The sequence below is a fragment of the Microtus oregoni genome, unplaced genomic scaffold (genome assembly GCF_018167655.1).
Source record: "Microtus oregoni isolate MIOR12 unplaced genomic scaffold, Mior012 000021F_ref0000039, whole genome shotgun sequence".
Lineage (NCBI taxonomy): Eukaryota > Metazoa > Chordata > Mammalia > Rodentia > Cricetidae > Microtus > Microtus oregoni.
In genome coordinates, this window is record NW_024543080.1 from 33,196,988 (window position 1) to 33,341,166 (window position 144,179).

Sequence of the window (144,179 nt, forward strand, 5' to 3'; positions counted from 1 at the left end):
TTGCTCATGAATGATTGTATGTATGAAGATGTATATATCTGAGCTTTAGATTTAGTGTGAACTTTTGGTATTAAATGCATTTTTCTGTTGTAATTTTTATAGTAAAAGAAAGCTGGTCTTTTAATGTAGATGAAGAAGTAGTTATTTTCATTTTGTTTCAAAGGTTAGACTGTTTCAAAGACCATATATGTGGATTCGCAAGTGTTCTGAAACCTAGGTAGCCCGCAGAGTAATGGAGGTGTTATAAACAAAATACACTCTCTGTTCTCTGCTATCCTTTAGTATTCTCCTTCAGCTCTTTCTTCTAGGAAGAACTCTAACCCCATTTACTTGTCAATTTTCTGAGGTTATTTATATAATTTTAAGTAAAGATGAAAGTCAATTCATTTAATGGTATTCTTGGCATTTAGGATTTTAAAATGTTAAGGTTGCAATGGGACTTAGACTGTGAAATCACTGAATCTATTGAAAGTGAATTGCTCATTCAAGCTAAAGTTAGCATTATCTCAAATCATAGTAATGACAATAGTATTTCAGCCAAAATATAACCATACAATAGACTTTCTTGCCTGCCTGACTCCCTTTATTTTCCTTCCCCCCCCCCCATTCTACACCTTTCATGTATGTTAGAACAACACATTTTATTGTATCCCCTTGAAGTATTAATGAAAATTCTGAAGGTTTATCACTTAACAGATACTATGTTTTACACATGCGAATAGGAAGAGTAATGGAATTATATAGCAAAGGGAAGTGGAATGCTCCACTGGGTCGAAATTGAAAATATCAAACTTTCATAACATTTGAAGTAAATATTCAAACAAATATCTTTTATCTTTATATATATCCTTAGCTTTTTCTTAAAAAATGTTGGAAAGCTGATTGAGTCCACTGACTTACTATTTCATGCACATACTGGAAAATTAGCTTGTTTGCCATCTGCTGCAGGCTCAATGCACTTGCTGTTATTATTTATGATCTTGCTCAATACTCACTGATTGTAGATCTCACATTCTTAAAGCTTTGCCTCATACATTAGGCATTTTGAGACTATCTCCACAACTGTCAGTATTCTCCTATCATATTTATCTTTGTTATCTATTGATAATAGAAAAAAGTATCTATTGATACTTTCTTGATTGCTATCCATTCAATACAAATCCTTTTCTGCATATACATTTTGTTATATGCATTCACTAGATTACATATAATTCACACATATACCAACACATGCATTCTCTCTGTTGGAAATTCTATAAGTATGAAAATAAAACAATAGTGACTAAATCTAGGTGATATGTAATGCATTAGGTTGCGGAGGTTTAAATTCTAAGGTTTATTCAAAGTCTAATAATCTTTAGATTGTGGAGGAGAATCAATATATTTTAGAATGTGTATCTCGATTATTTTAATGCTATTTAAACATTTACAAGTGTTGTTTAAGCTATTGTTTTTCTACATGATTATTTTTCTCTGGGTATATTTTTCTGTAAGTGATTACTCTAACTCTCCCTTCCCATCTCCCTTCACAGGACTTGGCTTAGGCTGGCCATGTCCACTCTGGCCTCTTTCTGATGTCTCTGGCTATGCTCTCCCTCAGATCTACAATAACCCTTCTCCTCCACCATAGCTAAGAGCAGTCATGTCCTTTTTATTTTTTTCATTCACTCTCTACTAATTACTATTCCACTCATATGATTTCTATAACTTTAAAATATATCAATGTCTTAATCAATACTGTGTAGTCGTCACAGTAAAATTATGAATGGTTAGTCTTATAATATTAAACAGTTTTTGGTATTTTAGTAACGATACATATATTTTTATAGAGTTTTTGATGGCATTATGACTTTTAGATATTGCTGTTAAAAATTAAAGTGGACTATTTTATAATATTATTTTTGTACCAGTCATCTTAAAATTTTTATCATTAATCATGAAATACTTCAATTTACTCCCCGAGGTTTTTAGGGTGAATGCTGTTAGGTACAAAACTGGGAACAAATGGCTAACTCTGGTGCCGACTTGCATACCAAACAAACTCTTGCCTCCAGGCTCTCTCAGAATAGCAAGTACCTGTTACAGGGTCCATGCTGCCTTCTAGCTCCTCTCAGTTCTTCTCACCTCAATTGTACCCTAATCTCCAGCTCACAGGCTTCCCTTCCTCCAGCTTCTCATTCCCATAGAACCCTGCCATTTGGTAATGTGCTCTCTTAGTTCCCTTGGTCTCCATCTCTCTCTCTCCCTTGTTTTCTTCCTCTCTTGCTCTCCCCCTTTTTCTCTTTTCCCATTGCTAATTTCAGCCTACTGATCATGTTTAGTCTACGACTACCTCTCCCTACTGTGGACTTTTGCAGGGTCTCTGTACCATCCCTCATATCTACCATAAAACCGTCATCTCAGTCACACCTTGAAACAATCATGTCTTCATTTTATAAAATTGCCACCCCTAAAATCTCTATTTTCTCATGAGGGTATTACTGTTTACTTCTTTTAAAAGTTGACAAAGTTGCATGAACAGGGTCCTTTATGACTCTAAGAAGCAAAAATCGATTACAGATATTTTTCTGTGCTAGTGAAATTTTTAACCAGACTGTACCTGGGCATTTATTTCAAATGTAGTTTCTTCTCATATTTTTAAGCTCAGAATAACTTTTGCATTTTAGTTTGACTGTCTCTTTGTGTTCTATTAGTTCTATCAGCATCCACAATTTTCAGTACTTCGAGTCTTTCTAATACTTATATTTCTCTTTGTGGTTCTGATTTGTAAACAAGAACGCTCAGTATTTCCTCCTTGTTTCAGTGTGAAATCTTAGCTTGCTTTTCCATACTATATTAGTCAACATATTTCTGCTTGATTTTCATTCTTTGATTTTTGTATGAATTCTTCTTTATATAGTTTGGACCTTATCTTTCCTTACATGTTATTTAACACAACTCATGCATTCTTTTATTCTAATTTTAATTAAAAATGCTTTTATTTATTTAAGGATTTGCTTATTTTTATATGCAGTGGTGTTTTGCTGTCTGTGTTAGAGTACTAAAATCCCTAGAACCACAGTAACAGATTATTTTGGGCTGCTATGTGGGTACTTGGAGTTGAACACCGTTCCTCTGGAAGAACAGCCAGTCCACTTAATCACTATACCATCTCTCCAACCCATTAAATGGTTTTTAAAATAAAATGGATCTCAAAATTAGTTCTTGTAATTATTATTTATTTATATTTAAATCAATTTCTTCTTGACATTCAAATGTCTCTTTCTTAATTTAACGATAATTCTGGGGAAGTCCAATTTTTCACCAGTAAACAAAATGCCCTGTGCGTGAATATAATTCTTAGTTATTTCTTAGCTTTTAAGTTTTATGTCTACTTGATCAGCCAAATTCTTGCCAATTTTCTTTTATCTCTCAAGCACTACAATTTCCAAGTGTGTATTATGATGTTATCTATCTTTTCCCTGGCAATTCACAATTGAACTGTAGCCTCTTCTGTGGCATATATTGAAAATACAAGGCAAAGAAAAACAAAGCTCTTCAATTTTATACACACTAGATCAGAAAGATATCATGTCAATTTACTTAAGGAAATTTCAGGAAACCAACCAGGCAAAAAATTATAACTGAAAAAGAAAATCAATTTTAAGGTATGATGGTGTTTAAAAATACTAGCCAAGAATGGTGCCATATGTCTATAAACCTAGCATTTATAAGACAGAAAAATAACTGTCCAAAATTTCAGCTCGATTTGCTCTTGTCTATTGTAAACCATTTGCTTGGCGTGAAAAAGACCACTATATTAATACTTAGTAGTGTGTAAACACAAAACAAATACTAATTGTGTCCTGTGTTTTTGATTTGAAATTGGTTTTCTTCCTCAAGGCACATATCTCGCATATCCCTGACCTTAAAAGCTAAAAAAGCAATGTAGTATTCTTGAGGTATACCTGATGACACATTTGCTCTGCAAAGCCACATTGTACATCCTCTATACAGTAGAGAGTTCATCCTTCAAAGACAGAATCTTTGAGCTTAAATGAATTTGGTTAATCCCCATCCCCATATCCAATTTGAGCCTGCTAACCAAATAAATATCTATTATATAGTACTAGAAATGAGGGCAAAGCAAGGATTTAAAAGAAAAGATTTAGCTCTGAAAATTGGTCTTTTTTAATTTTTTGTGACATACTTTACATTTTCTCTTAATTAGAGCAGGCATGGTTTATTCTCTTTACTGATTAACTATGCATCCATTTACTTATGCTTCACTTTATTTCTTATGCTAAATATATAATGCTCCCACTGATTTGAGTATTTTAAAAATAAAAGCAGTGACAGAGCTGTTGTAGATAATTTGTTAATGAATCACAGAGTCAGGCAATACATTCTGAGATTCTTGTAACCTTCTCCTTGTGTGATGTGTACACATACAAGCCATTTAATCTACTTAGGCTTCCCAGTTCCCCCTGAAAGTGGTGCTTTTGTGTCCCAGACAACTTTGGAGGTACTGGGCAAAGAAATAATTGTAAAAGTCATAAGGTCTTTCCTTGTTCAGATTAAGGGCAGTGTTAGTTCATATATTATCAAATAAAATCATAAGTAATAAGATTTTTGTTAGATCAAACGAAACAAGAAAAATATAATGAAAATTGTACTGGCTATTTTTATGTTAACTGGACACAAGATTCAGTCATTTGAGAAGATGAAAATGCTAGTTTCTTTCCTTGCTCAGGAATCTTTGGGATTGTAAGTTTTGTGCTTGATCATTGCACTGTGAAAAAATGATCTCTCAGTGTACTCAGATAGTGTTAGGTTCCTTCTAAAGTTGAATCCTCAGATATTTACTTTCCATCATGGACTCTCTGTTAGGTCATTTTAAATATTATTTTGAAATTGTATTGGCTTTTATTCATGGAGATTGACAGTTCCTTTACATGTATTTATTAATATGTATCAGTGATGAATACTGAGGAATTATGTCATCTTCATAAGTCTACTAAATTTTCTTGAAAGTATTTAAAATAATAAATTTGTAATTTTATGGAATAATTTTTCATTTTTTATCTATATATATATATAGTTATTTATTATTCATAATTACATTTAATAATTTAAATTTCTAAAATATGATCAATTTTAGAAGCTTTCTATTAAATTTTTATGGTTATTTCTATAGAAATTGATCTTTTATTCTTGCTATACATGAAACATTAAGTTCAATTTTTTCTCTATTTTTTTTAAAATTCTGTTTAATATATTACAATTTATTGAACAAATATTCTTTTATTCTAAATTAGTGACACTTGTTTAGAAATCAAATTGATCATACTTTGGCATGTTATTTCTAGGACATCCTGTCATTAATAGAATTAGAATAAATTTCTGTTAATTTTTTGAATTTAGTATTGGCTACTTCCAGTTTTTCATTTCCATGTGTAATATATGATTGCCTTGTCAATAACTATAACAAATCCTACTGAGATCATGATCTGTTTCTTGGTGAATGAATAGATCAATTAGTAAATTTGGCATTTTGACCTAAGACACTCATTATTCATGAGGTTATAAGATGGCCTTTGTAGTGCTATATTTCTGGCCCAGTGTGTGTTCAGTTCATGAATATAAATCAAACTGACATGGATCAAAGGTTAATTTGTAAGATACAGTCTCTTCTAGGTGCAATTTTTCTTAACTTTCTAGTAGAAAAAATGTGCTCAGTGTGTCTTTTATCTTTGGGTTACTTCAAACCATAATACTAACATTTGCAACTATCTCTCCACAGGAGCTTTTTGTCTAGTGGAGTGAGAGATTAAAATATAAATATTTATCATTCTAAAATACAGTTCAGATTTACTGCCTATCCCGGTGGAATAATTTATCCTTCATGTTTCCCTTTGTTATATGCCACATGTTTTAATTGGTTTAATAAACCATATGATTTGGATATTCTTGCTGTTCCCAAGCTTTCAGTTTCATGACTCTGGAATTCTGTTCCGGTAAAGTATTTGGAGTTTAACTTCACACTAAAGAACATTTCAATGTAAGAATTGGCTTAATAGATCTTTTTACATTGAGTTTTATAAACCAATATTACATTCATGTAATAATGGGCACTTGGGGGATATTATCATTTTTATGAATTAGATCCATTGATATCATTTTAATCATTATGCCTTTTGCTTAGAGTACATGGTCTGTGTCTTTCTTTTTGACTAGAATAATCTTGCCTGGTCTTGGTATGGTGAAATTATGGAATCATAAATTATTTGAGATATACTTATTTCATTATTGTGTATTGCATAGATAAAGTACGTGATAGCAAAGTTTTCACTACAGAGATTATTAATCACTGGGAGTTTTGAATATTGAAAAAAAATTAAAAATCAATAAATCAGGGATGAAGGGAAGGCTGAGTGTTTAAGAATACTGATTGCTCTTTCCAAAAATCTCTATTAAAGCTAACACTTACATAGTGGTTCACAACCATTACTTACTCCACTTCTAAGGAATCCAAAGCCCTCTTCAGTCTCCATTGGTACTGTTCATACATGGCTCACAGATGTACATACAGATAAAACACAAATATACATTAAATAAATAATAAATGTAAAATTGATAATTAGATTGCCTTAGTAAAATGGTTTCTTGCTTTTTCTCCATTATTTATTTTGCCAGTTTCAATAGTTGGCATCATTCTTTTTTCTGTGTATGAGTTGTATTTTGAAATAAGTGTTACACAACTATTTATACTACCTTTATCATTCTTTGCAATATTTTCCGTATTTCATTCTCAGTGATATCATTTTATGTTTCTTGAATAAATTTTCAAAAACAGAATAGCTATTGCCTTCCAATTCATTCTAAAGTGTTTGTGTTTCTGCTGTCTATACCCATATCATTTCTACTTAATAAATTTATTCATGCAATTGGATATAAAATATAAATTTACCAACTTTTTAGTGATTCTATTCTTCCACCTCTAGTTCTGATCTCTCCTTTTTTATTGCCTCTATTTCCCCACCTTCCTTCTCTTTCTTTCATCCCTCCCTTCTACTGCTTCCTTTCTTTGTCTCTAATATGGAGTTGATTAGAAACTTGGTGCAAGGACAATTCCCATAAACCTACAAGGATGCCCACAACTAAGACTTCTAGCATTTGTGGATACTAGCCTGACTGGCCATCTTCTCTGATTATACTGGTGACTACTCCAATTGTCATCAGAGATCCTTTATCTAGAAACTGGTGGAAATGAATGAATAGACCCACAGACAAATGTTACACCAAACATAGGGAATCTTGCTGAAAAGATGGAAGATTGGAGGAACCTGAGCAGTCAAGGGCCTCATAACAAAACCCATAGAAATAACTAAACTGGCTCATAGGAACTTGTAGATTCTAAGCTAACAATCAGGGATCCTGCAAAAGACTGACCTAGGACTCCTGCACATTTGTGATAGCTATATAACTTGGTATACTTATGAAACTCTTAACAATGAGAGCAGGGTCTGTCCCTAATGCTTTTGTTGGCTCGTAAAATCTTTTAATTCCAGGTGATAATTTATGGATTTGTCATTGTTGGTAGGGTATTTTATTCTTTGATTTCTATTTCTGCTCTGGATTTTCAGAAAGTGAAAAGGCTGAATGTTTCCTGTTTTGCTGACCTGCTCAGCTGGTCATGATGACATTGGAGGCCAGCATACTGAGATGAGTGAATTGATGGAGAAGATCTTCATGATGGGGTCACATTAGAAAGGGAGAGTACAAGAGCTTTCTTCCTGTAGAGCTGGAGATGAGAATGCAGGACTTCGGGAGCTGTGGAAGTGGGGGTTCACTTTCAGGACATTTGCTACCCTGGGAGGAATGGCCCTTGGTATATCAGGTGGTGCCTGCTGAGGATATAGTCTGGGAAGACACAATGGATAGGGTGAAGAACATTAGCAGAGGAAGATTAGTGGGACCCACTGGAGATGGGAGTAGGGGAATGGAGAGGTTGCCGTGGGGGTTGGCTACACAGCTGAGAAGAAGATTGACATATTGGATTTAGGGGCGCAGATAGTTTCCCCAGAGTTGTTGACTGGGACAGAGCAACTGAGTGTGTGTGTGGGGGGGGGGGGATGTTAGGAAGGGACAGATTGTGGAATTCACATGAAATGTGGGCACGGTGGTGGGGGGTGTAAAGCTATAGCTACTAGTCTGTTGCGTCCCTGGAAATGAAACTAGGGGAATTAATTTGGAGGTGAGGGTCCTCAATTTGTTCTTCTCTTCCCCTGTTCTGCCTAGACAGTGTGTTCCCATTCTGTGTTGGATAATGGAATGATTGTGGGAGCCCATATATGACTCAGTTTCCATCTCGAGTAAACTCTGACTTAAAGAAGTCATTTGAGTTCAAGCTTGCCTGTTCTGCCTGCATCCTTGATGGCTGTGAAAATTTTCTGATTAAGCCCAAGGAAACGAGCATTTTGCCCATGAGAAAAAGACCCATTATCTTGTAGAAAGAATTCTGCTGATGCCAATCCTTAAGAACAAGGAGAGAAAAATTGAAACTGCTTACTCAAGAACAGGAATAGTCTTGTGGTTAGATACTGGCTGTCTATGCTGTACTTTGTTCTGCTTTTGTATTTAAGCAAGCTGTGAAATATACTAGGGCTGTTTTGCTGTTTTTTTTTTATTCTACATGCTGTTTATTGAAATTCTTTCAAGCTTATAATGAAAGTAAACCTGAAGCTACTGTCTTATGATGATATTATCCATAAGCACAAATTACTCTGAACAATAATATAATTTGTGATAAATATTTTAGTAACAAGTAGTTGAGAGATAGCCAACTAAAGGTGACAGACTAATTCAGGGCCACAAAGTATTTCCAATATTGTTTGTTCAAACTAAAAGTTAAAGATCCAGCAAAAAGCAGTCAGAACGTTAATATCAGGCCTAAACCAGGAAGGATACCCACTTTTTAGTTAAATATTTATAAAAGTGGTAGCCGTAGAAAAATACTAAACTTTTCAAAGGTTTAAGCAAAATCTTGACCCACTAGCTAGAAGCTGTGGAAACAAAGAATGGTTATCATCTTCCTACGTATAAACCCAGCAGCACAGACATTAAGGGCAACATTGAATAAATGGGACCTCCTGAGACTGAGAAGTTTCCGTAAAGCAAAGGGCACTGTCACTAAGACAAAAAGGCAACCTACTGACTGGGAGAAGATCTTCACCAACCTCGCAACTGACAAAGGTCTGATCTCCAAAATATATAAAGAACTCAAGAAACTAGACCGTAAAAGGCTAATCAACACAGTTATAAAATGGGGCACTGAACTGAACAGAGAATTCTCAGCAGAGGAAGTTCAAATGGCCAAAGACACTTAAGGTCATGCTCAACCTCCTTAACGATCAGGGAAATGCAAATCAAAACAACTTTGAGATATCATCTTACACCTGTTAGAATGGCTAAAATAAAAAAAAAAAAACAATGTTTAGCTGTTTTGACATGACAAAACAGACCTCCCAATTCTATTCTGTGTTTTCTGTCTCAACTTCTTTCATCTAACATTTCCTTAGCTTTAGTGTGCCCCCAATCCAGGGACCCTGGCTGACTTTGTGAGAGCAGACTCCTACAGATGATGGAATGAGTTGTAAGAAGGAAGGTTGGGGAGAAAAATCTGTGTTCCACTGGGGATGGAGTCAGATCGGAAAGGAAACCTCTGTGGGTTCTCTCCTATAGAGCTAGGGATGAGACTTTAGATAAGATGATCTCAAGAATAACAGCAATTTTTTGTTTTGTTTTATGTTTATGTTTAGACAATTTTTGTTTATTTAATTTTAATTTCAAGTTGTTTCTTCAGTTCTAGCCAACCTACTGAATCAATTTGAATAATTCTTCATTTCTTTGGTTAGATTTTCAGTAATGTAATTATTATTTTTTTTGAAAACATAATGTGTATAACTGTATTTCTTTTTTTTTTCTTTTTTTATTGAGAAAAGGAGAAAAAAAAAAACAAGATTCCACCTCCTCCCAGCCTCCCATTTCCCTCCCCCTCCTCCCACCCTTTTCCCCCTCCCCCCACTCCTTTCCCCCTCCCTCTCCAGTCCAAAGAGCAGTCAGGGTTTTCTGCCCTGTGGTAAGACCTAGGACCTCCCACCTCCGTCCATATCTAGGAAGGTGAACATCCAAACTGGCTGGGCTCCCACAAAGCCATCACATTAAGTAGGATCAAACCCGCATGCCATTGTCCTTTGCGTCTCATCAGCCCTCATTGTTCGCCATGTTCAGAGAGTCCAGTTTTATCCCATGCTTTTTCAGTCACAGTCCAGCTGGTCTTGGTGAGCTCTCAATAGATCAGTAATGTAATTATTATTTAGTCTTAGATTATAGGTTTTTCCATTTGACTATTTCAGAAATAAGTGAGAAAGAATTATAATAGATATCTTGTTGAATTATAACTAAATATAGTTTGACTTCATAAACCTTCAAACAATATATTTTATGGGAATCTCATTAGTACAATGTTATAGAAGGTCATTTCAAAATTTGTTAAGCCAGGTTTCATTGAATTCTATCCTTGAGCTTGAGTTTATTTGGAGTATTTAAGTTCAAGGGAAGAGAGTCTGGTTAACTTTGTCTGATTAGCATATTTACACCAGGCTACTCCAAGGGACTTTCTACTCACTTATGGAATATTTCATGAAATTATAAAAAAATGACCTTTTCCAGTGAAAAATTGAACTTCTCTACTTTTTAAGGATTTAAAAGTAAAAATTCTCACCTTCAAATTCTTTTCATCCTTGAAGTGTTTTGACCTCCAAATTGTCTACAATCATTCCTATGGTTAAAACATCAAAGAAATTAATTTGTTTCCTTCTGTTCTCCAAGAAGGCTTAGTAACAATGTATTGCAACTTCACATCATCTCAAAACTAGTTACCTTTATTCTACAGTCCTTCTTTGTGAAATTTTTATGCCCTCTCACTAAAATTGATTGACTTTAAGAAAATGGCAATGTATTTATTTAATGAGTAAATGCAGAGATGTATGTCTTCCTTTGACTTAGTAAATGTAGAATCATCTTATGAGATAAAATTCCATATTGTATACATAAAAGCTTATCTAAATTGCTGTGAACCTTTAGCCTCTTTTATTGTTTATAAGAATAAATAAGGGTGTTAATGAACTACAGGCAAAATTTAATCTCTATTTTATAGTAAAGCATGAATTTACTATTGTGGAGTTTTAATTTCGTTGTTATTCTCAGATCATCCTTTCCATTATCCCTACTATATTAAAATAATTGGTCTTGATTTGGAAAAACAGCTCATAATAATAGTCTTAATGCTAGCATTAATATAGATTTCAAATAATATACATGAGCTTGTCCTAATCTCTGAACAAAGTAAATCAATCAGACATCTTTATACTTCAACAAATAACAGAACAGCTGGCAAGATGACCAACTTAGATTTGGTTCCAAAGCAGATTTTTAAAAACCTGTCATCTTTTCCACCTTTACAAAGTTTTCATACTCCATTGGAAGTAAACTTTTATTGAGAAAATAAATGGTAAAGGATGGAGATAACAGCCACTTCTCCTTCCAAGGGCAGTGGGATGAAGAAGAATAAATTAGCATGTCAAAAAGAGATAAAGCAAGTGATGGGTCTCAGTAGACCCCCAAAGCTGGGGCGCAATGGAGGGAGGTCCAGGCAGCTTTTATATATGTTAGCCATCCTATTGGGATCTCAGGCTTTTCTAGTATCCAGAATATATAGTACACTGTGTTTTGATGTGTCATCTTAATAGTTTGGTTTTTCTAAGAATAATTTTGCATTTTCCTTTTTAATACACACGTGAGGTCAAAAGACCAAAACCATGCCACCTGATACTCTGTGCATATACAGTCAGTAGAGTACAATCAGTTCCTAATTTATTTATTTAGAGTTCTTAATGTGTTACTGACATCATCTTCTATAGTCTTTTAAATTCTGTTGCTTAATTTTGTATTGTTCCTTCTTTAATACTAAAGAAATATGGAACGAATTAACTCTATACAGTGGTTAAAAATCAAAACATTTTTGATTTAGCCGTACTTTACTTTTATTGTTCTTTATAGAAAACAAAGAAAATTGATATAAAATTGATAGTAAAAATTACTTTGGATGTATTTTAATAAATTAACTCTCCAGCAGAAAATTATTGTATGTCTCTTTGAATACAAGGTACATCTTGGATTGAGAAGCTGAAAACGCAGTTGTGACTGTACAAACTCCTGTAGTTTTAATTTAGTTTTTTTTCAAATTAGGAAAAGGATAAGAAAAAAGATTAGTATTGATATTTTCTGAAGTTGCCCCCTTTTAATAAATTTAATTCATATTGAATTGTATTCAAACTAAGCATCCCTTGTTTATGTTAGGTGACACATTAATTCTGCATACAGTATATGTTTCTGATTTCTGTGTTTGAACAAATTTAAAGACTTTTTCTCTGATCTGAGTATTGGTTTGAAAAAAAGGGTAGTGTTGGTTTCCATTTTTATTTTTATGACAAAAATAAGGCTATTGTAAGTCTCATTCACAATGAAAATGGGATGCATTCTCTCTTTTCAATTAGTAAAACAGAAAAATTGTATGAATCCTATGAACTGTGTTTCCTTAAGATTTTGTAATCATTTCATGCTTTAATTGTTACAAAATATGTGTATTTATTTGAATCATTTGAAATTGATGCTTAACAACCACAATTCATCGATTTTTTTAATTTTAAATTTCAATATTAAGAACGTAGATGTTAACTCAGTGGTAATGAAGCTACAATACAGTGAAGCATATATGGTAGGTAGAAACTGGAACTATATAGAATGGACAGATCTCATTTGGAAAAGAAAGTAAAATAGGTATGAATGTAAAGGACTAATATGGGAGACTCAAGTGGGAAAGGGGAGCGACAAGGATTATAGGAGGAAATACAGGACAGGACAAGGAAAATTAAGGCACATATGAAAGGTAATATGGAAACCTAATAGAATGGAAACTTTCTAAATTGTATACACACTTAAAGGAAATTTAAATGAAATTACTAAATAATGAGGGAGAGGGAATCTCACTTGGTCATATCCAGTTCCAGAGTGAGTTAGATCCAGTTGTGTGATCATTCACAGAGGCATTTTATAACTAAGAACCAATGAATAGAAGGATATCTTTGCAGGTCATTTAGAAAGTAGAAGTAATCAGAATATATTTTAATAAAGATAATTTGATGAACTTTTCAAGCTCCAGTGAGTATCTATTGACTTTTCTTGTCTGAAACAATTCTAACTGCATAGTAGAACAGCCAAATTATGAGGTCAAATAAGGACTTCAACAGGCATGAAGGGGGAATTGATATATTTATATTTTAATTAAAAATTTTCAAAATACAGTTATGTCCTAAAGTAGTCAAATATTTCAGAATAAGCTATTCAACGCTCAAAGTTGGAAGAATGACCAAAATTAAATCTTACTTTTTATAAGTGAATAAATGTGATCCAAATGTGTCCATCAGTAAATTTTTCAAAAGACACATGCTATAATAAACAAACTAAAACTGTTCACTGATATGAATGGACTCCTTAGATTTCTCTTTTGGCTTAATTATAGACCACTGACAGTAATAGCTTTTTAGTACCAAGTGTAGCATGATGTTAAGCCAGTTTAGCTTTTGCACATGCATGTTGCACATCTGGCTGATAAAAGAGAAAAAATTACAGCATTACACTGTTAAACTAAATTTCATCCATCCCTTTAAATAGCATGAATACCAATGTCATCATACCTGTTCTCAGACTTCACACTTTTAACTTTTGATACACTTACAGACTTCTAATATAGCACACTGATGCCTTCCTCTTCATCTTCTTCCTTAGCTTCGGAAGATCCTTCTTCCTCTGCTTTCTTCAACCATTTAATAATTAGTTCTGCTTTGACACAAATTTCTTTCACATGATCTTTTGAGCCGTGTTTTTAGAGGCCTTTCCCAATGACCCACTTTTCTAAAACATCTGCATCATACATCTCTTTCCAGATATGTGGAATTCTGGAGATCATCTGAGCTTGATGCATTGCTACCATAGACTCCAAACCATGAGTACCATATAGCTAAGCCTTTATGTTATTGTTTAAAAAATTTAGGAAACAGTGTGTGTATTGCTTGATTTGCACTTTTGTCTTCTTATTAAGAAAAACTAAATTCAAAATGAGAAAACCTGTGGCTTTTACATCCATTCTTTTCTGCATCAGCAACAATTTCCTTATGGATAAATCAATAATGCCCTCTTCTTTCTTATGGTATTTGTATGTATTTATTTTTTATTCATTTTACATATCAACCACAGTTTCTTCTCCCTTTTCTCTTTCCACTCCTTCCCCAACTCCCCCAAACCAATTCCCATCCACTCTCCAGAAAGGGTAAAGCCTCTCATGGGGAATCACCAAAATTTGGCACATAAAGTTGAGGCAGGACCAAGCCCCTCCCCACTGCATCAAGGCTGAACATGTTATCCCACCATATGGAATAGGCTTCAAAACGTTAACTTATGCACCAAGGATAGGTATTGGTCCCACTGTCAAGGGTCCTTACAGACAAGGTAAAAACTTTCTCACATACAGAGAGCCTTGTTTGGTCCCATACAGGCTCCCCAGCTCTGTTGATATAGAGACCATGAGCTTCCCATTAGTCCACTATTATATTAACAAGATCTGAAAACAACTTAGATGCCCCTCAATGGAAGAATTGATTAAAAAATGTGGTACATTTACACAATGGAGTATTACTCAGTTGAAAAAAACAATGACATCATGAAATTATCAGGCAAATGGTTGGAATTAGAAATCATCCCAAGTGAGGTAATGTAGACCTAGAAAGACAAACATGGAATGTACTTACCCATTAGTAGATAGTAGATGGAATGCCCTCTTCTTTATTTAACAAAATCAATCAGATTGCTGACAAGCTCTTTTATAGTTCTTTCCAAATCATTTTTTGAGTATTAGAACCTTTGTATGGTCAGTGATTTCATTAATTCTGTATCTCTGTGCTTGCTCAGTTGTATCCTACCTCCAATCATCATGTTCCTGCTCATCCACAACATAAGGAGGATGGTACACCTTTTAACTTAAGATCTGTGAACCTAGAAGACTCTTAGTTGCTGAAAATTGGAGAATGCAAGCAGTTGTAATGACCTTACTCAGCCATTAATAAATTAATTAAATTAAATAAATGGAATATTTTAAAAGCTGTATCTCTGGTTCCTCTCTGTCAAGATTGGTCACTGATAATTCTTGTCATTCAAAGGGAGACTGATGAATAAATGAATATGTGACATCCTGGTGAAAAGCAAAAAGTACCTGAATGTCCTATGGTTTTAAGAGGAAGTTGTAAAATTTGGAATTGTGTTTTTTCTGGGTGTGTACACTTACCCCAAACCATAACATTTTGAGTCATGTGCATGGCATATTGGATGCTCCAGGAAAATTGCTCACCAAAAAAAAAAAAACAAAAAAAACAACAACAAAAAAACATATTTTGTGTTTAGTGGTTGCTTTGTATAGAGAGAAAGACTTAGAGGTTTGTGTAAATCATAAATTCTGATTCTATTTGAGAGGAACAGAAAAATGTGCACTAATCTCTACCTAAAACCGCACAATTTTTCAGTTTTAACACTTAAGTTATAGTTTAAAGATGTTTAGACTTACTCTATTTGGGGTTTGAAGTATTCTCCCATACCCCTAATATTATAGTTTATCAGCTGGTGTTTATCAGCTATAGGAGTTCCCTGATAGATTTTTTGGGGGGGTCACATAAGTATACTATCATATCATAAGTAAATAATGATATTTTAGATGAATGATTAATAAGTATGACCTCATGAAACAGTTTATATAATTATTTTTAAAAAGCTTTAAACTTTTCATAACATTGAATCCATGTATCTATTAGAATTACACAATTACCTTTCGTAATTTTGTAAACAGAATTACCAGTGATATAAAATTAATGTTTTAATAAACAACTGGACTTCTAGTATAAACAAAGCCACAGTCAAATTTTTAAGGTAATATTTTTTGCTCAATATGAGGATGATGAAATAGTAAAGAAAACTCATTTTTGAGAGTAGTAAGTTCTTATTATATATGTGAGAAAACTAAAAAATAAGACCAAAGAAATATATATTTGTAATTTCATAATGAATAATGTAGTCAATCAAATGATAACAGTGTTCCCACCCTTTTAATAGACAGTGTTTCTAAAGGCAAACTATTATTCCTATAATTTGATATCAAAATATAGCTGTAATTAAAGACCTATATGTACCTGAAAAAGCAGATATATAATCACTTCTTAACTTGCAACTTCTAATTCCTAATCATAAATTCTACACCTCGAAAGAGAAGGAAATGTGGAACTTTTTATTTTAATTCTGAAATATTAAGTTGTTACCTGAGGTCAACACTTAACATCAAGACAATACATTATATATTGATACTGAAGGTCATTTGCAATTTATAAATATGGTAATATTATTCTGAAAACTTTGAGCTATGAATGCAATAAATCATTTGTGTGCGGCTCCTTTTAGAATTAAAATGAGAGGAGAAACCTAACAGATATTGGAAATTCCATTTTATGTCATCAGTTTACAGTCCACACTCTGATTAATATTCATTGGCTTTGTCTGAAATTGAAAGAGTGTGATGTTTATCAACATATAATGGTGTTTGTTCATTACATTGATTTTTATTATGAGTTTTCACAATTTGAAATAATAACCACAAAAGCACCCCAAATGGATATCTGATTGTTCTTTGTTTATGGCATCTGTAGGAAATGTGTTGGCATGACATTCACAACCAACATGCTTTATTTAAAATTAAGAGGAAAATGGTCCTAATTATAAACATTGTCTCTAATGGAGCTTTGTAGTTTACATAATTACATTTTGTAAAGGAAAACGGCAAGCCTGATCTGAGTTCATTTTTCCATTAGAAAGCATCTGACTGTCTTCTCCCATGGCACCAGCTGTGCAGCTCTGAGCATGAGATCAGTGTGCTTCCTTTCAATAGCCTGCAGAGACACTTTACTTCCCAAGATCTGCCTCTTGCAAATGTTCCAGGGGAAAGATAATTTTGCTCTCTATAGTAAAATGCAGAGGACTAGTTCTGTCCAGAAATTTTCTTCTCAAGTGAAGTTCATTCCAACATTACCACCAGAAATTTCATGTTAATATAAAAAGGCACTTGAAACCAATTCCAGCTTATTTCCAACTATTCTCTGAATAATGTAAGTGAACAAGTGTGTAAAAAGCTATAAAATAACCAATTTCCATTACCCATTTTATTGTATTTTTGCTTTCAGAAAAATATATGAAAATAGAATATTGAATATTCATTATTGATCTGATCAATACATGCTGTTTTAAAATTCAAAATGACTAAAAGAGTAGAAAATTTCAATTACTCAAACTGTATGTGTTTGATATCCCTGTCTTAATTAATATTCCTATGTGTATCTTCAGTACAATGTTGGCTCTTTGTGGTTGTCAACTCGATTATATTTAAAATGAACTACCATCCAGAAATTGACAGTACAACTTGGAAAGATTTTTTTTTCTTTTACTTGGTTTGAAGGATGTGAATTGACTTCTAGTCCAGCTCTTGAGACAGGGGATACAAATCATTAATTTGGATCATGAGGCAGGAAGACACACCTTTAATATCAGCCATACCTTCTGCTTGAAACCAATTTAAAGATATGGAGGAAGGAAGCTTTTGTTTTTACATGATTGTTTTTGTCTTACTAGAAAGCCCATTCCTTCACTGGCACTAGAGTCCACTTCTTTGGAATTCCAGTGACTACTGAAGACCAGGTGAGGCATCTAGCCTTGTTGATTGAGCAAATTCTGGATCCTTTGACTTTCACTTTATAATACACCATTTTTTGATTAGTTTAACATATCCTGAAAGTGATTCTTATAAATACCCTTTATATATGTGTACATATTTGTATATATACTTAAAGAGATTCATTATATAAGTTCCCTTACTCTAGAGAACCCTGACTAATACAAGAAATGAGAATAGTATTATGTGAGATAGACATTGGCAGTTTTATACTATGTTGTGTTTATCAAACAAATACAGATACTGTCTGCTTGCTGTTATCCTTCCTGCATTACAACGAATATGTGTGTGTGTACCTATCTGTCTGTCTGTCTGTCTGCCTGTCATCTATCTATCTATCTATCTATCTATCTATCTATCTATCTATCTATCATCATCTATCTAGTTATGTTAGCATTCAAAGTAAAGGCTTCTTTATGACATTTTTCATATTCAAAGGCCTCTATAACTTATTCTAATTATGGTTTCTCTCTCCTTCCCCTACTTGATCCCTACACAAACAGCTGTCTTTAGTTTTCACTTTGTACATAATTACATGTATGATTTCTCATATTTTGCTGGATACTATCATTGCTTAATAAATTCCATAAAATTGGTTTTAAATAATGGGTGCTAGACTATAACTTATAGCAATCACATCAAGTAAAATTTCCCTGTTTGTATTGCTTTTCTAATTTGTCACAGTCTTCTTTATATGGTAGATATTCATATATTTATGGGTGTGTAATATGTGTGTGTGTGTGTGTGTGGTTATTATCTGAGTCTACATTATTATGGTCACTCTATTTGTAAATGATAAATATTTGTGTCTTGCATTGTTCTCACTACTGAGGAACAGTCATGAATATCTTCATCAATGCAATGGACAACTGAATCGTGATATATTCAAAATAAAATTAATATAGAATCTACAAGATGATGATGAAAGATATACAGAAAAATCAAGCTGTTGCTATCTTTTTTCTGATCTATCTTTTTCAGTTAAATCAGACACATAAGGTTTTATAGATAAGAAAAATTTCAACAAGCACTTAATAAAAATATCAGGAATGCAGCAACATTGAGAGGATTTCTATTTGGGGCACAGTAAGCAAAAGACATGATGAGTAAGTATTTCCTCTTTGAAGAGGCCAATTTTGTATTTTACAAACATAAAAAGTACTGACATAAAATATCATTCCTTATTTGGTTCTACCAGATTTTCTCCAGCTTCATCTAAAGTCACTCTGCTGAAAGAAAAACCCCTATATTTTAGAGCTAGAAACTTTCTCTGTGCTTCAGGCTCTCTGTTGCACAGGTTCAGTTGCCTTGGGCAAGAAAGTTTAAACCTTCTGAGCTTACTGCTAAACAAAGAGCCTATGGCCCTCTGTGCTGCACCTGCTGCCTGAACCTCCCAGAGCTGGACTTCAGACCATTTGAGATTTAACTTCTCCTTAGAATCATCCAGGAGTAGTTTTTACTTTTTAATCCATCCTGATGACTCTCACATTCAAAGATGAAAACCAAAGACACCTGAGGTGTCAAGGCCATCCTGAGCAATGGGACTCTTTTCTCTGTTAACAGGATTTGACCTTATTCATATTATAAAAGTTGACTGAGAAGGGATGCAATGGGACCATGTGAGAGCCTGGAAATTTTTGCCCACTGGTATTGTTATCTGATCAATGTTTCAGGCCTGGCCTCCTGAAAGGTGAAAGGGTGGTTTAAGATACTTCAAAGAGAACTCATCCTAGGAAGCTGAGGGCATCTCAGTCAAAATCAGTCAAAGGATGTTTTCTTGTGCTGAAGAGCTAACTCCACAGAGGAGTTAATTCTCTGAGGTATTTTGCATTAATAATAAATTCAAATTGAAATAATTCTTTGTGCGTTAGTTTCCTTTTCATGTGAATGGACTTCTGCTTCCTTACTCCTATTGTATTTCTTCCATTCATCATTTCTGCATTGCAAAATACTTTTGACTTTAAATGTTAATGATTTTTAATTTAAAAAAATCAACATCTTCTTCTCAGAAGGCACCTGTCTACAGAAAGCAATCCTGTCACTTTTATGTGCAATATTTTAAAAATGTGAAGTTGACCCTGACTAGGCCATATACAGTACAAAAGCTGTAATGAAAATTAAACTTTATCTGATATATGAGAACAACACTCAAGATAAAAAAAAAGGATCATTTCTTTAATTTAAAATGGTCAAAGGTGTGATGCAGTAATCAGATAACTTGTGAAGATATTCAATGTCCAAAGTTGTAGAATATGAGGGGGTAACTCCACCCTAACCAGTCTGCATGCCTGAAAGCTACTGAGGATATGTTACATAACAATGACTCTTTTTGTAAGTGTACTAGTTAGAGCCAAGTTTACTATTATATTTCATGTGATTATGTAAAAGGCACCAAATAAAAGACCTTCAAGATATTTAAAAAAAATAGAAATGAAATCAGTTTTGGTAGAACAGTAAAATGAAGAAATATTAAATTACTGTTAGAATAGATTAATATTCTACAATGATTATTTGAATTGAAATTGTTATCTGTATTTTATTAGAAAGTCTATATAAATATCTTAATTAGTATGGAAAGACAGGTAGTCAACATCTCTGATTATCACACATTATTTCTTTGATGCTTGACACAGATTTAACCGTGATTCTACAAAGTCAGATTTACAAGTGATCCATTTTAATTCCTCATTGCTTAATGTAATTTGTTAGTGGAGGCTCTAAAAGCAGGCTTTAGGCCTTTCAAATATCAACTGAGAACAATAGTCTGATGTATTATATGTGCCTGTAGAGATAAATAACAAGGCTCTATATACAGGAGTCCTTGACTGTGTTTTTTAAATCACAAAAAAAATACTGTTGCTATACTTATTCATTAATTCCTGATTGCAAGACACCCAGCATACTGCTTTTTACTACTTAAGCTGATTTTGGCAGTAGAATTGGTGTTCCCTAGAATTCTTATTTCAAGTCCTTTGTTAAATAGTATTTTTCCTGTCAGCATGGATTCTAAGATACAGTGAAAAAGACCTTGACTGAGAGATCTTTTATAAAGATGTTTATATTTAATGAGCTACTAAATTTTTTTTCAATAGCCTAATAAGAAGCAAACAAAATACCCTTAGTTCTTATATTAGTAAATTTGTTTTATATTTAACAACATGGCTGCATATCAATTTAACTAATATTAAAATCAAAAAATAGAACACGTATGATAGAATATTAAAGAAGAAAATGATCAGAAGAAGACAACTAATTGTTTTTTTAAGAAAGATTATCTGGTCAAATGTATGTGTGTTTTGCATATGAATTATCTGAGAAAAGATTGATAAGGCTTTTCCAAAATGATATGTAAGATGGTATATAATAAAACATCAATAGTTTGTAATATGCTACTATTTAGTAACTAATAAAACAATGCTCAGAAGTTAGAAATGTATTATTAGAAATGGAGGAATACCAACAAATATTCCCTTCCTGGTCTATAAAACATAGTACAATAATTTTGTGTACTTTTTGAGTAATGCAGAAGTATTTAGCAAACTAATAGAAATAAAAACAGCTCTGTCTTTAGAATAATTTAATTATTGAGTATATGTAGAATTTTACATTCTAATGAGAGAGGAAGGGTAGATTTTTATTCTTCAAAGAATCATAGAAAATGGAAGAAGTGATATCTGCCTGGGCAGTCCCTGTTGTGTGCATGATGAATAATTACTATGCTCAGTGCCCTGCCCTGCTGAAAAGAGAGAGACAGAATACATTGCACACACTTGGTGGTGTGCCAAACAGCCATTTGTCCTTTAGTATTAGCATTTTGGACTAACATACCTCTCTTTACCCTCTCTATGTTATAGGAAAGCTGTCTAGTTTTCCTTGCCATAAAATCCCAGAGTCATCTTCATGTACTATCCTGAGGGTTGAGAACTGTTTGTTAACTCTATTACTCATATGCTATGGGCAGGATTGAATCATCTCTATAATCTATGATCTATAAAATCCCTATGAGTATTAACACTGTCCTAAGAGGCTATCCATATTATGAAGAAACACTCATGATTTTGGAAATTATCATATTCTACTATTCATTTCAACAGGAGCAAAATAAAATTTTGTTCTATGTATTTTATTGGGCAGTAGTTATTAATGCTTAACAAATATATATCTTACTATCAGTACTATTGTGCATATTGGGTGATTTTATTTGGACATTTAAAACTTCATTTCATAATCAGCTTCAAGGATAAACCACTTAAAACAAATTTCATCACTCCTCCTTTCTACTACTCTTATATCTAATGCTCAGTATCTCATAGCTCCCCCAGGCAATTGAAACCCCAGTTTTGCCTTTATGAGGCTCAAACAACCTGAGATAAAATGACCACAGGCAATGTTTACCAAATATTCTCCACTTAAAAAAGTATGTCTCCTTTATTTTCTATATCAATTCCTATTACGAGCATAGGACTAGGAGTCTTGCAGCAGATTCACACTATCTGACTACTATGTTGTTAAATATATTTATTCAGTCAGTCAGTAAATACTAATGTAGCAGCTTGCATGTGGGGCACATAGAAAACTGATGTTCTTCCTTAAATATTGATCTCACTGATTGAATTTGTATGTCACGTGTGTCAATAAATATTTCTCATAACACCTATAGGAAAGTCATCAGCTAAAAAGGACAGTTAATAACTACAGAATTAGAAAGAAACAAAAAAATTTATCTTGACTAAAATTAATGGAGGGTCTTTGAAGTATAAGAGACAAGACATTTGAAATATAATACCTGATTTATTGTTTCAGTTTATATATTCTTATATTTAATAATGTCAGGGCCCTCTTCTTCATGCTGGGTTTCAATAATAAAGACTCTTAAAAGCTCAAGGGTTCTGTGTCCATTGCTTATTTATACACAGTTTTAGCAAGTGAGGATTATTGTGAATATCAGCATGGGAATTCAAACACTATCCAATCATTAGCTAATCTATGATTTTCTTCTTATCTCTCCTTAATATAATCACATAAAAAAGCCTGATAATTCAAGAACTATTCAGTCATTAAATAATCTATGATTTTCTTGTTATCTCTTCTTAAAATAATCACCTAAGATCTAATAATGAATAAAATGCTTTATATTGATTCCTGACTATTAAAGTTTCTGTTAGACAGTATGTAGGGGTTCCTCAATGACTGGATTTTCAGTGTATAATGAGACTCAATTTTTATCCCCATGGTCAAGAAACAAAAGAATAAAAGGTAAGGGGCAGAGACTTAGGATTCCCTTCAATAGTGTAACTACAGTAACCTATAGCTTCCCTCTGTACCTTCTTCTGAAAAATAACACTTCCTTTCAATAGTGCTACCATCCATACCAACCTTCTAACCTAGGGAATGGTGTGAAAACCTAGGATCCAAACTCAAGCACAAGAAAGAAGACAAAATAAGTTATTTAAGATGTGTACCTCCTCATTAAACCTTCTCTTTTTAACTAAATGGGTTATGAAAGACAACAACTTCAAGGGGAAAGTATTTGGAGATTATTAAAATTTCTCATCATAGTTTGTATTTTTAAAAACATCAAATCATTCTATAAGATATTCAAAGAATTCTAGTAACATCAGATTTATATGAATGATTATTTTCTACAATGTTGGCTTATGCCTAAAAATTCAATTTCTGTTATTAATATAATAACATAAAGCAATATTTTGGTCATTCTTTGACTGATAATTTTCAGATTTTTTTCCTTTAGGCATATGTTTATGTTCATATTACTGATTGCTTAAAAAATGATTTCTTAAAAACCCAACAGCAAGGTTATATAGAGAAAATGTATATTTCTCACATATCATATTTGCTATTAAAAAGCATATTAATTTTGACAGGTAAAATGTAATACCCATTCTTTGCTTCAGGGTAATTCTGAGTATAAAAATGGAAAACGGCCAAAGTTTTCTCTAATGATTTCAATTGCCAGTTGGTTAAAACCTTTAAACTACACGTTTTCAAAGCAAAGATTACATGGTTAAGAGGCTTAAATCCTCTAACCACATCCAGGTTCTCGTGAATTAATTCATTAGCTTATAAATAAATTACATCCTCAAATCTTCTGCATAATCTAAAGTGTAGTTATTCATTTCCACCCCTTTGAGTTTCTGAGTGTTAGTTCAGATTTTTTAATTACTAACCAGGAACAGAAGCAAGCAACACAATATTTTATGTTCACCAGGAAAAAGAGGAAAATAAAAGTCTGTGGACAGAGAGGATATTTTCCTGGTCTTTTCTTCCCCTCTTCTTGTCTTCTGTCATTCACATGTATAAGCACTACTATGCAAAACAGAGTGATGCTTTATAAGATTCATACAGACTTATACAGAAAGATTATTTTATACATAAAATTTCCATCTTGACTGAAACAGGCAAATCTCTATGGATTTACACATCTATGTTATTCAAGGTATAAGTAAACTTACCAACGTTTCTTTATTTTCACAAATTGTCATATCATTTTAAATTGTATGGCATTTATTTAGTTAACTGTTTTATTATTCAGTGTATGTGTGTATGCATGTATGTGTGTGAGAGAGAGTGTGTGTATATATGTGTGAGCTAATTATGACAAAGTGTGAAGGTCACAGCACAACTTGAAGGAACCATGTGGGTTATAGAGATCAAATTCAGGTCACCAGGGTATGGAAAATAATTTTAGCAAGTAAAACATCTTTCCTGTCCTTACTTTTGACAATATTAAAATGACCATTTTTAACATTTTATGATTTTAAATTATAAATTCTGTTCTCAGATTTCTTTACAATACATATTATGTTTGTTTTGCAACTCTTAAAATTATTCCTGGAATAATTAATTAATTATGTATTACTGATTATGAATCAAATAGTATATATGTATGTTTGTGTACATGTACATAGGATATATGTATTTGTGCATATATATATATATATATATATATATAATGATTCATTATATGTAGTTTTTTTTTCTCTTTTACACTTTGGGGGAGACACAGTTACCAAATAAATACACACAATGGCTTATTATTAGTTATGAATGCCCAGACTTAGCTTAGCTTATTTCTAGCCAACTTTTTAGAAATTATCCATTCACCTTTTGCCTCTGGGCTTTTACATTTCTCTATTCCTGTATATCTTTTCTTTCCTTCGTGTTCCGTGTATGACTGTGTGAGTGGGTGGGTTTTTTTTTTTCTCCTTGATCTTTTTCTCCCAGTTCTCTACTATTTTTTTCTCTATGACTTCCAGCCCCACCTATCATTTCTCCTGCCCTGATATTGGCCAGTCATAACTTTATTACATCAATCAGGTGTTTTAAAAAACCCAAAGTAGCACAGCTTCACAGAGTTAAACAAAAACAACATAAAAGAATTCAACACATCTTTGCATCATTAACCACAGCTTAAAAAGTAACACATCTTAAAGTAATATTCCACAAAAATTACATATGCTGTTTTACAGTAAAAACATACAACAAAACAAAATCTAAGTTAAAGATTTTCATCTGTTATACAGCATTAACCATCAGTGATGTCTAGAATTATCAAGCAGACAGAATTTACAATCCTGTAGGAGATGGGGTCTGACCATGCCTTTGGGTATTAGCTTTCATTGATATGAAATGATCCACCCTACTGTAGATGGCATCATTTACTGTCTGGTATCCAGGACTTTCTAAGTGAATAAGTGAAGCTGAGTATTAGCCTGACTTCATTGCTCTTATTTCATGACTATGCAACATGAAAAGCCACTTCAAGCTCCTGTGGCTGTAACTTCCTAAAAATAATGAAATATAATTGTGAGCAGTGATCACAAACTTGTGTCCTTAAAATGTCTTGTTTTTGTTCTTGTGAGTTTTGTCTGAATAGTTAGAATAGTAACTTGAAAGAAACTAAGACATCACAACAAAGGGTATAAGAGGTTTTTTTTAACCTATGTACAATAGCTGAAATATTATTTGATGGGAGGTTTCTCTTGATACTTATTTTAAAATAGTATTTAAACACCAGAATTGTGCCCAAATATTCTAGGTTTTAGCAATTTAAATAGCATGCTGGTTTTTGGTTTTTGATTTTGTTTTTTGTTTTTTTATTTGTTTCTTATAAGTCTCAACAAATTGGATAAGTGACGACTAAAATCATTTTATCTAATTTATTTTGGAATCATTGAATTTATTTAGTACTTCAGTGTTGATTAATTTGTCAATAGCCAGATCACAGGGTTAGCACCATATTTTTGTACCACATCAACAATAGAAACTATCTTATATGTGGTAATATTAAAATAACAAAAACATATCAATGTGCTATCAGATAATAACAAGTCTCACTATGAAATATTTGCAAGCTGAGTTTCATACTTTCTTAAATTATTAACCGTCAAGTATTTGGACCTATTATTTACTATGGAGATATGAGTCACTTCTAAATTCTCCTTTTATGTATTTGGAGGTTATTTCTAAATGAAGATCATGAACATTAATTTGTTGTCTGTGAAAGGTTTATTTTTCTTTCTACTAAAAGCATGATCAAATAGAAATGAATCATTCCTAGGATTTTCCAGAGTTTTTTAAACTTAAATTGTATTTAAAATATTTCCAGAAATATTTTGGTTCTGAGTAAGTCGACATAAATATATCATTGCCAAAGAATCCTCTGAATTCTGCCCAGATGCACTTGTCTTAATTAGAACTACTCAAAGAAACTGGTCTGCAAGTGTTCATAATTGGTCTCTAAAGATATTGGAAACCTTCACTGGATTACAAATCAACTCTCACAAAAATAAAACAAATACACTCTGGATAATTTAATCAAATTTGGTTTTAGGGTAGTAGGAAGTGTGTGAATTGCAATTTATTAATATAGAAAATATTGCTTGGTTTACATTCCTGGCACAGATTTTGTACCTCCTTAAGAACACAAAATATTTGACTATACATGAGTGTGAATCACTTACTAAAAGCCCAGATTAAGTAAGTAAATTTCTCACAGGAAATTGTATACTCTATACTGACATATTTTGAAGAATTTTTCTGACTCTGTTAAATATTTTTGTAATGGGCCAAGGAATATAGGGCCACAACAATCTTTCCTCCATATGAAAACAAAACAAGAGTGCTCAGAGAGATTTGTGTTGAGCCTAACTTGTGGTTTTTGCCTATATAATGTCAATCCCAAATGATAAGGAGGTTCTCCTCCCTGCTGTGCTTTAATGAGTGGACGAGACCCCCAGTCTGGCTGAATAGCGCACTGAAAATACCTTGCTTTTGCATTCTGAACTTGACTGGATCCTGTTGGTCTCTCTGGGGTCACGACTTGGGTCCAACAGCATAATCAAACACCATCACTACAGCAGATTACCATGTAGAGTTCCATCTACCCTGCCTTCATCAGGGGATCTGGTGAGTCACCTGGTAATTCTAAAAGGGGAAATTAGGTTTCCATGAGGGGAAGGGTGGGAGGGAGCAAATGAGGGAGGGGGAAGGAAAAGAGGGAGGGAGCAAAGAAGGAGGGAGGAGGAAAGGAGGGAGGGAGGGAGGCAGGGAGAGAGGGAAGAAGGGAGGGAGGGAGGGACGGAGGGAGGGAGAAGTTTTTTCCAGGTTAAGAATGGGGAATGGGTAAAATTATTATGATACAGGCAGTTAGGTCTCTGTGTGGTTCACAGTGGATGCTTTAAAATTGAAAAATTGAACAAAGGGGTAACATACCTCATTGGGATTGACATAATGTAAATCATAATTATTATTGGGCACTTCATATTTTATCCATAAAAGACTGGTTTGGTAACTATGCAAAATATGAAAATTTGACTGATAAGATACAAACCTTGGAGAGACTTATGGTTGATAAAATGCAAGTTTTAAAAGGACTACTTATAAGATACAAGGCTTAGAAAGATTTATAAATGAAAATAAAAAATATTTTATTGATAACATACAAGTCTTAGAAAAACCTAATAATGAAAATAAAAAAGTAGTCATACACAAACAGAGGAATTTAGAGAAGTGCCTACTACTTCATTGCATTATGAAATTGAAGAGAAGTGGTCCAAGGTTATTAGAAAACAAAATTTAACTTATTGTTACCATACAAGAATGACCACCAGATGATAGGCATCCCCAAGACTATGAATAAGTCTAATAGGATCCTGTAGAAATGTTAGATTTGAAGAGATTTATGGTCTTTTCATATTGTATGCATTCACCCTATGTGATTTAGATGTTAAATTAATGGGCAAATCAGAATAGACTTATTCCATAAGATTGGAAAGAATTAGCTGTAGCAAAATTGGAAACTGGCCCTCAGTTACAATGGAAATTATGGTGGAAACAGGAAACTAGCTTCATAGAACAATTAGGTAAGGCTAAAAGTATTGAAATTTTCACTGACTGAGATCTTGGTGAAGATCATGATGCTGATTTGCAAAGAAAGTTTAGATTTGGTGGTTACATTTTGGGTCTATATCATGTGGGACAAGATTGGAGAATCAGGCAAGAGGATTGAGTTATTTGCTAAATTATAAAACACCCAAAACATGCCTTCGATGAATTTTTACAGATTGACTTCAGAGGCAAACAGAAAGTTAGATATAATTATAGACAAACACTAATTGAATCTTTCGATTTTGAAACTGCTAATTCAGAGTGCCAAATGGTATTTAGGTGTTTAAAGGCAAGATCAGCATTCATAGATGAATGAGTTAGAAATACCTTTTTGTTGGATCTCATGCTTATGATGCTCCTTTGAAAAGAAAAATTATACATACATATATATATATATATATATATATATATATATATAAAATCACTTTAATTGTGGGAAAAAAAGGTCATTTGAAAAAAAGAAATGATCTCCTGGTGACCTTGGGAAAGGGCAAAAGGGGAGGGGAGAGGCAGAGAAGAGAGCAGAGAAAAATATAGAGCTCAATAAAAAGCAATTAAAAAGAGAAATAAAAAGGGATTGTAGGGAAGATGTTCTTACAAAAAATATTTTTTCTATAGAGCATCAAAACAGAAGCCCCAGTCTTCTGGAGTATGAAGAAGGAGTGGCAATGGCTGGTATTGGGCTAATTAATGCAGGTCAACAAGAGACAGGCAAGATAACCCTATGCTATTGGGAAACTCCCTGATGTTTCTCCCATAGGCCCCAATATCAAAGTGTTTCAACCATTCCCTGTTTGCATCAGAGAAATTTATCCACAGAGCAATTAAAAACTTAATACCTCTGGTTAAAAACCAAACTGCTTTGGATATGATCAAAGATAGAGCAACTTTGTTAGATATAACAAAATGTTCAAAAGAGACCAGAAAACAAGTATTTTGCTAAATTCCTATAAATGATTAGAAACAAATGCTAAACATACTCATAAATCACATTTAAAAAGAGGTTTTGGTAGACACAGAAATAAATATAACAATAATTTCACCAAAATCGTGGCATCTAGATTGGCATCTTTTGGAGGTGAATGTTTTACTTCTATGGGTTTGAACTATGCCTCAGGTAAAACAAAGTGCAAGGGGGGGTCTTGTACAAAAAGGACAGATAGAACAATTAAAACAATATGTAGTTAACATAGGAATGAATTGATGGGGACCTGTTTTATTGTACGTATAGAGATCTCAGATTAACATTTCCCCAATCTCAGAAACAAGCCATACAATAAAGTTTGATTTTTGAGAGAAATACTAAAAGGTATTATCAAGAACACCCACAGACCATCCAGGTTGTACATATGCAAGGCATAACAGATGTTAGTCTTTCAAGGTATCAAAAGACCTTCCTTTAAATGGATAACTGGTAAACCTGTCCATGTGAAACAATAGCCTTTGACATCAGAAAAATTACAGGAACAAGAACAACTGGTTCAGGAAAAGCTAGATAGATGCTCAACATAATAAAAAATCTACCAGTACTTTAATTCTCCTACATTTGTCATTAAAAAAAATCTGAAAACTTGGGAATGTTAAAAGATTTACAAGCAATAAATAAGATGATTCAGACAATGGGCTCTCTAGAGCACGGAATTCCATTGCCTTCTTTATTAAAAAAAGAATGGTCTGTTATAGTGATTGATTTAAAAATCTGTTTTTTACTATACCTTTAAAGAACAGGATAGAGAAAAATTTGCCTACCTACTTATAGTAATTTCTAGCCTCTTTTTTTTTAAACGCCTGGCCTTAACTTGGCTTCTTTCTTTTTTTTTTATTTAAATTTATTTATTTATTAAGGATTTCTGCCTCTTCCCCGCAACCGCTTCCCACTTCCCTCCCCCTCCCCCGATCAAGTCCCCCTCCCTCATCTGCTCGAAGAGCAATCAGGGTTCCCTGACCTGTGGGAAGCCCAAGGACTGCCCACCTCTATCCAGGTCTCCTAAGGTGAGCATCCAAACTGCCTAGGCTCCCACAAAACCAGTACGTGCAGTAGGATCAAAAACCCACTGCAATTGTTCTTGAATTCTCAGTATTCCTCATTGTCCGCTATGTTCAGCTAGTCCGGATTTATCCCATGCTTTTTCAGTCCTAGGCCAGCTGGCCTTGGTATCAGTGGAAAGTTTTTTCATAAGGCAGCCCTACCTCTGTGAATATTTTGTATAACAGCAATTGGAAATAATTTGTAAATAGTTTGCTCAGTCTATAAATTGCCATGATATGAATAATATTTTACTAGCTGATTCAGATGCAGATACTTTGAAAAATTATTTAAAGAAGAAAATTCTGCCTTTTGGGGAATTGCAAATTACTCCTGATAAAATAGAAAAAGAAGATGGTATTTGCTACCTCATATATAAAATAGATTTACAAAAAATTTAACCACAGAAAATTTAGATCAAGAGAGATAAATTATGACCTCTTAATGATTTTCAATAATTTCTGGAAAAAATTAACTAGCTACCAGCCACAATCACATTAAAAACTCAAGAACTAAGAAATTTATTTCAAACCTTACAAGGTAATAAGACTGAAATAGTCCAAGAAAGTTATCAGTTGAGGCTGATAGAAAATCAAATGTTATAGAAGAGAAACTGCAGGATACACAAATGGATCACATGAATTCTTAGTTTCACTGTATCCTGGTCATACGATCTTCTATGAATTTTCCTACAAAAATTCTTATCAGAGAGAAGATAATATTTGAAAGTAACTATTCTTCTACACAAAAGATTAAAAAGATAAAAACCTATGTAGAAAAGTTTTCTTAATTGATTCTGAAAGGAAAGTTGACAGAACTTGTGGTACCTTTTACTAATGCTGAAATTGTCTCATTATATGGAGAAAAGAATCACTGGAAAACAGATTGCAGTAAATTCTTGGAAGAGTTTACTAACAAATATCCCAAAGCAAGGAGCTTCAAGTTATAAAAGAACTAATTGGATTCCTACTTTCATTTTATGAGGACCACAAATTTCTGGATCCCCTTTGTCTTATACTGAAAAATAAACCACAAAAGGAAGGTTCTAAATCAGGAAACTTATTAAAGTGTTTCAAAGTCCTTATGATTCTGTTCAAAAGTCTGAATTATATGCTATTCACATGGTACTTTTAGCTTTTCCAGAACGTCTTAATATAATTACTGACTTTCAACATGCAGAAAGAGTTGTTTACATATTGAAATCACTGAACTTATTCCATATGATTTATAATTAGCATTACTATTTATGCAATTGTGAATAATAATAAGAAATAGATAGCACCACTTATATATAACACATATCAGGTTTCCTATTGGCCTACCAGGCTGTCTATCAGAAGGTAATGATGAATTTTATCATCTATTGGTAGGAAATATGCTAGATGTCAGAATTTCATAAGAAATATCCCGTTAATAGCAAAGGTTAGAATAATGATTTTTCTGTCACTTGACAAAAAACCGAAAAAAAAAAAAAGGACCTACTAGTTCTTTGCATAACCAAACTCCACTACCTGCAAATAGTAAAACAAAAGTTAACCCAAACAATGAATTTTGGCAAGTGGATGTGTTTCATTTTGTGGAGTTTGGAACACTAAAATATGTACATAACACAGATATTTATTCAGGATGTCAATGAGTAACTGCTTTGAGTTCTGAAAAGGCTAACTCTATATTTATACTTTAATAGAAGTTATGGCCATCATGGTATACTTGTACAAATTAAGACTGATAATGTTCCAGTATACAACTCTAGTAAAATTAAACATTTTTGCAAATTACAATACAAAACATATTGTAGGTATATTACACAATCTTACAGGGCAAACAGTTATATAAAGATTCAATCATACTGTAAAAGATATGCTTAATAATTAGAAAAGGACAATGCAGACACTCAGAAATAAACTGCACAATGATTTATTAACTTTTATTTTTTTTTAAATGCTAGTGATAAAGGAATGGCAGTTGTGGAAATACATTGGATTATGGGTTAAAACTGATGAATTAATTCAGCCTGCATATTTTAAAGATGTGTTGACTGAGAATGTTTATCAGGATATGTGTTCCATTGAAGAACAAGTTTTGCTTTTGTTTCCATAGGGGAAGAAAAGTTATTGATACTATCAAGATTATAAAGATTAGAATGGAACAGGAGAGATTTCTTGATTAGAAGAGGCGATAGTACATCAATCAGCTTGGTCATTCTATCCAAAATAACTTACAAAACTAATGAATGTCATTCATCTGATCAGAAATAATTGTGAAATTTCCAAAAACTTGGGTTGGGGAAAGTTTATGCCTTTGTCTTTCCAGGAGAATAAACATATCCAACTAAAAAATCTGAAGACCACTGGACAAATAGGACATCTGAGGAAGAAGGATCAGCCATCCAGAGCAAATATTGCAAAAATAGTAGTTTGACTTAAGGCTATAGCACAGTTCCAACTGTATTCAATTTTATAAATCTTCCCAAGTGTTTGTATCTGATATCACATAAGGCCAATAATATTTTTGTAGTCCCAACTCAGTTAAAATCTAAAGCTGACTTTGGGGTTGGAGCATGGATCTCTCCTCTAAACCCAAGCATGCTTATTAAAGGAAAATCCATCAGGTATGGAACAGAGGAAAAGCAAAATTAAGGTACTATTCTATTGTCACTAATATTATAAAACTTTGGTTTTATTTTAACTCTTTAAAACTTTTCTTAAGGCATAAATATTACCTCAGAATTTATAATGTATCTTAGAAATTTCATAATTTTAAAGCACATAGAAGTATATATGTATGTATATATAATCTTTCTGTAATTATATAAATGATCATATAGAGTAATAACTAATTCTCAAAATAGAATTCATCTAGATTCCTGTACATGATTTGGGATTTGAATCTGTAGCAGGTGTTTAGGAATTAAGCTTTTGTATCTCAGATGTATTTAGTAAATTGTAGCCCTACAATCACTTCAAGATCTGATGTACAAGGCATTTAAAATGTTTAAGTTTTGTACAGTGAGCCCTGATTATTCCTAATGGTGACCTTTGAAGTTTCATTGTTGTGATTATTTGAAGTTTCACAATATTCTTTATTGTGATTGGGCCTCACAATAATGAATCCACATGGATAGTGATATTGACACTAAGGTTAACAAATGTCACCCAAAGATCATTTTTAAACAACAAACTGCTCAGGACAACTTCAAAGTAGTTAACCAAGATGGTCCAGTCTTATAGACTACTCTTAAGAGGACTTCAAATAAACCATATGCTTTCCTATCACTCCTAGAATTTGATCTTTATTTCAATTTTTTCCAGTGTATCTTAAAAATACTTTTATTCCCAGATATCAGGAAGTAATTTTAAAAACATGACACTCACATTACCAAGAGTTGGATTGGTTGGTTTTGGGTCATTTGGTAGATTTTGCCATTGTTTACAGGCACCTGTTATAAGTTGTTATTGGTCATGGACAGGGAGAAAACTTAGCAAAGGAAATTAGATTCAGAGATGTCATTCTAAAATGAAAAGGGGGGAGTATAGACATAATAGGATAAAAGTGTAGATTATTCAAAAGCAATTATTTGTAATAATTTACATTGGTATGGATTTTTTTTTATTTTTTAAATTTATTTATTTATTAAGGATTTCTGTCTCGTCCCCACAACCGCTTCCCATTTCCCTCCCCCTCCCCCGATCAAGTCCCCCCCCCCTCATCTGCTCGAAGAGCAATCAGGGTTCCCTGACCTGTGGGAAGCCCAAGGACTGCCCACCTCTATCCAGGTCTCCTAAGGTGAGCATTCAAACTGCCTAGGCTCCCACAAAGCCAGTACGTGCAGTAGGATCAAAAACCCACTGCAATTGTTCTTGAATTCTCAGTATTCCTCATTGTCCGCTATGTTCAGCTAGTCCGGATTTATCCCATGCTTTTTCAGACCTAGGCCAGCTGGCCTTGGTGAGATCCCAATAGAACATCCCCATTGTCTTAGTGTGTGGGTGCACCCCTCGTGGTCCTGAGTTCCTTGCTCGTGCTCCGTCTCCTTCTGCTCCTGATTTGGACCTTGAGATTTCTGTCCGGTGCTCCCATGTGGGTCTCTGTCTCTGTCTCCTTTCATCGCCTGATGAAGGTTAATATTCCTGAGGATGCCTATGTGTTTGTCTTTGGATTCACCTTATTTAGCTTCTCTAGGAACATGAATTATAGGCTCCAGCTGGATATGGTATGGATTTTTATATTGACAAAAATTTAATGTCATTTTATATTGTATACAAGTTTATACTCTTGTTAAGATTATTTTGTTTGTTGATACAAATTTAAGATTATTTTGTTATACTGTATGTATGTTTCTACAAAGAAGCCAATGATTAAACTTTGCCAATAAAAGATAGGACAGTCCTTAAAATTTTTCCTGTTCACAAAATATTCTGTTAGATATTCTAGGCCTGCAAGCTGTAGGTGGATACCCTAATGTTGCAGAGAGAAAACTCGAGGTAACTGTCTACATAGCCAGATATTTCTATAGTTTGGAAGTTGTTTACTTTGCCCATCCTATTTACTTAGATTCCTCTTGGTTTAATGATGCAGTTAAAGATTAGATAGTTATAGTTTCAGTTTTTGTTAGTTATGATAGAAAGTAATTTAGGTACAAAGCTTTGGACTCACCAAGAAAGGAAAGATAATGGAGTATTTTCTTTAAATTTGCCTAGTACAAAGGGAATGGACATTGTGAATATAATTCTTACTTGATAATTGTTCTTTCTGCATTAGTTTATTTTTTTAAGGTTAATTCTTTCCTTTTAGTTGGACACTATCTGATAATTGTTCTATTTGCCGATAGTTTCTGTACATTACATTAAAAAGAAGACCTTTTTATTTAGGCAAAGATGTATAGCTGTAAGAGATGGTTTGTCAGTGTTCCTGTTTCAAGACTGCCAAGAGAGTTTGACCTTGGTTTAAAAAGGTGTGGCTCACCTTCACCTGATCAAAGTGGACTGATAGGACTTCTTAGCCTTATTTCCCAGGGAAAGGTGAGTGGACTATCAACCTGTTCCACAACCCCACAATACAAGACAATCAGACAAAATAGGAAGTCAAGTCAATGCAGGAACTCAGTTTATTACTGTGAGCAACAGCTTATATAAGTTAAGTGACATCATAAAGGCTGTTGTGATATGGGGGTACCTCCAGCCAATGAGAGACAGCCAAGTCCCCCCTCTGTCTCGAGGGGCATCTATCTAGATTTGGCTGTCTCATCCCTACTCAGTAGTTTTGAGACTATCCTTCAAACTGAGCCAGGCTTTTCTCTGTTCTACAGGCCTGGAGGTACAGGCCCTGAGATAATTTTGGCCCACCAGTGGACCACAGAGTTTTTGACAGATTCAGATATAGAGAGACACACAGAAGAAATAAGAACAGACTAAGAGAGATGTATAGGCCTTTATGATCAATGAAAGTAGAGAAGAGAGCAGGTGATTTTTTTTTCTCCATTGATTTGTGAATCTCTCAGGTTTATTCCCAATTTAACTCCCATTTTTTTATGAAAACAATAAAAGACATCATAATGCAGGAGATTTGTTGTCATACACGCACCATACCAATGTCATGCAGCTGTGCATACTGTTATTTTTAGTCTTACATGTGTTTATGTATGCATACATTTTGTATTACTATTATAAGAACACATTTACATAACAAATAACCACACCAAAGGGATGAAACACATGATTTAGAGTTTATTTTATTATTTTACTTTATTTAATGTTGAGATCATCAAGTATTCAAAGAGCATAGTTTTTCCTGAAAACGCCATCCATGTGTGGTAGAAAATAAGGTGATAGAAGTGTTCAAGCTTGTTTTTCACATGCTAACATCCTTGATGACAGAAAATCTGACTGCTATGAGGTGGAAGCTCTGAGTAGATTTAATTTGCATTTCTCTGAGCTGAAGAATGTTGAACACTTTTACATATTATCATTTATATTTTATCCTTTCAAGCTTTATATCCAAGGATGAACCAAACACTGGGTGATTTTTGGATGGTTTGTTGGATTTCTAGTTTGTTATAAACACTGGATCCTTATCACCTGTCACATACATACTTGGCTAAGATTTCTTCACATTTTATAGTTTGTCTCTTCACTTTGTAAATTATTTTCTTTGCAGTAGAGAGTATTTTAATTTTATTTAATCCTATTTGTCAGTTCTTGCTTCTGTTTGCTTAGTTATTGGAGAACAGCCAAGAAATTCTGGCCCATGAACATATGTTTTCCTCCAGCTTTTTCCAAGTTCAGGATTTACATCAAGGTCTTTCATCTATTTTAAACTGACATTTTTTTGGTATGATAGAAAGCAATCTACATGAATTCTTATACAAATAGATATCTACTTCCTTGTAACACTGCTGAAAAGATTGTCTTTTCTTCAATGCACTTTTGGATAATATTATGAAAAATCAAGAGGTTGTAATATTCTGCTGTTTATTTCTGGCTTCTCTTTTCTATTCCCTAAGGCTATGTGTATATTTTTGTGGCAATATTATTCCTTAAAATTTGGCTCTGCAATGTAGTTAGAAATCAAGTATTGTGACATCTACAACATTGTTATTTCCTCTTAGAATTCCTTAACTTTCTGAGTTCTTTTGAATTGCTTATGAACTTTAGGTTAGTTTACTTTTGTTAAGGGAGAATATTACTGCAATTTTGTCTGGGATTTCACTGAATCTATATAGTGCTGTTAGTACATAGGCATCATTATATTACTGACTGTAAGATACAGCATGAGAGAGATCCTAGTGAGTCCCATGGCAGGTGAGGTACGCTGGTGGGAAACAGAATACACCATGAAAAGGGAGATTGGGTATAGAGTTTATTTAGAGGGTATTGGTAGGGTTGGGGTAAAGGAAAGAGAAAGAGAGACAGAGAGAGAAAGAGGAAAGAGAAAAGAGAATAGACGGCCCAGATGAATTTAGCTTAAAGGCAGGAAGAGAAAAATTGGGAGTGGACAGAGTTTATCTCTTAAAGAGTCAGGGTACTGCCTGGTTTCATTCTGCCAGATGGCAGGGAAGGCCATCATAAGCCTAATATTACCAATTTTAGCTTATCATAAAGAGGTGGGAAAATTAAAAAGGGGCATGGATAGAGGCTTTGGGTTCTCAAGACCTTTTCTTGCTGATTTGTGGGCTTTGAAATCTTGGGGGACCTATGATGCTGCAATGCTTACAAAGTCTTGAGATATTTGGTTGTTTCACTGGCTTTGTGGAACTGTCCAGTATCTCTTGGACCCGGTGAGGTGCTGGCAGAGAAGAAGAAAAGATTAAATTTAGAAAGAAAAAAAATTTTTTAGGTCATGGTAATTGAGGAGGAGGGTGTTAGGATCAGAAAAGATGGGAAGACTTGGACTGATTCGGGCCTTGTATATGAGGGAAGGGTGCATCTGACCTGTTTGAGGTGAATCCTCCAAGTAACTTCCTGGAACTTACAAGAGTTCTTTGAGTTTATGAAAACATAAATTTTATGTTACGATTATGAATTACAGCATAATGAGAGAGAAATCTGATAACCTGCATTAATACTGTTTAAGTCACTTTTTTGTACCTTGAAACATTCTTATCCTCAGACCTTTATAACTTGCATTTATACACCTTAAGTAACTTTCTTTGACCATGAAACATCGTTATCCTCGGACATTTATAACTTGCAGGTACACACCTTAATAATTTGCATTTGCATACCTTAAACCATCTTCATAAGCCAAAAGCTTTCTTACACCCTCACATTTTGAGTTTTCCACCTTAAAACACCATTTATTTAAACATGATAAGAAGTTATGCTGAAATCTTTTTTTGTGAGGTTCTTTTTTAATCTGATAACCTCCCCAGCTTTCAAACTGCATCAGAGTATTTGAGAGGGATAAATTTTTATCTGATTTATTGATTCAAAAATAAAAGAGTACTTCTTAGATTGGCTACCTAGATGACCACTTTCCAGGATTTTCCTTGGTTGGTGAGGGCAGGGGACTCAGGGCAGTATTTGCCTTCTGCTGTAAGCACAATGCCTGACAGGCTTCAGAAGATCCTGTGGATTAAGAGTCTGTAGTAATACCAGCATACTGTACCTTTGGCAACTAGTTGTTTTTAGTGTCCTATTGTCCACTCTCTGAAGATCTTCAGCAGTTTAGATGAAGGGCAGTTTTGCTCAAGTGGCTCACTTCACTTGTTGAAGTGAGTTATGGTTGGAGGTGCTTCTGTTACCATTTATCTTCTTTGGAGGAAATGAGGTTGCTGCTAGAAGCCAACCTGGCTCTCTGTTATGAAAGTCTTTTAATAATTAAACATTTAAACACCATATTCCCCAGATCTCTGAGCATTTGAGGGCTGTCTATTGGGTATATATAAGTTATGACTATACTGACATTAGTGTAGGATCTGCCTGAAGAGCTGGATCCAAGATGAAAGGTTGTGGAGGAATATTTTACCCAGAGCTTAACAATAAAATCTGACAATAGTGAAGAACAGCTTACAGAAAACCTCCAGGTTGGCTTTTGTTAATCTGAAATATATCTTTGTGACCTTACATTTTTATCATTATATATAATATATTTTAAAGCAGGGTTGAATCACATATGCAGTATGTTGCAATAGATTTAACCATGTATTTATCATTATTTGAAAGTATATACTAATGCAAAATATTTGAGAATTATTGCTTTCTTAGTCTAGAATGAGATGCAATGAACAGAGAAATGCTTAAAACATTTTTAACAGTAAGTACATGTACAAATACATGCAGTTGAAATCAAGTTGCACAGACACACACACACACACACACATACACACACAGAGTTATTGCTAGCTCACATTTACACATAAGTTAAACGAAAAGTCATATACATGCACCCACATATATGTTAAAAAGGAGTTGAAAGTGGATGCGTTGGTGGGTCCTACCAAAAGTATGCCACTGTGCAGAACAAACCACATTTAATAGAGTCGGTAAGAGGTATTTAGAGACAACAACATAAATAATAGGAGAGACAAAGCAAAGAGTACTTTTAGTAAGGATGGTGCCTAGGATACCTCACCTGCTCTTAGTCAAGATGATGGTTGTCACATGGCCGCCCATAGGGAAGAAAGCAGTGAGGCCATCTAACCTGCCCTCCTTGCTCTTACTCAGGATGGTAGCCACCCTCAGTGCAAGGTGCAGACAAACCACATGTTTTTTTTTTTTTTTAGAGTAGCAGCATGGATTTTAAATGGATCCAAATAACAAAAGAGACGTACAGGATGCCTTTAAAACAAAATTACATTCATGTGGCCACACTATTCATGCTTTCTTCGTACACGAAGTAGACAGGAAATTCCCCAGTGCTTTCAGCCCCCAGTTGTGCTGGAAGAATGATCCATGATGGCAGTGGTCTGTGGTAGAAGAAACAGGGATCGGTGAATGGTGGGGTTATATAGAAAAGAGACAGATCCTGCCTCAGACAGGCTCTGCCATGGTGAGTGGCAGTCCATTTTAGCATGGCTGGATTACATGCCGGGAATGAAAGGCAGGCAAATATGCAGAGAAAAGGGACAAAGAGCAAAGGCCATACTTTCAAATAGGATCAATGAAAGAATGTTATAAGGGGGTGGGGATGGCACAGCTTCTAGGAGTGAGGTAGGGATCGTCCTGTAGCCCTGATGATCTAAGAGACTAAGAGGAAAAGATCAGACGTGGGCAAGAAAAACCATAGCCAAGACGAATCCTCAGACATGGAAACATGGCGAAAAGAGGTGGAAGGAAGGGACTTACTGTTTGCCGGTATTAGGTAAAGAATCCCAGCCACCCAGAGTGACTGGACCGAATCATCCAGGTACTCAATTTCCGTGTGCCTCAAGCCATCTTCCCACTGACGGGAGGGAACATAGAGAGAGCTTGGCTGAGTCACACACCAGCGTAAGAGAGACTTTAGAGGGTCCCATGGTGAGTATGGATCTCTGGCAGGAAACAGATTATACCATTAAAAGAGAGATTGGAAATATAATTTATTTAAAGGGTATTAGGAGGGTGGGGGGAAGAGAGAGAGAGACAGAGATAGAGTCAGAGAGCAGGGAAAAGGGAAGAGGAGAGGAGACAAGAGAGTATGGAAAATAGCTTCCCTCTGAGGAAAGAAAGAGATTGGGAGTAGGTAGAGCTTGTCTCTTAAAGGGACTCATCCTGCAAGCTGACAGGAAGGGCCAGCATAATCCTAACACCAATAGAGGTCATTCATTTGCTATTTTGACAGCAAATGCTTCCAGTGTTGTTTTCCCCATTTTGAACAATATTGGCTATAGAGTGTCATCTAGCTTTTACTATGGTAAATTGTATTCCTTCTATCTTTCATTTCATTAAGGATTTTTAATGAAGGATTTTGAACTCTATTCATGGCATTTTCAGATTTCTTGAGGTGGTCAACTGAATTTTATATGTAATGTTCCATTCGTTATTTTCACATAGTGAACCTTCCTTATTTTCTTTTGGATTAAAGGCAAATAAATCATAGTGTGTAATCTTTTAAATGTATTATTGAATCCAACTGGCAAGTACTTACATAGTTTTTCAATGTCATTCATGAACAAAATCTATCAATAATTTGTGAGTGTGTGTTTGTATATATGCATCATTATCCTTTTTATCAGGCTGATAATGTTTTTATAAAGGGAGTTTGGTAGTATGTTTTCCATTTGACTTTTATGTTACTGTTAGAAGAATAGTTTTAAGTTTAAGATCTCTTTATAGATCTTTCTGTAAGGACTCTTTGAAAATCTTTATCATATTCATGTCTTTGGATTAAGAAATGAGGATTAAAATATTTTAGACTTTTATGTTGTTTTGTCTTTTCATGTTTCTTTTGCTTCTGCATTTCAGTTAGCATATCTGTTGGCTTAGGAATCTTTTTTAGTCTTATTTTTTGATCATCAGAGTGACAACTAATTTGGAGGGCTCACTTTTTTGACACTAGTAAAAAAGAAAAAAAAGTGATAACAAGTAAATTAGTTTTTAACATAAAGAAATTAATTGATAAATATCACCACTACTGTCTTTTCTTTTAATGTGTCTTTGCAAAGTTTTAGATGCTACTTGCTGCACACAGTATTATAGTCTGAGGTAAGAAGGATCTCACCTACTCTCAAGATTCCTCAGTTCCAACACTGTGGTGTTCAGCAGTATCTATAGGTTTCTCACAGGACACACAACACTGACTTTTCTAAGACTGAATCAATCAATGTGGTTTCAGATACCAATCAGAAGTTAATATTCTATTGAGTGATGAAACTGTTGAAGTCAAGTGCCCATTGGAGTTTCTGCATTTTCCTTTCTGCCAGCGATGAACTGTGTGTTAGATAGGTGTCTCTAGTTATTTTCATCTACTGATAAACTATAGAGCTTGAGTTTATTAAGATCGACAGTCATCATCTGATTGTGGGAACTTCTTTGAGACAATGAAAGTATTAGCTCTCACCCTTGCCATCCTCACTAATAGAACTGAGCCTTCTGTGGCCTGAACTCAAAGGTGTGTTCACTTATTGCTATAATACAGAACTCTTATGATTACCCCCCACCTTGGGGTTATGGCTTGATGACCTAAGGCTGCCTAACTCAATATTGTCCCTCATTAGTTGGCTCCTACTATCAGTCTGTCTTAAGTTTCTGGCAAGATGACCCGTGCTCAACACACTGAAACTTGAGGAGACACTAAACAGAATAGCTCTAAATTGTTGCTTTGTTAAACAAAGAGCATCACAGCTTTATAAAAACTATCAAATGAATTTAAACTTTCATATAATTGTGACTGTCCTAGTGGGTAGAATTTACAGACTCCTTTCAACAAGGTCACCTGCTGGTTTCTATACCTACTGCCCCCTCTTGTATTTTATCTGAAATAATACGCTTCTCCAAAACTCAACTTTTTCTGTGCTTTTCAAATGTCGTATTGAATTGTTTCCTAGTTTTGATGCTCTTCAACATTTTCTCTCTGTGGAATAGAGTCTGTTCTTTGTTATTTTGATTGCACTACATCGACACACACTGGATGCTTACTTCTGATATGCCTTTTCCCCTGGAAATTGTCCAAATGATTCTTGATATTTGTTTGTTTTTTTTTTGAAATTCTAGGGTTGTTTTGATGTCAAACATACCTCAGAGGAATTGCTATCTCAATTGCTTTCTTTTCTCTTCTATCATGCTTTTTTGAGATCATGATCAGTAAATAGAGAAAAAAGAATTTTTAGTATGTTTCATACACAAATTTTCTAAACTATAAATATGATGGAAAAACAGATGCGCTAAATTATGGATAGAAAGCAGAATTTATAATACAAAGGAGATGTTTCATTTGCATATCTTATTTCCTGATTCCTATTAGATATGGGTGAAAAAGATTACTTTTATTTCCAATAAGAAAAAGAGCATAATTCTATCTTTGTAGGCTGACCTCAGTAAAAATAGATTATGCTATTTTTTCACCTCTGATAATTTTCACAGTTATGCTCTATAACTGGAGCTTTGAAAACATGACCTCTGGCTTTGATATGCTTGTGAAATTACTTCTCTATCATTAAGAATCATTCTTTCTAAACTGCGTTAATGAGATAGCCAAGGATCTTAGCACAAGTTTTTGTTGTTGTTTTATGGAGAGACCACGTTTGATTATGTTAAACAACTTCTCTTTGCACAAGGACAAGACAGCAATTAATGAGCTAAAATGCTGTGTTTTATATTTTTGTAATTGAAAGAGCATTGTGACAGTGTCTTCTTTTTTCTTTGAGTGCTGGTTCATAATTGGAAAAAAAAAAAAGAACCTCAATTGTTCTTTAGTGTTCCTCTACGTAATGTAATACATTTGTCATTTCTTATTAACTCTTCAGATTTCCATTATTTACAATCCCTTTGGGACACAATAAAAAGATTTCCATAAAGAGCTCCTTATTTCTAATTAATCCTATAACAAAACTACAAGATGTCCTTGAATGGAGCTCTTTTTCAAAGCAAGATATCTTATTATCAATTTCTTTCTGTAAATTGCGTGTTTGAGGTATTGGTGTAATTTATATAATAAATATTTTATATTGTTTTAATATACAACTAGGTTACTATACATACTACCTAATAAATTATTCACATCTGTGAAATTATAACTTTTTTATTAATTATATATACCATAGTTAGTCTGATTTAGATAAGATTATAAATAAAGAAAGCTTATTCATTTTCTGTCATCATGGGCTGGAGAGATGGCTCAGTGGTTAAGAGCACTGATACTTCTTCCAGAGGTCCTAAGTTCAATTCCCAGCAACCACATGGTGGCTCACAACCATCTATAATGAGATCTGGTGCCATTTTCAATGGGACAGGTACACATGTAGGTAGAGTATTGTATTCATAATAAATAAATAAATAAATCTTTTAAAAAATGAATTCTTCAATTCCATGACTTGGGTCAAAGACTCAGTTACTTAAAAAAAAAAGTTACTGGGGCAAAACTACTGCAGATAAATGTGAAATATCTATTATTTTATATTAAAGTTGTATTTGAAGCCGAACTTGCAAGAAAATAGTTAAATATTTTTTAAAGCTAAGTAAATACAATGTACAAAACAAAGCAAATATGTAGGATTTTGGGTCTTGTTTGAAAGAAAGTTGGTCCTGACATTTATATCTAAGCCATAATGATTCCCATGTGTGTAATAATAGAGGGTGGAATTCAGAAAGCCTTACCTCTTTAATTTTTTGTACCTATGCATAAAAGTTATCACCCAATTCAGATCAGGATTGTGGTACATAACAGGTATTTGTTTTTACTAACTTTATTTCTTTTGTTGGTTTCCAAAAGGAAGGTATTTGAATTCACTGAGTATATCAGTAGGTTATTTTCTCATTTGCACCGAGATAATATAGTTAAAGAGCTACTATTCTGAACCATTAGATTGTTTTTATATTGTCTCTTTTCTTGAAAATAGATTCTGCTGTCATATAGTAAGAACCGATCATAGTTTCTCCTGTCTCCCTTCCTCCCAACCTCCTCGCACCTCTACTCTAGCCCACCCACCTGGCCCCCTTCATTGCCTTTCAGGAAAAAAAAAAAGGCCTCCAAAAGGCAACAATCATTTTGTATCTTGTTTTGTCCTGTTCTTTTATTTTTGTAGACTCGACTTTTTGTTCCTTTCAAACGCTTCCTTTGACGGTTACTGTCGGAAAGTCCATTTGGAATTAAATATTTCTAGTGACCTTTATATTGGTCACATTTCTCTGAATAAGTGATCAGAACTTAGTAACTAAATGAGGTCATACACTCTGGAGAATATCTATCCACACAGCTTTATTCGGTTATCACTGGATTTAAATAAAGCTGTCTTTAATTGTTCTAAACAATACACAGACAAAAAGACTTTTATACGTCCTATCTTCATGGAAATTCAAGGATCACTTCTGAAATAAATCACACCAATTACACTTGTGAGTCTTCCCTTTCTCTTTGAAGGTTGGATTCTTTTTTTTTTTTTGATTGTATTCACTCCTTTTTCTTCTTTCCCTTCATTTTTCCTAATCCTTTTATCTCAGATTTGCTATCTTTCTGCTTTCATTTTCTTTTTATTAATGAATACCAACATCATTTTCATTAAGCTAGTTATTGATTAAGTATTCAGTTAAAATGTACTAATTGTATAAAATAAAATAATATATCTATACTTTGTAGGCTGTGACATGTGGAACATATGCAAACACCAGGCTGATAATATTAAAAGCCAAATGTTTTAAATCATAGTGTAAATATAAGGATACTATTTGGTCATTTAAAATAGATACTTCAAGTGTACACAATTGAAGGAACATATCAAATTCATATCACAATGAGATGTATATTTGACAAAACCAGTGTTTCAATACTGTCCACTTTTACAATTTGTTCTTATATGATTCAACCTGAGGGTTCTCAAACTGAAAAGTAGAATCCAGAAAGATTGAGATATCTAGTTTATATTTATTTTATTTTGATGGTTTAAAAGAATAACATGCATTGTTTTGCTTTCCATTGATGAGTAATGTAATGTACATTTAAATATTTCTCAATTCCAGCATGGAATGGAATTTTCTTTTGTTGATATGACTAAAATTAGTTTTTATGTTAGAGTTTTGGGTTCTTTCACTTCTCCTTAGCTGTAATACTGCAGGATGAGCCCACTTTCTTCATATTATTTAAAGAAATTATATCCTTCAACTCTGATGCATCTGATAAGATATTGATTGAATTCTAGAGCTACCCCTGTTCATTTCATGGCTGGGACACTGTTGTAAGGTCTCCGTATAAAAGATCATGCTTCAATCTTTTTGGTCATTCATTAAACTGATGGTATATGAACATTTTATATGGTATTCTCACAATTCTTTTATTTTACAATATATCATTGAATATCATATATCACTTTAAATAATAGCAGTAGTTGGCTCAATAAATAATGTCCAAACATGACAAACAAATAATCTTAAGGGAATCAGGAAGAAAAGCAAAGTGTGTGCTATATGTTTCTAAGAGTTGATTTGTAAACTTTTCTACCATTTTCTACGTTTAAACTACTGCAGGATTGGCAAGCACATGCAATATGTCTTTTTTTTCTTTCTCCATAATCCTTAAAATAATGACAACAAAAAGTCTTTTTGTTTGTAATCTGATTTATTTTTGTGTTATCTCCTTTATCTAGCAAAACCCAAAACTTTTAAACAATTCAGTCTATAACATAAAGGGCCAAAGTTATTATAAGTCAGCCATATGAAAAATAAAAGAGAAGATTTAGCTTGATTTATAAAGAGAATTTCTTATATGAATTTTTAATTTTAATGTCATAGCAATTGAGATCACTTATTAACAAGTAGTGTAAACTATTGATTAAATAAAATTGAGACTTGTTTGTATTTGTTGATATTTTCTTGAGGGCTACATATTATGAGTGAGAATTAGAATATTTCTTTCAAATCATAGTCAAAGAACATTGTAATGAACTAATAAATAAAACAGCACTTGGCTATGTTTTGGTCACTCTCATTATTACCAGTTCTGGACACTTTTTTCTATGATAATTACACCTAGTTGGTGAATTTATTACACTAAATATCACACCTTAATTACATCATGAAAATTAAATATTATTGTTTTATTATCTACAAGCTCGATGTTTTGTTTTCAACCTATTTTACATTAAAGAACTCAGAATATTCATAATATTTATAGTAAGTAATATATAAAGTATTTTTTTGGGGGGGATTTTCGAGACAGGATTTCTCTGTAGCTTTGGTTCCTGTCCTGGAACTAGCTCTTTTAGACCAGGCTTGCCTCAAACTCACAGAGATCTGCCTACCTCTGCCTCCCGAGTGCTGGGATTAAAGGCATGTGCCACCACTGCCTTAGTTTTATTTTATAACTAGGAGAATATATTCTTTCTAAACCATACCATGCTTACTGTCAGTGATTGTGAAATAAGTATTTTTCCTTTGAAATATTTAAATAGCTTAGTGATTGACAAGTATATATTTAATACTTGCTAATTTCAAAAGTCATTCATATATTGATTTTAAAGTTTAACTTCTACATATCATGATGCTATTCTTCCTATATTTATCTTTGAATCATATTATTTATATTGATGACATATTATAATGATTAAATACAAGAGTGACTCTTTTGAAAACATAGACATGCAGGTAGACCTTAATTAAGAGATATATTAAAACTGAATAATTTTAAGTACATTTAATCCTATATATATTTTTTATCAAGGTATTTATTCAAAGTCTCTTTTTAGTTTTCACTTTTTTTATCTTGCTTTCATGAGAATTCTATGCAATTTGTTTAGGAATATTCACTCTAGCACCAAATCTTCTCAAGTTGACTTCCACAACTTCCCATCTAACTTTGTGTTCTTTTTTTTTTTTTTTGTTCATCAAAGACACTATGTATAGTGCTGGCCAGACTTTCTTGGATGCAAGATCTACCACTGATCTCTGGTCAACTTATTAGGGGCAATATTCTTAGAGAAAACTGACTCCTTCCATTCCTGTTGGAATGGAAGAACTCCTGTGCTAAAAGAGATGCTCTTTATGACCAAATCCCCTCTTCCTTCTGGAAATTGTTCAGGTTTAGTGTTTTACAGAATTTGTTCATGCTGTCACAACCACCGTGCGCTCTTATGTGCAGGTGCTTCATTATGTCCAAAAGGCACTGTTTCATTTTACACATCAACTCTCTTTAGCTGTGACATTCTTCCCACCGCCTTTGCCACAATAACCTCTTAGTCTTGGAGTGTGGTATATATTTGCCATTTATGGTTGAACTGTAAGCAGAGACTGCACAGTGGTTTTCTGGCAGCCCAGACCCGAAATTATGTTAATTACAACACCGTTTGCTCAATAGCTTAGACATATTCCTTGGTTGTACTTACATCTTAATTCATTTCTACTATCCTATGCATTGTCTTGGGGCTGTGGCCTACCGGTACGATTCCAACATCTTTCTCCTCTGGCAGCTATATGACAACTCCTTGGCTCTGCATTCTTTCTCCTCTAACTTTGCTTGGAATTCCTACCATGATGCATTCTACTCTGCCACAGAGCAAAGAAGCTTCTCTATTAACCAATGGTAAAAAACATATTAAAAGCATATAGTGGGCAATCCCACATCACTGGGCATTCTGGTATCTCCTCTTCTCTGTACATTGAACATTTGTGAGGCTCTGGTTAGGTCATATACTGAAAATTTAACCTCTTCTGAGGAGAGTTAATAAATGCTTCAATATATGGGGCAAAGGATAGAGCTTTAGGAGTTGGTTTAATGTAAAGTTCGTTTATCCAGATAATTGTACTAAGTTTTCTTTTAGAATCCAAGAGTGGCTAGACACAGGTTCTCCATGATAATCTGAGAATTTTTACTTCCTAATTTTAATATTCATTATTATAACATAAATGCTAGTGAATATAGTAGAGTTAGCAGAAAAGAATATATTGGAATTATAGGTAGATATTCAAATTTCTATAATATATTTCAAAAGTTGCTCTGTATTTAAGAATATCAAAAAATAAAGCACTACGTCCCCACCTGATTTACAGTTCCCTACACTGATATGACTAAAAATAATCACAGCAATAAGAGAAAGGAAAGCCAAGTGATTTCTCCTTGATTTTTCTATATTGTTTTTAATGATATATACCTGTAAGCTTTCTTAATTAGCCTGAAAACATCCTCAGCTTTGTAACATCTTTAAGTTAATTCCTTTTCCTATAAATGTTAGAAAATGCATATCTTTTGAGAGGAAATTATAGTTAAACAGTAGGATATAAATGAAATAAATTTTATTCTTTACATGACTTCATTAAACTCCAGAAAATATGTAATTATCCAAAACATATATAAAATTAAACAACTAAGATAAAGTTAACATATCCACCTTGGAACACTTGTATTCGTCAGCAGAATCTAAATTACTTTGTGGCTGATGAGGGATTTATGAAGTGCCAATCAAGGTACAACTCTTCAGTCCTCTCCCACGGCTGAAGTCCTGCTGTCAGGAGAGTATTGGAAAGTTGTTCATTCATTTGTGGTGACAGATACAGACTGTGACAAGCCTTATATTGGGATTCCTGCCTGAGGGAGTAACACAGAGTGAAACGAGGAATACAAAATTAATGGAGGAAGCTGTCACTTGCCAATCTCCCTTCTCACAACTTACTTTACTTTGGACTATAGTTCACAGAATTATTCACCAACAGAAAACAGGCATCTTTGAATTGTCTTAGCTCTGAGACTTGAATTCCTCAGACATGATGCTTTCAATAAATAGTTATCGGATTGGTTGGCTTTTTATTTATTTATTTATTTTTAGCTATTTAAACATATTGTAGCATTCTGAGAAATAAAAACCAAGATGACTTATTTAAATAAAATTAATTGGCAAAAAGTGTAAAGGTAAAATTTTATCTTAAATATGAAAGTCAAATTTAGCAATAATTGAATATACTAATTGTGAGAGAACAATGAATGTTTAGTATGCTAGTTTCATTTTTTTCTAATTTGCTCTAGATTTCTCGACTGCTTTGAACCATATATTCTTAAACTGCATTACATAATTCAAATTTTGCCACAACCCAAAAGATGCATGGTAATGTATTTAAATCTTATTCTTCCAAATTGCCTGAGAATTATTTTGAAAACTTCCTATAGTTTTAATGTGTCATGTCAAAAGGGTTACAACTCACGTGACAAGAATAATTAGTAACTACAGATGAAGATGACTTTACAAACAGTGCTTCAATACTTACCATGGCCACTTTACTATAAAAGAGATTGATTTCATATTCTCACAACAGAACATGATAAGATGGTGGATATGTGGAAATTTGGACATGAGAGGTGTATTACCAAGAAATTGAAAGTTCATATTCGTAATATTTATTGACAGACAGATTTCACAATATAACAGCCTAAAAATGACAAAAAGATTGAAAGTGTTATTTACAGCGTCATAAATACTAATTGTTCTAAGTGCAAATAGAGAACATATTTTCCCTCATACTACCAGAGAAAATATACTAATACTTCTTGTAATAGTTATCAAAATGACAGAAAAAAGAGAAATTTGTACCAACTATTTAACACCATAAAATATCTTTTATCATGTATATTTTAATCTACATATCTAGAATATAATTAGATACATAGTCATCAAGTTGATTATCAATACAATTATAATGAAGTTATACAATATGATAGTGTAGTAGGATCCCGCTTTTTAGTTCCTGGCTGCCAAGACTTGAAATAACCACACAGAATCTGTATTAATTAAATCACTGCTTGGCAGATTAGCTCTATCTCCTTATTGGCTGATTTTTACATCTTAATTTAACCCATTTCTACTACTCTGTGTATCGCCACATGGCTGTGGATTACCAGCAGGTGTCCATCCAGCAGTGTCCTTCTCTGGTGGGGCTACATGGCTTCTTCAGACTCTGCCATCTTTCTTCCACCATTCATTTTCCCCCATCTACTTTTCCTCTATTCTGCTCTGCGCAGGCCCTGGCCAGTTTCTTTATTAACTAATGGTATCCACAGCATATACCTCCCTTTTTCTGTTTAAATAAAAAGGAAGGTTTTAACTTTAACATAGCAAGATTACATACAACAAAACAGATATCAAGAAAGAATTGCAGTTACAATACTTATATCTGCTTTATCTTTTTATCAAACCTAAGTATCTATTCTACAACTCCATCAAATACTGCAGAAGGATATAATATTACCTAAGTTAACAGGAAGTACATTTTAAGCAACTTCCAAAACTCTAGAATTGACAAAGACTTCTCTCTGCCTGGACAGTCACCCAAAGTTCTTCTCTAACAGTTCAGGCTATCTGGCAGGTTTTTCCATGAAGCAGAGAATTTCAAAGACAGTTCTGCCTATATTGACAGTCTATCACTTTCTTCTGTATCCTGAAGAATTTCTAGCAGACTCTTTCATGAAGCAGGAACCCCGAAGGGACATCTCAAATTTAGGTAAGTTCAGCAGTCATTTCTCTGTGGGTCTGTATGTTCAGTTCACATAGCATAGTATCAAGCAGTCCAGGCAAGAGCAGTTTCTTACCCAAATGGCTAACCAACTCCATAAAGATTCTCTTCTATGTCCTTCATTCTCTTGAAGTAGTTGGTGCTGGCAGGAGCAGATATGTCTGTCTCATGTCATGGAAAGTCCTAAGTTCTTTCTTAAACATTTTAAGCACCATATTATGTAGATCTTTGAAAGGTTTAAAGATTATATATCTAACTGAAATATATCTCTATATATCTAGAAAAGCTAACATGACTACAAACTTGACTATTATAAATGATTATCTATTAACCCATATTTCTTAATTATACATTATATTTTAAATGAGCTGCACAAAAAACACAATCAAGAACAGAAATTAGCATGTGGCAAAATTGGCCTTAAATTTGTATAAATAAACCAAGATCTATACCAATGCAAATCTATATACCATATCCCCCTTTAAATGTAAACAAATATTTATAAACCATCATTTAGGGAATTTGGGCATAGTTCTCTCCAACTGCTTCCTGATTTTGTTGGGAGAAGTATTTTCTTTTGGGGGTTTTCATGGAGACCTATTGGGTGCTATTAGTCCATCAAACCACATTAGTCTGGAAGGATTCCATAAGTTCTTATCCTCTGTGGAAACAAAGGAAGAACCTCTTTTCCAAAGCAACATATCCTTAGAATCAAATTCTGAAGTCAAAAAAGCTTTAAATCATGTATGTTGGTTTAGCTTAGCAGGCCCCAGAATCAAATGTCTCTCTGCAGTCAAAAAATTCAATGAAAATGTAATAATTTATATAATCTAGGCTCTCTATGTATTTTACATCTTTTCATGGCTTATTATTCTTACTATTTTAACCTACATTTACTGTCTCTTTACTCTTTTTCTTCTCTCTCCCAAGAATATGTGCATTTTTCAACACGATGACCCATTTAGAGGTCTATATCTGTCTTTATTGTGTATCTGTAATTATTTTCTGACCATGAAGGCTTCTTTAAATGCTAAGTATTTGTTAAAATACTAAGCAGCAGCATTGCTAGGGCAAACACAGCCCTACCTGCTTGCTCTGAACAGTCTAACGTGGCAGAAGTCCATTCATTGTCTCTGAAACTGCTGGGTGGGAACCATACTCATTATCTCAAATCTGGTAACTAGCTGGGCCATGCTGCAATCAATTAACCTGCAACATGCAGCCCACAAACCCCATTCAGGTACTCAGACTCCTGAAAGAGCCAGAGTTCATGCGGGCAACGTGGTCTAGGAAGCCACCATTTGGAAACTGCGTGCGTTCTTTCTCTCTCTCTCTCTCTTTCTCTTTCTTTCTTTCTTTCTTTCTTTCTTTCTTTCTTTCTTTCTTTCTTTCTTTACTACTACTGCTGAATTAGAAAAACTTCTCTAAAATGAGCTCCTGCCTGCTGCCAACAAGCAGAGACCATCTGAAACAACAATAACAAAACAATGCGATTAACCTTTGTTTTTTAGTGTCTAAAATTTCTTTTCAAGCCAAATCAGGATTTATATGAATTTAGCTAGCACATGTTGTAGCGCCAGTTTGTAATAGGGGCCTGCGTTTCTGTTCCCAGCTGCCTAGACTCAAAATTACCACACAGAAACGGTATTAATTAAGTCACTGTTTGGTCCATTAGCTCTAGCTTCTTATTGGCTAACTTTTACATCTTATCTTAACCAATTTCTATTAATTTGTGTATCGCTATGCGGCTGTGGCTATCCTGCAAGGTTCCATCCATCAGTGTCCATCTCTGGCAGGGCTCCATGACTTCTCCCGACTCTGCCTTCTTTCTCTGAGCATTCAGTTTATTTTTTTCCCACCTTGTTCAACTATGCTCTATCAGGCCAAGCCAGTTTCCTTATTAACCAATGGTATTCACAGCATACAGAGGGAATCTCACATTACCTCCCCTTTTCTGTTTAAATAAAAAAGGTTTTAACTTTAGCATAGTAAAACTGCATAGATATTGCATTAATGATTGATTCAAGTAACAAAGTAAAACATACTAAAACATTTGAATCTGTAAAGAAATCAAAACACAGTTATATACTTTACAAAATTAAACAATAAATAGTTTATTCTTGAATATGAAAGTTGATCTATTTCTACCTATGAATGGAAAAATATATTATTGTATAATTATCAGTACACTAAAGACTAAATAGAAAATAAATTAAAATATAAATACTTTATAAATTTATTACTAAATTGAATCAGATGACTTGGAGAAATGCCTCTTTAATTACCAGTCCTTGCTGACCCTTAGATCCACTTCCAGCATCCATGCTGGGTGGCAGTGGAATATAAAATGTACATTAATCATATGTTTCTAATATGACACACTTGGTACACATTTTAAAATTAAAAGAAAAGAGAAAGAGAGCAATATCACAATATAGTGAAATATTACTTGTGTGCATACATGTGTGAATACAAACTATGTGCATGTCTGTGCCTATGCATGTATTTAGTAGATATGTCAAATAGTGAATTTTAAAAATCAGATATTACCTTGCATAACTGATTTTATAAAATTTATATTTGGAACAAATTTATAAAATAAACTATTTTTAAATTGAGTTTTATATGTTGAAAACTAAATTAGAAGATACATATCATTTATAAATAATAAAGTCAATAGTTAAATGATGAAATAACAAACATGTAAGTTTGTTTGGGGGATTAAACATAAAAAAATGAATTTAGATGATAGCATATCTATTATTGAAAAAATCACATCTTAAAATGATATAATAAAAGTCTAATATATGTTAGACAAATAAAATGCAAGTTTAGAGGAAACATACTTGAATAATGTAATTTCTTTATGCAATTTTGAGTTAGAGTAAGGCATTCCATCTCTCAAAATAATTTCCTTCTTTTAGAAAAACTAAAAGTAACATCAACACAATAAAATTGAGGGTAACAATGGACAATGATGCAAAGTATAAGATGGTGCTAAAAGATATTCATTAAATAATGGCAAAAGCAGAATTATTTAAATCTACTATATATATGCATTCCATTAATATGTAAATGTTAATAAATTTAAATTTTTAGTAATGATTTGTTCTGTTCTTCATCACTTATTTAATCAGTATTAGTACAAAGTTAAATAAATGTACTAAAATGATTTGTGTTTTGATTTTTTTAATTCAACAAATGATTCCTTTCTTATTATTTTGCAATCATAGTGTTACACAGTCCAAACAAAAACAGAGTACTAACAATTTCTTTGTAGTATTAACAACTGTACAGAATATGAGAAATTTGATCATTTTTTTTATGAATAGCAGAGTGTTTTGACTTTATACTTACTGATACTCTGTTAATGAGACGTACCAAATGCTGATTTCTTTGCTGTTTTTCAGACAGCATCTGCCATTGAACTGATGTTCGTAAATATAATTTAGACTGGAAAAATGCAAAGCCTATAAATGGTCATTTATGTATTACTTTTTGGCTCCTTTTTCCCTGCCCCTTCCTTCCACTTCCTTCCATGCTTCTCTTTATTTATCCTATTAAGGAAGCTTTTACCTTGTGAAAAATAGACTCCATACTAAGAAAAGTAATCTCTATGAATAAAGATATTGTTGTTTTGCATTATTTTTCCAATAATTAACATATTTAATGATGTCAAACTCGAAATAGTATTTAGGCATTGGTAGTTCCCAATGGAATAAAAAGTGCCAACAGAGATAGAAAGGTGGAGCGAATATATGATAGTTCTGGCACAGGACTTCCCCCAAATTACAAACTTACTCATTTCTGTTTGTCCTCTCCAGTATATAATAAGTATTTTTTCCTATTATGGAGGCCAATTATATGAAAATTTTTAAATCTATTATTGGAAATTGCTATGCTAGACTTGCATTAATTTTCCTAGACCCATGATGATTCTACACAGCATATAGGATCTTGAAAGTAACTCCAAATTACTAATGATATCTAAAAAATGTGAATGGTGAGAATGAGAATGAAAATGTAGCCATCAAAATACAATTCACATCAGTCACCCCAAACAGTATTAGCAACCCTCATAAGAGGACAATTACTGTAAATCATAATTTAGACTAATAAAGTTCTGCTTTAAAAATGCAGAATAATGAATATCAGTGTTCCTGGTTTTCTGTTGATGAATTAATCAAATGTGAATCATTCAGATAAAACATGTATTTGTCAGTATATTCTTAGCCTTTTGAATATAACCAAATATAAACTTATAAGTCTAAATGAATTTAAAAAAGATTGATAGTTAGATGAGGATACCTTGCATACAAATAATTGTCTTAGATGTTCTAATTTGAAGATGAACCTTTCCGTGAATGAATTTTAAGTGTTGGGAACATAATTAATCCTATTAAACAATGCTGAAACAAAATCCAAATAGAGTACTATGTTACCACACAGAAATTAAAATATACTGGCACATATATCCAATGAGCACACCCAAATAAACATCAATATATGAAAATGATAGAAACATCTGTTTAACTTTATAGAAACAAATACAGTATGGGACAGAACTTTTCCAAGTTATATTCAACTTTTAATGTTCATCTATGACAAATGAGAAATATTATATTCTTTTTTTGCTATTATTTTGTTTTTAGTGTTTTCATTTGTTTGGTTTTGTTTTGTTTTATTTTGTGACAGAATTTTATGCACTCCAATCTGGTGTTCAACTTTCCACACAATGACATTAAATTCTCCTGCTTTTAATTTTCAATTGCTGGGATTTATTGTGTGAAGAGTTATTTTTGAAGTATGTAACAATGGTATTATCATCCCAGACAAGAACCAGCAATAGATCAAAATATGGCTATTTACAAAGCCCAACTTGCTGAGCCAATGAGTTTCACTGTGGTTACTTACTGGAATTCGGGTGAGGGGTAATGTAGAGGATCAGAAATGACTCAAGGACAGCTGTATTAGTAAAGACTACCCCAATATGTGTAGTACTTCTTAAAAGTTGGAAATCAGTGGCTCACTGTACAGTCTGCAGATAACTGACAAAGGTGCAGTGTCCTTTTCCAGAGGCTCACTTAGTCCGCATCTTTTAATGGTGGCTAAGCTGCTGTTTGTATCCTCTAAGCAGTTTTGCTGAGCTGTGCTTCTATCAGCCTACTCGGCCGGCCTTTTTTCAGGAAGCTGGGCTTGTCTCAAAGTCTTCTTTGAAGACTGGTTTATCTGAAATTAATTCTCAGCACTCTTTCCTGTTTACATATCTCGAAATGGGAGGGTCCTAGTGTATCTGGTCAGTCTAATGATTTTCTAAAGTGATGTTAAATTTTAGCTTTCTTTCTTTATCTTTTTTCTTTTCCTTTTTTTCCTTTTTGTAATTTTTGAGACAGCGTTTCTCTGTAGCTTTGAAACCTGTCCTGGAACTAGCTCTTTTAGACCAGGCTGGTCTCAAACTCACAAAGATCCTCCCACCTTTGTCTCCGAGTGCTGGGATTAAAGGCGTGTACCACTACCTCCCGCCTCCTTTGCTTTCTTTTTTAGGCGCTTCTTTGCATGATGGCACAGGATGTTTCAACTTTGAAGGAAAGTGCTGCATAGCTGATTATATACAGGTATCACGACCTCTTGAAATTCTGCAAATGCATACAAATACACACGTATATAATCTTAAGAAAAAATCATATTGGAAATAATAATTATAGCAAACTGGTTGTCTCATTGCAGACTTTCAGTAGCAAACATGCAGATTCTAAGTTTATTATTTAATACATTCAATGAAAAAAATTGAATCACTTCGACAGCTGTACAAAGCACTACGTGTGAAAATACACGACAGCTCCTCTCTCTTATACAACTTTGCATTTTCATTTAGTTGAAAATAAAAATCATTGAGTAAAAGATTAATAGAATTCATTCCTATATTTTTTTTCTATCTTTTATTTTTTTTTGAAAATAGATTCTAGTTTTCTACAATACATCCCGACCAATTTCTCCTCCCTTTACTCCTTCCAGCTCCTTCCAACCTCGCCTTTCTCTCCCAAATTCACTCCTTTTATTTCTAAGCTATAAGAACTAATAAACCAAGAGATATGTAATGTTAAAAATACACCATATTTTTGGCAACAAATTATTTTACCAATGAGATAATTTGGGTATTTTTAATATATACTCCTACAACACAAGAAAAGAATTCATTTAGTTTCGTTCTAAAGCTGGTTAGAATATCATAACCCCAGGCACATTAGGGTAGTTAACAAATGGCCTCAGGATAATGAGGAATTAAATGTCAAAAAACTTTTTTATGCATTTCATCACTGTGAATGCAATATTTACATTTCTTGACATAATAATATTCATTATAAAACGGATATTTCTTTTCTATAGTTTCAGTAATTTGTGGGGCTCAAAATATGTCTTTTTCAGTAAATGACATGTGTAGTACTCAATTGAAAATCATTATAATTGCACTATTATAATTTTATAGCAATAAGCTAAGATTTCTTGCTTGCGTTACTAAATATAACAGAAGTTCAATACTGTAGTTCCATTTTGGTAACTGAAGGCTTAATTTTTGGGTAATGTTAAGGAAACAGGGACAGTTAAATAGATAAAAAATCAAAACATATTTCATATAGAAAAAGTTGAAATATATAGAAAAAGTTTGAGGGAAATTCAGTAAATTTTAGTATTGAGCTTATTAGCTGTTTGCAGTTACAGCCTGATGTGGAGAGCTTAACCATGGAGTAGCTTGGATAGGGAAATTTCTCAGAAAACTGCTATGTATTGGGAAGGTTTCATGGGCTCAAATCAGATTTGAGATTCACAGTCTTCCAATGGCCGAATTGCCAAATTATTGTAATTTTGAAATATAAAATCAAACGTTCTTTGAAGGTATCAAGTTCAGGGTTATATATTAGTAGTATTTGCCCCTCTGAAAAATTCTAAACATCTTTAAATGTTTTTAAAATACTTTACTAGTTTTTTGAGAATTTCATTCAACAATTTAATCATATTTACTCTCACTTCAAATTCTTTCATATCCATTCCTTCTTTCAGTTTTTCCCTACCTATATAAATTTGAAGGTATTTTTGTTTATTTTCTATTTGTTTGTTTGTTTTTCTATTTCTTCCTTAACTCCCATGAAGTCCAGTTCACACAGCTCACTACTCTTGGCAGTGGGAACTGTCTTAGGTGTAGTCATGTCCTTCACAGAAATCCATCTCACTCTCTCTCAGAACTTACCAAATACCCATAGCCCAGGGCATGAACATCCAGAAGCCTTCCCTTGACTGTGGTAAACTACATTCGAAACAACACAAGTCTCAACAGACTCTTCATGTACCTTCTCACCTGGAGTTATTATAGCTTCTCCAGAAAGGGCATCAGGTACTCCACACATGTTACTAGTTTACTTGTTTGTGTTGCTGCCTCAGAAACTGTTACTAAAACTAAGTGTAGTGAATAGAATTGAAGTCAATCTAGACAGACATTCCAACGCTAATACCCGTATAAGTATTTGAATTATATAATAATATAGTGTGATTTTTTTTACTCTAAACCAGAGTGCAGGGAAAATGTCCATTTATTTTTTCTAATCCATATATATGACATTCATTTTAGTATGATTTGAATAAGTTTGGCTTAAGCATATTAGTAACTGGTACTTAAAACTTTCAGCTTGAATTTACAAAATAAATAGAATTAGTGTCCCAATAATTGCAATCAAAATAGTACAGTGCTACATATCAATAAGCTGACCAAATCATTTTGCTTATCAATAAAATCATTTTTTAGAAATAATTTGTACTTCTAGTTTAACAAATACAAATCATGAATACCATGGAAGACCACAATGTGTCTTATGAAAATACTCATGTGCCGATACTCTTGCACTTTGCTAGCTCTACTAGGTTGTTTTAAATTTTTTTGCACTTGGTATCAGTGGTTAAATTTAATTTAATTTCCAATTAAAAATAATTTGCTGCAGTTTGCATTTGAGTATGCACACTGCAGTTTGATGGCACACAGTAATTAGGGTTCAGAAGAGGGAAGGTTTACAAAATGTTGATTAACGATTTTAATTACAATATTCTTCACATTTAATTTTAAAGGATGCAGGTTAAGAAGTGGTAGAGCATCTTCCAGCATGACTTGCATATCAGTAGACAGAGAAAAGATGAGATTAAGGGGCAGGTCATTTTACCCTTTGAGCCACTTATATGAAAAGAAGAAAAAAGCCCTACCCTTTGCTGCTGAATGGCTTCTATGGATAGCTTCAGTAAAAAAGGTAGCCATTATATTTGATGATGTACTCACTGGTGACTGCAACAGATTCCAAAGGATAGACATGAAACCATGGTTATACAATTAACCCTCTTTAATTAGGAAGGTTTGAGTAGTGCGGGGGATTGTGGTTGATAAGAGTAGGGCTAATTTAAGGAAGGCAGAGGACAAGAGTAATGTCTAGTAATTATCTAGAATGTGAGATATATATAATATAATATAATATAATATATATGAGGGTTGCTGATGTAATTAGCAATTCTTTGCTTGTTTACCAATGTTGCCAACAAAAATCATATAGTATAGATTGTTAACTAAATACAATCCTTAAATTTTTTTGATTTATGTAATTTAAAGTATTTTGTGGTGATATTCAACTGAGTTTTAAATATACTATAGCTGAATAATCAAAAATATAAACCATACCAATTAAAATATAGTTTGAGAGAGTTACAAAATTTATAGTTTTAAGACATATTTTGCATAAAAAATCCATATTTTCAGATCATAACGTAAGCTAATTCTATATGCTAGTCTTATTTTAAATTGTTTATTGAATTATATTAAAATAATCAATTCATTCCATTTATCATCTCACTATAAAATTTAATGTTTTTATGAGAACAGAGAATTGCTAATAAGTTTATTCTCTGAGCTTTTATATATTTTACAAAACCATAAACATCTGGTAAGCATTTAGAAGGAGCCAGTTACTCCCAATTCTTTGATATTCTAGGTAAGTTAGGTGTCAGTGGGCTGCTTGAGAGTTACTGAAGTGGGTACTGATTAAAGGACCTGGACAGAATTCAATATTTTTCTTGTTGGATTGCTTTCTATCTATGGGCAACAATAGTGTTTACATGACAAACATACAGCAATATCTGGGGAAAGAAAAAAATAACACATTCACCCACCATTTTATGTGCCCTGTGACACTGTCGCTAAGTAGCAGAAATAACCATATTATCCCAGCATGATTGTAAACATATTTTAAAGTGTGCATCTGAGAGGGGATCTCCCAATGTTTGTAAGAATGTAAAGATAAGCGCAGCTGTGAGGAAATGACATTGTTAAGGCGCCACTCTGTATTCACACCTCCAAGGGAGGGCTTGGGGAGGTATCAGGCACACTGGCTCCTTATATATCATGCTATTCTAAGTAGAGGGAAGACAAAGACAGACTTTTGTATTGCCTTGTTTCCACTTGAACTTTATTAATCTCAAATAGATATTCATAATCCTCCTGCAACATTGGCTCAGAGGTAGAGTTCTAAAGATACTTGGCATAACAAAAGATAAATGCTTGGGCTTAGGAAAGAGAAAAAAATTATTATTAATTCATCATATACATTTATTATAGCTTAATATAAAAGTATGTATGAGAAAAACACAAAGCCAAATCACTTATTCGAATCCTAAATCCATCGCTTTTAATGCATAATTTTATAATAATGTACAGAGGTCAGTAATTGACAGGGGTTCCATTTTAGTGTGCTGAATATTTGGTAGGAAAACAACATATTGAAATAGCATTTATTTGTTAACACAGAAAAGTAGCTGAAAATAGATATCTTTGATCCCTTTAATGAATTCAGCATCACACCCCTAAGTACAAAAAACTATCACATTATGATTCTGCGCGGCTAGCTGCTGCCTTGCTACTAGCTTAACCACATCTCAGAACAGTGTATGGGTGCAGGATTGTGTGCGTTCATTTTCCCACTTAGGTGCATGTGATGCTAGAACAGGTTTATTTTTATTTTTTGCAGAATGTAGTATAGTTAAACGTTTTGATCATGAATATACATTTCTTATGTGATTATGAGAAATATGCCATGCCAAGATTAGTTCAAATAAACATGTCATATATATTCATGTGCACATATCTGCAATTGGAATTTTGACAGCAAAATACATTTGTCTTTCATGTTGATTTATCTCATCCATATTATTCAAAATGTGAAATGAGAACTAATATATATAGAATGTGTTTATTTTTTTCAGTTTTCATTTAAAGATTGAATAACTATATCCTATTGTTTCAAAGTATTTGACAACCTAAAGAAATATATACCTTATTATTTGAGAGGTAACACACGGATGCACCGCCAAGATTTCCCTGCAATTTTATTTTTGTATGTAGCATATCTAGATCTAGTCAGAAAATCCTTTTTTGCTTTTCAAATGTGCTGAATTTTTAGGAAATGAAAATTAGTGCATTTATCTTTCTGATCAATGTCAGGTATTCATCTCTTGCTTTTCTTTTAGTTCACTTGTAGTATAACATGTAAGCTCTACTTAAAGGATGTGAGAGCCTAAAAGTACAAAGTATCTTAGCGTTGTTTTCAGATGGTGTTGCTGACAGAGCACACTATGGAGGCAATCCATAGGACTCTGATGGAAGTGAAGGGTTGTATTCACTCGGTAATTAGCATTATTAGCTTTAATTTTGGAGTTGTAACTCATCTTCCTATTTGGTTCAGAGAACAATTTAGATCATAACTGAAGCTCTATGTGGACATCAATTTCTACTAAAAATGAGTGTTTTCTAAAATTTTATAAATTCTTCTTCTTTTTTCTTCCTGACACAGTCTGCTACTTTTTTATTTAGTGAATTATTTAAAAATGGTTTTTTATGCTTGAGAATTTCTCAAATGCAAATAATGACATACAATCATGTCTACCACTGTCTCTCCCTCAGGAACTCATCTCATATTTATCTCATCAAATTTCTCTCCTAACATCATGTCATTTTTTTTTTGTTAACTGCTTACCAAGGCCTTTGTGCTGCCATGTGTGCGTGGCTGTGGGGCCATACTCTGGACCATGGGCATCCTGGAAGTGGCCACATTCTCAAAGAATGCTGCTCTCCCTTGCAAATGAGTATCCGTTGCCAGTAGATGCTCAGGAAGAGGTGCGGCCTGGAGATCACCTATATCAGGATTCTGCTGACTGGAACTCTAACCATATTCCTATACCAGGAATGTAGCATCAGGTAGGAAATACCCTATTCTACATCAAGCCTCAAATATAATAAGAAAGTGGCTAGTTATCCCATAATTTCCTGCTACTTTTGCATCAGTTGTCATGTCTTGCCTAAAATGTCAGAATTGCTATGCACTACCCAGAGCTGGGTGAGACCGTCAATATATTTTTTTTGTCTTTTTTTTAATTTATTTATTTATTAAGGATTTCTGCCTCCTCCCTGCAACCGATTCCCATTTCCCTCCCCCTCCCCTGATCAAATCTCCCTCCCTCATCTGCTCGAAGGGCAATCAGGGTTCCCTGACCTGTGGGAAGCCCAAGGACCGCCCACCTCTATCCAGGTCTACTAAGGTGAGCATCCAAACTGCCTAGGCTCCCACAAAGCCAGTACGTGCAGTAGGATCAAAAACCCATTGCCATTGTTCTTGAGTTCTCAGTATTCCTCATTGTCCACTATGTTCAGCTAGTCCGGATTTATCCCATGCTTTTGCAGACCTAGGCCAGCTGGCCTTGGTGAGTTCCCAATAGAACATCCCCATTGTCTCAGTGTGTGGGTGCACCCCTCTTGGTCCTGAGTTCCTTGCTCTTGCTCCGTCTCCTTCTGCTCCTGATTTGGACCTTCAGATTTCTGTGCGGTGCTCCCATGTGGATCTCTGTTTCTGTCTCCTTTCATCGCCTGATGAAGGTTAATATTCATGAGGATGCCTATGTGTTTTGCTTTTGGATTCACCTTATTATTTAGCTTGTCTAGGAACATGAATTATAAGCTCAATGTCCTTTATTTATGGCTAGAAACCAAATATGAGTGAGTACATCCCATATTCCTCTTTTGGGGTCTGGCTTACCTCACTCAGGATAGTGTTTTCTATTTCCATCCATTTGTATGCAAAATTCAAGAAGTCCTTGTTTTTTACTGCTGAGTAATACTCTAATATGTATATATTCCATACTTTCTTCATCCATTCTTCCGTTGAAGGGCATCTAGGTTGTTTCCAGGTTCTGGCTATCACAAACAATGCTGCTATGAACATCGTAGAGCATATACTTTTGTTGTATGATAAGGCCTCACTTGGGTATATTCCCAAGTGTGGTATTGCTGGATCCAGGAGTAGGTTGATCCCGAATTTCCTGAGAAACCGAAACACTGCTTTCCAGAGTGGTTGCACAAGTTTGCATTACAACCAGCAATGGGTGAGTGTACCCCTTTCTCCACAACCTCTCCAGCAAAGGCTATCATTGGTGTTTTTTTATTTTAGCCTTTCTGACAAGTGTAAGATAGTATCTTAAAGTTGTCTTCATTTGCATTTCCCTGATCGCTAAGGAAGTTGAGCATGACCTTAAGTGTCTTTTGGCCATTTGAAGTTCTTCTGTTGAGAATTCTCTGTTCAGCTTAATGCCCCATTGTATAATTGTTTGATTAGCCTTTTACGGTCTAGTTTCTTGATTTCTTTATATATTTTGGAGATCAGACCTTTGTCAGTTGCGGGGTTGGTGAAAATCTTCTCCCAGTAAGTGGGTTGCCTTTTTGTCTTAGTGACAGTGTCCTTTGCTTTACAGAAGCTTCTCAGCCTCAGGAGGTCCCATTTATTCAATGCTGCCCTTACTGTCTGTGCTGCTGGGGTTATACGTAGGTCTCCTGCGCCCATGTGCTGTAGAGTACTTCCCACTTTCTCTTCTATCAGGTTCAGTGTGTTCGGACTGATATTGAGGTCTTTAATCCATTTGGACTTGAGTTTTGTGCATGGTGATAGATATGGGTCTATTTTCTTTCTTCTACAGATTGACATCCAGTTTTGCCAGCACAATTTGTTGAAGATGCTCTCTTTTTTCCATTGTATACTTTTAGCTCCTTTATCGAAAATCAGGTGTTCATAGGTTTGTGGGTTAAAGTCAGGGTCTTCTATTCGATTCCATTGGTCGACTTCTCTGTTTTTAATGCCAATACCAAGCTATTTTCAATACTATAGCTCTGTTATAGAGTTTGAAGTCAGGGATGGTAATGCCTCCAGAAGATCCTTTATTGTATAAGATTGTTTTGGCTATCCTGGGTTATTTGTTTTTCCATATAAAGTTGATTATTGTCTTCTCCAGATCTGTGAAGAATTTTGATGGGATTTTGATGGGGATTGCATTGAATCTATAGATTGCTTTTGGTAGAATTGCCATTTTTACTATGTTGATCCTCCCAATCCAAGAGCAAGGGAGGTCCTTCCATTTTCTGGCGTCTTCTTCAATTTCTTTCTTCAAAGACTTATAGTTCTTGTCAAATAGATCTTTCACTTCCTTGGTCAGAGTTACCCCAAGGTATTTTATGCTATTTGTGGCTATCGTGAAAGGTGATGCTTCTCTGATTTCCCTCTCTGCTTCCTTATCCTTAGTGTATAGGAAGGCAAGTGATTTTTTTGAGTTGATCTTGTATCCTGCCACATTACAAAAGCTGTTTATCCGCTGTAGGAGTTCTTTGGTAGAATTTTTGGGGTCGCTTATGTATACTATCATATCATCTGCAAATAACGAAAGCTTAACTTCTTCTTTCCAATACCAATCCCCTTGATCTACTTATGTTGTCTTATTGCTATTGCTAGAACTTCACGCACTATATTGAAGAAGTTTGGAGAGAGTGGACATCCTTGCTGTGTTCCTGATTTTAGTGGGATGGCCTTGAGTTTTTCTCCGTTTAATTTAATGTTAGCTGTTGGCTTGCTGTAAATAGCTTTTATTATATTTAGGTAGGACCCTTGTATCCCTATTCTCTCCAAGACATTTACCGTAAAGGGGTGTTGAATTTTGTTGAATGCTTTTTCAGCATCTAATGAAATGATCATATGTTTTTTTTTTCTTTCGGTTTACTTATATGGTCGATTACATTGATAGATTTGCGTATGTTGAACCAGCCCTGCATCTCTGGGATCAAGCCTACTTGATCATAATGGATGATTTTTCTTATTTGTTCTTGGATTCGGTTTGCCAGTATTTTATTGCAAATTTATGCGTTGATGTTCATGAGTGAGATAGGTCTGTAATTCTCTTTCTTGGTTGGGTCTTTGTGTGGTTTTGGTATCAGGGTAACTGTAGCTTCATAAAAGGTGTTTGGCAGTGACTCTTCTGTTTCTATATTGTGAAATACATTTAGGAGTATAGGTATTAGCTCTTCTTGGAAGTTCTGGTAGAATTCTGCATTGAAAACATCTGGTACTGCGCTTTTTTTGGAAGGGAGATTTTTTGATAACAGTTTCTAATTCTTCGCGACTAACAGGTCTATTTAGATCGTTCACCTGGTCTTGGTTTAGCTTTGGTATATGGTACTTATCTAAAAAAAAAATGTCCATTTCTTTTGCATTTTCCAGTTTTTTTGGCACACAAGCTTTTGTAGTAAGATCTAATGATTCTCTGAATTTCCTCTGTGTCTGTGGTTATGTCCCCCTTTTCTTTTTTTTTTTTTTTTTTTTTTTTTTTTTTGGTTTTTCGAGACAGGGTTTCTCTGTGGTTTTGGAGCCTGTCCTGGAACTAGCTCTTGTAGACCAGGCTGGTCTCGAACGCACAGAGATCTGCCTGCCTCTGCCTCCCGAGTGCTGGGATTAAAGGCGTGCGCCACCACCGCCCGGCTATGTCCCCCTTTTCATTTCTGATCTTATTTATTTGCGTGTTCTCTCTCTGTCGTTTAATTAGTTTGGATAGGGGTTTGTCAATCTTGTTGATTTTCTCCAAGAACCAGCTTTTTGTTTCATTGATTCTTTGGATTGTTTTCTGTGTTTCTATTTTGTTGATTTCAGCCCTCAGTTTTATTATTTCCAGTCTTCTACTTCTCCTGGGCGCGTCTGCTTCTTTTTTTTTTTCTAGAACTTTCAGGTGTGTTGTTAAGTCCCCAATGTATGCATTCTCCATTTTCTTTAAGTGGGCACTTAGTGCTATGAACTTTCCTCTTAGCACTGCTTTCATTGTGTCCCATAGGTTTGAGTATGTTGTCCCTTTATTTTCATTAAATTCAAGGAAGACTTTCTTTCTTGATTTCTTCCTTGACCCAGGTGTAGTTCAGTAGTTGACTGTTCAGTTTCCATGAGTTTGTCGGTTTTTTGGGGGGTAGCGTGGTTGTTGCCTTCTAACTTTAATCCGTGGTGATCTATTAAGACACAGGTGGACACTGTTATTTTTTTGTATCTGTGGAGGTTTCCTTTGTTTCCGAGTATGTGGTCAATTTTTGAGAATGTTTCATGAGCTGCAGAGAAGAAGGTATATTCTTTCCTATTTGGGTGGAATGTTCTATAGATGTCTATTTAGTCCATTTGCTTCATTACCTGCAATAATTCTTTTAATTCTCTATTAGGTTTCTGTCTGATTGACCTGTCCCTTGGAGAGAGAGGTGTGTTGAAGTCTCCTACAACTAGTGTGTGTGGTTTGATGTCTGCCTTGAGTTCTAGTAAAATTTCTTTTATGTAAGTAGGTGCTTTTATATTGGGGGCATAGATATTCAGGATTGAGACGTCATCCTGATGAATTGTTCCTGTTATGAGTATAAAGTGACCATCTTGGTCTCTTCTGATTGATTTTAGTTTGATGTCAGTTTTGTTAGAAATTAGTATGGCCACACCAGCTTTTTTCTTAGGACCATTTGCTTGAAACACCTTTTCCCAACCCTTTACTCTGAGTAGGTGCCTGTATTTGTGGTTGAGATGTGTTTCTTGCAAACAGCAGAATGTTGGATCCTGTTTTCGTATCCAATCTTTTAGCCTGTGCCTTTTTATAGGTGAATTGAGCCCATTAATATTAAGTGATAATAATGACCAGTGGTTGTTTACTTCGTTTATTCTTATTGCTTTTGGTAGTAGAGATTGTGTGTCTCCCTTCTTTGAGATGTGCTGGTGAAGGGTCGCTAGATGCCTGGTTTATTGTAGGCAGTGTTGGCAGTGTTGGATTCCTTGGGTTGCGATTTTCCTTCTATTACTTTCTGTAAGGCTGGATTTGTGGCTACGTATTGTTTAAATTTGTTCTTATCCTGGAATGTCTTGGTTTCTCCATTTATAGTGAACAAAAGCTTGGCTGGGTATAGTAGTCTGGTCTTGCATCCATGGTCTCTTAGCTTCTGCAGTACTTCTATCCAGGACCTTCTGGCTTTCATTGTTTCCATAGAGAAATCAGGTGTAAGTCTGATCGGTTTACCTTTATAAGTTACTTGGCCTTTTTCCTTTGCAGCTCTTAATATTCTTTCTTTAACCTGTATATTTTGTGTTTTGATTATTATATGGCAAGGAGATGTTTTTCTTTGATCCAGTCTGTTTGGTGTTCTGTATGCTTCTTGAATATTTAAGTGAATATCTTTCTTTAAGTTGGGAAAGTTTTCTTCCATAATTTTGTTGAAAATATTTTCTGGGCCTTTGAGCTGTGACTCTTCTCCTTCTTCTATTCCTATTATTCTTATGTTTGGTTTTTTTTATTGTGTCCCATATTTCCTGAATGTTTTGTGTTGAGAATATGTTGACTTTGCTGTTTTCTTTGATCTGTTCGTTTATTTTCTCTATGGTGTCCTCAGAATCTGAGATTCTTTCTTCTAGCTCTTGTATTCTATTGATTATGCTTGTTTTTGTAGACTCTGCTCATTGACCTAGATTTTCCATATCCAACTGGTCCTCAGTTTGTATTTTCTTCCTTGCCTTCATTTCATTTTTCAATTCTTGAACTGTTTCCATTACCTGTTTGATCGTTTTTTCTTGGTTTCCCAGGGTATCATGTACGTTTTTACTCATTTCTTCAAACTTTTTGTTATACTTCTCATCCATTTATAAAGGGCATTTTTTACATGTTGTTTAAGGGAGTCTATTGCCTTCATAAGGTCAATTTTTTTCCACTTCTTCTGTGTTAGGTTGTTCAAATACTTCTGTTGTAAGATCATTGGGTTCTGGTGTTTTCATGTTGTTATTGAGATTATTGGTTGAATTCTTGCCTTGGCGCCTGCCCATCTCCTCCTATTGATCCTATCTAATGGGTCTTTTAAAAACCGGATCAAGTTTCCCTGCTGGCCAAGGGCTCCGCTTACAAAATGCCCTAGCTCTGTTTCCTGGTTCCTGCCCCAGGCCAAGAACCCTCTCACCCTTCCGAAGGGTCTTCAGGACAGGACCAGGCTCCCCGTGTGCCAGTGACCTGGCCAACCAAAGGCCTACCTCTTTGATTTAATTGTAGTAGGGCGATCTGCTCTCCTTATTGCATGCCTGTCCCTGCCGCTTGGGTGTGCCACCGCGCCAGTCCCCCAAAGCCTCTTCCTGAATGCAGTGTCGCAAAGTGGCGTCTGTCCGCAGCGCCGCCTCTGTGAGTCTGTCCACTGTGCCGCCTCTGTACATCTCCCGTCAATATTTTTATCAAGAAAAGCATGCTTGGCACCTTCCAGCAAACTGAAAGCTAGTCATCTGGGAAAGTTTCCAGACAGAAATGAGAAAGGTTTTCCAATATCCTTTTATCAAAGTATACGGTGTTCTCAGCAGTAGAACCTTGTCATGTATTTTGGTAGAAAACCAAGAATCTGTTTTTTAATGATTCCTGGGTTCACCATAACCAAGAAATCAAATAAAAGTATTAGATGCTAGAAAATTAAAATTCAAAATAACAGTCTATTTCATCTCTCCCTGGTCACAATGAGTTGTACTCATGGATAGAAGTGACAACAGATGATTTGAGAATATGGTCAAATTGGGAATCCTATGGACTGTTGGTTAGTAGCATAAATAAATGTAACCATTTCAGAAAGCATTCTGGAGTTTTCACAAAAGAAAAGAAATCAATTTTTACACAACTCAGTTCCATCACACCTAGACATAGGCCCAATTAGGTTTATATTCTCTTGAAGAGACACACATTCATGTTTGTTATTGATTTATTCAAATAGCTAAGACAATAACTAAATTTAGAAGACCTCTAATGAATGAAAGAACAAAAAACTGATGTACATATTACAAAGTACAATATTAATCAGCTATAAAGAAAAAATCTTTTCATATAAAATAGATGGAAATAGAAAAGGTTTTAAATGAGTAAAGTAATTCAGGCTCAGTAACATAAAAACATAAAGAACACAGAAAACTTGGAAGGACATTAATTTGGAGAGCAATTTGTTAAGGGATGAGAGTCTAGATTATAGAAAAGGTGAAAGAGAGATGGAATACTCAGGGTAGAACACACTAAATTTGGAGTAAGTTTGGATAGTGCAAAATAAAAATAAGGCATGACCCCAAACAGTAAATCAATACCTATATAGCAGTCTATAATCACATAAAGTTCTTACCAATAATAGGAAGGAAAGTAACATATATTTAAAATGAGTGAAGAAGAAGACTGTGGGCTACCAAAGAATTTATTGGAAAAAGGGTAGGAGGTAACAGTGGCTTATTAAATCAACATTTTGAATTTTCAAATATAAATTTAAAGAATAATGCCTATTTTCCTTTTATTTGATCAAGCGTATATGTTTATTTTAGAAGAAGTACAGTTAGATTTTGGGGGGCTCTCCACTTACAAATAATGACACATAGATCTATTATTAATTATGGAAGTTCAGTCTTAGCTAACACTTGCCCAACTAGCTTTTACACCTTGATATAACCCATTTATTTTAATCTATGTTTTATTTTCTCCTATTAATCTCTCCTTATTTCTCATGCATCTTCCTTCACCTCTGTCTGGGGTCTTCTCCTTCTTTGAACTCTTTCTCTGCCTAGAAATCCCACTTACACCTCCTGCCTAGTTATTTGCCATGTAGCCTTCTATTACACCAATCATGGAAATACATTTTCAGACAGTATATAAATATTCCTCAGTGAATAAATCCTTTTCATTTTAATTCTAATAATTGTTTATTTTGCTGGCCAAATGTAATATTATTTTGTGAAATTACACCATATATTATTTACTATGTAAATTTAAACTATATTTGAAAAAATATTCAATTATTTTATATAAAATTTGATATACATACCATATACTATACATACTAATTTGAAATACAATAAATATAATGTGAAGAATATCCTCCTTTGAAAGGAAATTCATATTTTGTCTCCATTGATAATATTAAAAACTCTCATATTCAAAGTCATTATCTCATAGCCTCTTTCACTGCTAAAAATTTTTTAAAAAGCCATACTTTTTGTAAGTTATAACTATGAATAGTTGTTTACAGAATACATTATTATCAAAAAGATGACAGATATATGTAAAAATAACAAATTCTTTAAAACTAATATTTAGCATGAACATTTCTATAAAGTTATTATTTAATATTCTAAAACCAACCAGCTGAAGTTGCATTTTCTTCATCATAAAAGCTGCATTTATTAGCTTTCTTTAAAAATATTTTAGATATATATCCAGATGATGCTCAGTTTTACTAAAAGTACATGTATTAAACTGTGTTCATTGTTTGTCATAGCCAGAACCTGGAAACAACCTAAATGCACCTCAACTGAAGAATGGATAAGGAAAATGTGGTATATTTAAACAATGGAGTACTACACAGCAGAAAAAATAATGACATCTTGAAATAATGTAGGCCAATGAATGGATCTAGAAAACATCATCTTGAGTGAGGTAACCCAGACTAAGAAAGACAATTATAATATATACTCACCCATAAGTGACTTTTAGACATAATGCAAAGAAAACAGGCTTACAATTCATAATCCCAGAGACCATAAACAACAATAAGGACCCTAAGAGATGCATAAATTTCTAATCTATATTGGAAGTAGAAAATGCAACACCTCCTGAGTAAATTGGGAACATGGGGACCATGGGAGATGATAGAAGGGAAGGGGAGAAAAAGGAAGGGGAGCAGAGAAAAATTTAGAGCTCAATAAAATCAATAAAATATAAAATAGCTGGTATTTAAGGATACATGTGAGCTTTCTATTAACATTAATTTATTCATTACATCATCAAATGAAATAGCAATTTATTTCTCCAAAATAATCTGTATACTACTAACAAAATGCAGGTTATATAAAGTCAGTTACACATGAAGTAAGGAAATGGTCAAATGTCAATCAATTAAAAATAAATGAAGCAATTCCTAGCAAGACATAGAACATGTGTTTGGTAAAATATATAATACCAAATGGTTAAAATATTTCGGTATAATATTCTATTCTTTGTGACTTTGAATATACTTGGTGACAAGTGATATTTCTTCTATGAGAATTGAAAATGAAAATATAAAAAGTCAATAAAACAAAAACTGTTCTTTATAATTATGGTAGAAATACTGTTAATATTTAATTAATCAATAATTTAATTAATAGATAACTAATGCTGTCTAGCTGCATTGGAAATTTTTTTGTTTCATGTCTATTCATTTTCCAGATCAATGTGATTTAATCTTAGCTACTTTGTCTTTAGATTAAGCTAGGGCATTTTTATATTTTTCATGATCCTTCTAACTGTATGTTTAAAACCTAACCCTTAATGTCTCCAAGTATTCATGTATCTGGAGATAAGACTAGTAAAGAGACAATAAAAAATTTTGTTCTTAGAGTGACCTTTAACAAAATCTGACTGAATTCCATAGAAGAAGTTAAATAAGTAAGAGAGAGAAGGAAGAGACAGACAGAGAAAGAAAGCAAGAGAGAAGGAGGAAGAGAAAGAGGAGGAGGAGGAGGAGGAGAAAGTGAATGTTAACAGATACAATAAAGAAAATAAATGTGAGGATAAAATGGGAAGGTTGTGTTCTCTCAGTAAGTCACGAATCAATTTGAGTCAATCTCTGGACATTGTTCTTGCACTTGAAGCTCTGTCACTGCTAGAAATGGTTTTGTTTGCTTAAGGAACTAACTCAGTGACATTTCGTATAAAATTCTTAGCCAGTTAGTATCAAGACCAAAGAAAGTAAGACTGATGAAAAGGCCCTATATTCAATTATGATTAAATCATTCTCCAGTAGATTCAAAAGACTATGTATTTGTAACAAAAAATCTTATAATCTTAATTTCTCTTATCCATGTTCAAAAAACTACTCAAAGTGTTTTGAATCAAAGATATTGATTACAATGAAATACCTATAAATATATTTATATAATTATTAGATTGTAACTTTTCAGTCTGTATAAAGGCCAGTCTTTTTAAGTGAAAATGTGGCATGTGTCTAAGAAATGTTGACCTTTTCAAATCTAAGCACATTTTCTCAGTTGTGGAATGTATTATTCCTGAAAAAAAGAACATGCTTCCTTTGATCTCATGAAATATTCAAAGTGATAATGAAGCATGTTTTGCCTTCTCATAAACCTGCTAAGATATTATTTTTCTAGTTTGACAGTGGTGAAAATTTTATCACACAGCATGCAATGTGTTATTTTGATACATTGACACCATATCAAACTTTATCTTTACACATTCAAATTTGTGACTATGAATATTTCTGTACAAACTTCATAAACAGTTTCATGTAATTTTAAGAAAATTATTAGTTTCAGATGATTAATTGCTTTTTGTACTGTTAATTAGTGAAGGCAATGAGATGAGGGTAGTGATAATGGATTAGCATCAAATTCTTTTTAGAAGCAATACAAGTATAATGTAATATCAAACCTCTGAAAGAGTTCTTTGGAGTTGTAGTAACTAACATCCTAACCTTCTAACATTATTTATAGAACTTTTAGTAATTCAGTACTGGTGATTTTAGATAAAGGATAGAATTTAAAAAAATATTTCAGTAAGTTGAGCATCCAAACTGCCTAGGCTCCCACAAAGCCAGTACGTGCAGTAGGATCAGAAACCCATTGCCATTGTTCTTGAGTTCTCAGTAGTCCTCATTGTCCGCTATGTTCAGAGAGTCCGGTTTTATCCCAGGCTTTTCCAGACCCAGGCCAGCTGGTCTTGGTGAGTTCCCAGTAGAACATCCCCTTTGTCTCAGTGTGTGGGTGCACCCCTCGCGGTCCGGGGGGGACTTAATTGGGGGAGGGGGAGGGAAATGGGAGGTGGTGGCGGGGAAGAGACAGATATCTTTAATAAATAAATAAATTTAAAAAAAAATAAATAACAAAGAAACAAATAAATATGATAAAATAAGAAAAAAATATTTCAGTGTTCAAAGTATCATAATTCAATCTTATAGCCACTGTTTCTTTTCCCCACCCCATTTCTTTTATACAGAATGGTTTTTCTTTTTCAGAAATATAAGTTAATTTATATGGCAGATGCAAAACAAAAGGCGACACAACCCATACCAATAGTAGGATCATAGTAACCCTAAAACATAACCAGGTAGAATGATTGCATTTCTGTGGTTATGGTCAAGTACCTTCAAATTTCAAGTTCAATGTCTTATTTCTGGAATACCTTGACTCTCATGTGCTAACTCATAACCGTTGTTATTAACCCTATCCAAGTCTATCCTCTTTTCTTCATCTCTGTTCCATAAACTCTGTAATAGCAAGATCTGGAGTTGGGAAAACTAAATAAGAATCATGATATCCCACTGTTCTAAAAAATGTTTTCTCAGAAATTTTATGATGAATTTAAATATGAGTAGTATATGTGTTCTTACAATTTGGTTATTAGCCTAACATTTAACAACTGAGCCATATCTTTTTGCCCAATGTAAAAATCTTAAGTAGTTCTTGACTGACATGGCAGCTTTCAATAACTAGGTATGTATACATTTTTAACTCCAGATAGGTGAGAGATTAAGGTCAACATGTTTATGCCCTGCCTGTTCATGTTAGCAATATTTTGTCTCAAAAGAAAGAATGTGATTTTGATGTGGGAGGGTCTTCTGTTTGTGTTGATTTCATTGGTTAATAAAGAAACTGCCTTGGCCATTTGATAGGCCAGCCCCTAGGTAGGTGGAGTAGACAGAACAGAATGCTGGGAGGAAGAGGGAAGTGAAGCAATCTCCTCTCTGGGGCAGATGCCATGGAGCCAGCCACCAGCTCAGACATGTTCAATCTTTCCTGATAAACCACCACCTTGTGGTGCTACGCAGATTATTAGAAATGGGTTAGTCAGGATGTGAGAGTTAGCCAAGAAGAGGCTAGATATAATGGGCCAGGCAGTTTCTTTATTGACCAATGAAAGTAACACATAGACAGATGACCCTCCTCCATCATGATTTATACATAAGGACTTTTGGATACCAGATCATTTAATATTTGTTCTAATATACAGTAGCTCCTAGAATCAATTCCCAATGTCGTAATTAAGTAAGTAAATTAAAAAAATAAATATAAAATGTCATCATCATTTCCATTTCCTTTTTGATTTGTACTTTTCCACTCTTTAATATATATTTAGACGTCATTATGCTTTAGTGTATTGGTAAGTACTGTCTTCTAAATCTAATTACACATATCTGTAATTTTCTTCATTGTGACATATAATAAAGAGAAAATGTTGATGCCCAAATCTATTATATTTTTTTTTAAAGCATTTTGTTCTCAAGTAGTTCTTGACTTATGAAGAAGACCATAAAGTGTTGTAGTTTTCCAACCATATTTGACTGGTCATTTCTCCTCAGATCTACAAAATATTATAACAGTAAGATCAATCATTCCCTTTGCCCATTTTTAGCTATAGGTTTATGTACATTGAAAAGAAAATTTAAGGGATATTTGTGATTTAGCATATTGTATAGGTTTCTGTATTACTTAAGTTACTAACTACTTTTTGGTATGGCAATGAAATAGCTTTTATTTTGTATTGAATAAATGTTGTTTTAAACCATTATGTTTTTGTTATATATACATTTAAGCCACAAGTGCACGTATATACATTTGTCTTCCATCAAAAGGCATGCTTATAAATTTAACATGTGAATCAAAGCAGTAACAATAAAGCACTTAACATGTAGATGCTGCCTTATTTTTATTTCATAATATTCAGAGAAGTTTGAGTACAACTTGTATGAATTAAGATATGATGGATAGCTCCATACCAATAATGTAAAACCCATCCTTTAATTTATGTACTCAGTCATGTTACACATATTTCTATTTTGAAGGATTAACACCATAAATATGTAGTCTACATAAATCCAAAAGTATTAACCATTTTAATAATTTTAGAGTAAGCTTAGAGCTACATTGAAGAAATAAGATAACATTACTGAAATCAACTTGTTATGCCGCCTATGCTTTTTTCATTTTCAAAGTTCAGAAACACTGGATTCAAATATTTAAAAGTAAAATCAAATAGTTATTCTGAACTCTTCCATCTTTAATATCTTGTAGCCTTACCTGGGTCTAGTGTCAGAAAGATGGATGTCTATAGTGTTTCATGTCCCTCAGGAACTTTCCAGCACCGCCACTCTTTATCTTGATGACCTACCTGGGTGATTACAGAAAATTCTGATTAAGCAAGGCTTTCTGTCAGCTTAATATGGTTTCTCTTAATGAAGGTTGGGAACAATTGCAGAGCTATGATTAACACTCTTTGACCTTTAGCTGACGATTATCAGTGCTTTGATACATACAGGACCTAGTACTTTTATAAATGAAAGCTATTGGCAAGGATGCCATTGCTATAAAACAGAAGCTTCTAAATAGAATGAAATATCCTTGAATTGAATTTTTATTGTTGAACTGATGAATTAAAGAAAATCTGTTCTTGAAATGGTAGTCAGGAGACACTCATGAGTTTTCTGAAGTACCCAAATGATTAACTTAAGACTTATTCAAGTTTAAATCTCAAACTCAAGAAAAATTCCCTTTGCTAATATAACCAAAGCATAGGAAATTAAATAGACTCAAGGGGAATTTTAGTGAGATGTATTTATCTAGATTATTAAAAAATATAAAGTGTTGGATAAATTATATTTTAACAATTGGGCACTTGATATAAATCTTGGAAATTACTCTTGGAAGAACAAGTGGTTATTTTGTATTAAAATTTATGGTCTTGGGATGATTGTTATAAGTACATGCCAATAATTTCCAGACTTATTTTGTGCTTATCTTTAATATCAGCCTTGCAACTGTTTTAGCAAGATAGATAATAATTTGAATTTAAAGAGGATACCTTATGGTTTGAGTGGTGTTGCACAGTGGGGATCTCAGACTGGGGTAACAGAGTCATGAATTGTAAAATTTTGAGATGTATCTGGAGTACACAGTGATATTCTGTCAAAAGAATTAAATGTGTTGAGAAAAAGAGAATGTGGCATGTACTGCCCTAAAAAGGACATCTGTGTCATATGTCTAAGGATCATGTAACCCTTTATAAGACACTGGAGAGAATATAAAACCCTAAAGATGGAAAAGAGTTCTTTCTTATGAGCATGCTGTTGTATCTTCCTCACATAAACTCAGAATCAGTAGCTATCTGCACAAGACTAGTCTAACAATAGGCCCATTAATTTACCATCACAAATAGGCGAGTACTAATTGGTATCCATTCCTCCAGGAGGAACTGTTGACAAAGTCTACAGGAGACTGAAAATCTTACTCATCAGCAGTATACAGAGTAAAACATTGTTTCCTCTCAAAACAACCCCTCAGGTCCATTATAATGTAGGAAACCCTAGCTAAATAGAAAGGTTTGCATATAGAAAAATATATAAGTCAAGAAAGACATTTTAGAAGAAATGATTTGGGAGGATGGGGTAGGAAAGAATAGATGAAAATGATTATCTTTGATGAAACACTATTTTACATATGCATAAAATTATAAAAAGTTAAATGAAAATGTATAAATCTAAGTAAGATTTCTAAAATTAGTACTAAATAATTCTCCATATCAAAATAAATTAAAGTTTAAAGGTACATTATTAAATGAATCAGAGTTTATAATATTTGATTTGTAGAGAAGAAAAGTATACATTCTAATTTGTGAATAATGGAGAAATCTAGATAATAGAATTATGAGGTATATTACAGTATACAAATGCTATCAATAATCAATAATTTTAGCATTTTAGAATTATCTATAAACTTTATACAATTTTAGCTTCTCATGCAAATCAAAACAACTCTGAGATTCTATCTTACACCTGTAAGAATGGCCAGGATAAAAAACAGTGATGACAACTTATGCTGGAGAGGTTGTTGGATAAAGGGAACACTTCTGCATTGCTGGTGGAAATAAAAGCTGGTACACCCCCTTTGGATGTCAGTGTGGCTATTTCTCAGAAAATTGGGAAACAACCTTCCTCAAGACCCAGTAATAACACTTTTGGGTATATATCCAAAGGATGCTCAATCGTGTCACAAGGACATGTGCTCAACTATATTCATAGCAGCCTTGTTTGTCATATCCAGAACCTGGAAACAATCTAAATGTCCATCCACTAAAGAATGGATACAAAAAAAGGTGGTACATTTACACAATGGAGTATTACACAGCAGAAAAAGAATAACAACATCTTGAATTTTTCAGGAAAATGGATGGAGCTAGAAAACATCAACTGAAAGACAAGTATCACCTGTACTTACTCATAAATGGTTTTTAAGCATAAAGCAAAGAAAACCACCCCACAAATTACAATCCCAGAGAACTTAGGCAACGATGAGGACACTAAGAGACACATACATAGATCAAATCTACATTGGAAATAGAAAAAGACAAGATCTCCTGAGTAAATTGGGAGCATGGGAACCTTAGGGGAGGGCTTAATGGGAGGGCAGAGGAAGGGAGAAGAGCAGAGAAAAATGTAGAGCTCAATAAAAACCAATAAAAAAAGAAAGACTGCACCTTCTTGAAGTAAAAATAAAACTCCATATTAGAGTAAGTTTACCAAATTTATTGGGAGTTTGCCAAGTTCTCCCATGACCATGTGGCTTGCTGAATGCTATTCTCTCTCCATTGGAAGTAGAGAAAGATATCTTGTCTTACCCCAGACTCCTATAAAAGTGTATGTAATTTTGAAATGAAATTGAGTTTTTGAATGAATGAAAATTTTTTACATCATCCATGTCACAGTGCGGAGGATGTCAGTGAACAACTTGGAGCTAGAATTCCTTAGGGGGAACAGAAATCATGACCCCTGGTAATATGTCCTAAGACAGTTTTTAAGCTCTTAGAGGCAACTACAATGTACAGTGGAAAGTAATAAAAATTACATTCTGTTGTTTCACTAGTCATTCTCATACTCACCCACAAAAAATCATATGATTAAGTGGAGCTGAATCCTTATCATGCTGATGAGCCCACAATTACAATGAAGTGAAGGACGTGACTGTGCCTGCAATTGGTTGCTGAGTAGCTCATTCTGCTTGCTCTGCATGGAGGCATTTACACTTCCACGTTTGGCTGCCTGGATCCTCGCCAGTCTTGCTTACTACAGGAGAAGAAAATCAAACATCCTATGAACACTTATGAATTCTATTTATAAATTATAGAATAAACTCTTTTAAAATAAGTTTAAAAAAGAAATTTTATCTTTTCTCAGTTTCAGGATAATGAATTTATTATTATTATTATTATTATTATTATTATTATTATTATTATTAGCTTTAAAAATGTTTACTGTGCAAAAATAGAGTTCCTGCTTGACTCAACTCCCACTGTGTCTGACTGTCTCAGGGATCAAGAGAGGATGGAGGATGGGCAAATGGCAGTGCACTTACCTTTTCTGGACCGAGTTTATCTTCATCCCAGTTGGCTAAGACTCTGCATGCAAAGACCATATAGTGAGGCCAATCTCTGGACAGAGCCAACAGATGCATTGAAGATGCAGTAAACTTGAAGAACATGAGAATCTTATTAGGGTAATACACCATATTATTTTTAGTCAACACTTTTTACGTAAAAGAAGATGAAATATACTCTAAAGTGATGAGGATGTGTGTAACTAAAATGAATGCATAAACCAAAAGCATACCAAAATTGTGTACAATACAGCATTTTATATTTCTTGAAAGAGTTGTCTGTCTGATTAAAATAAATCATGAAAATCACCCATAATGTAGTATGTTAAAATATTGTTATTTGTGATGTCCCTTGATTATAGAAATTTCATGTACTGTTTTGGTTTTATGTACTGATATCTTAAATGTTAGTATCTCTAACCCAAATGCTCTTATGTGTTGAGTGATGTTATACTGGCAATGTATACAGGTAATAGAATTTGGTTGATTGTTTTTGAGAGTTTACAAGCTATGTCTAAAGATGGCTTTGTCATTTTTTAATTAGAAGTCTAAGTGTTTGCTCTGTGATACTTTAGAATACCACATTTTATATTTAATTAATTTTTGTAAAGTTCACCATTATTATTTTTGAAAAGCAAGTAAAATTGATGTCTTACCCATTTTTAATCAGCAGCATATCTAGTTTTTTTAGACAAAATGTTACTTTTCATTGTTTTAAAGCATCTTCTTTGTCATTACCAGAATTCCCTACACAAGTTGCTCTACTTAATTTTGTCACATTCTTAACTTTCTCACTTACCATTAAAACAATTTCTATGCTAATATGGTACATTTTTAAATGTGATGACCTAAGAATGTGATATGTATAGACTGATTCTTCACTAACTGAACATTCATCTCTAAAATGCTTAATTATTACAATTTAAATTTATTTATGAATTAAGATTTATTCTATAAGAAAAACTCAAGTTAGACAGCCTTGAAGTTTAAAGTCTTGCCTCTTTATTAAATATTTCTCTTTCAATATGGGAAAACATCGAAATGTATTACATTGTTTTTCTAAGACTTCAATATTATGTTTAGTTTTAAAAATTTACATACTACTATCACAATATTAAATGGGCAAAATATTAATGCATTTGACTTTTCTTTTTTTTGGGGGGGGGGAGACAGGGCTTTTTTTTTTTTATAACATTGGAGCCTGTTTTGGAACTAGATCTTGTAGACCAGACTGGCCTTGAACTCACAGATATCCTCCTGCCTCTGCCTCCTGAGTGCTTAGAGTAAAGGTGTACCACCACTGCCCAGCTTGATTTTCATTTTATGAATAATCTATAAATAAATAAATTAATTAATTAATAAATTAATAAAATAATATAATATAATGGGCTTCTTTTTAAATTTCAAATGGCATTCTTGAATTTTGAGAAAGGTGGTTCACAACTTTAATTTCAACATTTGGAAAGTAGAAGCAGAAAGATATCTCAATTTGAGGCCAGTCTGCTTTAAGGAGCAAGTTCAAAGATAGCCAGAACTACAGAGAGAAACCCTGTCTCTACAAACAACAACAACAAAAATTGGTTCATACAAATTCCAAAATTTGTATTTTAATAGTATTTTGTTAATACTAGTAAACAAAATTAAAATAATATTAATATTAATATGGGAATTGAACGTTTTCTTATTATTTAAAGAATGTAATATGTTGTAATATATCACTTTAGAAACCTTAAACAAATTCATGTGATTCTTACTAGATAATTGAATGATTCTAAATAAAATTTAAATTTTGAGTAAATATCATGAACTTTCTAAAAGATGAAAATTCATATGGGTTTAAATATGTCTTAAATACTTGTAGTACATTAGAATTAGATATTCTTTCTTTTTTCTCTTTCTCTTTCTTTCTTTCTTTCTTTCTTTCATTTTTGTTCCTGTTCAGTAGGCTGACTTTTTGTCTTATTAACTGTGTCCTTTGATTTACAGAAGTTCTCAGTTTCAGAAGGTCCCATTTATTTATTGTTGCTCTCAATGTCTATGTGACTAGGGTTATATTTCATGAATTGAAGGTTACTTCCCACTTTCTCTTCTATCAGGTTGTGTGGTCGGATTGATATTGAGGCCTTTAATCCATTTGGACTTGGATTTTATGATTGGGAATAGATATGGAAATAGTTTCATTCTTCTACATGTTGACATCCAGTTATGCCAGCACCATTTGTTGAAGATGCTTTCTTTTTTCCATTGTATAATTTTAGCCTTTTTTGTCAATAATCTGGTATTCATAACTGTGTGGATTAATATCTGGGTCTTAGATTCAATTTCATTGGTAAATCTCTCTGTTTTCATGCCAATGTCAAGTTGTTTTCATCACTGTAGCTTTGTAATAGAGCTTGATGTCAGGGATAGTGATAGTTTCTCGAGACAGGGTTTCTTGGTAGCTTTGGACCCTGTCCTGGAACTACCTTTTGTAGACAACACTGGCCTCGAACTTACAGAGATCCTCTGCCTCAGCCTCCTAAGTGCAGGAATTAAAGGCATGCATTACATTTTCATTTTGACAGCTTTTCTATGTTTATTTTCAATAATGTGGTAACATATTTTTAATTTTCTTTAAAAACATATGATGTTTCTACTGGTCTCTAATGTAGCTATTAAAATATAATAATCATCCATAAAATAAAACATGTGAAAAGCACTATTATCTTAAGTGTAATTTTCTAACAGAAAGTGTGATATATATAAAAAAGGCAACAGACTACATACAGCTTCCGAGAATCAAGATCATGACTGTCATTTTATGTGGTAAATTTCTTAAAGGAGAGGAAGTTTTAATCTCTTAAAGGAGATTAGTTTTAGCTATGGCTTGTGTAGGAAAGAAAAAAAAGGCTATTGTTTTATAAGCTACTCTAGATCTTTTATGATTGTAGACAAAGTTGAAACATATATAACAATTATAACAATGATTATAGTCCATATCAACTGATGCCAAATTTGAGTATATAGGTGCTGTTTTCTTTGGGAATACATGCAAAATGTCAAAAAATGAATATACTTACAAATTAAACCCTACTGTAAACATAAACTAATATACACACAGTTACACATAAATAATTATTATTTTTCGATTTATTTTTATTGATTATTGGTTACGAAAGGAAGAGTTGACTGGGGTTTAGGAGGAGTAAGTTTCACAAAGAGATGATGTAAAAAAAAAAAGGCAGAAGTCTTCAACTCTGGTACCTAACCTTAGGGCCAGCAACTGTTTTGGTGTCTTTTATTGGGAATCCTGGCCTCGCCAAACACATTTGATGTTCATTCATGGTCTTTAGGCTGCAAATACTTTACAACCATCTGTTAGGTGGCAGGTTGCCTGTTTCCAAGTTGGTGAGCCTGTTCCACTAGGAAATGGGTGCCAAATGAATAAGTGTTTGGTCGGGTTGCTGTTCAACATACTATAGATGCTGCACCTAACAGTTCTTTCTGTCAACTATATCTTGTGTGTGAGAAATACTTTTTTTCTTAAAGACATGTTAGCTTAGAACAGGACAGAGTATTGCTTCTCTTTAAAAGATTATTTAAATTCCACAAGTTATAGACATTTACTAAAATGTAACACTAAAATGAGTTAAATATTAATGTAATATTTGCCAAGAATTGTTTGGATTTTATATATTATTGCCATTTTATGTGATTATTCATTTTTGCAATGCTTTCTAATGTCTTAGAAATTACCAATGCCTACACCATGCTTAAATTTCTAAATTATCTTATAGGATATATTATTATATTAAAATATGAACATACAGTCTTACATTTTAGGCATAAATGAAAAATAAAAAACCTAAAATCATAGGCTAGTTTAAAGTTTAATAAACTAAAAAAGAGCTAAGAAAATTCTATTCTACACTTGTTTAATAATACAGAATTTTTAATGCATATATATATTATTTAAATGGACTTTACACTATCTTAAGAAATATTTTTTATAAAAAATAATTCGCAGATATGTAACAAGTTGCAGTAACCATAAAAATATATTGTGATAGCACAACTATTTAATTCCTCAAACTATAACTTCAGCAAAGGATTTGTTAAGACCCCTATTAAAATTATTGCTGTTCCTCTATGGTCACAAACATCTCCTGAAATAGAAAGTCATAAAAATGATAAAACTATTATACTTAAAATATTTCCCAAATATTTGTCATGACAAAGAATTTTAAAGTGAAGCATGCAGAATATATTCCAGGCAGAAGAGATTATAACGCATACATACTAAAGTTTTAAAACCACATAATATCTACACTCAATGTCTCTTTATTCAGAAGTAAGTGAAAATGACCACATTCCCCATGGTCCACAGATTCCATCAATTTTCCACAGTTACAAACTATTCCAAGTACATATTTGCCAGATTACTGGACAAATATATTCTTTATTATCAGCAAGGGATTTGACACACATTATTTTATCGAGTGCAATGGGAGTTGTAAGGCTTGAGCACACCAACACTTCCAAGATTTAAATTGTACCGAGCAGTCATCTTGTTGATGATTTACCTAAGTGCAATATAATTCATTTTCACTGCTCTCTGATGACCTAAAACTTTCCCTTGAAAATAATTTTGCACAAGTTTCTCAAATAGCAGCAATCTAAAATGTTATAGCATGTTATTCAAGAGAATACAGTACAGAGATGCTTCGTTATTGCCTGTTACTTCCCCAGCAAACCTCTTCCATGTTATACGTGCTAGAATTATGTTCCTTAATAATATTTTGTTCTTGATCTCTTTAAAATATTTAGCATTTTAAATTTTGTTTTTATTCATTTTAAACACAGTGAAATTAGAAAAAGGTATTTCATTTTTCCTAAAATTAGTGGTAAAGGGAAAATATTCAGAGGGAATTATCATAACAGAATTTGTATCTCAACAAATAGAAAATCCGATACACTGAAGGGGAACAGTAAACAATTTTAATAAATGTGAAGAGAAAAAAAGGTTGCATAGCACTTGCCATAGACGTTTGCTTAGGAAAATTGGAAACAGGAAGTTGGATTGATAGTCTTGGATCAGGAAGAAATAATCCTCAAACAGAATTTCCATGTAAACAGTCTTGTCGAAGTAACTCTAAAAAAGAAATTGAGATGATGTGCATTTGTGCATGTATCTACTCTAATAATCACTAATCATTTTACCAATTAAAGAGTTTTATCTTAACATCACCAGTCTCTCTTTGACTTATTAACAAATTAAATCCACAGAAATAATCATTGGATTCCTTTGCCAAATATCACTTATTTAGCTGTTCCTTTGGTTATTTATTTGTCCCATTGATGTTATGTCTAATGTTGAAGTGGGAGAAAGGATTTATGCAAAGATCAATGAGAGAAATAAAGAGAAACTCTTAATTGGTAAAGGTAAGCAAACGGTTCATTAGGACTTTAGTAACAAATACCATAAACTATGTCTTAACTTCGTGAAGATCAATTTAACGAAATTGTGGTTGTAGGAGTTCCTCTAAGTAATATTATATAGATGACTGATCAGGACTTACACACATATGCAAGCACACATGTGCATGTGTGTGTGTGTGTGTGTCTTAAATCTTTGTACATGTCTGTATAAAAAAAACAATTAATAAAGAAATGCATGAAGTTGAAAAAAGAGCAAGAATGCTATACAGGAGGGTTTAAAGTGAAGAAAGGGAGAAGAAAATAATATAATTATATATAAGCTCAAACTAAAAATAGTGTTAAAGATAAAAGTTATATTCCTACTGCTAGTGGCCCACAAACTGTTCTAGCCACACAACTGTCACCCACATTCAGAGGGCTTAGTTTGGTCCTATGCAGGTTCCCTCAATCCCACTAGCTCATGTCAGGCTTTCTGTGGCTATCCCCATCACGGTCTTGACCCATTTCCTCATAATATCACCCATTCCTCTCTTTGACTTGACTCCGGACACTCGACCCACATCTTAGCTGTGTATATCGGCATCTGCTTCCATCAGTTTCTGGGTGAAGGTTCTATGATGATAGTTTACTTGGTCATCTATCTGATTACAAGAAAAGGCTGGTTCCCAGTGCTTGAATTGACTTTTTGGATCCCATTCTCTTTGGATGGATTCTTTGCTCACACCAGATAAAGCGGGGAAAGCCTTGGTTAGGCCTAGAAGTGATATGCCATATTTTATTGATCCTCCATGGGATGCCTTACTCTCTCTTAGGAGTGGATGGGCAGTAAGGTGGAGGGTTGTGAAGAGAGTGGGCTGAGGGGAGGGAGTGGGAACGGGGATTGGTATGTATAAAATGAGAAAAGATTGTTTTAAAATAAAAATAACAAAACAAAACGTCTAAGTAAAAAATTGTATCCCTAGATATTTTAGAATTTACAGAAAATCTCCCAGTAAATGTGGTTGAGAAGAAATTAGATTTAGTCACATGTTGTGTGTATGGGTATACTTTAAATGGCCTTGAGTATATATTTTATATTTATAAGAAAATACATGTTCTATATTTGGAAACGTTTTATATATTTAATTTTACTGCAACTGAAAATTTATATGACACTAATAATTTTAGTATCATTTTAACTAAATAATCTCATTTAGGGAAGTTTTGATTCCTTTAAAATCAACTAAATATCGAACATTTGTATTGCTTTTCAAATTGTATAAAAGGGAATATAATTTTAAAATCATGGTTTTACAATTTGGATTAAGTATAGTTTTTGATCATATATATATGAACATCATGGAATCTATCTTATCCCATGACATTCTTCTCTACCAGAGTGTGTTGACTGCCTTGGCTATCTGTAAACTACTATGCTTGCTATTACTATGCACTGCCATTAGTATGGATGTTGTATTTCTTGGATAAAAATATTTTAGCTGTGCTTGTCCATTAGTTTGAATTGTTCTTATTATCACTATAATGACTATATGTATATGCTATAAAAATGTAATGAAATATGTAATATTAAGTCAAGTAAGTAAAATCAAAATTGTGTACAGAGTAACAATTCAAAAGTTAAATAAATTATAAAAATCAAATATATTAAAAAGTCAATATTTCATTTTGGTGCAGAATGCATGCAGATACCAGATTACTTCTTCTATGGAAATATATTTTCATTTTTCATGTTTCTTTTACTAGAAAAACAAACAGAGTAAATATTTTTATGATAGTCAAAATTTCCTAATTTATAAATATCCCACTCCAAATTTGGAGTCGGCTGCTTGCGTTCTGTGAGGAATAAGTATATGTGAAAGACATTAAACTGCTCTCAAGATTTTGCATAAAATTCTAAACATTGAATAAAAATGCAAAGTAGTACAGTGTTTTAGACCCATGAAAACATTTCTTTTCCTATAAAGTGGGATCAAGCCTTCAAGGTTCGTAACCAGGCATTTTTACCATGATTTAAGATATGAACCAATTCATAAAATGCAGCAAACTATAAAGTCATAAACGTTAATCTTCAAAATGAATTCCCGAAGTGCACCAAAGGAAGTATAAATATGTAACAGTATAAAGGAGAAAGCTTAGGGAGGTTTTGTTCATACATATTTACATGGTGTCGTGTACAACTTATCTCATACAAACACTTGAATTTTAAGATCAAATGTTTGATATATGTTATACTTTTCAAAGTGCATATTACATACAAAATACAGTTTTCATCAAAATGACAGTAACCAATGTCTAAGTATACTATACTAAGATTGAGAAGTGTATTCCATAATTATTTCAAGCACATGCTCCAGATAGTCTGAGAATCTGCCATAATTATAAAAGTGTAGGTAAACAAGCTGATAATTTCTCTGTCATACAGGAAGTTCATTAGGCAAAAATATATTACACTTAGATATTTCAAGACTCCAAACAATAGTGGAGAGGGTACCTGGACTGCCTTCCCATGTAACCAGATTGGTGACTACACTAACAGTCATCATAGAGCTTCATCCAGTAAGTGATGGAAGCAGATGCTGAGATCCACAGCCAAACACCAGGCTGAGCTCCAGTTGTCAATTTTGTATTTGACTTTGCCTTATTTTTGCTTCAATACATTATTTTTAATGTTATGAATATTATTATGGGAGGCATATCTAAATGACGATGGGAGAATTATATTGTTTAAAATTCCTCATATTAGGTGACTTACTAAAGAATAGAGCAACCACACACACACACACACACACACACACACACACACACACCACATATTACATTTAAATACAAGTTGTTGGGTCAAAATTTTAATGCTTTGTACCAGTGAGGAAATGTATTTGCTGGCATTTCAGTAAACAAATCTTTTAGAAATTATTTACATGTATTCTTTAAAACTTGTTACATGTGTATAACACATCTTGATCATATTCCCCTTTTCCTATTCATCCTATGCAATCCATCTTGGGATAACTCCCTTGAAATATTTCCTTCTCAACTTTGTGTCGTCATATTTATCTTTATATTACCATGTAACACTAGCTCTTGGTGTTGATATGACTATGCATGTGAAATCAACCACTAGTCCCTAGTAACTAAGGTAAGGGAAATATGCCAATGGCTTATCCTCTGATAAAATGTGATAATATTAATAAAAAAGCAAACAATGAGAATAAAATTCACTTGTGAGATTATGACCTTAATCTTGACTTATGATCCTGTTTATAGTACTGAGTGTTTACCACCATGGTAATGTTTACAGTCGGGAATTCCTTCCTTTAAATTCTTTGGAAAGTATTTTTCAGGCTGTTATTACTTGAAGCATTTTTTTCAGAATTTAGTAGTTCTTGGAGGTTTCATGTTGTCTTTTGTTGTTGTTATTGTTTCAGTGCTGTGAAACAATACATCAGTACATCTAGAGCTAGTTGATTGATTCAGTCTATGCCTTTTTCTTTTCTTTTTTTCTTTATTATCTTTTTCCTTAATCAAAACCTTTTAAAATGTTCATGAGGGAATCAGGTCACAGAAGGGTTGAGAGCGCTTCTTCCTCTGGAGTGAAGGACAAGAGTCTCTATTTCTATCTTTCCTCTGAGTCAGCTAAAGTCTAATGCATCAAGTAAGGTTCATGAAGCAGTGTAGATATGAGCTGGTACAGATAGCCATGTGTGGTGGGCGTGTTCAATGAGCTTTCTTGAGTGGTGTTGGTTGACCTATGCAGAGGAAGCTGGGATCCTTCATTTGATGGTGGAGGTCAAGAGGAATAGGTTACTGAAACAGAATATCTAGCTATACCAACAAAAACAGTGGCAAAGGCAGTAATGCCTGGCACATGGAACATGATTCCAAAGTTCAGACCTATATTTTCTCATGAACATAAGATAACCATATCTTGAAAAAAAAAGAAAGGTCACAGTCTACAATGAAACCTAGTATGTGAGTGCTAAAAACTTATCATGGTCTTTACCCTAGGCATTATACTTAAAACACCCTAATTATTAATTGTTTTTTTAAAGCATTACTTGAGGAACAAATATCAATGTAATATAGTAGTTCTTTCCACTTACCTTCTGAGAATTATATTTTTCATCTTTAGCATGCTGTTGTGCACAAAGAAAGGGAATTGGTTTTCAATATCAGTTAAATAATACTATCCCTGGTATAATAATTATTTTAAGTGAGGGAATAAGAGAAAGGAGTCATTGTAATTGAATTTGTTTTTCTCTTAGTACAGGTTTATACAATTTGAATTCATTAGGCCTATGTAGCAAAGGTGCATACTACTATTTCCACTTTACTTATTTTGGAGATTTTGTTTTCAACCTATATTCACAATCGCACTGAATCACCTAATAGTCATTAATAATCAGTAAATTCCTAAGATTAATTATATCTAAGTTTAAATAATGTCAAAGCTTGCTTTCTACTGCTGTAATAAACACCATAATAAAAGAGCCACTTCGGGAGGAAAGATTTTATCTTACATTTCTAAGTCACAGTTCATCAAAGAAAAAAGTCAGGGAAGGTACAAAAGCCAGGAAGCAGGAACTGAAGCAGAGATCATGGCACTGCTAGCGACTGTGTTCCAGCTGCTCATTTGCTTGACTTTCTTATACAACCCAAGACCACATACCCAGAAGTAGCATGGGAGGATGGACAGGCATTCCTACATCAATCATAAATGACAAACATATCTCATAGACTTTCTTATAGGCCAGTTTGATAGAGGCATGTTCTCAGTTGAAATTGCTATTTCCCTGATGTCCCTAGCTTGTGTGGAGTTGGCAATACATAACCAACAACATTGATTCTATTGAAAGCTTGATACACAAATACAGCCCTGTGACATCATAGAAAGTTCTTTATTCATCCTTCAACAAAATCTCATCAGTTTTATGATAGTGTGTAATTTTAAAAGCCAGAGCCAGTTTCTCAATGAGATTCCCCTTCCCTAATAAGTCCAGATGACAAAAAGGCAAACAAAAATGTACAAACAGAACACACAAAATAAAAGGGTTTACTTTTTCTTACATTTCCATGCTACAGTTAATCATTGACAGAAGTTGGCCGGTCACTCAAGCAGTAACCTACATGCAGGAACTGAGGAAACAACCATGAAGAGAGGGAAATGGCCTACTGGCCTGCTCCTGTCTCTTGTTCACCTTTATTTATAGTAAACTCTAGGATCAATTTGCAAGGTTGTCATAAGCCAAACGTTAAGTGAACATCTGTCATCTGTTAGGGTCCGTCCTCGACAGAATTCACACATTCAAGGATAGGAGCACAAGGATCAGAATTATTAAGCAGAAAGAACATAGATATGAGATAAATAAGAGACAGAAACAAAGAACAGCACCAAAAGAAAAATTCAATGAATACTAAATTCATCTGCAATTATTTTCCACATGCTTACATACCTCACTCCTAAAGGGGAGAGGGGAGGCAACAGACTTCATTAACATGACATATGGAAGAGACTAAGTATCCTGCAGGCAGCCACTCTCTGGAACCTTCTGCTAATCTCCATTGATAGAGAGGAATAGACTTGAATTCTTTTACTTTTAGTTCAAGGTGTAACAGATCCTCCTTTATACTCAAAATACTAATTAACCACGCCCTAGGTAAGGATTTCTTGTTTGTACGCACACCTCTCGTCAACAAACTTGAAAGAGCAAAAATAAACTCAAACTCTCTGACCTTTAGTCAAGGTGGAACAAACTCACATCTGTGGGCCCTGGTATAAGGTATGGCACCACCCTCCAGTGGGCTGAGCCTTACAATGAATCATTAATCAAGAAAAGTTAACAGAGACTTTTCTATAGGGCAATTCAGAGGAGGCATGTTCACAATAAGGTTTTCATCTTCCAATATGCCGATTGCATGTGTGATGCTTTAAAAGTAATCATATAGGCATCCTCCTGAATATTAACCTTCATCAGGCGATGAAAGGAGACAGACAGAGACCCACATTGGAGCACCGGACTGAAATCTCAAGGTCCAAATCAGGAGCAGAAGGAGAGGGAGCACGAGCGAGGAACTCAGGACCGCGAGGGGTGCACCCACACACTGAGACAGTGGGGTTGTTCTATCGGAAATCACCAAGGTCAGCTGGCCTGGGTCTGAAAAAGCATGGGTAAAACCGGACTCGCTGAACATAGCAGACAATGAGGACTACTGAAAACTCAAGAACAATGGCAGTGGGTTTTCGATCCTACTGCACGTACTGGCTTTGTGGGAGCCTAGGCTGTTTGGATGCTCACCTTACTAGACCAGGATGGAGGTGGTTGTTCCTTGGGCTTCCCACAGGGCAGGGAACCCTGATTGCTCTTCGAGCTGATGAGGGAGTGGGACTTGATTGGGGGAGGGGAAGGGAAATGGGAGGCGGTGGCGGGGAGGAGGCAGAAATCCTTAAATAAATAAATTAATTTAAAAAAAAAAAGTAATCAGTGTTCTCTAATGCGGTTCTATTTCTTGCTTCTTCTCTTTCCTATTTTGTACTTAATATTTCTCCAAAGAAAAAAGTATACTTTATTTATGCCTATATATTTAAGTATGATTTTTCTGTAAATGAGTAGCAGAGTGAAGAATATTATTTTCTGTAAATAATCAGTAGATTGTTAGTAGAGAAATCAATACATCCACTAGTAATAAGCGGGTATAATGAGCCAATTTTCAGGTATGTATAAGTTAATGTGAAACAATCAGAAGAATTAAATGCCAAATTTTGAGACTGACTTCAAGAAATGAGAAAATCAAACAATTTTAAGATGGAAGAGTGAGTAACATAATGGAAGCATTCCATGACTTATATTTTATTTAAAAAGTAAGGACATAAAAAAAGACTATGAATAATAAAAAAGTAAGGTTCCATTCTTTGCACATTACTGTAAGACCAATTTACTTAGAAGATTTCAGGCCATTTACAGTTTGTAACACCGATAGACAGACTAAATACTGATTTTTATATTTAGCTATTATATCTGTAAAATATAGAATGCAATCCTATGATTATATAAAATCCTGAAATACTGGGATTATCAAAAAGAAAGATTGTATTCCACTCATTCTTGGCAAAATTCTAATCAACTTAATGGGTCATTCTTAAAGAGAAGACAGACAGCAGGAGAGTAACTTTTTTGAGAATAAGAATGCTATCGAAAAAGCAAGTGGATAAGTAATGGAATAAGGATTGAAAATGAATAATAGTTTTACAAATACACACAAACACAAATATGTACATATGAAACTGTAAAGCAACAAGAAAGGATAAAATGATGTTTATATTGAAAAAAGTAAATGCAACTCTAAATCAAGTTAAATTAAATAAGCCAAACATATTTATCATAGTTCTAATTATCATTCTAAAATCCATTATAAAGAATCAGAAATATTTTTGTGTATACACATATATATGTATTTGTGTACATTGTGTGTGGGGGGGTATTTCTTTGTGTGCATCTCTGTGTATCTGTTCTGCTCTGTGTGTGTGTGTGTGTGTGTGTGTGCGAGAGAGAGAGAGATAAAGAAGACTAGAATGAACAGAAGTAAGAATATGTCCAACACATTTAAATGGAATTATATTTATGAAAACCAATATTATGAATCACTACAATTAATAAAATAGAAACTATGAATTACACTCAAAGAGGAAATAAAAGAACTCCTCCTTTATCTATATTAAATATTTATTAAGGTAGAAATTATAATTTAACAAGGACATTAAGAAACACAGTACTTAGAAAGCCACTGACTAAAGTTTGTAATTCAGATTTCTGTTGATATAAAAATTCTAAAAAAAAAAAAAAAAAAAAACAAAAAAAAACTTGCTGGGTGGTGGTGGCTCATGTTTTTAATCCTAGCACTTGGTAGGCAGAGGCAAACAGATCTCTGTGGCTTCGAGGCCAGCCTGGTCTATAAGAGATAGATAGTGCCAGGACAGACTCCAAAGCAATAGACAAACCTTATCTCAAAAATCCAAAATAAAAAAAAATATATAAAAGATTATAAAAGAGAACTTGAAAAGTGAGAAGGAGCATCTTGTCTCGGTTTTGAAGATTCAAGTCAATATGTTGTCCCATTGCTTCAGGGTCTTAATAAAGGGTTGCCTCTTGGTTGGCACATATTTTTAGAGGAAGCTGCTCTCCTCGTATTGACATAAATCAATGAAATATTGATGTATCCCAGATTATACTTGAAGAACATAGCACTAACAACATGAAGCCTTCCACTATGTCCCAATTAACCAGTTCAGTGACTTGCAATAGCTCTGTCAGTTGGAAATTAATTCTTTAAAATGTGGAACTCTTGAGACTACTAAACCATTCTATTGTCTTTAAACTCTTGTCTGTAATTCTTCATGTTTTTCAGATAAAACATATCTTTTATATGTATCATAACAAGAAAATATAATAAATTTGTGTATGCTTGAAAAGAAATTTGAAAGCTTTGATGCCATAGATATTAGTATTCCACACATAAAAACCTTCACTTTAAATGTAGGGCAATGGACTTTTCCATTTTCCATCCAAAAACTCTGTTGCTACTTTGTCCCATGGGTCTGAGAAATAGAAAACCAATACTTTCTCCTTCTGTACTAACTAGTTCAGAGATTTCTAGTAAGGTTAAATCTCTTGTGAGGATCTGAACAGTCAATATTAGGGCATAAATTTCTCTTTATCTTTTGTTTCTCTTTCTCTTTCAATGCTCACCCACATAGAAAATCAGCAGTTTTAGAAACATTATATTCACTTTCCTGTAACAAAACTACATGACAAATTGGATGTGACATCCTCACAAACCTGGAAAACTATAGTAGGAACCACATTTTAGAAACAAACTTTAAAATTAGATAAATTAAAATTTTCAACAAAAGATTGATTTATTTCTGAAACATTTGCATAGCAGTTTCCAGAACACCCTATAACTGGTAAATATTGAAGAAAATGAGTGTTTGCCATGGACCAAGAATAACTAGTCCATTGAGTTATAGTTAATGTAGGAATACAGAGGCATCATATATTGTCAGACTAGGAATATTTGATATCTATATATCAGGATCTTCTACATGTCAGTTGACTTCATAGACAGATGTTCAGAATAGGATCAGTTGTATCTCTTCTCTCACAGTTATGTTCCCTCAATTAAACAAAAGTTCACCTTTATCTTATACTTTAAAAATAATATGACACATTAAAATAATAAAACTGATAGAAAATACGATAAAGAATAAAATGAGCCAATTGGCACTAAAAAGAGGAAAGCAGGCCAATGACCCTGCCTCATGTTCCCGCTCTCTCTCCAAATATATATTTACCTACTTTCTACTTAGAAGACACAACTTGGGGAAGGTTGACATTTCTAGGGTGTGGAAAATAATTCATCTTAAATGCTTTTTTATTGCTGATCTAGGCCTAGGAGTTAAGATGAGGTTTTCCCTTAAGAGTATTCAATTAGTTCAGCAGACTTATTGATTAAGGTGAGTTTATTATCATCAGTGAGAGTATCTTATGAAATCAATGGGTAATTCCCTGTCTTCTTTCTGTTCAAGTTATAAACTGCACTTCCAATTATTGAATACCACCACCTCTGTTTCATTGAGTGTTACCTTCCATCATTAATTGAGCTATTATGGTGGTGAAGTTTCTCCTTATGCTGCTTCATGCATTTTTAAAGAATTATCCTTTGTTATCTGATGTACGTACTGAAGGGGTCTTTTTTTCTTGGATGACTTTCCAAAGACCAAGTTTGCATTTTAACATTAGTTATAGGGTGCATAAATGATTCTCAGTTTTTTAATAGACTTATTTTTAAAATAATGTCTACATTTCCTTATTTTAAAAGTCCCCAAATACTTATTTATTTATTTACTAATGGCTCCTTATGATCCAATATAATCAATAAGCAAGACATAATATCAACACCTTTTTTCTAAAATGTCTATCAGTTGCCCTACATTTGTAACTCTAAGTCCTTACTTTATAACAATTATATTTTGAGGTAACTTGTGTGTTATCTTTCTCTCCCCATTGTGTTCAAATTTTTAATGTTATTTCATGATTTGCTCCTTGGACTTGATAGTTCTAGAATGCTCTCATGTTTCTATAATACCTTCAGGTTAACAATGCTTTGTTGTAAAGTGTCTAAGATGACCTGTTAAGTTTCAGTGGTCGAAGGGATATGAGTTTGTCATATTAAAGTGACTTCTCTTTCAGTAAACCCTAAATAGTAACTCTGGTACTGAACCAAAAAAGGAAGAGGAGTGACTTTTTAAAATAAAGCTTAACTTACTGTGCCACTGTCCAAAAGAGTCCCAGGGGAACCCAAAACAAACCATGCTGTTGCCAAAACTATAGGTTGCTCTCCAAAAACAGCAAGTCCTTACTGCTGATCACAATGATACAATCCACTGAACATGGAAAAGTAGAGCTGGTGATCATATAGAGCGGGCTACCAAAGAAGAAACATAAACACCAAACCATCCATAACTTTTTTTATATATGACAGTGTCCATTTTGCATTAAATGCTTATTGCAGTTGTGGCACAAAAAATGCAGATGTATCTACCTAAATTCTGATTTGATTTATGGTGTAAGAGGTTTTTCTGTATTTGTATTTCTTTCATTGGTTAAATAAAGAAACTGCCTTGGCCTTTTGATAGAGCAGCAATTAGGTAGGTGGAGTAGAAAGAACTGAATTCTGGGAGGATGAAAGCAGGGTCTGGGATTGCTGCCATGGAGCCAGCCACCAGGTCAGATATGCTGAATCTTTCCCGGTAAGCAACGACATCATGGTGAAATACAGATTATTAAAAATCGGTTATGTAGTAATAAGGGGTGGCGGGGCTGCGTCCCTGGCACCCCAGCCGCCTGGCTAGCTTATGCCCCAAAATAACAACACACAAACTGTATTCATTTAAACACTGCTTGGCCCTTTAGCTCTAGCCCTTACTGGCTAATTCTGATATCCCAATCAACCCATCTCTAATAATCTGTGAGCACCCGTCTTACTGGGAAGATTCTAGGTCCATCCTGGGTCGGAGCTGAATTGTGGTCTGCCAAGGAGAGCGGAGCATGGTGTCTCTCTGAGGCGTCTGCTCCCGAGAGGAGAGCTGTGGAGTCTGAGCTCACTTCCTCTTCCTCCCAGTGTTTTGTTCTGTTTACTCCTCCCACCTATCTTCTAACCAATGAGGGCCAAGCAGTTTCTTTTTATTTAACCAATGACCTTCCTCCATCAGGGTTAAATCAAGTAAGATGTGAGAATTAGCCAATAAGAGGCTGGAGGTAATGACCAGGCAGTAATTTAATTAATACAATTTCCATGTGGTTATTTCGAGGGTTTAAGCTAGCGTGGCAGCATGGATCAAACAAGGGGCCCCGCGCTCCTACTACAGACTTAAGGTCAACTGCAATGCGATGAAAGCTAAGCCAGACACTGGGTAACCATCAACCTGAGATTAGATAGTCAAGAAATGTAGGGTAAAACCAAATGTTACTATAATAAAAAAGAAGTAAATTGTAGCATTAAAACACCTCATGGTGTTTGGCTATATTCAGAGATTGGTACCTTGCTCAGTCATCATCAGAAAATCATCTTTAGAAACAGAAGGAACAGATAGAGAGACCCATAATCAACATGCAGATAATGAGAGACCTTGGGATGCTTATCTCTAAATTTGATGTGTCTCTGAAATATCTCCCCTTAGAGCTAAGTGACTCCCACAAAGGTTGATTCATAAAGAGAGCTAGAGAGGATGGAGGACACAAAGAAAACAAGACTTCTTACCTCAACAGTATATATGCACATTTAAACTTACAGAGACTGAAGTAACATGCACAGGGCCTGCCGAGGTCTTCACCAGGTGAGATTCTCAAGCTGAAAGTAGAAATGTACATATGCTCCATCCCTAGACAACAGGCAGTCTCCAATTGATAGTCAACTGAAAATGAAAATTTTGTTTTCTCCAAATGAGTCGCATTGAAAAAAAAAAGCAAACAAAACAAAACAAAACTACTCTTGAAGGTAGGCTTCATGTCCAGCAGAAGAAAACCAAGAGAAAATAAATTGAATAGCATCTTTGGAGGTTCCTTGTCTCATAATGTTATTTCAGTCCCTTTTTATCTTTAATTTTATTGCATTTTTATTTTTATTATATAATTTTTACATGAGTGTGTGAACTAGTGTGTCTCTGGTCCCTGTGCCTTCTTTTGAGCTCATCTTTTTTTCTGTTTTGTCCTATTATGATGTGTTAGTTTTACCTTTAATTATTATGTAATATTTTGTTTTATTATTTTCCTTTAGGTACTTCTTAAGTTTCTAATGAAAGACAGAAATTCAGTTGATAAAAATGGGAGGGGTAGTTGGGAGGAGCAAAGTGCAGTAGAGGGAGGTGAAACTGTAATGAAGATATATTGCATGAGAAAAAATCGATTTTAATTATAGGATAAAGGAACAGAATGAAAAAGAATGAAAGATATTTAAACCAAAAGGCAACAATAGAAGTTAACGTTTGTAAAATAAGGTACAACGTAGAGTTTATTTCCTTTATTAAGTTTATTCACATCAACTGAAGGAATATTATTATTATTACATGTTAGAGGAGAGTTTAACTATTGTATATTGTCTGAGGATCAAGAATTAGAAAATATAAAAACAAAGAACAACAACAAAATAAAAAACAATTTAAGCATCTCCACTTTTCAGCTAGTGAGTATCCCTCACCACATTGACCCTAAGTTGTGCTCCTAATTATTAGGCCAAATATCTAGGAGTAACTGGATTTCATTCATTACCGTTACTTGTTTAATTAACATGTAAGGCCTATTGGCTCAGTGTCCCAAATATCCTGAAACTCTTACCTTATTTCCCTCAGCATTTGACTTTGTTCAATTAACTGCTACAACAATAAAGTCTTCCAAAAAAGACCATACCGAAAATTTTACCACATTATTCCTAATATTCTTCAGCTTCACTAAACCACATGAATTATATTGTTTACTACTCATAATTAAATGGCTTTCAGTAACTTCTCAAAAGACTTATATGTATTTCAGGGGCTTTAACCCAAACCGTTTGCACTTCTCAATTTAATAATTTTTCCCAGTTTATGATATTTTGGAAAAAGTAAGTATAAATACTTATTATCCTTCTACAAATATGCTATTTAGATTTAGATTGATTGTTTTATTTAAAATCACTTGACTTCTATGTCTGAAGTAGTTTCTATTTTAAAGACATACAGAATGGTAAATATATAATTGTGCATTTTTTCAAGCATCACATAAGCACTGGAGAAAAAATAATTTTGATTCCTTGGGAGTCAGTATTAATTTTGCTTATTAATATCTCATAGTGAAAATCTGAATCAAAATGTATCTCAGTCTTACAGAATTACATTGTAAGAGGCAGAGTCCAAGGACTTAAAGTACTTATATCCCAAAATCTTGTAAATTGTTGAAAAAATAATTTCACTTAAAGTGTTACTCTGTGAAAAGTCACTATATGTTTTAAATGCCCTTTGTTTTTTCCTGGTGAGTTCCTCATTATCTGGAGAAGATTCCAGGTTTCATCACAGAATACTCTCAAAAAATATTTTTAAAGCAAAGAATTAAATACAGCAAATGTTGTCTTTTAGGATAAACATTTAGTAGAAATGAATTTTGGTATTAAATTCGCCTTTTAGGAAGTTAGGTTCATTAAATACTACTAAGGAAAGTAACAAATTCCCAAGTCTGTGTATAAACAGAAAATATCAATTAAAATATACACTTGATTGTTTATCTCATGGAGTATTCCAAAGTACAGTCTGAAAATGGCAATATAATTTGATCCAAGCTGATAGTAGGACAATAAAAATAATTAAACAATTTCTTTTTCCTGTGAGTTAAAAGCATAAAAATCATTTTTTGTGAACATATTAAGAATGTACGTCAAGACCAAATGGGTTTCATCCCAGAGATGCAAGGTTGTTCCAATGTGCACAAAGCAATAGATATAATACATCATTATAAATAAACTTAAGTATGAAAATCACACGATCATCTTCAAAGATACAGAAAAGGCACCCGACAAAAATCAATATACCTTCATAACAAAAGCCCTGAAGAAATTAGAACCAGATGGACCATACATCAAAATAATAAGGACCATATATGACAGACCTATAGCCAACATTATATTAAGCAGAGGAAAAACTGACAGCATTTCTGCTCAAGTCCAGAACAAGACAAGGATGCCTTTCTTACTCAGTATAATATTTATTTATTGTCACAATTTACATTTATTTATTTATTTTATTAATTTATTAATTGTTTATTAAAGATTTCTGCCTCCTCCCCGCCACTGCCTCCCATCCCCCCCCCCCCCAAGTCCCGCTCCCTCGTCAGGGAACAATTAGGGTTCCCTGCCCTGTGGGAAGTCCAAGGACCTCCCACCTCCATCCAGGTCTAGTAAGGTGAGCATCCAAACTGCCTAGGCTCCCACAAAGCCAATACCTGCAGTAGGATCAAAAACCCATTGCCCTTGTTCTTGAGTTCTCAGTAGTCCTCATTGTCTGCTTTGTTCAGCGAGTCCGTTTTTTTTTTTTTTCCCATGCTTTTTCAGACCCAGGCCATCTGGCTTTGGTGAGTTCCTGATAGAACATCCCCATTGTCTCAGTGTGTGGGTGCACCCCTCGCGGTCCTGAGTTCCTTGCTCGCTCCCTCTCTCCATCTGCTCCTGATTTGGAACTTGAAATTTCAGTCCGGTGCTCCAATGTGGGTCTCTGTCTCAGTCTCCTTTCATCGCCTGATGAAGGTTAATATTCAGGAGGATGACTATATGTTTTTCTTTGGGTTCACTTTCTTATTTAGCTTCTCTAGGATCACAAATTATAGGCTCAATGTCTTACTTATGGTTAGAAACCAAATATGAGTGAGAACATCCCATGCTTCTCTTTTTGGGTCTGCCTAGCAGGTCTATCTCATTGTCAAATAGAATTAAATGTATCACTTAATGCCAGTGTTTTCTGGCAATAGAGAAGATTAATTTATTTAGAAATAATTATAACCATAAAGAAAAATTGTTTTCCCTTGTTTCATCCCAGAATGACCTATTCCCCTGGTCACATCACTTATATTCATGATGTATTTAATGAAATTCAGCTGTAGGTCAAATGTCTTTTCACTTAGATGGAATAAAAGTTTCATTTCAGCATGCTTGGTTTTGCCAAGAGAGAGTTAGACATCATGAATGCTTAATCCTCCCTTGGAATTTTTATTTAAATGGCTGAATAAACTGCCCGTGACAAAGCTGTTATCAATACAGATCCAAGACAAAAGTAAGCATTCCAAGTTATGACCTCCTTCTTTCAAGTCATACTATCCCCTTTCTGTAGTACCTTCTCCTAAATCATTTGCTCCTTTTCTTATAGTATTCCTTTTCCATAGATTTTTTTTTAAACTCTTTTTGTTGTAGTTTTTCTATCTTTACAAGCCTCATCTGGATCAGTTCCTTGAGAACAAGTCTGTGAATCATAGCTGTCTGCTGAAGAGCCGGGGAATGACTGTTCCCTTTCACTTCCTTAATTGTATTCATACAATGAGAGCCAATTATTCATTAGGTTTTATTGAAAATTTCGTTTTTAGTTATGTATCTTACTGTGGAACCAAGTTTTCCCTCAAATGATCACTGCTCAGGTCTGACCTACATCTTGCAAATTCTCTTGCCTCACCCTTTCACCTGGTATTACAGATCTCTTCATGATCTTGGCCCTACCCTCTTCTTTACTACACTGCGTCACTCTTGTTACTCTGGTATCAAGCTTCCTGACTAATACTAGCTAGTATATCCTTGCTATGCTGTAGGAACTCACATAGGATTTAATAAGTTAATTATTAAGCAAATGAATTAATAAATTGAATAAATAATTATCTACATTTTCCTGTTTTCTACCTTTCAGACCAGTCTTCACATATTCCCACCATGCTTGGAAACAACAAAAGATGTTTGTCCTTGGTGATAACTTTGCTTTTTTTTAATAAAAAAAAATTTGCTGACAACTTTTTATGAAGCTTTCTAAAAACCAAAGAATCAAAGTAAATAAACATTACTAAATTTTTGTGTTTTGTGGCCCTTTTATGTTCACTGACCTCTAGTGTTTGTTCCAGATTCCTGTATTCATTTTGGTGGTCCTGGCTAGATTATTCCTAAGTTGTGAATCTGCCTCTTATTTAAACAGAACTTTTCTGTCTTTCCCTTGTTCATACTACACAAAATCCAAATTGCACAGTCCAATTATAGCAGCATTAAAAAGCAAGGCTAATGCCAATATTTGCCATTTAATTGGCTGTTAATTTTGCCTTCAAAAGCTCAGCTTTATTCTAGTATTAATTATTTATCTCTAAAGCTCACACTCTTGCTTATAATCATTATGATTGTGATATCTTCCTGAAACAAACATTCTGCAAACATGCTTATTCTACTTGTTTATCATATTTATTATGCTTAGACTCATTTAAACATAAATTATCACTTTCTTGAGATTTTTTCCAATCATTTACATCTCATTCTATACCATGAAGCAGATTTTCTAGCTCACAATAAAGATTTAAAAAAATGAACAAATAATTGAAGATTGGAAAATAACTTTAGTCCAAGTATACCTTACACAGTTCCAAATATACTTATATACAAACTTCCTTGTTAATTTTGGCATATTTTCTATTGAATAATTAGACTTCCCTACTGGTAAAAGTTCTTCATTCTTGTATTTGTTGATATTTATTTTTTATATTCACTTTGTGTGGGTATTTCTGCTTTTCAAAGATAAACTAAAAACTTATAAGAACGGGAGTTATGTCAATCATTTGATTTCAACTCTACCAATTTGAAAAACTACTTCATATAATTATAGAACTGGACAAACATTTAAAGATAATCAAATCTGGTCTAGTTTACATAGGTTTTTATGGGCACAAGTCCAGTTAAAAGTATACTGGTGTAGGAGTTCCTTCTGTTTATGTGTTGCTTTTATTGACTAATGAATAAAGAAACAGCTTTGGGCCTGATAGGGGAGAACTTATGTAGGTGGAGTAGACAGAACTGAATGCTGGGAAGAAAGGCAGAGTGGTGTGTTGTAGCAAGGAGTGGGCAGGTCAGTGTCCTGACACCCAGCTAGCTTAACCCCCAAAATAACCACATGGAAATCTGTATTATTTAAATTGCTACCTGGCCCAGGGAGTCAGAGAGAGCCGCCATGAAGCCACCAGGTCAGACATGCTGAATCTCTCCTGGTAAGCCACGGCCTCATGGTTCTACACAGATTATTAGAGGTAGGTTAAAAGAGGATGTGAGAGTTAGCCAATAAGAAGTTAGAGCTAATGGCCAAGCGGTGTTTTAATGAATACAGTTTCTGTGTGGTTGTTTTGAGTGTAAGCTAGCCAGGTGGCCAGGACAAAAAGCAGACCTCTCCATCAACAGTATACAATAATTGTTTCCGGCTGAATTAAATGTTGTGTGAGAATTTAGAGATCATTTCAAAGTATGGGAACAGAGATTATAATAGCTAGATGTTTGGGATTCATATAGCTATGTAATTTTGTGAGACATGACAAGGATATTTTAGGGTGGGTCTCATAACAACTGGCATTGTATGTATGTGTAAGACACACACAAAATTAAGCCAACAAGCTCAATAGTATGAATGGGGCAGGGCAGGGATAAAGATGTACTACCCCTACCTGAGGAGCTGCATGCAACTGATAACTTCCAGGGGATGCACAGTCAGTTTTATTGAAGGGTCTAGGCTCTGAAAGGCATGAGAATACTCATGTGCATACAGGCAGCATTAAATGAACTTCAAGGTTGGATTAACAAAAAAATGCATGATGTTTGACAAAAAAAAAGTATTGGGGTAGGTGATAAAGGAGGATTTAGAGGAGAGAGAATGGAGGTGGATTTGATCAAAACATGTTGTATGTATATATGAATTGGACAGGCAGCAGAAGAGACATAAAATGGAGTATTAACTAACCATACCTAAAGCCATCTACCTTCTATACCAATCTTCAGAATTGAACTTAGATATAGAAAGAGCTCACTGTGATTTCCTTTCACTAACATGGGCTGAAATAATTTTTTAGTTGTCATATAAAGAAATGGGCTGAATTAGACATTGATGATTTTATCATCTTTGTTTTTCCATCTCTCTTCATAGGGTGTGATCATTTATTTTAATCAATCTTTTTCTAGGCATGTCAAAGCTATGTTGCTGGGAGAATGTACCCCATGTAAAGGTATTACCTGGCAATTCAGTATGTGTGTGTTAGGAAAACTTGGAAAAATTTGCCCTGAATCCATCCAATGTGGTCTTGTCATTTTTATAAATTTAGTTTCATGAAAGATAATGTAAAAATTGATTGTTTTGTTACTTAACTTAAAAAGGAATAAAAGTAGGAACTTGAAAAAATTCTTCATGCTAATGTTTACTCTCTGATAAATTTTTATAAAAATTAAGAAGAATAAAAAAAAAGTAGAGCTTGGAATCTGTAAATATAAATTGATCATAAGAACACATATACTTTACTGTTAAGATAAGTATATCATAATACATCGTAGAGCTATAACAGGTTGTACAACATACATATAAGTATGCATCATTACGAAAATTACTATGAGATAAACAGAGAGGGAGTAGAATGAGGAGAAGTAACCCAAAGAAAAAGACGAGAAAGAGAAGGAGAGCCAGTTGCTGCCAGAGTTGGGAAGCTGAGGAGTTGAAGAGTTGTGGTTGGAAAGAGGAAACACTGAATATTGGGTAATACATCTTCCTGAACATGATTTATGAAACTGTGCATTTGCAAAAGAATGCTTCAGATAATTTTGAATGTTCTCAACACAGAAAGTCATAGTTATTTGATGGATAGATATATCAATTGCCCTCATTAAATCATTAAATTTACTTAAATGTTTCAAAGTACACTTTGTACTTGATAAAGGCATACCACTATTTGCTAATTAAAATGTGTACATATGCCTTTATTTGTACTTAGAAATTTAGAAAAGAAATTCCATTAAATAACAAGTCAAGTCAGAGTGCCTCAATGCCACAGGCATACACTAATTAATACATATCCAAGAGAAGCCATGGAGCCCCCACCGGAGACAGACGTGCTGAAACGTTGCTGGAAGGCCATGACCTTGTGCTGGTGCACAGATTAATGGACATGGGTTAAATTAAGATGTAAGAGTTATCCAAAAAGAAGCCAAACAGTGATTTAAATAATACAGTTTCTGTGTGATTATTTTGGGGCTAAGCAGCCGGGAACTAACTAGCAACATCATTACTACAATGCTAGCATTGTGAGAATACACAGGTATATTCTAAGAGATTCCTGGCTAGCCAGCCAAATTAAAATTGTCCTTCTCAACATTGTTCACATATTTATCCATAAATGGGAGTTTAATAATATTACCAAACTCAAAATCACAATCTTCAACACTATTGTAACAATGTGTCTTTGTCATATGATTATTATTTGCATGACAGGTGTGAGTTTCGTGTAATCCCTGGTCTTTAAGTATCCCATTATGAGGAAGAGAATGAGTGTGTGAGCAATAATTTAACAACAACAAAAAAAACCTCTCTTTTAAAGCAATGAAATCTAAACACCCAACAGCAGAAGCCTATATAATATAATCAATGTGATAATTTGACACTCAACTTGAAGTCAAAGATCCCATCAAGGCAAAAACCTGAACATGTTATAGCAATAAAAAAAGTGAGGATTCTCCATAAATATAGAAACTTCACAAGTTAAGATGATGTAGAGACTTCACTCATTGTATGAAAATTGATTTAAAACAATCTTATAGGTGCTTCTGTGTGTAGTCATCATCAAATTGAAATGTTTCTTAAGTTATCATCTTTTTTGAACTACGTGTTAGTCTTTAATTATAGACAATATCATTTATAGATTTAAGGATATTTGTGGTAACAATCATGGATGTTTAACAGAGTCTTAATTCAACATCCTTTTAAACACTTCATACAAACCCATAAACACACACTCTTAAGCTCCCCTCTTAATTAGTATTTATGAGTCTTACTTCACAAATACTGTCTAAACAGAAGCAAATAAAATTTCATTTCATTGTATTTGTGCCCACTCATACTTGAAGCAACCCATGCTTCCCAGCACTTTCCTGATTTAAACATATATGTTGTTACCTCTATCATTTTTACTTCATTCATTAGTACTCATTGTTTTACAGATTTGTCATACTTCATTTTTCCCATAAAATGCAAAGTGGAGCATGTGGATACATGTGCGGATTAGAAGAGGAACACAATGAGGGAAATCACACTCATAGAAAATGAAGTGGATACCCACTACTGTAGAACCATAATAAAGTATTTACATGGAGTTAAGCCATAATGTGGAGGCAATGACTCTATTAGACAATGTAGTCAATCAGATAACAAGTCCAGTGACAAGACTGTTACTTCTTTTGGAACTGTTGCTTAATGACATCCGGTAAATATCCAAATATTTTAGAGTATTGCCACAGTACTTGGTTGATAGCAAGGCCCCTTTGCAAAAAAATACCACATATCTGAGTCAAGGATAATAGGTAAATCAATTGGGTACTAAGCTGTAAGACTCCTATCTAGTAACTATATTTCATAGTGCTCTGGTATTATGTTAGTTCTAAAGGAGAAAAGTAATCCTCAATCTTAGCAAGCTATGGCCAAAAGTTATCATAGTTGTAGCTTGCTGTGACCATATGTTTCACAAAAATAAATAGCCTGAAAGGATATACCTAGTGGATAAATAATAGCACTGATATTAAAGGAGTAATAGAACAATTCCTGATTAGATTTAGGATCCATAACACATGACAAAACTCATACCAGGCACCGTTATTGGGGTCAAGAATCTTTGATTAAACAGGTGACAGTCCTTAGGGAACAACATAACTCTGCTATAACTAAATTTAACACATTGCTAAACAGACTTCTAAAGCCTCATACCCATAGATATTTCTTTAGTAGCATCAGAGAACCTTCTTTTAGCACCACAAGTCATTTAACAGAGAAATCCACCAGGAGACAATATGTTGAGAATCAGAGACTGTAGCATATTTGATCCAAAATGAGACATTTCTGTCATATTCTTTCATCCCTGGGTACTTTGGGCACAACAAAGCAGTTGAATACTCAGACTAACAGAGGTTATGGAAGAGTGCATAGGAACTGTGGAAGGTAAAGTTAAAAAAAATTAACATGGAAGGCAGGGATCATCATGAATTCTCACCCCTAGCTGAAGAGCTCTTGGTAACAGATAACTTCCAGAATGAGAGAAAGAAAAGTCAGTTTTTTCAAGAACATATCTTCGAGAAGCTATTCTTTCTTCAATATCTGCCCCTAGACACACACAATTAGTGGCAGTGAGGAGTGGGCTTTGTTATCAAGACAAAACTTAAAGCTGAGAAAGAATTTGAGTAAGGGTGTATGATGGAATCGAGGCAGAGGGAGTGGGGAGTGGTAATCGAGACACATTTCATGCAAGTATTCAATTTTCAAACAATAAAATATAAAGCTTCATTCTAAGAACATTTCACATCAACTAACAAATATTCAAAAATGTAAAAATATGAAATGATATAAAAATTAAGCTTTAATTATCTATACCTCTAACAATTTTGAACATATTCTTTTTCTAGAGACAGGACTTGACTGAACTTTGTAATCAAGCTGAGTCTGTGTGATCAGCAATATTGGGAGTGGACCACCATCTGCTCTCCAGTGCTGAGATAACAGTTACATGCAGCCGTATTCAACTATTTATGTGAACCTAAGCTCATCCGGTTTATAATACCAATAAAATACTTCATCTGATTGTCCTCAATCATGTATATAACTGCACCTTAATAATTAATCTAGAAGCACATCAGTATCATAAATTCCTTTTCTAAGAGCACTATCAGAGCCTTTATACACTAATAATTTCAAGAAGTACTTTAATTTGGTGACATTTCATCCATTGCTTAACTGAGACTTTGAAATTAAAGATATAATTTTTAATTTACAAGAAAGACTCATGTTTATCTCTGCAGATATTTGATGATATATTTGTCCATTCTGGAAGCACTACAACAACCCAGATTCTTGTCCAAAGTTATCATACTTAAATAGACTTGTGCATGATTAAATTTTTGCATATCATACTTAATTTATCAGTTTTCTTCTTACAACTCATATTCCTTTATTAGTCCATTAAACCCTGCTAATAAAATACCTTTCTAGTTTCTCCTCTTACTCCTCCTCCTTCCTCTCTCTCTGTCTCTCTATCTCTCTGTCTGTCTCTGTCTCTCTCTCTCCCTCTTCAGTGCAAGGAAGTAAATAAGAGGCAATGTGTATAATCCAATAAATTAAGGTAGTGAAAATTATCACTAAATTATAACTCGGGTAGTTCACAGTTTTTTGTTGTGCATTGTATGCATGATGACTGCTCTGGGAAAAATAGAATGAAGCAAGAGGCACTGCCTTTGAAAAGCAACAATTACATAGACAGTCTTCAGTAAAAACATCGCATTATCAAAGGCCTAGGAGGTTTATAGGGTTCTAAAATCTTTAAGAATATTTATAAGAGAAGCATTACAAAACACTGTGGGTTTAGTCAAGGAAGGAATAATTTAAAGTACCTAAAATGTGTTCAAAGTATATTTATGTTATTAAAAATAAAATTGAGAACATTTTAAGACAATAGGCAAGACTGTAATCAGTTTAATAAAATCCAATTAGCAATTGGCTCAAAATCAATAATGAACCTTGACAGAGACATAAACAGCATTCATGGTCTGTCATTTTCCATAGCCAAAAATTTACATTTACTTACTTAGTGAGAAGACTACAATGAATTCTTCCTTTACATATAATATTTTGCTAGACTTTGAGGCTTTGGGGAAATATATACACTCAGTTCTCATTCTTCCTTTATTAGAATTGTCTATAATTTAAGGATAAATGATTTTAAGAAAATGGTTTATGTGCTTCAAAGTGTCTTCAAAGTAACCTAATATTACCTAAATCGTGTTAAGGAATGGGGGTCAGTAAAAGAGCTCAACCTGTGGACATTCCCACATAGTGGCCCTAGGGTGTATAACCCATGTGATTACATTTATATCCACCTGAAATAAAATTAATTCAATGAGCTTACTTCCAAAAACAAGCACAGAAAGAACATTTAACACAATAGAATACCTCTTTGAACCTTCTACTGTGGAGCTGACTTCTGATTTCTATATAACTTCCGTTTCCAGCAGTTCTTAATAAGATTAGCTGCAGGATTTACTAGTAAAGGGCAAAGCCTGTTCAATAATGTCCAGCTGTTCACAGTGAATGTGAAATGGGCCTAGATTGGAACATCTATTCTGTCTTCTTAAAAATACTTCCTCCATGTAACAATGTTTATTCTTGCAGCTTTTCAAAAGACGCCACTGGGTTTAAAGAGCATGTGATCTTTTGACAGCTCCTGTTATATCTGCATTTCTACATTTACTTCTTTCACAAAGTTCCACGGAATTAAATATAAAAAGGTGGTAGTTAAAAAATAAAACTGTAAGATTTGTTTTTTCTACTATTCACTTTTTTTTAAAACTTTTTTCAAAGACCCAAAGGTAAACGAGATTCAAGAAGATAACTCAAGGAGAAAATTAAAGACTGTAATAAATTTTAATTTGTTCTTCAGAACTAGAAGTGTTCAGTCAGCATGTAAGTTCTGTTTGTTGAAATTGCATTTTAATATTGGCATGGCATACCATTAATAATGACTTTTTAAAAGCTAGATTTAAAATATTCCAACTACAGTAGGCTAAATAAAGACATGTAAATTTTGCCCTTGGGCCACTCATTCTTTTGGTAATTCATGCATTAGAGAAAGTAAAGTACATCAAAAGTTTTAAATGAGCCACATTTTCCCCCAACTAAACATAAATTGTAAAACTTATGTTTTAAATGAACAGAATTATTCTGATAAGGAAAACTACAGAAAATGCAGCTTTACAAAGACATGGATCTGTATTACATGCATAAATCAAACCTAGGCAAGCAGGATACTATGGGGAAGAAATGTAGGAAGCTTGAATTTGATTCACAGGAAGGGAATGGTATTTCAATAGTTAAAGATCTAAATATGATCATTAATTAACATCAGAAATTTGATGATGAAAGTGAGGAAACTAACATAGCACAATGTTACCAAAATAATAACAACAATGAAATTGAACATTGACTTCATTTTATCAAAATACAGAGGAAAGAATTGGGAGTTATAATAATTCTTCATTGACTGAATCAAATGCCACAATGTCAGTGATTTTGCTAGATCCTCAAATACCCTGAAAGTTAGTGATTTCACAAGGTACTGGAGATCTGGAGATGGGTTAAATAAGAAGTAAGTTAATCCTTGCAAAAAAGTAGTACATCACCACGCTTGCTTAAATCTGTTAATAGTGTGAGGAATCCTCTAGCTAAGGGTAAGTTGGTGTCCTGGAAAGTCCGGGGAAGACTTGTTGTAAAGCAGAATAGGATATTTAAATTCAACCAGCTACAATGACACCATGACACAAGGTGCAGGCTCAGAAGATTTTTATGATGTAATCGTGGCTCATGTTAAACAGTAGGCAAGGCCTTTCCTCCAGAGGGACCAAACTATTGTACTAAATAGGTTCCCCTCTCGGCATGGAAAGAACCTCTTTTGGTGTTGTAATTACTATATCAAGAAAACTGAGAAGTCATTAGTTTCTGGCAAATGCAGCTCTCAATTGGAGGAGGAATAGAATCAGGGTAACCTGACCTCTACTAAGTCATCTTAATAAAGACTGGTTTTATACAACATGCATACTTGTGGTCAGAACAGACACTAAAATAAATAACATTATTGAAATGTGGGGATCATGGGTGGAAAGTATTATGAAAATATACAATGATCATTAATTTAATAACAGAGGGTTTGGAGAAGAACTTCCTTGACAGAGGGGAAAAAAAAGCATTGTTGGAGCAATGTGGAGAAAGACTAGATTTTCATCAGAAATAGCTAACTTTGAGCAAAAGTGCCTTAAAAAGATCATCAAATATAAAAATCTGGAGTGAAAGGGATCTCAAATACAAGGCCAGGATTTGGAGTTTAAGTCCACAGAAGGCAACCAAGTGTCATGGTGTACTCTGAATGCTTGTTTGTCATGGCAAGAACAAAAGCACAGATGATAAAGGGCACAAATGATTTTACAAGGAGTCAACCATACCCCAAATTTTCCACACAGAGACAATAAAGCACAATAATTTATACCTATTGATAAACTGAGTGATCTTAGCTTTCTTTTACATTTTCTTGATGGTAAATTTTAAAGGAATGAAATCTTTTAAATGCTGAAGGACCTGCTGGACATACAGTGCCAAGCATCATTTTGATTCGATCAGTTTGCAGTGAGTGGGGCTCAGATTTCAAACTATATTATCAGTCTTTGATTTATATTTTTTGTATATGTTTTGCTATTCACTGTTAAGGTTTATTTTAAAAGGTGTTTTTAGAATGATTTAGAATGGTCAATCCACAAACATTTTTTTTGTCAAATATTTTACTGTGAGTAAGCCTATAAAATATCTTATACAATATATTATTTTAATAAATTCAGTAAAAATCTTTTGGTTTATAGCTCTTTCTTCTAATTATAGTGTGGTGTAAAATATGTTGCCATATGAACAGAAAGAAAAAGATAAACAGACTTCTTATTGTGACATCACAGAGACAAATTAAGCAAACATAAAGCAGCATCTAGTTTTCAATGTTTAATAGTCAGTTGTGTCCCTTTAAATTTGCTATTTTAAAGATAATTTCAACCTAAAGGCTTGGATTTATGTTCCCTCATCACCTATTCACAGTCAAGAGCACAGTACTATAGTTGGATATTCTGACGGGAGCATTGGATATTGAAACTCTGAAAAAAAAAAACAGCTTTATTTGTGCTAGCATTTGCTCAGAAGATTCACATCTGAACGCTGAGCCCTGAGTGGAACAATGCTTTGCCTCATATGCAGGTTTACCTCCTGTGTTCATCTTATAAGGTAACATAGACTTTCATTTGAATATTTCAAGGCTACAGAGCTGTCCCAAGAGGTTACTTGATTGAGATAGTGTTTCTGTTACACTGAAGACTCTGACACTAATTAAACCATGTTGTTTATCATTTGTTCCAAGAGGGCTCTCACCACAGTAAGCCTCCAGAAAAAGAGGAAAGGCTAAGGGCATGACAACACCACATGCATGAGCAAAGACAACACCACATGCGTGAGCATGATCTAGTCCACATGCTTCTTATCACTTGAAAACTACTACGTTTCCTTTTGTGTGTTCAAATAATTCCAACCCTCCAATTTAAAATTCTGCATTTCAGGTCTTTAAATATGTGTTTCTATAGCACTCTCTCCCTATGTTCTCATTAGTACAAATCAGCATTTTTTTAATTTACATTTCCCATACATGGCATTCTGACTGCAGTCCCCCACGAGCACTATTCCCATTTCTCACACTCAAAATCCACTCCTCCTCCGTTTCTCTTCAAAAGGAACAGGCCTCCCAAGGATATTAACTTAAAAGCATAACGAGATGCAATAAGACAAGGCCCAAACCTTCATATCAAAGCTGGGCAAGGCAAACCACTAGGGTAAAAGGGTCTGAAGAGAGGGCAAAAGAGTCAGATACTCCCACTGTTAGGAGTCCCACAAGAACACCAAGCTAATAACCATAATATAAAAGCAGAAGACCTAGCTCAAACCTGTATGAGGTCTGATAATACCTTCAGTTTCTATAAACCCCTATAAACCTTTTTTATTTGACTGTGTTGGCCATGTTCTTGGGGTGTCCTGTACCCTTCTGGTTCATAAAGTCTTTCCTTCCCTTTTTGATGGTATTCCGCTAGTTACACCTAATGTGTGACTGTGAGTCTCTGCATCTGCTCCCATCAGTGGCTGGATAAGTGATCTATGAGCATAGTAAAATACCGTGAGAAATAATTTCATTTACTTTTTTTTGCTATGTGTTTTATTTTTTTTTTCTTTTGTTTGGGGTAGGATTGTTTGTTTGTGGCTTTTTTTTTTCTTGTCATCTTGTTTGATTTATCCTAGGTCTCTGGAATATCCGCACAGTGACAAGAGTAGGCTCTGCCTTATGAACTCTTCCTCAGGTAAGATCCTTCCATGCTTGGCAACTCCCACATATTCTGTGCCATCATTTTCCCCAGCATAGTGGCATTTCATGTGTATGTCAATAAATATAGCTAACCTGAAGATTCGAAAAACAAAGCACCCAGCCATTGGCTCTTACCTTGACCGAAAATGGATATCCTGCCTGCAGGAATCTCAGAATGAGACTGAGAGCTGTCTCCTGTTTTAATAGTCCTATCTAGGACTAGGATTAAAGGCATACACCACTGTCATTAAAAACATGTACCTAGTTTCTATGACACCTAGTGTGATTACTGGGATTAAAAATGTGTGTAAACCACTGCCTAGTCGGTAAGGCTGACCAGTGGGGCAGTTTCACTCTCTAGTCTTCAGGTAAACTTTATTTATTAAAGAACAAATAAAATGCCGCTGCACCCCAGAAAATCTTTTAAGGAGTATGACTCATAGGTCAAAGATTTTGTAGGTGAACTGGTGTCCAAGCCCCATGACTGAAAGCTCTGCCTGGTTACAGAAGATACCTAGTTTAGGCTGAATCACTGCATTTTAGAGAATTTGCTAGAATTACCCTCATAGGTTCTAGGGAGTTTCCACTGTGCTAGGTTTCCACCCCCTCAAACTCTACCCTCCCAGTTCCAGTGGTCTCTCAGTATTTACCCCCTCAACCCCTCCCCACCATGTCACACCTCCTTTTCTCATCCCATTTCTTTAAACATCTAGCTTTGCCCCTAGTGAGTAGGCTGCAAGAATGCATGCAGGCCTTGTTCTTATCTAACTGGCTCTATATTCCCAATATGGATAAAATCTCTGCCTTGGTGGTAATTAATTTAACCAATGAAACACTTTCAATCTAATTCAAAGGGATGCCTCTGACAACAAGACAGGTGATAATAACTACTACCAACGAAGTGTAGAATTAGAAGAGGTTTTTCTGTTTTATTCCTTACCGCTTCTTCCAATACAGAGTGTTAACTGTATAAGCTTCCATGTGAAGTCTTTCACTCTTGTGAGGAAATATTTGATATATGCAACAATGTAGTAGGGTACAATCATACTCACACTGCTTGTAGGTTAGCTACTTGGCTTTGTTTTATTTTCATTGTTTTGGATGAACTTGTTTCCCTTTGAGGCCATAGAAACAAGAAGTTCAGAAAGGTTTAGAGATTGTGTTTCCTTTTCCACAGGTCAGTTAGTGTTTGGTAAACCTCCCACAGGACAGCTCGTTATTTAGTAGATATTCTTTTTTTTTTTTAATTTATTTATTTATTAAGGATTTCTGCCTCGTCCCCGCAACCACTTCCCATTTCCCTCCCCCTCCCCCGATCAAGTCCCCCTCCCTCATCTGCTCGAAGAGCAATCAGGGTTCCCTGACCTGTGGGAAGCCCAAGGACTGCCCACCTCTATCCAGGTCTAGTAAGGCGAGCATCCAAACTGCCTAGGCTCCCACAAAGCCAGTACGTGCAGTAGGATCAAAAACCCACTGCAATTGTTCTTGAATTCTCAGTATTCCTCATTGTCCGCTATGTTCAGCTAGTCCGGATTTATCCCATGCTTTTTCAGACCTAGGCCAGCTGGCCTTGGTGAGTTCCCAATAGAACATCCCAATTGTCTTAGTGTGTGGGTGCACCCCTCGTGGTCCTGAGTTCCTTGCTCGTGCTCCGTCTCCTTCTGCTCCTGATTTGGACCTTGAGATTTCTGTCCGGAGCTCCCATGTGGGTCTCTGTCTCTGTCTCCTTTCATCGCCTGATGAAGGTTAATATTCATGAGGATGCCTGTGTGTTTGCCTTTGGATTCACCTTCTTATTTAGCTTCTCTAGGAACATGAATTATAAGCTCAATGTCCTTTATTTAAGGCTAGAAACCAAATATGAGTGAGTACATCCCATGTTCCTCTTTTTGGGTCTGGCTTAGTAGATATCCTTTAATATAGGCCTTATTAGAGCAGAACGTATTGTCTTGCCCTAATCTGAAAAAAAAAAAAAAAAAAAGGTTTTTCTGCTTCTTGCCATAGTGCTGGAATTAACAAGTAGAGCTCTTAGTTACAACACTGATAAAGGTTTGGATAATAATCTGCTGTAGGAAATCCTACAGCCAGTAGTTACCTGCCCACTAGGGCGTTGCCTCTTATACTATTTATGCCAATGGAGAGCATGTGTGAGGTCTCTTTTCCGGCTGGAGGATTCTGTTTCTGTTCTCCGTTCCAGCAGAAGATTCTGATTTGTGAGTCTTCCCCTAAATAAATAACAGTTTCTTATTCTCAATTCTTAGCTAGGGTGGGATTTCTTTCAAGTGTCCTTCTTCAATAATCATTTTAAATTTTGCCTTTCTGGTCTTATCTCATACAGTCAATTTCCCCACCGATTTTAGATATTAGTTTGTACACAGAGCCTCATGTAATTTGTCTTTGCCAGATTAAGTTTTCAAAGATTGATTTGGGATTCTGTGAAATTCCTAGACATGAGTGTTTCTCAGCAAATGAGATCTCTGTATATACCAGCTTTTCCAAGGCTGAGTCAGAGGCCGGACATGATCTCATCATGATGATGAAGACAGGAATAGTTGGTGCCATTCAGCTTATCCATCTTCAATCTTGTTTGTGGATATAAGGGATGTTAAACATCCCAGCCGCCATTGTTTTATGTTATTTTAGTTTACTTATGACAATATTGTATTAAAATGTGATCAATTTATTGTCTGTTTTGTTTTTTCACTTGGTTTTACCAATCTGCTTTAACCTTGTTTTGAATTCTTAGAATATGTTTCTAGGCTCTTAACTTTGTGTATGTGCAGACAAAAAAAAAAATTAGACCACAAAGCAATCAGATATAATAAGGGGTAGCAACTGATGAATTGCCAGAAAAAGAGTAGAGACAAAAATTAAAGTTTATTCTATTCAATAAGAAAACAATACATTAAAACTATGAGAATAAAATATTAACATGTGTGAACATGTTTTGTAAAACATATATACAGAGAAACACATGCAGCAATTGTACTTTAATATGTAGTTGTCATAAAAATGACAACTAGAAACGGCAAAGATTTAGAAAAATACCTTTTCAATTCTAAGGTTCTGAACAGTTAACATTTCCCCTTAGCAAAATGTTACATAGAAAAAAGTGTTATTTTAGAAGCAAGAATCACCTAAGTATCACTTTCATTTATCAGGGATTTTCCTCTGAATCTTTTCCAATTCAAAGACTTGAATGTTGTCCAAATTCTGCAGTGTTATGATAATTATGCTTAAGATAAAAAAATATTAAAAACAAAAAGCTTTAACTACAATACATCTTTCTTTCTTTTTCTTTTCCTTTTTTTTCACCTCCCTTAGGTTGGGGAACATTTTAAATCATCTTTCTTTTGAGTTCTGCAGAGTCCAAGATTTAGAATCTGATATTTTAAACACTAGAGTCACTATTTTAAGCTCAGTGTGTGTTTCTTTTGTGTGTGTTTGATATATGTTATTGTTATTATTATCTCTAGTTTTTGAGTTTTTGAGATAGGGTTTCTCTATAGCTTTGGAGACTTTCCTGGTCCTTGCTCTGTTGACCAGACTGGGCTCAAATTTACAGAGTTCTAGCTGTCTTTGCTTCCCTCGTGCTAGAATTAAAGACATGTGCCACCACTGCCTGGAGATTTGTATTATTTTCAAAATTTTATATCTGAACATTTTACTCTCAGTAGTTTTAGGAGGCTTCTAACAGCTAATAAGACAGGACCCAGGGTGAAAATAGTTGTATAAATTTTCATCAGTGAATAATTAATTTGCCAATGATTAATTGAATTTGGAATATTAAAAATGATTTTTTCAAATACATTTTGAAAAATATATTAAGTACCAATTATGATGGACAAAAATGTAATCATATTTCTAAAGTTTTTAAAGATTAAAACAATCTTTATGTATGTATTTATATGGATATGTTTTAAAAGAATTAAGAAAAATAAAGCCCTTAATTATTCTTCTTCTACTATTATCATTATATACTAGATAGCAGGAAACTTATAAAGAATATTGTAAGAATTGTTTGGTCTCATTGTTCTGACTCCTGAGAAGTGACCACATCTACATGTGGTAAGTTCATTCTTCCTGGGTATTTCTGGGAACTCCAAGATGACAATAGGCACCACAGAGAGCTGTTGTTATATGCCTGCTACTGCGGGTTTCTCTCACTCCTCTCTTGGAATCATTAATACAATCACGACATCATCTAAGCCTGATTACCTCCCCCTGACCACTCTTCTAAATGGCATTAGTGTCTGAACTTGACACTACCACTGGGATGAGAAAATCTCTCAAGTCAGATCAGAAGCATTCAAATCTCATGTAAACATACACATCTACATATAAACAAGGACATTCACAAATTCACTCATTTCAGAGTAATCATTTATCACATACTGCAGCGGAAACACCTTTTTCTGTCCTCTTGGGTTTTATGATCCAACGTCATAGAGGCTCTTTCCCAATCTTACGTACCAAAGTTTGCCATGAAAAGACTATTTTCATCTGCCCTGTTAAATCAAATGTAATATCACTAAAATATAATACATATCAGGGGGATTTTAATTGTTGGTAAATCTTATAATAATAAATGTACACCCAAAGAAATGTGAAATATTTTAGTCAATACATACTCTATCAATCCATTTTTTCTTATGCCAATTCAGGAAGGAAAAATGAAGTTGAAAAATTGTTTGCATTGCAAGTACAGCTTTTCAACAATAATCTCATATTCTCTTATTGCTCTCTAATTACTGCTCAGGAAGCAGATTATGTTCCATTGTGTTCTAAAGTAGTTTTAACTTGCTGTATTGCTTATCAATATAACCAGCTGCTCAATGGTAGATCCAGTGATGATGACGTTTTTAATTGCTTTTTTTTTTTTTCATTTGGCTTAGTAAGTTCAGATGGTCACTAATTAGTTCTGTCATGGGGAGATAGTTTTGTTATGAACAATGCAATCAGTGTTTCATTGAAAAGACAACTGTCCTAAGATCAGCACTGCCTAATTACCCCTACGAATTCCTCCTCAGTTTCTTTATTTGCGAGAGCTGTCATGTGTAAGGTGACAGGAATTAAACAGAACTGCGACTTGAAAGGATGCTGCCACCAGCGCATATAATGAGTCCTCGATTTTGCTTGCTAAGAATCATTCAGCCGAAATGAGGCATAAAGACTTCTCTATTAAAGTTTATGCAATGCTTTGGGGCACCTCAAATTACACTAAATTATAAGATATGGAAGTTAAAATATTTCAGCTTAACATTGCATCATAAATCTTCTACAAACTCATAAAACTCCTTAAAGTAATAATCTTGAAAGTAAAGATATTCTTTTAGCTAATTTTTTTTAAAAAAATCATAGCTAGATAAAAGAAATAATTGAGATAGTAACATAGATATGAATCAAAATGATGCATTTTCTAAGTTTGCCTCATACTTTTTGTTCTTCATGTATCTACAGTTAATACTACAGTGTGGTTTTTTAAAGAATACAGACTAACTCAGAAACAAAAGAAACATCTTCATGGCCTATAAGCAATAGTACAAAATCGGGTTTTATTCTTTTGCTGCCCTCTGAGTTCTTTTGGTAGAAATTCATAATTTCGAAGGAAAAACAAAAATTTATGTAGATAAATTTATTTTAAATGCTTTTAAATGAATTATTTTATGGCTTACCATCACGAAGAAGGAGACCTAAATTCTCTATATTATATATTTTTCCCAATACTCCCTCCTTTCTTTATTTAGTTAAGGTGCATCTTCAACAATCATATGTAGTTCATCATTTACGTCATATATCCTGATGAATTATGAAGCTTTAGCTAGTAATAAGTCATTAGTATAGGAAAATATACAGGTTTATATCGGATAAGCATAATAGTACACTTATTATAGAGTCACAATCAAAGGCAATATTTCTCAAAATTAAAATGTATCCTTAAATTTACAAAAGCACCTTTAAAATTTTAAAGCTTATCACACTGCTTCTACAACCAGGAAGCAGAGAACGATGAACACATGAATGGACATTTACTTGCTCACACTCAGCAACATTTCTCTCCTCTTGCAGAGTTCAAATCTCCTGACACATAGGTGGTGGACTGACATTAGGAAGCAAATCAGGCTGTTGAAGAAGGCTGTTGAAAAGTGTATTGACCCTTTCAGCCCTTCTCTCTCTGTCTTTACTTCCCAGTGTCAGCACAAACCAAAAGTAATGGAGTAAGGTAACTATCAATAACCATTGAATCTTGAGCTTGGACAACTTTTCTGTCTTAAAAGTTGATTATCTCAGGTACTTTGCATATTTTTTCATAGCAATATAAATATTACCAATCTAAAATCCTTAAAGACTAACAAAATAAATTCTCAAATTAAAAATTACTAAAAAAATTGACTTCAATAATTATGATACTAAACAAACACTGCAAAATAAAATATTGCTGAGTTATAAAACAGGTTAAAGCAATAACAGGACAATTAAAAAATGCATATAAGATAGTAATGAAGAAAAACAAGATATTGAAAGCTCATGAACATTGGGACTACATGAAAAATATTGTGCATACATATCAGGTGAAAAAAAATTTTTAAACTAATGACAACATTGTGAGCAACAATAAAGCACATTTAATTCTATAAAAGTTAAAATTAAAGCACAGAAGAAGCAAGATATTTAGAGTAAAAATGGTAATCACAAAGCAAAATGAGTCATATGTATAATTTTCATGGCATGTTAATTATTTCACTGTGTAGTGTTTTGTTAGAAAGAATATTGTGGCATGTTGAGAATGCAGATTTTCTCTGGGATACCCCAAGGTAAAATGAGACATGTGAATAAACCCATTAGAGTTTATCAGAAATTTATCATTAAAAAATAAATAAAACTCTTGAAACTTTCCTTGTGTTATACATACTTGGACCATTTCTCTTATTTTCCCACATGTACCGTTTTATCCACTCCCTAAGTTAAATGATGGAACAACTGAGATCATATCGCCCAGCCTCTATAGTGTGTTTCCTTATCTAGGAACTAGAGAATTAACATTATATACCCTTCCTTAAAAGATGTAATTACTTGCAGCACACAGTCTTAGAGTTGATGCTGTCTGAATATTTAGTATTAGTTATTATAATTAATATTTTATAATTTTCTCTTGATATCTATAGTACCATCAGTTATGTGCTGTAGGGACTGGAGTTTAAGCATTTGTAAGCTCAAGCCTTATTCCAGTTAGTATACAATATAGATATTCATATATTTTAATGTAGGCATGTGTGAAGACAGATGTATGATTTTCACAACAAGATTTGTGTTTAGCTGATAACAACTTAATGATGATTTAGGTGATATGAAATATATGAATCAACCAGTCAGCCTTTATGAGAAAATTACTAATTCTTACAATCAATACAAGCCTTATTTCAAAACTGCAATATTACATTCAGGGAAGGTTTTCATTCTAATGTTTGAATTGCTTTACATCAGGGAAAAAATATTAGAAGATATATCTTTTTGATGCTTACCTGAAATTTGTCATTTTTGATAAATCAGATAAATTTGATTTTAACTGTATAAATATAAAACTATATGTGAATATATATGTAGTTATATACTATATATAGTTACACATATATTTAATTATATATATTTTCCCTATTCACTTATGCAGTTTTATGTCTAAATCAAAATAACCTTTCCATAAGTGGTATTATTTCATATCTCAAAAGACAGGGCCTGTGTTAGGTAATGTGGGCATGTCTGATTGTGAAAGTAACCAAGAAAGACTTACAGTGGACAAAGTTTTATTATGGGATGACCATCAGGAATTTGCAAACATGTAAAAGCTTCTCCCTGAGGTTTCTGTTGATGTACTGGAATGGGAAGATAAATGTCTCTATGATTTATAACATTTGGCATCAAAATTGAATAACATTTCAGCACACAGGAGCTAAATAAAACCTCAAACTTTTATCTGTTAACATTTTCTACCTTGAGAAAAGGAATTCACATAGTTTTATTTTACACATAAGTGTGGATTTTTCTAATCAAAATAATGGAAACAAAGCATTTCTGAATGGGTTCTTATTAGACATCCTTCAGAAGTTACTGATAGCAGAGTGACAAGCCAATTCCTAAATCTTTTCTGTGGAAGTAATGCCAAAAATAAATAAATATAGAGAATGAACAATTCTATATTTGGAAGGGGGAGTCAGAATCTAAGCAATTTTGACAATTGAGACCGAATCTCGTAATGTTACCAGTACAGGGAAAGTCACATGGAATAGATATTCTACTATGGGGCAGGACCATTGTTCATGCTGTCATCAGTTAAAGATATTTTAAGAATATAGGGGGTCCTAAATGTAGTGAAGAACAATTGAAAATAACTCAAGCCCATTTGGCATCCAATGAAATACATCAGAAACTGTCTAAAGATTTTATAGAAATTTCATATTTAGAATACTGTCAGAAAAAGAACATTGCAAAATATCTTTAAAATAGAATTGTAAATAAAAAATTAAGTAATTCAGTGAGAATTAATATTATATTGAATATATACTAAATGCACATACTGTAATGTATACTTACATAGCTCAAAATAATGACCCATTATCTTATGTATGTCTTTCAATATTTTAAGGAATGTAAATATTGAAAATAGTATAAGTAGTATAAGCTATGATGAGCTTGGAGTCATTTAAAATGTAAGGGTTGAGACCCATCCTGCCCAAAAACTGGCCTATCCACAAGCAACCTCAGTGGAACTCTGAAACACAGCTTGCTACAATACTGAGGGAACTAAGACATGAGTGACCCGCCTAAGCGGTGGGACACCCTACGTTCTAAAACCTCCATCGTGGGACAAAACCCCTGGCTCCTCCCCCAACTGCCTTTGTTTCTTTAGCCAGCTAGTAAGTAGGAATTTTCTAGTAGGTAAATTGCCCCAATACCCATCCTCATCCACCTGACCCTGCAAGCTACTAGTGCTACCCCAAACCCAAACCTGCCTATCCACCTGCAACCTACGTGGAACTCTAAAACACAGCTTGCTACAGTACTGAAGGGACCAAAAGCTGAGGGGGCCAAGTGATGGCTACAACATTAACGGGACGAAGAGACAGAACCAGGAGAGAAGACCAAGAGAGCAGGCTTAGAGAGACCTCGGTGGTTCCCATATCACAGGCCTTGAAGTACAGAGCAGACCAACAACAGTACACAAAGACTCAGACAGCCACTGCAAGAATTGGACCAAGATGCAAAGCTCCTGCTGGCATTATTTAAACAAAGAGATGGATAGACACCAAGGCAAGAATTCATCCAACAACCTAAAACAACATCATGGTAACACGAAACCCCAGTGGTCACACAACAGGAAGACTTGATCATTCTAACCCAGAAAAAGCTGAAGAAAATTACTTTAAAAATAACTTTATGAAGATGATGGAGACTTTTAAAGAGGAAATGAAAAACTCCCTTAAAGAAATGGAGGAAAGTCGGTGTGGTGGTGCTCACCAGTAGGATTTGCTGAAGGAGGCAGAGGCAGGAGGATCATGAGTTTGAGACCAGCCTGGGCTACACATTAATACTTTTTTTTTAAAAAAAGGGAAAAATGGAGGAAAAGGCAAACAAAAAATTGGAAAATTAATAAATTCCATAAAGTAACCCAAGAAAACACAATCAAATGGGTGAAGCAAACAGTTCAAGACTTGAAGACTGAAATAGAGGCAATAAAGAAAACACAGAGGGGGGAATTCTTGATATGGAAAATCTGGATAAACAATCAGGAACTAAAAAGGCAAGTATAACTAACAGAATACAAGAGATAGAAGAATCTCAGGTGTTGATGATACAATAGAGGATAGATTCATTGGTCAAAGAAAATATTACATCCAACAAATTTTTAACATAAAACATCCAGGAAATCTGGGACCATGAAAAGACCAAACCTAAAAAATGATAGGAATAAAAGATGGAGAAGACCTCCAACTCAAAGGCACAGAAAATATATTCAACAAAATCATAGAAGAAAACTTTCCCAACCTAAAGAAAATATCTCTATAAAGGTACAAGAAGATTACAGAACACCAAATAGACTGGATAAAAAAAAAGCCTTCCCATGCCATAAAATAACCAAAATGCAAAACACATAGCATAAAGAAATAATATTAAAAACTGTGAAGAAAAAAATGTCAAGTAACATGGAAGCCAAAAGGTCCTGGGCAGATGTGCTGCAGACACAAAGAGATTACGAATGCAAGCCCAGACTACTATACCCAGCAAAGCTTTCAATGACCATCAATGAAGAAAATAATATATTCCATAACAAAACGAGATCTAAAGAATACCTGTCCATAAACCCAGCCATACAATACAGAAAGTACAAGAAGCAAAATTCCAGCCCAAGTTAGCTAACTCTACACACAAAAAAATAGAGACAACAAATAACCTTCTAACAACAAAACCCAAAGAGAGAAAACACACAAACATTACTACCTAAATATAACAGGAATTAACAACCATTGGTCATTAATATCTCTTAATATCAATAGACTCCATTCACCTATAAAACAACACAGGCTAAGAGAATTGATACAAAAACAGGATGCAGCCTTCTGTGGTATATAAGAAACACAACTCAACCTCAAAGATAGACACTACCTCAGAGTAAATGGTGTGGAAAAGGTTTTCCAATCAAATGGACCTAAGAAACAAATGGGTGTAGCTATTCTAATATCTTAAAAAATAGATTTCAAACTAAAATCAATTAGAAAAAAATGGAGAAGGACACCTTGTACTGATAACAAGAACAATCCATCAAGATGAAGTCTCAATCCTGAAAATCTATACCCCTAATACAATAGCTTTCACATATGTAAAAGAAACATTACTAGAACTCAAATCACACATCAAACCCCACACATTAACAGTAGGAGAATTCAACATTCCACTCTCACCAATGGATAGGTCAACCAGACAGAACCTTAACAGAAAAATAAGAGAATTTATAGATATCATGAATCAAAAAGACTTAACAGACATCTATAGAACATTCCACCCAAACACAAAAGAATATCCCATCTTGTGCCTGATCAGATCACCGTAGATTAAAGTTAGAAATTAACCATAAAATTACTCTCAGAAAGCCTAGAAACTCATGGAAATTGAACGTTAAATTATTGAACCACTCCTGGGTCAAGGGAGAAATAAAGAAAATAATTAAAGCCTTCCTCGAATTCAACAAAAATGAAAGCATAACAAACCAAACCTATGGGACACTATGAAAGCAGTGATAAAAGGAAAGTTCATAGCACTAAGTGCCAACATAAGAAAAATGGAGAAAGCTCACATCAGTGACTTAACAGCACACCTGAAAGTGCTAGAACCATTAAAAGAAAAAGTAGACCCACCCCTCACCCAGGAGGAACAGAAGACAGTAAATAATCAAATTGAGGGCTAAAATCAACAAAACAGAAACAAAGCAATACAAAGAATCAATGAGACAAAGAGATGATTCTTTTAGAAAATCAACAAGATAGACAATCCTTATCCAAACTAATCAAAAGGCAGAGAGAGGACATAAAAATTAACAAAATCAGAAATGAAAAGTTGGAAATAACAATAGGAATTTCAGAGAATCATTAGGTCATACTACAAAAACCTTCACTCCACAGAACTGGAAAACATAAAAGAAATGTGCAACTTTCTAGATAGATACCATATACCAAAATTAAATCAAGGCCAAGCAAACAATTTAATAGACCTATAAACTTCAAGGAAATAGAAGCTTTCATTAAAAACCTCCCAAACAAAAATGCCCAGGGACATATGGTTTTAGTGTAGAATTCTAGCAGAACTTCCAAGAAAGGCTAATACTAAAACTGCTCTAAGTGTTCCACATAATAGAAACAAAAAGAACATTGCTAAACTATTTTTATGAGGCTACAGTTACCCTGATATCAAAACCACACAAAGACTCAACCAAGACAAAGAATTAAAGACGAATCTCTCTCATGAACATGGATGTAAAAATACTCAATAAAATAGCGGCAAACCAAATTAAAGAAAACATAAAAAAAAAATCATGCACCATGATCAAATCAGCATCATCTCAGAGATGCAGGGATGGTTCAACATACAAAAATTTATCAAGGTAATCCATCATATAAATAAATTAACAAGAAAAAAAACATATGTCCATCCCATTAGATTCTGGAAAAGCATTCAATAAAATCCAGAACCCCTTCATGATGAAGGTTTTAGAGAGATAAAGGATACAAGGAATATATCTAAACATAATAAATGCAATATAGAGTAAGCCAACAGCCAAAATCAAATTAAAAGGAGAGAAATTCAAAGTGATTCAACTGAAGTCAGGAACAAGACATGGTTGTCCACTCTCTCCATATTTCTTCAATATAGTTCTTGATGTTCTGGCTATAGCAATAAGACAACAAAAGGATATCAAGGGGATTCAAATTCGAAAGGAAGAAATCAAACTTTTCTTATTTGCAGATGATATGATAGTATATGTAAGTGTCCCCAAAAACTCTACCGGGGAATCCTACAGCTGATAAATACCTTTAGTAATGTGTCAGTATACAAGATCAATTAAAAAAAATCAGTAGCCTTCCTATATACAACTGATAAAGAAGCTGAGAAAGATATCAGAGAAAATTCACCTTTTACAATAGACAGAAATAACATAAAATACCTTGAGGTAACACTAATCAAAGAAATGAGAGACCTATTCAACAAGAACTTTAAGTCTTTGAAGAAAGAAACTGAAGAAGATATCAGAAAATGGAAAGATCTGCCATGCACTTGGATAAGTAGAATCTACCTAACAGAATGGCAGTCCTACCAAAAGCAATCTATAAATTCAATGCAATCCCCATCAAAATCCCAACACAATTCCTTACAGACCTTAAAAAAATAATAATCAACTTCATATGGAAAAACAAAAATCCCAAGATAGACCAAACAATCCTGTACAATAAAGGAGTTCTGGAGGCATCACAATCCCTGACAACAAGCTCTATTACAGAGCTACAGTAATCAAATCATCTTGGTATTAAGATAAAAACAGAGAGTTTGGCCAATGGAATCAAACTGAAGACCCATATATTAATCCACACACCTATGAACACCTGATTTTTGACAAATAAGCTAAAATTATACAACGGAAAAAAAGCATCTTCAACAGATGTTGCTGGCATAACTGGATGTCAACATGAAGAAGAATGAAAATAGATCCCTATCTATTCCCATGTACAAACCTCAAGTCTGAATGGATTACAGATTTCAATATAAATCCAACCATACTGAATCTCATAGATGAGAAAATGGAAAGTAGCCTTCAATGCATGGGCACAGGAGACCACTTCCTAAATATATCCCCAGTTGCACAGACACTGAACGCGACAATAAATAAATGGAAGCTCCTAAAACTGAGAAGCTTCTGTAAAGCAAAGGACACAGTCAGTAAGACAAAAAGGCAGTCCATTGAATGGGAAAAGATCTTCACCAACCCCACATCAGACAAAGGACTGATCTCCAAAATATATTAAGAACTCAAGAAATTAGACATCAAAATTCTAAATAAACCAATTTAAAATGGGGTACAGAACAAAACAGACAATTTTCAACAGAACCTCAAATAGCCAAAACACACTTAAGGAAATGTTCAACAGCCTTAGCTATCAGGGAAATGAAAATCAAAACAACTCTGAACTACCATATTAGTCTGAGAGGCTAATATCAGAAAATCCAGTGATATCTTATTCTGGAGAGCATGTGGAGCAAGGGGAACACTCATCCATTGCTGGTGATAACACAAACTTGTACAACCAGTTTGCAAATTAGTATGACGGTTTCTCAGAAAAATTGGAAATCAACCTACCTCAGGATCTAGCAATACCACTCTTGAGTATACATCCAAGAAATGCCCAATCATACTACAAGTGCATTGTTCCACTATGCTCATAGCAGCATTATCTGTAATAGCCAGAACTTTGGAACAACCTAGATGCCCTTCAACCAAAGAATGGATAATGAACGTGTGGCACATTTACACACTAGAGTACAACTCGGAGGGGGAAAAATGACATCTTGAATTTTGAATGCAAATGGATAGAACTAGAAAGCACTATCCTGTGTGAGGTAACCCAGACCCAAAAAGATGAATATAGTATGTACTCACGCATAAGTGGATACTAGCTATAAACAAATAATATTGAGCCAATATTTCATGATCCTAAAGAAGCTACGTAATAAGGTGAATTCTAAGAAAAACACATATAGATCCACCTGGATAGTCGAAATAGACAAAATTGCCTGACAAAATTGGGAGCATGGGGGTGGGAAAAAGGGAGGGTGGAAGGGTTAAGAAGACGGGAGAAGGGGAGGGGTAAGGAGAACTTGAGGAAACAGGATAGTAGAGATGGAGGAAGGACAAAGAGGAGAGCAAGGAAAGAGATATCTTGATTGAGGGAACCATTATGGGGTTAGCAAGAAACCTGGCTCTAGAGAAATACCTAGTAAACCACAAGGATGACCCCAGCCAAGACCCTAAGCATTAAAATTGATTATATCTACAGTTCACTTCCTCCTTCCAATTTCCCTAGGGACATCTCATGTTCATGTGTTCTTTTTATTTGTTTGGGTTTTTCATTTTGGTTTGGTTTTTGTTTGTTTTGTTTTTGGAGGTACGGTCTCAGTAAGTAATCCTGACTCTCTCAGAATTTCCTTTGAAGATTGACCTCAACTAATACTCAGAGATCTGCATACCTGTGCCTTACCACTGTTGGAAAAAGTGTGTGAATAATCATGCCTGGCAATCATTCTTTTAAAATCATTTTTCTCTTTAGTCATTGAATCCAATTAATATAAAAATAAATATGGAATCCACCTCAGGGCCATGAGCGACCTAACCATGGCCAACATCCCAAAGAAAAGTGTTTTTCCTTCCCCAAGTAGAGATCAATGGACAGTAACTCTTCAGCTGAACAACTTTTATGCAATCATATTGGTGATACCAATTGATCATTGGAGACATATTGATAATACTGACTGAAGATGATTCAGTATGTAATAGTACTAGTTGTTTTCACAGGGGACACGCGGTCTGTACCCAGCCCCCACCTGACAGCTCAAAACCTCCTGTAATATCAGTTGCAGAGGACCAAATTTTCTCTTCTAACACCCTTGGGTATTTAGGCACACACATGTTGTATATAGATTTATTCAAATTTAAAAAAATTCACGCACACAAAAATAAATGTTTAAAAAATAATACTGATTGAAAAATTGACTGTGTCCATAAATGAACATTTAAACAAAAGTGTGGAAGGGAAAGAGTAAACATTCTTGCATGTACATTTTTCTTACTTGAAGCAAGTATCAACTTTGACATCTATAGGATGTAGGTGGAATACTCAAGAAACATTATTTTATCCACAGTTCTCTAGGAGATACTGCTGTATCCAATTGGCATAATTTCAACACATTTAATAACGCCCAGTGTCAAAGTCTGAGTACTTTAGAATAAAAAAAATCAGTTTTTTAAATAAAAATTTGGGCCAATCAAGCAAAATAGAGATAAAATGACTCAAAATTACTTGCTAAAACCTCTCCTTTTTACATTAAATAAATATTATCTGTCCAGAAAATAGTAATAAATACAACTTCTGTTTTAATTCATTTCCTGTTTGCTGCCTCAGGAAATTCTAGAAGTATTCTGTTATTGTTTTATCATCTTTAAGGAAAATGTACATTATTAAAGAGACCCAATGAGAGGTCTTTTGGTTTTCTATTTTTGTTTTTCTCACAGACGAGGAAAGAAATCACTGTTTTGGAGAAAAAATTGCACATCCACCTCTGCAATAATAAGATTTTTGTCATAGACTTCTAAGATGCAACTTTCCTTCATAGGTTTCTGTTAAAGTTAGATATAATTTGTCAGCACGTCGGGGATGTAAGTTCTTGATACATGAATATCAATATGTGTCAGGTTTGAAGGATGGTGGCTATGATCAAATGGTACTCTGGAGACTGTGGGAAGCTCTGCACTTTCATCAAACAGGATGAGCAATGCTTTGCTATAGGTCAAACTAAGGCGATTAATAGCATTTTGATATTAGATACAATCTAGACAATAAAATGTTTGTGAATATAATCTTTTATAATAGAATTCTGACAAGTAAGTCTATTTTTTGGCTTATATTATTTTTCCTGAAAATCCATGAAGTTATACTTACATTTTCTTCACAATTTAAACAAGTTTCAATGCATGTTTAAAGTGACATATTATGTGATTTGTTTTACTTTAATCTTGAAAGGTTAGCGAGAATTTTTGGACATGCTACCATCAATAAAAGAGTTATAAACACAAAGGTTATGATCAGTTTATAAGGTTAAATAAATAAGAACACTACATTTGATGTCTAGACTTGAGTTTATTAATAGAAGGTTTCATTCTAGTTCTCATCAAAATTAGAAATCAAGAGGCATGTTTGCAATTTATTAAGAAAAAAATGCCTTAATTCAGGCAATTAAGGTTAATAAGTAATTGCAACAAAATCTACTTCTTGTTTCTTCTTTTTATAATGTTGACCTCAACTGCCCCAAAAGAGGATTGTTGGGATACTAAAATATAGGTAAGAGCTGGTTTACAGATTATGCAAGAAAAAGTTAGTAATATTGATAACATATCAATGTCTCAATTACTGGAGACACTACAAGATTATCATCTGGTCATAGGAAACATCTGCTTTGAAATAAATTCAATTAAAAATCTATAGCTAATAAGGCAAAATCAGAGAATTCCAAATTAAAATTATGAAACTATTAAAAAGAAAGACTAATATGGTAATAATTAAATACAAAATGACACATGTTAATTGTTTGCAGCTGTTCAAAAAACATACTACTTTTACAAATATTTATATATATATTGTTTTTGGCTGGAATGTTGTATAAATTTTGACATTTTAGAATTGTACCTATAGCAATATGCAGTATCATATACACAACTTTTATATGTTATGCTTTGCATATGTACGTAAATATATATTTAAATTTTTGTTTACCTATTGAATCTGTTTTGAAATTTTATATTGTCATAATTATCTAAGTGTGATTAGTTCTATTACTTATATTCTCCATGACAGGCCCACTGGATTGAGCACAGTTTTCAGGTTCTTGCATGTGCCTGCACATTTCCAACATTCAAGATGATCCAAGTGAGTCTGACTTAACTTCTAATAAACATTTTACATTTTTAAATTTATCTCAATGTCTTTATTGATTCTTTGGGAATTTCACATAATACATGCTAATTCAACTTACCTCCCAGTCCCTACTCGATATCCTCCCCTCACCTCTACAGTGCTCACCCAAATAAAACTTTTAAAAATCTCTAATGGAAACAAAACAAAAACTGGAAGCAAGCAAGCAAAACAAAAAAACAAACAAACAAAAAACTCTTTGTTCCTCCATCTTTCCTGTCTCTCCAACACCTCTACTTTCCTCTTGGTGACCTTAGCCTCATCAGTGTGCTACATAGCAAGCATTTTCATTCAATCAGCTTTACTAGGAAATGCTAAGAAACAGGGGAAATTAGTTACAGTTTTAGAGTAACAGAAAGTGATTTCTAACTTTACCAGAATTTCTTTTTATATACTTTTATTAATTCTTTGAGAATTGCACAACTTCTACCAGATACCATCCTGAGTCCATGCCCATCCAACGTGATGTCTTCATTTGCTTTAAAATCTATCAGGTCCAGTTAAGGTTGGTTGTATGCATTGAGGTATGTGGCCATCCGCTGGAGAATGTTTTACTCCTCAGGGTCGACACACTTAAGGATGTGGAAGGAAACTCTTCTTCTCCCAGAAGATAAATACTACTAATAGCTCCTCGCTACAGGTGGGAAGACTTCATGACGACTTCCCCGCTTATGCTGGGATTTTGTTTGACCTGAAATTAAATAAGTCTTGCACTTGCTGACACAACAAAATTTACATGACCTTAAAACAATTCTTAGAAATGTCTTTTTATCTTCATTTCAACTCAATAAATATAATCTGTCTTAACCCTTGCCTTCCCTACTGTGGTTCTTAATTTTGTTTTTCTTAAGCTTTTGATTTTAAGTTCCTATATAAAATTTGAAATCTGACCTTGTAATCCTGATATAGTGTTACTTTATAAACATATTTTTCTTCATTACAAAATTAGCAAATAAATGATTACTAGCAAACACTTTATTTTACCTTATTGTTCTTTAGAATATGGGGCTATAAAGTGTCGAAAACAATATTTTAAAAATCACATTTGAAAACCAAAAAACAAAAAAAGAAACATGAGATAAAGGATAATGATAATAAGGTCAAAGACTAAAAACAAACATTATTCTGACCTGACCCTAAAAAAAAAAAATAAATAGCTACAAACTCTCTACAATTCTCACTCCTAAAGACTAAAGAATAATGAGATGAAATTTAACAGCTCCATTAATGATAGCAATGGATGTGAAATAGATCTTCATAGAAGGAAAGATTCATGAAAACCACGGATTTTCAGAGAGACCTAAACAGTTGAAATGATCCTCATAGGAATCAGGTATTTGCAAAAGTAATGCAAATCATTTCATGTGTTTATTTCCTGAATAAAACTATCTTTCCTCTTAGGTTCCTCATAAATTATCACTGTAAATATATATATATATATATATATATATATATATTCTTTCAAACACAAGACAAGTCTTACTTGTAATAAAAGTGTAGAACGTTTTAAACCAAATCCATCCCTGTCTTTTTTTATTTTATTGAGAAAAAAAAATTTCCGCCTCCTCCCTACCTCCCAATCCTTCCCCCCTCTGCCCACTCCTCTCCCCCTCCTCCCACTTCTCTCCCCCTCCCCCTACTTCTCTCCCCCTCCCCCCACTCCTCTCCCCCTCCCTCTCCAGTCTGAAGAGCAGTCAGGGTTCCCTGCCCTGTGGAAAGTCCAAAGTCCTCCCCCCTCCATCCTGGTCTAGGAAGGAGAACATCCAAACTGGTTAGGCTCACACAAAGCCAGAACATGAAGTAGGATCAAAACCCAGTGCCATTGTCCTTGGCTTCTCAGCAGCCCTCATTGTCCGCCATATTCAGAGAGTCCAGTTTTATCCCATGCTTTTTCAGTCACAGTCCAGCTGGCCTTGGTGAGCTCCAATAGATCAGCCCCACTGTCTCCATGGGTGGGTACACCCCTTGTGTTCCTGACTTCTTTGCTCATGTTCTCCCTCCTTCTGTTCCTCATTGGGACTTTGGGAGCTCAGTCCAGTGCTCCAGTGTGGGTCTCTGGCTCTATCTTCAGTCATTGCCAGATGAAGGTTCTATGGTGATATGCAAAATATTCATCAGTATGGCTATAGGATAGGATCATTTCAGGTTCCCTATCCTCAGCTGCACCAGGAACTAACTGGGGACATCGCCTTGGGCACCTGGAAGCCGCTCTAGGTCCAAGTCTCTTGCCAACCCTAAGATGGCTCCCTTAATTAAGATATCTGCTTCCCTGCTCCCCTATCCAACCTTCCTTTATCCCAATCATCCTGTTGCCCCAAGTTCTCCCCATCCTACCCTTCTCACTTTTCTCTCCCCATCTCCCCTTACCCCCTCCCACCCCACCCTTAACATCCCAATTTTTGCCTGGCAATCTTGTCTACTTCCCCTACCCAGGAGGATAGCTATATGCTTTTCTTTGGGTTCACCTTCTTATCTAACTTCTTTAGGATATAAAATTATAGACTCACTGACCATTATTTAGGGCTAAAACCCAATTATGAGTGAGTACATCCCATGTTCATCTTTTTGGGTCTGGGTTACCTCACTCAGGATAGTGTTTTCTATTTCCATCTATTTGCATGCAAAATTTGAGAAGTCATTGTTATTTACCGCTGAGTAGTACTCTAATGTGTATATATTCCATACTTTCTTCATCCATTCTTCCATTGAAGGACATTTAGGTTGTTACCAGGTTCTGGCTATTACAAATAATACTGCTATGAACATAGTTGAACAAATGCCCTTGTCATATGATCAGGCATCTCTTGGGTATATTCCCAAGAGTGGTATTGCTGGGTCCAGGGGTAGGTTGATCCCGAATTTCCTGAGAAACCGAAACACTGCTTTCCAAAGTGGTTGCACAAGTTTGCATTCCCATTAGCAATGGATGAGGGAACCCCTTCCTCCACAACCTCTCCAGCAGAGGCTATCATTGGTGTTTTTTATTTTATCCAATCTGACAGGTGTAAGATGATATCTCAAAGTTGTTTTGATTTGCATTTCCCTGATTGCTAAGGAGGATGAGCATGACCTTAAGTGTCTTTTGGCCATTTGAACTTCTTCTGTTGAGAATTCTCTGTTCAGATCAGTGCCCCATTTTTTATTTGGGTTCATTAGCATTTTAACGTCTACTTTCTTGAGTTCTTTATATATTTTGGAGATCAGACTTTTGTCTGTTGCGGGATTGGTGAAGTTCTTCTCCCAGTCAGTGGGTTGTCTTTTTGTCTTAGTGACAGTGTCCTTTGCTTTACAGAAGTTTCTCAGTTTTAGTCGGTCCCATTTATTCAGTGTTGTCCTTAATGTCTGTGCTGCTGGGGTTATATCTAGGACGCGATTGCCTTTGCCCATCTGTTGTAGGGTACCTCCCAATTTCTCTTCTATCAGGTTCAGTGTGCTCGGACTGATATTGAGGTCTTTGATCCATTTGGACTTGAGTTTTGTGCATGGTGATAGATATGGGTCAATTTTCATTCTTCTACAGGTTGACATCCAGTTGTGCCAGCACCATTTCTTGAAGATGCTTTCTTTCTTCCACTGTATACTTTTAGCTCCTTTATCGAAAATGAGGTGTTCATAGGTTTGTGGGTTAAAATCCGGGTCTTCTATACGATTCCATTGGTCGACTTCTCTATTTTTATACCAATACCAAGCTGTTTTCAATACTGTAGCACTGTAGTAGAGTTTGAAGTCAGGGATGGTAATGCCTCCAGAAGTTCCTTTATTATATAAGATTGTTTTGGCTATCCTGGGTTTTTTGTTTTTCCATATAAAGTTAATTATTGTCTTCTCCAGATCTGTGAAGAATTTTGATGGGACCTTGGTGGGGATTGCATTGAATCTATAAATTGCCTTTGGTAGAATTGCCATTTTTACTATGTTGATCCTCCCAATCCAATAGCAAGGGAGATCCTTACACTTTCTGGTATCCTCTTCAATTTATTTCTTCAATTTCTTAAAGTTCTTGTCAAATAGATCTTTCACATGCTTGGTTAGAGTTACCCAAAGATATTTTATGCTATTTGTGGCTATCGTGAAAGGTGATGCTTCTCTGATTTCCCTCTCTGCTTCCATATCCTTTGTGTATAGGAGGGCGACTGATTTTGTGGAGTTGATCTTGTACCCTGCCACAATACTAAAGGTGTTTATCAACTTTAGGAGTTCTTTGGTGGAGTTTTTGAGGTCGCTTATGTACACTATCATATCATTTGCAAATAATGAAAGTTTAACTTGTTCTTTCCCAATTCGAATCCCATTGATCCCCTTATGTTGTCTTATTGCTATTGCTAAAACTTCAAGCACTATATTGAAGAGGTATGGAGAGAGTGGACAGCCTTGTCGTGTTCCTGAGTTTAGTGGGATGGCTTTGAGTTTCTCTCCATTTAGTTTGATGTTAGCTGGCGGTTTGCTGTAAATAGCTTTTATTATATTTAGGTATGTCCCTTGTATCCCTAATCTCTCCAAGACTTTTATCATAAAGGGATGTTGAATTTTGTCAAAAGCTTGTTCAGCATCTAATGAAATGACCATATGATTTTTTTCTTTCAGTTTATTTATATGATGGATTCCATTGATAGATTTTTGTATGTTGAACCAGCCCTGCATCTCTGGGATGAAGCCTACTTGATCATAATTGATAATTTTTCTAATGTATTCTTGGATAAGGTTTGCCAGTATTTTGTTGAGGATTTTTGCGTCGATGTTCATGAGTGAGATTGGCCTGTAATTCTCTTTCTTGGTTGAGTCTTTGTGTGGTTTTGGTATCAGAGTGACTGTAGCTTCATAAAAGGAATTTGGCAATGACTCTTCTGTTTCTATATTGTGAAATACATTAAGAAGTATAGGTATAAGTTCTCCTTGGAAGTTCTGGTAGAATTGCGCATTGAAACCATCTGGTCCTGGGCTTTTTTTGGTACAGAGGTTTTTGATGATAGCTTCTAATTCTTCGCGACTAACAGATCTATTTAGATTGCTCACCTGGTCCTGGTTCAACTTTGGTATTTGGTATTTATCTAAAAATGTGTCCATTTCTTTTACATTTTCCAGTTTTGTGGCATACAGGCTTTTGTAGTAAGATCTAATGATTCTTTGAATTTCCTCTGTGTCTGTGGTTATGTCCCCCTTTTCATTTCTGATCTTATTAATTTGCATATTATCTCTCTGCCGTTTGATTAGTGTAGATAGGGGTTTATCAGTCTTGTTGATTTTCTCCAGGAACCAGCTTTTTGTTTCATTGATTCTTTGGATTGTTTTCTGTGTTTCTATTTTGTTGATTTCCGCCCTCAGTTTGATTATTTCCAGTCTTCTACTCCTCCTAGGTGAGTCTGCTACTTTTTTTTCTAGAGCTTTCAGGTTGGCTGCTAAGTCTTCAATGTGTGCTATCTCTGTTTTCTTTAAGTGGGCACTTAGTGCTATGAACTTTCCTCTCAGGACTGCTTTCATAGTGTCCCATGAGTTTGAAAAGGTTGTTTCTTTATTTTCATTGAATTCAAGGAAGATTTTGATTTCTTTCTTTATTTCTTCCTTGATCCAGGTGTGGTTCAGAAGTTGACTGTTCAGTTTCCATGAGTTTGTAGGCTTTCTGGGGGTAGCATTGTTGTTGAATTCTAACTTTAATCCATGGTGGTCTGATAAGACGCAGGAGGTTACGAATCTTTTTTTCTAACTGTGGAAGTTTACTTTGTTACCTAGTATGTGGTCAATTTTCGAGAATGTTCCATGAGCTGCAGAAAAGAATGTACATTCTTTCCTATTTGGGTGGAATGTTCTATAGATGTCTGTTAAGTCCATTTGATTCATTACCTCCATTAATTCTCTTATTTCTCTGTTAGGTTTCTGTCTGATTGACCTGTCCATTGGTGAGAGAGGAGTGTTGAAGTCTCCTACTCTTAGTGTGTGCTGTTTGGTGGCAACCTTGAGTTTTAGTAATGTTTCTTTTACGTACGTGGGTGCTTTTATATTGGGAGCATAGATGTTCAGAATTGAGACTTCATCCTGCTGAACTGTTCCTGTTATGAGTATAAAATGTCCCTCTCTATCTTTTCTGATTTATTTAAGTTTGAAGTCCAGTTTGTTAGAAATTAGTATGGCCACACCTGCTTGTTTCTTAGGTCCATTTGCTTGTTAAGCCTTTTCCCAGCCCTTTACTCTGAGTAGGTGCCTGTCTTTGTGGTTGAGGTGTGTTTCTTGTAAACAGCAGAATGTTGGATCCTGTTTTCGTATCCAATCGCTTAGCCTGTGCCTTTTTATAGGTGAGTTGAGTCCATTGACATTAAGTGATATTAATGACCAGTGATTTTTAACTCCGGTCACTCTTTTAGTAGTAGAGTTTGTGTGTTTCCCTTCTTTGACTTGTGCTGGTGAAGGTTCTCTAGATGTTTGAGCTATTGTGGTCATTGTTGGACACTTTGGTTTGTGATTTTCCTTCTATTACTTTCTGTAAGGCTGGATTTGTGGCTATGTATTGTTTAAATTAGTTTTTATCCTGGAAAATTTTGTTTTCTCCATTTATAGTGAACGAAAGCTTGGCTTTGTATAGTAGTCTGGGCTTGCATCCATGGTCTCTTACTTTCTGAAGTACATCTATCTAGGACCTTCTGGCTTTCATGGTTTCCATAGAGAAGTCAGGTTTAAGTCTGATAGGTTTACCCTTATAAGTATCTTGACCCTCTTCCTTTGCAGCTCTTAATATTCTTTCCTTATTCTGTATGTTTGTGTTTTTATTATTATATGGCGAGGAGATTTTTTTTTATGGTCCAGTCTATTCGGAGTTCTGTATTCTTCTTGAAACTTCAAAGGAATATCTTTTTTAGGTTGGGAATGTTTTCTTTTATAATTTTATTGAATATATTTTCTGGACCGTTGAGGTGTACTTTTTCTCCTTCTTCTCTCCCAATTATTCTTAGGTTTTGTCTTTTTATTGTGTCCCAGATTTCCTGAATGTTTTGTGATGAGAATTTGTTGGTTTTGCTGTTTTCTTTGATCAGTGTGTTTATTTTCTCTATGGTATCTTCAGTGTCTGACATTCTTTCTTCTATCTCTTGTAATCTGTTGTTAGTACTTGTCTCTGTAGTTCCTGTTCGTTTACCCAGATTTTCCATCTCCATCCTTTCCTCGGTTTGTGTTTTCTTCATTGCTTCCATTTCATTCTTCAAGTTTTGAACCGCTTCCCTTACCTGTTTGATAGCTTTTTCTTGTTTCTCTTGGTTTTCTTGCGTGTCTTTGAGCGATTTATTCATTTCCTCTACCTTTTTGTTTGTGATCTCTAATTGTTTATGGCAGTTTTTCACCTCCTGTTTAAGGTCTTCTATTATTTTCATATAGTTCACTTTTGAGTCGATTTCTTCTAATTCTTCTGAAGTAGGGTGTACAATTCTTCTTATTTCGGGATCCCTGAATTCTGGTGATGTCATGTTGCCTTTCAGGTTGTTGGAGGAATTCTTGCATTGGCGCCTTCCCATCTCTTCCTTCAAGTGGAGCCAGGAGAGGCCTGGTGTCTTGGTCCAGTCTTTGCTGTGATTGACTTTCTGGGTGTATCTCTTCAGTGTAGAAGCAGGAACTGTTCCCATCCAGATGAACTCCTCAGCACCAAAACATGGACGCCTGGTAGTCCAATGACCAGAGGACAAAAGGGGAAACTTGGGGGGCAGGGTGGGGACGAGTAGAACACAGGACACCCTGCTGCATAGGCTGAAGGTGCATGTGCTCCCTTACCGGGGGTCCTTGAGGCCTGTCCCGTAGGTAGGCTCTCACCACTCTGGGTGGGTGGCCTTAATGTAGGAGCAGAAAACTGTTCCTGAGCAAAGGACCTTGCAGAAAACGAAGACTTGGGGGGGGGGTCTTGTGTAAGAAAGACAGCCCTGCAGAAGAAGCTGGGGGAGGGGAGGTTGTGCTCTCTTCCGGGACAATCCGCCCCTGGATAGCACACACTCACCCGTCCAGATGGGATTCCTCAGCAACTAAACAGGGCCGCCTGGTAGCCCAATGATCCTTGTACAAAAGGATGAATGGTGCAGGGAGGGGCGGTATCCAGAAGAGCACAGGAGAGCCTGGCACAGGAGCTGAAGGTGCCCGGGCTCCCTTACAGGGAACCCTGAGGCCTGCCTGGTAGGCAGGCACTTACCGCTCTGGGTGGGTAGCCTTAGTGTAGGAGCTTAAAACTGTTCCCATCCCTGTCTTAAAAAGAAAAATGGTTCAATAGCTCTTTATTTGAACTATTCAACAAATGAACACACTATTTTATCCTCTCAGGTTTATTCCTCTGGGTCATGGATTTAGTGCAAAACACACCACAGAGCATGCACTAGAGCATTTATTATCAGCTTCTGTCACACCCAGAGGTGTGCGGAAAATGAATTATTAATGGATTTCTATCAGAAATGTGCTATATCTATTACCTACTCCCATATTACATTACAGAATATTATGGAAGTTTGTATGACGGTTACTAAACTCCCGGAGATAAAGAGAAAATGAAACTCACTTTGAATTAATTTCCATATTTTAGGCAAACAAGTTTGACCATATAACCCTCTACATAGTCACTTGGTAAAAACTTAAATACTAATGCAGAAACGTTTGTAACATATTTTCTTTTTTTTGTGTGTGTGTGTGTGTGTGTGTGTGTTTTTTAAATTTATTTATTTATTAAGGATTTCTGCCTCGTCCCCACAACCGCTTCCCATTCCCCTCCCCCTCCCCCGATCAAGTCCCCCCCCCCCCTCATCTGCTCGAAGAGCAATCAGGGTTCCCTGACCTGTGGGAATCCCAAGGACTGCCCACCTCTATCCAGGTCTCGTAAGGTGAGCATTCAAACTGCCTAGGCTCCCACAAAGCCAGTATGTGCAGTAGGATCAAAAACCCACTGCAATTGTTCTTGAATTCTCAGTATTCCTCATTGTCCGCTATGTTCAGCTAGTCCGGATTTATCCCATGCTTTTTCAGACCTAGGCCAGCTGGCCTTGGTGAGATCCCAATAGAACATCCCCATTGTCTTAGTGTGTGGGTGAACCCCTCGTGGTCCTGAGTTCCTTGCTCGTGCTCCGTCTCCTTCTGCTCCTGATTTGGACCTTGAGATTTCTGTCCGGTGCTCCCGTGTGGGTCTCTGTCTCTGTCTCCTTTCATCGCCTGATGAAGGTTAATATTCCTGAGGATGCCTATGTGTTTGTCTTTGGATTCACCTTATTTAGCTTCTCTAGGAACATGAATTATAGGCTCAATGTCCTTTATTTATGGCTAGAAACCAAATATGAGTGAGTAATCCCATGTTCCTCTTTTTGGGTCTGGCTTACCTCACTCAGGATAGTGTTTTCTATTTCCATCCATTTGTATGCAAAATTCAAGAAGTCCTTGTTTTTTACTGCTGAGTAATACTCTAATATGTATATATTCCATACTTTCTTCATCCATTCTTCCTTTGAAGGGCATCTAGGTTGTTTCCAGGTCCTGGCTATTACAAACAATGCTGCCATGAACATAGTTGAGCATATACTTTTGTTGTATGATAGGGCCTCTCTTGGGTATATTCCCAAGAGTGGTAATGCTGGATCCAGGGGTAGGTTGATCCCGAATTTCCTGAGAAACCGAAACACTGCTTTCCAGAGTGGTTGCACAAGTTTGCATTCCCACCAGCAATGGGTGAGTGTACCCCTTTCTCCACAACCTCTCCAGCAAAGGCTATCATTGGTGTTTTTTATTTTAGCCATTCTGACAGGTGTAAGGTGGTATCTTAAAGTTGTCTTGATTTGCATTTCCCTGATCGCTAAGGAAGTTGAGCATGACCTTAAGTGTCTTTTGGCCATTTGAAGTTCTTCTGTTGAGAATTCTCTGTTCAGATCAGTGCCCCATTTTATAATTGGGTTGATTAGCCTTTTACGGTCTAGTTTCTTGAGTTCTTTATATATTTTGGAGATCAAACCTTTGTCAGTTGCAGGGTTGGTGAAGATCTTCTCCCAGTCAGTGGGTTGTCTTTTTGTCTTAGTGACAGTGTCTTTGCTTTACAGAAGCTTCTCAGCCTTAGGAAGTCCCATTTATTCACTGATGCCCTTAGTGTCTGTGCTGCTGGGGTTATACATAGGAAGTGGTCTCCTGTGCCCATGTGCTGTAGAGTACTTCCGACTTTCTCTTCTATCAGGTTCAGTGTGTTCGGACTGATATTGAGGTCTTTAATCCATTTGGATTTGAGTTTTGTGCATGGTGATAGATATGGATCTATTTTCATTCTTCTACCGATTGACATCCAGTTTTGCCAGCACCATATGTTGAAGATGCTCTCTTTTTTCCATTGTATACTTTTAGCTCCTTTATCGAAGATCAGGTGTTCATAGGTTTGTGGGTTAATGTCAGGGTCTTCTTTTCGATTCCATTGGTCGACTTCTCTGTTTTTATGCCAATACCAAGCTGTTTTCAATACTGTAGCTCTGTAATAGAGTTTGAAGTCAGGGATGGTAATGCTTCCAGACAATCCTTTATTGTATAAGTTTGTTTTGGCTATCCTGGGTTTTTTGTTTTTCCATATAAAGTTGATTATTGTCTTCTCCAGATCTGTGAAGAATTTTAATGGGATTTTGATGGGGATTGCATTGAATCTATAGATTGCTTTTGGTAGAATTGCCATTTTTACTATGTTGATCCTCCCAATCCAAGAGCAAGGGAGGTCTTTCCATTTTTTGGTGTCTTCTTCAATTTCTTCCTTCAAAGACTTATAGTTCTTGTCAAGTAGATCTTTCACTTCCTTGGTCAGGGTTACCCCAAGGTATTTTATGCTATTTGTGGCTATCGTGAAAGGTGATGCTTCTCTGATTTCCCTCTCTGCTTCCTTATCCTTGGTGTATAGGAAGGCAACTGATTTTTTGGAGTTGATCTTGTATCCTGCCACGTTACTAAAGCTCTTTATCAGCTGTAGGAGTTCTTTGGTAGAATTTCTGGGGTCGCTTATGTACACTATCATATCATCTGCAAATAACGAAAGCTTAACTTCTTCCTTTCCAATACAAATCCCCTTGATCTCCTTATGTTGTCTTATTGCTATTGCTAGAATTTCAAGCACTATATTGAAGACATATGGAGAGAGTGGACATCCTTGTCGTGTTCCTGATTTTAGTGGATGGCTTTGAGTTTTTCTCCGTTTAATTTAATGTTAGCTGTTGGCTTGCTGTAAATAGCTTTTATTACATTTAGGTAGGACCCTTGTATCCCTATTCTCTCCAAGACCTTTATCATAAAGTGGTGTTGAATTTTGTCGAATGCTTTTTCCGCATCTAGTGAAATGATCATATGGTTTTTTTCTTTCAGTTTATTTATATGGTGGATTACATTGATAGATTTGCGTATGTTGAAACAGCCCTGCATCTCTGGGATGAAGCCTACTTGATCATAATGGATAATTTTTCTTATGTGTTCTTGGATTCGGTTTGCAAGTATTTTATTGAAAATTTTTGCGTCGATGTTCATGAGTGAGATCGGTCTGTAATTCTCTTTCTTGGTTGGGTCTTTTTGTGGTTTTGGTATCAGGGTAACTGTAGCTTCATAAAAGGAATTTGGCAATGACTCTTCTGATTCTATATTGTGAAATACATTAAAGAGTATAGGTATTAGTTCTTCTTGGAAGTTTTGGTAGAATTCTGCATTGAAACCATCTGGTCCTGGGCTTTTTTTCGAAGGGAGATTTTTGATAACCATTTCTAATTCTTCGCGAGAAACCGGTCTATTTAGATCATTCACCTGGTCTTGGTTTAGCTTTGGTATATGATACTTATTTAAAAAAAATGTCCATTTCTTTTGTATTTTCCAGTTTTGTGGCATACAGGCTTTTGTAGTAAGATCTAATGATTCTCTGAATTTCCTCTGTGTCTGTGGTTATGTCCCCCTTTTCATTTCTGATCTTATTTATTTGCGTGTTCTCTCTCTGTCGTTTAATTAGTTTGGATAGGGGTTTGTCGATCTTGTTGATTTTCTCCAAGAACCAGCTTTTTGTTTCATTGATTCTTTGGACTGTTTTCTGGGTTTCTATTTTGTTGATTTCAGCCCTCAGTTTTATTATTTCCAGTCTTCTACTTCTCCTGGGCGCGTCTGCTTCTTTTTTTTCTAGAGCTTTCAGGTGTGTTTTTAAGTCCCCAATGTATGCATTCTCCGTTTTCTTTAAGTGGGCATTTAGTGCTATGAACTTTCCTCTTAGCACTGCTTTCATTGTGTCCCATAGGTTTGAGTATGTTGTCCCTTTATTTTCATTAATTTCAAGGAAGACTTTAATTTCTTTCTTGATTTCTTCCTTGACCCAGGTGTGGTTCAGTAGTTGACTGTTCAGTTTCCATGAGTTTGTCGGTTTTTTGGGGGCAGCGTGGTTGTTGCCTTTTAACTTTAATCCGTGATGATCTGATAAGACACAGGTGGACACTGATAATTTTGTATCTGTGGAGGTTTCCTTTGTTTCTGAGTATGTGGTCAATTTTTGAGAAGGTTCCATGAGCTGCAGAGAAGAAGGTATATTCTTTCCTATTTGGGTGGAATGTTCTATAGATGTCTGTTAAGTCCATTTGCTTCATTACCTCCAATAATTCTCTTAATTCTCTATTAGGTTTATGTCTGATTGACCTGTCCCTTGGAGAGAGAGGTGTGTTGAAGTCTCCTACTACTAGTGTGTGTGGTTTGATGTCTGCCTTGAGTTCTAGTAATATTTCTTTTACATAAGTAGGTGCTTTTATATTGGGGGCGTATATATTCAGGATTGAGACGTCCTCCTGATGAATTGTTCCTGTTATGAGTATAAAGTGACCGTCTCGGTCTCTTCTGATTGATTTTAGTTTGAAGTCAGTTTTGTTAGAAATTAGTATGGCCACACCTGCTTTTTTCTTAGGACCATTTGCTTGAAACACCTTTTCCCAACCCTTTACTCTGAGTAGGTGCCTGTCTTTGTGGTTGAGATGTGTTTCTTGCAAACAGCAGAATGTTGGATCCTGTTTTCGTATCCAATCTTTTAGCCTGTGCCTTTTTATAGGTGAATTGAGCCCATTAATATTAAGTGATATTAATGACCAGTGGTTGTTTACTCCGGTTATTCTTATTGCTTTTGGTAGTAGAGATTGTGTGTCTCCCTTCTTGAGATGTGCTCGTGAAGGGTCATTAGATGCCTGGGTTATTGTAGGCAGTGTTGGCAGTGTTGGATTCCTTGGGTTGCGATTTTCCTTCTATTACTTTCTGTAGGGCTGGATTTGTGGCTACGTATTGTTTAAATTTGTTCTTATCCTGGAATGTCTTGTTTTCTCCGTTGATAGTGAACGATAGCTTGGCTGGCTATAGTAGTTTGGGTTTGCATCCATGGTCTCTTAGCTTCTGCAGAACCTCTATCCAGGACCTTCTGGCTGTCATAGTTTCCATAGAGAAGTCAGGTGTAAGTCTGATCGGTTTACCTTTATAAGTTACTTGCCCTTTTTCTTTTGCAGCTCTTAATATTCTTTCTTTAACCCATATATTTTGTGTTTTGATTATTATATGGCGAGGAGATGTTTTTCTTTGATCCAGTCTGTTTGGTGTTCTGTATGCTTCTTGAATATTTAAATGAATATCTTTCTTTAAGTTGGGAAAGTTTTCTTCCATAATTTTGTTGAAAATATTTTCTGGGCCTTTGAGCTGTGACTCTTCTCCTTCTTCTATTCCTATTATTCTTAGGTTTGGTTTTTTTATTGTGTCCCATATTTCCTGAATGTTTTGTGTTGAGAATTTGTTGGCTTTGCTGTTTTCTTTGATCTGTTCGTTTATTTTCTCTATGGTGTCCTCAGCATCTGAGAGTCTTTCTTCTAGCTCTTGTATTCTATTGATTATGCTTATTTCTGTATACTCTGCTCGTTGGCCTAGATTTTCCATATCCAGCTGTTCTTCAGTTTGTATTTTCTTCTTTGCCTTCATTTCAGTTTTCAATTCTTGAACTGTTTCCATTACCTGTTTGATGGTTTTTTCTTGGTTTCCCAGGGTATCATGTACGTATTTACTCACTTCTTCAAACTTTTTGTTATACTTCTCATCCATTTCTATAAGGGCATTTTTTAGATGTTGTTTAAGGGACTCTATTATCTTCATAAAGTCGATTTTTTCCACTTCTTCTGTGTTAGGTTGTTCAAATACTTCTGTTGTAAGATCATTGGGTTCTGATGTTTTCATGTTGTTTTTTGGATTATTGGGTGAGTTCTTGCCTTGGCGCCTGCCCATCTCCTCCTATTGATCCTATCCAATGGGTCCTTTAGAAACCGGATCAGGTTTCCCTGCTGGCCAAGGGCTCCGCTTACAAAATGCCCTCACTCTCTTTCGTGGTTCCTGCTGCAGGCCAAGAACCCTCTCACCCCTCCGAAGGATCTTCAGGACAGGACCAGGCTCCCCTTGTGCCAGTGACCTGGCCAAGCAAAGGCCTACCTCTTTGATTCAATTGTAGTAGGGGGATCTGCTCTCCTTATTGCACGCCTGTCCCCGCCGCTTGGGTCTGGCCACCACTGCTCCACCACGTCTGGCGCTGCCGCCGCTCCGCCTCTGTGCTTCTGGCGCCGCCACCGCTCCGCCTCTGTGCCCAAAACAATCTTATACAATAAAGGAACTTCTGGAGGCATTACCATCCCTAACTTCAAACTCTATTACAGAGCTAAATTAATGAAAACAACGTGGTATTGGCATAAAAACAGAGAAGTTGACCAATGGAATCGTATAGAAGACCTGGATTTTAACCCACAAACCTATGATCACCTCATTTTCGATAAAGGAGCTAAAAGTATACAATGGAAGAAAGAAAGCATCTTTAACAAATGGTGCTGGCATAACTGGATGTCAACCTGTAGAAGAATGAAAATTGACCCATATCTATCACCATGCACAAAACTCAAGTCCAAATGGATCAAAGACCTCAATATCAATCTGAACACACTGAACCTGATAAAAGAGAAAGTGGGAAGTACCCTACAACAGATGGGCACAGGCAATCGCGTCCTAGGTATAACCCCAGCAGCACAGACATTGAGGGCCTCATTGAATAAATGGGACCTACTGACACCGAGAAGCTTCTGTAAAGCAAAGACACTGTCACTAAGACAAAAAGGCAACCCACTGACTGGGAGAAGATCTTCACCAACCCCACAATAGACAAAGGTCTGATCTCCAAAATATATAAAGAACTCAAGAAAGTAGACTTTAAAATGCTAATTAACCCAATTAAAAAAGGGGACACTGATCTGAACAGAGAATTCTCAACAGAAGAAGTTCAAATGGCCAAAAGACACTTAAGGTCATGCTCAACCTTCTTAGCGATCAGGGAAATGCAAATCAAAACAACTTTGTGATATCATCTTACACCTGTCAGAATGGCTAAAATAAAAAATACCAATGATAGCCTTTGCTGGAGAGGTTGTGGAGGAAGGGGTACCCTCATCCATTGCTGGTGGGAATGTAAACTTGT

The 144,179-nt window shown here is 34.5% G+C and overlaps 1 pseudogene; it reads right to left on the reverse strand.

Annotated features, from left to right (window-relative positions):
- Nucleotides 1-13,768: 13,768 nt before the first annotated feature.
- LOC121460748 lies at nt 13,769-68,526 on the reverse strand (annotated as a pseudogene).
- Nucleotides 68,527-144,179: the final 75,653 nt, after the last annotated feature.